This window comes from Parasteatoda tepidariorum, chromosome 1 (assembly GCF_982258835.1).
Source record: "Parasteatoda tepidariorum strain Cologne lab strain chromosome 1, Ptep-v5.0, whole genome shotgun sequence".
Classification (NCBI taxonomy): domain Eukaryota; kingdom Metazoa; phylum Arthropoda; class Arachnida; order Araneae; family Theridiidae; genus Parasteatoda; species Parasteatoda tepidariorum.
Genome location: NC_141755.1, coordinates 28,626,612 through 28,754,721, shown reverse-complemented (window position 1 = coordinate 28,754,721; position 128,110 = coordinate 28,626,612). Strand labels below are relative to the sequence as shown.

General features: G+C 30.3%; 3 protein-coding genes across 10 annotated transcripts; 1 reads left to right on the top strand and 2 right to left on the bottom strand.

Moving 5' to 3' along the window:
• Window positions 1-9,466: 9,466 nt before the first annotated feature.
• Window positions 9,467-76,975, bottom strand: LOC107439118 (glucose dehydrogenase [FAD, quinone]). Of its 3 annotated transcripts, none has more exons than XM_087160927.1 (13): window positions 76,826-76,975; window positions 50,440-50,469; window positions 33,422-33,574; window positions 28,439-28,641; window positions 26,781-26,970; window positions 26,423-26,554; window positions 26,122-26,243; window positions 24,114-24,281; window positions 21,169-21,319; window positions 19,394-19,545; window positions 18,368-18,545; window positions 14,415-14,637; window positions 9,467-9,756 (listed from the first exon to the last, which is right to left on the bottom strand). In XM_087160927.1, exons 1-13 carry the CDS (start codon window positions 76,875-76,877, stop codon window positions 9,585-9,587), a joined length of 1,926 nt encoding a protein of 641 aa, XP_087017053.1. In that variant the 5' UTR covers window positions 76,878-76,975; the 3' UTR covers window positions 9,467-9,584. The 3 variants fall into 3 exon arrangements, with proteins under 3 accessions (XP_087017053.1, XP_087017054.1, XP_087017058.1); XM_087160928.1 differs by lacking the exon at window positions 76,826-76,975 and adding an exon at window positions 76,230-76,453; XM_087160932.1 differs by lacking the exon at window positions 76,826-76,975 and adding an exon at window positions 71,273-71,397.
• Window positions 35,414-39,492, top strand: LOC147816355 (uncharacterized). The gene has a single exon (XM_087160923.1). The coding sequence runs from the start codon at window positions 35,638-35,640 to the stop codon at window positions 38,995-38,997; it is 3,360 nt and encodes a 1,119-aa protein (XP_087017049.1). The 5' UTR covers window positions 35,414-35,637; the 3' UTR covers window positions 38,998-39,492.
• A 21,380-nt stretch (window positions 76,976-98,355) lies between the features above and the next one.
• On the bottom strand, window positions 98,356-123,283 carry LOC107442254 (homeobox-containing protein 1). Of its 6 annotated transcripts, none has more exons than XM_016055778.5 (6): window positions 123,055-123,283; window positions 119,534-120,249; window positions 114,508-114,713; window positions 107,821-108,018; window positions 101,557-101,670; window positions 98,356-99,332 (listed from the first exon to the last, which is right to left on the bottom strand). In XM_016055778.5, exons 2-6 carry the CDS (start codon window positions 120,217-120,219, stop codon window positions 99,031-99,033), a joined length of 1,506 nt encoding a protein of 501 aa, XP_015911264.1. In that variant the 5' UTR covers window positions 120,220-120,249; window positions 123,055-123,283; the 3' UTR covers window positions 98,356-99,030. The 6 variants fall into 6 exon arrangements, with proteins under 6 accessions (XP_015911264.1, XP_042910875.1, XP_015911265.1 ...); XM_043054941.3 differs by lacking the exon at window positions 123,055-123,283 and adding an exon at window positions 122,571-122,997; XM_016055779.5 differs by having other exon boundaries at window positions 98,856-99,329; window positions 123,055-123,278.
• Between the last annotated feature and the right edge of the window lie 4,827 nt (window positions 123,284-128,110).

The following is a 128,110-nucleotide window of genomic DNA, read 5'->3' as shown; positions in this document are numbered from 1 at the left end:
TTAACAATCACGAGATAGGACACATTTAAAGGCATTATTTTGTTTAAATATAGCACTCAGTGTTTCGTAGTTAAAATTAAGAAACAGTTTAACAATCACGAGATATCTTCAGAGTAAGAATGAAATAATTTTTAAAAATTTAACAAAACAGCTCTTTTATAGTTTTATTCGATGAAGTAAAAATTAGAATATTGAAAGTAACTTGGGAAAATCGAGTTAATATATTTTCAGTCAATTTCTTTGATATTATGGCATTTTATTAAATTTTATCTTATAATTTGTTGCAAGATTTTCTTATTAACTCTAAAAATAAAGATAAAAAGTCGAATAACATAAAAATATCAAATAAGTTACCAACTTTTATTCCTTTATTTTTTGAAAAAATAATTTATAAGAAATTCTTGCAACGCCTTTTATGATAAAAATTATATTAAAGAGAAGAACATGTACTTGGAAAATTAACTGAGACTATGTCGACTCGACACTCATAAGTTAAAAAGTTACACTCAGTATTTTAAGTTCTGCTTTTCCTAATAAAACTTTAGAAAAGTTGTTGTTTTTTGAAACTATTTTATTTTATAAGACATATTAGGATTTTTATTAAGTGATTAAAGAAAAATAATAGAATTTTGTTAAAAAAATTGTTTCCAATATTTTCTTCTTTTTTTAAATTTTGAATTGACAGCAAAACTCGATATAAGATCATATTTGTATTGCACATAACTATAGAGTAAAGCTTATATTAATCTGCTGATTGACTCAATTATCAACTTAGTAGATGAAAAGAACATGATTTTCAATATATATATTGAAAATCAAATTCTTACTACAATGTTACTGTAAGCAAAACAGAAAGAATTTGCTAAAAATCATTTCGAATGAGAAGAAATGTACGAAATAATTCAACTTTATTTTAAGGTTTTTCTTTAAAAACACATAAATTAAATTTTAAAAAAAATATACTTGATTTTTAAGTTTCTGATTGCTTCTGTCAGGGTTGGCATAAATCACTTCATTTTAGTCATGAATTAAATCCTGATTAAATTTTTTCAATTTTTTAAAAATAAATCACTAATTTAAATCAGTTTAATTTAAAAAAACATTAACTTAAACAAACATAATTTTTATAACATTAATTATGAATTAATTTTTAAAAAAATTATTAATTCAAGTTTTACATATTTTCATACAGTATAATTAATAAATACATTCTTAAATGTGTGAATTTTTAAAAAGTCTGATTTAATTGATAATGTATGTTTATTAAGAAAGCAAGCTAATTTTTTTACTACGGAATAATAAAATGCATATGCATTGAAATCACTATGTTATCCCTTTCATTATAAAATGCATTGAGGTAAATAGTGATTTTTTTTTAAAAAATAAATCAGTAATTGCAACAAAATTATTAAAAAATATTAATTGAAAAGATATATAATTTAAAATATTTTTTTACTAAGAAATTTGATTTGAATTGAAAGATTTTTTTACTAAGAAATATCGAAAGGGATATTCATGTAATTATTGTGTTTCAAAATAGACTACACTTAAATAAAAGTGATACGAAACCTTTAAATAGTAATTTTCCTTTTAATATGTTTAAAATAATTTTCAAAAAACATATTTCAATTACATCCATTTAGTTTTTTGCTAATTAAAATGCAAAACTTTTATATCTTATTGAATATAGAGTTAGAGTGTATCAAGTCTTTCTCAAACCAGAATGGCGAAATTTTTTTTTCAGCAATGTTTTCCTATCTAAACAAATTTACTTTTCATTAGGCGTCTAGTTGACAAATTGTCATCACGTCTAGTTGGCAATTTTAGCAATTATCACCAAGTTGAATCTGAGAAATATAACTATGATTTTTTTTTCTTAACGCAGTGATTAGTACGTAATAATATAATAATAATTTTAACCATTTTTAGTAAGAAATATTAACTATTTTACTTCTATTTTTAAACAATAGTATTATTAAAATATTGTATCAGATGCTTTGGATGGTAAATTTTAAAAAATCCAATTAATTTTATTCGAATAAATCCATTTTAAATCAAACATGTGCGATTTTGGAGTAAAAAAAATAATGATTGCCAACCATGGCTTCTGGTCAGAGACATTTTATGTTCAAATATTTTTTCAAAAATAATATGCAGAAGTTTGGTTAAGATAGATTGGTTGAAACTGGTTTAAAATTCAAATTATTAAATATATTCAAAAATTGCATGTAAAAAAATGTTTAAATTATTAAATGTATTAAATAAATTCAAATTATTGAATATTAAAGTAAGGTTTTTTAAACTTAATTAAAACTTGATACTGTACCCTGAACTTTTATTTTTTAACCAACTTAAGACGACAAGTGAGCAACAAATGTGTATATTTTTTTTTAACTTTTCAACCAATATTCTTGAAACAATTGCATAGGTCTAATTAAAGTTTTGACCGATTTTCGAAACTTTGAAAGCCATATGTCACCTTAAAATGAACTAGGAAATTTTTTTTCATAGCTTAAATACAGTTTGTATTTTAAAATTACAGAAGTATTAAAATTTACAAACATATAAAAAAATTCCTTTTAAATAGAAATTACTAAAAGATGGAGGAAATCTTATTGACTAATCCCCCTCCACCCTCAACACACTAGCTTTTGGCGAACAATATTGGCGAGACGATGCTTTTATCAGAAATTGTTTTACTGCATGAATGAAGTAGGAGGGATGGTCATAAGGGTTACCTTAAGCGCAGTCCACCAACCTTTATTAAAGGGGGATAAGATGTTAGCAGCGCAGTCCACCATATTTCAGAAAACCATTAGCGCAATCAGGTATCACCGTATAGGGGCCTAGTATTTTATATCCATTATTTAACCTGTACAGCCCTCTACAGTAATGTCTATTTCACCCGATATTTTACGGCCACTTTTCAACCAATATAGAATTGTTAAATTAATCTAATATTTTATATTCATTATTCAACCAATATCGGCCCTATTTAGAATTGTCCATTTCACCCGATATCTGCCCTGTATAGAATTGTTAGATTAACATAACATTTTATATCCATTATTCTACCAATATCGACTCTATATAGAATTGTTCATTTCACCCGAGTTTTTTACTGCCACTTTTGCAACCAATATCGGCCTTTTATAGAATTGTTAAATTAACCTAATATTTTATATCCATTATTCAACCAATATCGGCCCTATATAGAATTGTCCATTTCACCCGATATCTGCCCTGTATAGAATTGTCCATTTATTTCACCCAATATTTTACAGTCACTTTTCCACCAATATCTGCCCTATATAGAATTGTTAGATTAACATAACATTTTATATCCATTATTCTACCAATATCGACTCTATATAGAATTGTTCATTTCACCCGAGTTTTTTACTGCCACTTTTGCAACCAATATCGGCCTTTTATAGAATTGTTAAATTAACCTAATATTTTATATCCATTATTCAACCAATATCGGCCCTATATAGAATTGTCCATTTCACCCGATATCTGCCCTGTATAGAATTGTCCATTTATTTCACCCAATATTTTACAGTCACTTTTCCACCAATATCTGCCCTATATAGAATTGTTAGATTAACATAACATTTTATATCCATTATTCTACCAATATCGACTCTATATAGAATTGTTCATTTCACCCGAGTTTTTTACTGCCACTTTTGCAACCAATATCGGCCTTTTATAGAATTGTTAAATTAACCTAATATTTTATATCCATTATTCAACCAATATCGGCCCTATATAGAATTGTCCATTTCACCCGATATCTGCCCTGTATAGAATTGTCCATTTATTTCACCCAATATTTTACAGTCACTTTTCCACCAATATCTGCCCTATATAGAATTGTTAGATTAACATAACATTTTATATCCATTATTCTACCAATATCGACTCTATATAGAATTGTTCATTTCACCCGATTTTTTTACTGCCACTTTTACAACCAATATCGGCCTTTTATGGAATTGTTAAATTAACCTAATATTTTATATCCATTATTCAACCAATATCGGCCCTATATAGAATTGTCCATTTCACCCGATATCTGCCCTGTATAGAATTGTCCATTTATTTCACCCAATATTTTACAGTCACTTTTCCACCAATATCTGCCCTATATAGAATTGTTAGATTAACATAACATTTTATATCCATTATTCTACCAATATCGACTCTATATAGAATTGTTCATTTCACCCGAGTTTTTTACTGCCACTTTTGCAACCAATATCGGCCTTTTATAGAATTGTTAAATTAACCTAATATTTTATATCCATTATTCAACCAATATCGGCCCTATATAGAATTGTCCATTTCACCCGATATCTGCCCTGTATAGAATTGTCCATTTATTTCACCCAATATTTTACAGTCACTTTTCCACCAATATCTGCCCTATATAGAATTGTTAGATTAACATAACATTTTATATCCATTATTCTACCAATATCGACTCTATATAGAATTGTTCATTTCACCCGATTTTTTTACTGCCACTTTTACAACCAATATCGGCCTTTTATAGAATTGTTAAATTAACCTAATATTTTATATCCATTATTCAACCAATATCGGCCCTATATAGAATTGTCCATTTCACCCGATATCTGCCCTGTATAGAATTGTCCATTTATTTCACCCAATATTTTACAGTCACTTTTCCACCAATATCTGCCCTATATAGAATTGTTAGATTAACATAACATTTTATATCCATTATTCTACCAATATCGACTCTATATAGAATTGTTCATTTCACCCGATTTTTTTACTGCCACTTTTACAACCAATATCGGCCTTTTATAGAATTGTTAAATTAACCTAATATTTTATATCCATTATTCAACCAATATCGGCCCTATATAGAATTGTCCATTTCACCCGATATCTGCCCTGTATAGAATTGTCCATTTATTTCACCCAATATTTTACAGTCACTTTTCCACCAATATCTGCCCTATATAGAATTGTTAGATTAACATAACATTTTATATCCATTATTCTACCAATATCGACTCTATATAGAATTGTTCATTTCACCCGATTTTTTTACTGCCACTTTTACAACCAATATCGGCCTTTTATAGAATTGTTAAATTAACCTAATATTTTATATCCATTATTCAACCAATATCGGCCCTATATAGAATTGTCCATTTCACCCGATATCTGCCCTGTATAGAATTGTCCATTTATTTCACCCAATATTTTACAGTCACTTTTCCACCAATATCTGCCCTATATAGAATTGTTAGATTAACATAACATTTTATATCCATTATTCTACCAATATCGACTCTATATAGAATTGTTCATTTCACCCGATTTTTTTACTGCCACTTTTACAACCAATATCGGCCTTTTATAGAATTGTTAAATTAACCTAATATTTTATATCCATTATTCAACCAATATCGGCCCTATATAGAATTGTCCATTTCACCCGATATCTGCCCTGTATAGAATTGTCCATTTATTTCACCCAATATTTTACAGTCACTTTTCCACCAATATCTGCCCTATATAGAATTGTTAGATTAACATAACATTTTATATCCATTATTCTACCAATATCGACTCTATATAGAATTGTTCATTTCACCCGATTTTTTTACTGCCACTTTTACAACCAATATCGGCCTTTTATAGAATTGTTAAATTAACCTAATATTTTATATCCATTATTCAACCAATATCGGCCCTATATAGAATTGTCCATTTCACCCGATATCTGCCCTGTATAGAATTGTCCATTTATTTCACCCAATATTTTACAGTCACTTTTCCACCAATATCTGCCCTATATAGCATTGTTAGATTAACATAACATTTTATATCCATTATTCTACCAATATCGACTCTATATAGAATTGTTCATTTCACCCGATTTTTTCACTGCCACTTTTACAACCAATATCGGCCTTTTATAGAATTGTTAAATTAACCTAATATTTTATATCCATTATTCAACCAATATCGGCCCTATATAGAATTGTCCATTTTATCCGATATCTGCCCCGTATAGAATTGTCCATTTATTTCACCCAATATTTTACAGTCACTTTTCCACCAATATCTGCCCTATATAGATTTGTTAGATTAACATAACATTTTATATCCATTATTCTACCAATATCGACTCTATATAGAATTGTTCATTTCACTCGATTTTTTTACTGCCACTTTTACAACCAATATCGGCCTTTTATAGAATTGTTAAATTAACCTAATATTTTATATCCATTATTCAACCAATATCGGCCCTATATAGAATTGTCCATTTCACCCGATATCTGCCCTGTATAGAATTGTCCATTTATTTCACCCAATATTTTTCAGTCACTTTTCCACCAATATCTGCCCTATATAGAATTGTTAGACTAACATAACATTTTATATCCATTATTCTACCAATATCGACTCTATATAGAATTGTTCATTTCACCCGATTTTTTTACTGCCACTTTTACAACCAATATCGGCCTTTTATAGAATTGTTAAATTAACCTAATATTTTATATCCATTATTCAACCAATATCGGCCCTATATAGTATTGTTATTGTCTAGTGTTAAAAGCCATTCCAGGACCAATATTAAAAACTTAAAGGACGTAGAAAATGGAGTGAGAGTTTTACGATGCTTTAACTTTTTTTATACACCACGCAAAGTCAATTCCTTTTTTATTTAGACAGGTTTGGAGCAAATCGCCGATAATCGATTTTCCGACTGATCATATCGGTAATGCCACTTCACAGAAAGATTACAATGCTGTCAGCTGATTTTACCCTCATTTTCCTTTCATTTCAATTCATAGTTTGTCCCGTAGTGGACTGATCGTTAAGACACGGTTCCCAGCAGATCACCGAAGTCAAGCATCACTGGCTACGGTCAGTGTGCGGGTGGGTGACCACTTGGATCAGTCTGCGTAGGGACCGAGGGTGTGCGGTATTGGTCCTCGCTAAACTGTGCTACCGTAAAGTGCTCGACTTCGCGCGTAGGTCGCCGGGCTACCGAAGCGGGGGTGCCATTCCCTCCGCAGAGGATCAAAATTGTGATGGCATGTCTTCGGATCATCCTCCGGGATGTTTCCCAGACCGTCGCCAATAGCCCATTGTGCAGCTCTAGTGCGACGTAAATTAACAACTACAACTACTACTACAACTACTCAATTCATAGTTTCAAAGAAACTGTCTTTATTTATTGAAGTCTTTTACGCTGAAAATTTTTAATGAAAGAAGACTTTTTTGTTAAAAAAAAACTTGATATGCACTATTGTTTAGAAATAATAATTGTTAGCTGTAATAAACTTAAGTAGAAAGCAAACTTACTTAAAAGTTTGATCATTGCTGAGATCTCATGAACTGTAGAGATATTCAAAGTTTAAAATGAAATACATGTAAACATAAATTTTTTATTTGATTTATAAAACAACTTTTTTTAAATCTAATGTAGAAAGTGCAATAATTAATAATATTATTTTATTAAAAAGAATTGCTTCCATGAATGTTTTGATTTGAGGAAGAATCGTTTGTAGCACTATTTTCAGTTATCTGATTGCAGTCCTACGTAGAAAATATATATTGCATGGTATTTTTTTCAAAATAAAATATATATTGCATGGTATAAAGAATATTGCTATAAAAGAATAAGTTATAATTGTTAATAAGGTAACTAAATTCAAAGTTAGTCAGATTCAAACCTCGAACAAAATAGTTTTAATCTGAATGCGAAATAATGGAGAATTAATATCGTCATTATTTACTGGAATCATAATACATTTGTTAATTACTGCTAAACACATAATTGGAATCTATATTACCGAAATGGAAATTATAGAGTCAGTAATGGGAGCTTTGTGTGATGTCAGCGAAATGTGTAATATTATCTGTTAGTGAACTGATTATTTGTATAAATATGAACGCGACCCATTTGAGAAACCTTATTGAGTAAAAAATACGAAAACGTCCTTTTGCCCCATCTCGTAAAGTTTAAAATATTACTTTTAAATTGAAGAGGTATAGCAAAACACTCTATTTGCTGATTTTTCATTATTAACAATAGATTTTAAGCGGTGCCAAATTCAAAATTGTAATTTTAACATGTTTATTAAAGAAAATATGAACCAAGAGTTTCCATTAATAATAAAAATAAGATTTATTTCAATAAAAAATGCTTGCAAAAAAATTCTTTTAATAATAATAGATATAAAATCTTTAAAAGATTTAAGAGTTGTGAAAAAGTCAATTTAGTAATTGTTCATACTAAATTGACTTCATACAAAAATCACCATACACAAAAATCACCATATCATTATTGAAGCCAATGATACGTAATTAATTTTGGTAAAGTACTAATTAAAATAAAAAATAAGTTTTGTTAAATGTAAAATTATTAAAGAAATGCTATTATTATGTTTAAAAGAATCGAAAAAAACTACTGAACTATTATCAATCCCCAATTATGCCTAATTTTTAGTTAAAAGTATTAACTGAAATAAAAAATTTAAAAAAAGCTCAGCACTCTATGTACTATAAAGCAAAATTAATGGATGGTGCTAATTCGTTTTGAAGAAACATAAAAAAAATCGACATTATTGACGCCAATGATGCTTAATTAATTTCGGTTGTAGGCACTATTATTAATGTGACTGACCCAGTTTTAATAGGTAGTACCAAATATACTAACATAGTTACCATGAATTATGTAGTATATTTGGCCTATTAAAACTTCGTACGTATTTTGGTTTGCACCTGTTAAAACTTGGATCAATACTTGGAAGTTGAAGCTTGAACATAAATACTGTGGAAAAAAGGTTTTTATTAGAGGTTCCGTTCTAAAAAAATTAAGTGCGGAGGGAAAAATCACTAGATCGAGGTAAATTCTGACAGGTAGAAACTTGGTGTAAAAACAACAGCATCTTGCCAAATTATATTGAAACAGTTTATTTTTATTCTGGTGGGATAAACTACTAAAAAAGTTTTATACTTAATCTAATAACGTAAAGCCACCGCAAGAAGCAAAAAATAGTAAATTAAATCAATTTATTTATTTAAGCTTTACACATTGTATTGGTGTGTGTTTCTCAGCTTTGTGCATGATTTCATACTATTGTTCAGTATTAATATATTGATTGTTTACTTTTTTCACCCCGTACGAAAAACGGGTATACAGCTAATCTATCATATTAAAAAAAACCTACCCCGAATGAAGGAACTTTTTGATATTAAATAATATGTTGTATATATTCGATGTCATTGTTTAAAATATATTTTGAAATTGGTTTTAAAGTTAAACTCATTTATATCGCCAAAAAATTACTACTCTAACGGGAAAACAAGTCCTTTTCTCCCTTTGCCTGAAATGAAACCATTCTCGCCTATCACTTCAACTGAAAGTGCTTGAATCAAAATACCATCACGAAATCAGTAATTTGATAAATTTTTAATTTATTGGAAATTGGGCATTTAATACCGTTTAAAATATTAAAAATAATACAAATGGATATTGTAATTCCATTTAATAGTGAAATATTCTTAAAGCAAACTGTTTACAGAACATATTCTTCAAAAGTCTTATTGTATTTGTTACAGTTGATGCTGGTGGATATCATGTAAGATGCTTTTTCGGCAATCATTTGTGTTGGAATGTTTGTATTGCCTGTAGTTATTGTGGGCATAACGGATGAGTCAACCACTCTCAAGTTTTTGATTCCCTTCACCCTAAAAAATAAAAAAAAACATCACAAGATATGACTAAAAATAATTGTCATTTTATCTTGTATTTTAATTGAATAGAAAAATAACATGGCATGTTCCAGACCTGAAAATTTAAACTTTTAGATAGAAGCCACACTGTTAGAGAAAAAAATGGTTAAATAACAACTTTCTTGATTGTTATTTTACTATATTCAAACAAAATAGTCAAATAACCTTAAATAAAATGGTATTTAAACTGCTAACTGTGAGAAAAACCGTTAACTGTTTCCACTTAACACGGTTAAACAACTAGAATTTTATCGCACCAATGAAGGCCAACTCGGCAATCGCACCAACTAGGCCCACCTAATGAAGTTACTTAGTTCCATGCAATTGGGTACACTTTATAGCCGAAAAGGCTAATCTGTCGATATCATAACCGACAGAACGGGAATTCGAGTCCCAACACTGACACCAAAATATTTCCTCTTGATAAGCCACAACTAGGACTGGGCTTTAAATCGATGTATCGAGACATTTAGATTTAACGCATATATCGGCAAGACGATACAGCGACTTTCATTCAAGGCGATGCATCAGAAATCTGATTTAAGCCGTCGAGTAAAGACAACGAGCGCAAAACGATATAGCGATATAAGACACGCAAGGATATAAGGTAACGATATAGCGATATAAGACTCTTCTCTTACGTTCCGATGTCGTCTCGCGCTGTAGAAGACGATGTTCGTTTCGTTATGCTGAAATGACCTTGATTGGTGAGCTGTAGAATCAGAGTTTTGAGAACATATATCGTTATATCGCATGTTCCTTTTCGCACCTCTTAGCTTTTTTTTTCTTTGTCGCGACTTTTCTTGTAGATTATTTTCAGTGGGACTAACTTCGTGATCGCCGATGCTACCTTGTACTGAAGGCAATCTATTATTGAAATGAATATATAAATAAGAGTTTCTTCATTAATTAGATAAGTTTTTTGTTTAAAAAATCTTCTTTTTATTTTTAAATGTGAAAATTATCGGCAATCTAATTTAGGTGCCCAAAGAATTGAATTTGTTAGGTTATTTTTTTACTTTCTTTTAATTTATTAGAAACTTTTTGGATGAAACTTTTAATAATTTAATGAGTTTTTATTACTGATTCTAAATTTATAAATTTTGTTGTTTTTATTTTCAGAAATAAAGTTAAAACAAAATTTATTTTTGTCATTTAGATTTGGACATAAGTCAATCAACTTTGTTTATACAAAAAAATTTGAAAGGTTTGCGTATTTTATTCATTTTTTTAAATCCCTTAGCACTTTGTTTTATTAGAGAGTATAATAATTTTTTTTTAAAAATATTCTTTTCATATTATTTGTTAATTAGCTAAATATATTATCGAACATCACAATTTTTTTATTTTTAAGAAATTAAATCTTACTTTGTTTTTCGTTCATAATTCGGTCATTATATAATTTAATTTAATTATTTATCTGAAATGATAAGGTCCCGCAGTAGACTGATCGTTAAGACACGGTTCCCTGCAGATCACCGAAGTCAAGCATCACTGGCTGCGGTCAGTGTGCGGGTGAGTGACCACTTGGATTAGTCTGCGTAGGGACCGAGGGTGTGCGGTATTGGTCCTCGTTAAACTGTCCTACCGTAAAGTGCTCGACTTCGCGTGCAGGTCGTCGAGCTACCGAAGCAGGGGGTGCCATCCCATCTGCAGAGGATCAAAATTGTGAGGGCATGTCTTCGGATCATCCTCAGGGATGTTTTCCAGACCATCGCCAATAGCCCATTGTGCAGCTCTAGTGTGACGTAAATGAACTATAATAGAACTATAATAACTGAAATGATAATAATAAAAAATAGTGTTTTAAAAGCGTTTTTTTTCTAAAATTTTTATAGCTCTTTGTTTTAAACATACAAAGAATTTTTAACGTTTAATTTAGAAATTGAACATTACGATCGAACTTAATAATTATGTAATTATTTATGCATAATAGTACAAGAAAATACTAATTTGTAAAAAACGCTTTAAAAAAAGTTTTTAACACTTTGTTTTACGCGTATTATGAATTTCTAAACAAACATTTCAATAAATATTTTAAGTAAGATTTGTACATTGTAGTCAATTTATTTAATATCTTTCTTGAGCAAAACATATATATCCTCAAATTTATAAATTGATTTAAATCAATCTGAGTATGCAGTATTGATAGAAATCTGACTTTCTGTGCCTTACAAGAAAATGAAATTCAAAAATACTATATCGCGATGCAAAACTGGCGATGCATCACGATATATAATTTCTAATATCGCCCAGTCCTAACCACAACCTAACAAAAAGCCTACCTCCAATGTCCAGTTTAAATTTTTTTTAAGGTTTTGAAACAATGCTAGTTGTAAATGTTTTTTTAAAATAATCGTGTAGTTTTGTATTCATAGTTTTTTAACCATATTAGTTATGAACAGTTTCAAAATCGAAAAATTAAAAGTAGTTCTTTTACCGTGAATTGGATAGACAGACTGCTGCCGATTATATTTTACCATAATTTTAGATTGAAAATTCCAACAGAGCAGTAGCCGGTAGACTCTATTGACTTAGCACTCACTTTATATAAAAGTAAAGTGAATAAAAAGCTCTGAAACTTTTTATATTAATAGAAATATGTAATGGCATTATAAAGAAAGTATATATCCTATGAATTATGCTTAATATTTAAATAAATTAATTAATTTCACTGTTTAAAAAGTGAGGGAGTGATATTTTATTTTAATACATGTTTTTCTCTAAGTTACAGCTACCTTAAGTTTGAAAATGATTACATACTAAGTATATCTTAAATTTATTATAATTTAGTTTTATATACTTAATAGTTTTTAAAAGTTTGGGAAATAAAATTGACTGGCACGATCTAACAAAGAAATTTTTTATAATATACTCATCTTGAATCATTCCCTCACTTCAGCATCATTCCTTCACTTTATATACTAGTGAGGGAATGACAAATTTAATAAAATTTAAAAATAACAATTAGGGCTAATTAATTTCTAAAATCAATTACATACCATTATATTCATACAAGAAAGCAACATATAATTATCCACTTTCTGGATGAAGTTGTATTTTATTTTACTCTAAAAATCGACATGAGGGAATGACAAATGTAAAAAATTTTACCTGGTTTGATTCATTCAAATTTATTCCACAGCAAAGCTTCTTTAAGTTGAAGATGGAAACGTACTGCAATTTTGTTCTATAATGTCAGTTGTTAACTGCTAAAGTGTTTATTAAAATATTTTTATTCTAAGAAGATTGCAGGTGATAAGAACATTGTTGTGAGGGAATGACACGAAACACTAGGGACAAAGTTTAAAATAGTGCTGTGTTAATATTTTTATCAGAAATTAAATTTAAAATTGATTTTCTGAATTCTATATTTCAATAGTCCGAAATAAAAAACACGAATTTGTAAATTTTTTTATTTTTATTTCAGAAACAATTTTTTCTTTTTTTAAATCATTAGTGGGGACAAGTGAGGGAATGACATATTGGTATATCTTAATTACCTAAAATAAATAATAAACAAAAATTTATAATTTTATTTTTATTCTTTTGTTAGTCTGCATTCTGAAGGACACTTTCCCTGAATTTTTTTTTTTCGTAAGCTGTAAAACAAACATAAAATATACTGGGGACATGAAAATGACTGTTTTTGTGAGAATGACCCATATATAAACTTTTGTACGCATAACTAACTATTTAACACTACTTAAACTATTCCTTAAGACTACCAAATAACTTAAGAATCCTTAAGAATGCCAAATTTAACTTAAAACTACTTGTTTAACACTGCTTAAATTATTACTTAAGAATAACTAACAAAATCAATTATAACAGGTTGTGTTTTTTGATGCGACGTAAAAGATATAGATATATGGATAATTTTATGTTATAATTATACCATTAAATAAATAAATAAAAGGATACTTTGATTAAAGAATAAATCAGCAGTGACGCAATCAAGTGCACAAATCCGAAATCTGAAACATTCTGATCCCTTCCGCCATTTAGGATAAGTTTGTTTGATAGACGCGTAAGGCGCATTATCAATATAGAATTTTATTTAACTACTACGGTGCAGAATAATCAAATATCGAGGAGCGAATTTTTAAATTTCTTCCTAAAATGCGCAAACTATTCACATTTTTACAATTTTCGCTAAGAATTTAAAATTTGATATTCTTTTTTTTTTCTTAAAAAAAATTTCTTACATTTGCAACAGTTGTTTTTAATCCTTTGTTATTTTAAATACAAATGCTGAAAATTCTTCTTCTTAAATACTTGAATTCGGCTAGTAAGAACCATAAAAACAAAAATTAACTTCTACATGGCAAACATTACCTTGTTGTAATAAAATTTACCAGCCATTACTATCCAAACATAGCCTCTGAAAACTTCTAAAATGTTTATCTGTGAACAAACTAAATTGCAAATTTTAAGTATTTCTATAATGTTTAAATTTTATAAGAAGAACATCTGAAGCATTAATTTCTTCGACTAAACGGTAAAAAAACTCGAACTTTATTGTGTAATTTTTGATTTAATTCGTAAATAGGACATTTTTCATTTTAAGCCTGAATATTGCTTTTTTTTACAATCAAAATAAACTTACTTACCGTAATTCAGGATCTACTACAGTCATTTCATCTTTCGGATCTCCCATTTTTGCAGTTCCAGCATAATGATAGTAAGTGATAGGTGTCGAGACCACTTGGCAAGTGTAATAAGCAGTTTCATTTTTGGCATATTTTTCACATCCAGGATAAAGTGTATCAAAACGCTCCACTCCAATCCTTTTCATTGGCTCAGTTTCAGCCACTCGTCTGCATGCTTTTAATGCTACAATTAAACGAACATTTCAAAAACACATACAATTTAAATAATAAAAAAATTAACTCCCTTTCATACTAATTAAACGATTATTTCAGAAACATATACAATTTCTAATAAAAAAAATTATAATTCCCATCTAGTTTTGAGCACTTAAATTTCTTTGCCTTCAGCTCAAAAATAAAATTTAAGGATATTTTAAATTATAAATATATTTTATGTGTTTAAGTAAAAGAAAATCTTATCTATCTGTAAAATTGCTAAATTTGGAGTAAAAACATTGATCATTACGCAATCTATACATCAGCATCTATTGGGTAGGCTATGATTTCGGTGCTTTAGTGTGAAATAAAATTCAATTTTTCTAAACAAGAAATGAACATTAATCAGTGAAATATCGTCCTCTCTGTTAGATGACTTTTTGTTACTTTTCTAATAACTTTATAATCCCGCCCTCATAGAACGTTTGGTCTGCATCAACAAAAAGCGCAAGCAAGTGCTATTTGAGATCAGCAGTAAGATTTGCACTTATTATTAAAGCTTTTGACATTTATTTACTTTTGCCTTATTACTAATGACAAAATAAATCACAATCATTTCCTATCCGCTGCAAACCAAATTTATCATCAAATATCGTTAATGAAACGTCTACCACTTGCCGATTAATTAGGGTGCTCATATATCATTTGAGACTTTGTGCCTGATGATATTACAGATTTCAGCTCTTTTTTCTGACCGCGACAAGTTGTATTTATCGTCAATCAAAATTTCGGTCACTTTCCTGACTGCTAGAGGGCTCAAATTTTAACTGGAGCTCTGTGCCTGATCACAACTTGCGAATAAGATTTATCGCTATTTTATGGCCAATGAAATTTCGTCCATTTTTTGCTAACAGACACAAAACTAAAAGGAACTTAATAAAAAATCGAAAAAAAAGAGTTTTTCAAAAGTACTAAAAAGGAAAAAATAGTTCTATTTGTGTCCCACCTAAAACGATGAAAACGTGCGGCGCATCGTTAAAAACTTCTGTTACCGCTGAAAATTCCAAATACATCTCTCATCAGTAGTGATGTATCTTACGTTTTTCGTCTTAAATGGGAGAAACATAAATGTTTTCTTCCTTTTAATCCTCCTTAAAAACGTAAATTTAAATTTTTTTTCATTTTGTTATTTAAATATTATAGAATGACCAAAACCGTTATTTATCAAATCACTTTTCTTCCAAGACAATTTTTAGGTTTATACGATAGATATTCAAATTTTAATCGAAAAGATTGTGTTAAAAAACACTTTATTTCAATGAACACAAAATAAAACATTAGCATACACTTTTAAAAGAGTAGTAATTATATGAATATTGTGTTTATGCACATTAGTTAACCAAGCTTTCGTGCATTTCCACCATTCGGAAATTATTGTTACTTGCAAAAATGCTAATTTTCGCATACTTCGAATATAGCCGGATATGGTAGATTTTAAAAATCGATTACGAGATGGCATAAATTTGTTATTTTCTACGCTGTTAAATATCCCCCCCAAAAAAATTCGCCGCTTTAAAATATATGTATGGTTTTAGTTGTGTAATAAGATTAACTATATTTTAACTTTCAAATATCAACCAATTGTATTAAATATTTTTATAACATTGAATTTATATTCACTTCCGAAGCCTAGTTAGAATTTACCGTAATATTCTCTCTGTGCTGGTTGTATGTTTGATTCACAAACTAAATTTGAGAATCAGTGTATATATATATGGATTCGAAATTATACTGATTCTTACTTTATATTTTATTGCAAAAATTCTGATTTTTTTCTGATTCTTATGTGTATCACATCATAACTCTTTTATGCATTTGGGACGACGGTGTCCCTTTTGTATATTTCTTCTGACGTACAGGCAAAAATATATTTTGATATTTTTTAATTATAAAAAAAAAACAATCTAATTGTCACTAAAAATATTTTTAAGATAATTGAAATTATATCTGTACTAAAATATAAAATCCAAAAAAATAGACTTTTTTCATTCATATTTAAAAATTTATAATTTTTTTTTGTAGTATGCCTGTTCATGCAGTGGGGGTTCGATTGTTCCTGTTTTTTAGTGGCGCCATCTATGGCCAGGAATTCTACTTCTGCCAAGCAATTCACACAACTACCACCCGTTTATAGGGCGAGTCACATTCACACACAAAGGAGAAAGGACATAATACACACAGAGAGAGAAAGAAACATCCATGCCTTGCCCGGGATTCGAACCCAGGACCATTCTGATGCAAGGACAGTTCCCTGCCCCCTACACAGGCCAGTCGGAAAATTTATCATTGATTTTGTAATATAAAATAATATCAATGATAAATTGCTGTTTCTCGTAAATCTGAATAATTGCAAAGTTAAAAAATCATTTTTTTACCTTTAACATAAAAAAGAACATGAATGAGCAATTTTATGGTGTATTTCAGAGGCATAAATTGTCAAAATTCTAAGAAATTCTAAATTCTAAGAATAACACTTTTCCCTTATTTTGACCTACACCAATACAAAATAAAGAAAAAAGTAGAAAAAATATGTTTAATAAAATTTCTATGTTAAATTAAAAAGGGCTAATGCAATTATAAATTTTAGTGTTATTGAATACATAAAATGATGGGCTATTTACTTCAAGTAAAGGATTATTCTTGGTATTTTACAATACTTAAGAACTATCCTTGGTTCTTGCTGTTGTGAAGCACCCAGATCTAAGAGATAAATATTGTACAGTGAAACCTCTCGGGAGCGACCACTCTCTGTTTCACAGTAAAATGGTCGTTAATGGAGGTTGGTCATTCTTAGAGGTTATCTCCACTAACTCAAAAATGTTATCGAAGGTACATGATTCTTCGCAATCAATTTTAATTTTACTGAGGGTCATTTTCTTGGTGTCTAAATGCCAGTTGTGTTAGCGTCATGAAAACCTGATAGATGAATAAAATTTAGCTTCAATAAAAATGAGTTCTAGTGATATAATTATGTGTCAAACCAAATTTACCAATTATGAATGACAAAACTATTTTAAATAAATAAACAATTATGTTTTTTTGTTTTAGTTTCCATTTGATTTTATATGATAAAAATTAGTTTACTTTAAAAAAGGAGAGATTTGTTTGTTTGAAATGATAAGTTTTTTTCTGAAAAAAACTTATTTTTTTCAATTTTATCTTTAGAACTAAATTATTGATTACATAGTCTTTAGTGCATTTTGACTGTAAAATGAGGTTGTCAATCTCTTTCAGAGATCGCCAAAAAAAGAGCTCTCTACATAAGAGTCAGTCACAAATATTTTGAACACATTTAAATCTACTTATTTTCAATCTATCTATTACTTTATTTCCTTACTTTATTACTATTAATCTATCTATTATTATATTTTTATCTATTTATTACTTCAATATTTTTAATTTTGATAGTTTTTCTTGTTTATTTTTCCTTTACCGCATTTGCTGCGGAGGTTTGCCGAGTCATTAGGAGAGGTTTTGATTGTCTCTCTTAAAGGTTTTCTTCGACACAAAGTCTATGGAAAAAATTCCGTATCTCCCAAAAGTGGTCGTAATTAGAGGAGATCACTACAAAGAGGTGATTTTTCCTGGTGGTTTCACTCCATTTCGCTACACAACTTTCGTGTAAAATAGTTACAACCATTTCTGGTGAGAAGTTACTCTAAAATGTTTTACAGTGTAAATAAAAGATGTAGTTATACCAGCAACTATGTCTTGCACATCTTCTGGATCTTCAAAGTAGTTGGGATCTACTAGCGGAGGATCATCTGGATTAGCCGATTTCAGCATTATTGTTCCACGACTTCTTGGATGAAGAAGATGGCATAGGCAACCCAGATAAGGAGAAAGGGTATACTTCAAATATATTTGAGCAAATGCCTGAAGTAAATGCAATATTAGCACACGGTGATGCATAAAAACCATGGGAAATATACCTTTATAGTTCATTTCGACAAAGAGGGGAAGAAATACAAATTAAGAGTCTAATATTAATATTTAAGCTAAGAAAGAGGAAGGTGAATCTAAAAACATCGAAACCTATTTGATTACCTGACAAAGCAGAGAGGGATTCAAAGAGAGGTATAAGAAAAATCTCAACAAGTTATTTCAGCAAGCAATCAAGCTGATTTGTTTTTACCCGCGTAAATATTAACGCTTCCGACCCTTAATATTTGTATTTTTAAAAAAATACTATAAGTATAGACTGATATGTAGATTGACCCAGATGAACGCGCTGCAACTAACACAGGTGTGCAACAAATCCGTTCAATGCGAAGCGGAAGGCAGAGCTTATATAAAACAAATGTCTAACAAATTTGTTAGATTGGTTCCTTCTGCCACAATGGCAGTTTGTAAAGTTTTTAGAAAGCTTGAACTTGGTGTTAGAGTCGCCACGAGAGATGGGACATAACTAAGGTGACCAGACGTCCATCAGATTTTGAGGACAGTTCTTGAATTTCAATAACTGTCCTAAAATACCTTCAAACTCATTAAAGACAGAAAATGTTCTCAAATATTTTCTCAAATTGTCCGTAAATAAATCTCATCGCTTTTTATATCCATTGAAGTATCAAAAGGATGTGCGCATGCTAATGCAAAAGTAAGAGAATCTGCTTCTGTTGCGTCTTTTACTTACCGCTGGCCGTCTCTCTGTTTGGCCTACCTTAATATTTAAAATCTATTAACAGGCTTTTTAATACACAACATTCTTAAATCTGTGGACTTACCTCCAGTTTCATATTGAAATCTAATAAAGGTAGAATATTGTTCAATTCCACGAAATACAGTTGAAAGTCAGGAACCTTTTCGCGGCTATCAGAACTGTCATTGTTTTGGAGATAAGCAAGAGCAAGTACTAGCTGCGCTGCCGAAAAAGGTCCTAAAATATATGGATAGTTATATAAAATGTTTTTATGTTACAGTAAATGTATGAAATCCAGCAATCTTCCAGTAGTCATTGTATAGAAAGCCTAAGTTCGACTAGAGAAGTGTGTAATGAAAAATTCGATAGTTGAAAACATACTTATCTACACTGACACTGTGAATTAATCGACAACAGCACGCCAATATAGTAGTTTCTTCTTCTTGACTAATAAAGTGTAATTCAGAATTTGCCCACTAAAAAAAAACGGAACTACTTTCGATACAATCGAGATATCCGGTCTCACCTCTTTAGCTGATTTAACCCCACTCTCCCCTATTAATTAAATATGTTGTTGTTTTGTTCGATTATTCCAATTCTGTTGATAGTTAGAGCAAGTAAGGAGATTTACTTGGTGAGGGTTTGTTTTCCTTTCATAACAACGTCTTCTCGTGTCTCGCTGCTCGAAGATTAGCGGAGTACATGGTCGTAAAATCTGTGGAATCAAAAGTTTTGTAGTCGGTCACTTAGCAGTACCATGGGTATTGCTAAGCTACTGGTCTCTAAAATAGTGGCAGCAGTTAGGAGAATTCCTTCCCTTTCAGATTTATGTTTAAATTGAGGAAGTGGCCTCAGATATGAGATCCCTTCTACGGAGGATAAAAATTGTGATGACATATCTTCGAGTTATCCTCAGTGATGAAGACTGTCGTCAATAGCACATTGTGCAGCTCTAGTGTGATGTAAATAAAGTATTACCTATACCTTCAATTAATTCTTTTGATAGATGGCAAAAGTGAGTAATTACATTTCGGTTGGTTCTACAGTAGTTTGTCCCGCAGTGGACTGATCGTTAAGACACGGTTCCCAGCAGATCACCGAAGTCAAGCATCATTGGCTGCTGTCAGTGTGCGGGTGGGTGACCACTTGGATCAGTCTGCGTAGGGACCGATGGTGTGCGGTATGGGTCCTCGTTAAACTGTTCTACCGTAAAGTGCTCGACTTCGTGCGCAGGTCGCCGGGCTACCGAAGCGGGGGTGTCATCCCCTCTGCAGAGGATCAAAATTGTGATGGCATGTCTTCGGATCCTTCTCAGGGATGCTTCCCAGACCGTCGCCAATAGCCCATTGTACAGCTCTAGTGCGACGTAAATAAAGTACAACAACAATCTACAGTAGTTTATTATTTCGATCTGGCGATGAAAATTTTTCTTCAGTTCCTTTCAACTGTCAACACTAATTTAAAAATGCTGATTTAACACTGATTGTTAATTAAGTTTTAAAAATACTTTTTTGTGAATTTATTGAGATTTTTTATTGTATACTATCTCATTTTTGGTTTAGAAATTGTTTTACTTTTCATTTATCGAATGTGATTTTATTTCTTCTATATTTTATGTATTATTTCCAAATGGAACTTCGGGACACAAGTAACACTTTCGCTTTGATAAACAGTTATTCACAATAAAGCTCCAGCATGAATGAATGCAATGAAGAAGTACTTTAATGCAATAATGTTTCTTTTGTTATATTTTAATTTACTTTTCCATTTCAGTTGAATTATAATTCTCTAACTCTTTATAAATACATTGATGCGATATAGTTATTGAGTGCGAAACAAAGATATTTGACTCATATGTACCTGAACGATTGTTAACGTAATCTCCTATGGTGGATGGTTCGGCTAACTTAATAGCCACATTTACAGAGGCATTCATCACAAAATTCTCAAGAGATCCAACGTGGTCTTGCAAATTTTGACCCACTCCTTTCAAATCAGAAACAACAGTAATCTAAAAGGAAAAATAAAATCTGGAATTATGAAGAATGAAATTTTGATATATAACTCTAAATAAAAGTTAAATTTACATCACAGTAGAACTAGTATAAAGTAGGAATTAGAAAGTTGGAATTTTTTTTCGCTTCATGCACCAGCTGAGGATAAAGCAGCAGTAAAGATAGCTCAAAATGATCGAATTCCAGTTATGAAAAAAAAAACTACTTAGTGGCCAACTATTGAAAGAGGGTAATGGGAAGAGGAACCTAATGTCTCTAGACAAATGACGAGACGAAAGGACTAATAGTTTCAAATTTATAATAGTTTTATTTGCAAAAACTCTAAGTATGATTTAACTCCATTTACAAATCTGACATTGCCATCCAGTTAAATAAAGTTTTTTCTCTCCATTTTCTGTTATACTGAATCAAATGTGTCCAAATGTGAGTCAATAGGACTAAAAGTTTAAAAATGTGCAATGATTTTACGTGGTATTTTAGATTTGTATTTACGACACTTTTGACCTATTTACCGCTTAGATTTGTAACATATTGTCTTCTGTGTATTCTTTCATCTGGCAAGGAATAAGACTTAATTTGGAACGATAGGATTAATAGTTTGAAAGTTAAAGGAATTTTATGTTAAAAAAATACAATACTTTGTAACCATTGCTCTCTAAGTATTATTTGCTAAGCATTTGCTTTTGTGAAATCAAATTGAGGCCACCTACAGGGCAATGGAACAAAGGGTTTTTATATCTAAACAGTATTTTCTTATCTTGAACTTATTTACATTTATCTTCCCTTAACTATTTATCTTATCAACTTGAATTTTATTTCGTTCGATTTATCATAAAAAAATAAGAAGCAATTTCAAAAAATATTAACAAGACAAAAAATTGTTCTTATTAGACGAAAACTAGCAATTTCTAAGTTATTCATTCCATTGACTTTGTGTTTGGTCTCTTTCGATTCAGCTTAAAAATATACACAGGAAACATTACTTCACTTATCTAAATAGCAATGCCAGATGCGTAAATAAGTACAAGTCAAGCACAGTACTTTCTGCACATACTTTTAAACAATTAGTCCTAACTCCTCGTACTATGTCTCATTCTATTCAGAGTATAGTTTGTCTAAGCTAAGAACTCCTCCCGCCACAAAGTCTGAGGCCGCCTGGTGCTATGGAAACAAGAATGGAGCATTTTAAGGAGGTGTGGGGCGAGTAGTTATCAACAATGTCAACCTTCATCTATGAAAAGGTACCCCGACATAGAGTCGAGTTAACATGTCTTATATATTAGTGAATTGTAATTTTGTAGTGGTAGATACGCTACAGTACTCCCCCACCAGAATTATATCTGTGATAGAATTCGATGAATGGATACCACTAGTTGAATCATTGCTGTTTTTTGTGCGAAGCCGGGAGAGTTGTATTAAGATCACCGTACTTTTTGTGTGCTGAATGTGAGAGGTGTATTAACGTCACGGTCGTAGTCGGAGTGTTGCCTTTAGCAGTCAAGTGTATGCGTTGTACGTTGTGTGTGATTGAAACTGAGCAGCAACAGCGCTAGGAGGTGGATGATGTTGCAGTCACAAGTACCAAGTCAACTATTCAATGTGGATCATCCATCGAAGTAGGCGTTACTGTCAAGGTAGGCGTGTTCATATCGAAGTGGGTGTTACTGCCAAGGTAGGCGTGTTCACATCACGTCCGAAGGTCACCAATGTGGGGCGAATAGTTATCGACAATGTCAACCTTCATCTATCAAAAGGTACCCCGACATAGAGTCGAGTTAACATGTCTTATATACTAGTGAATTTTATTTTATTTTATAACCGTCGTTGAACAGCCGACCCAATTTCATGGGTTTACGACTACTAATGTTCAACTCCGTAGCCTTGTAATTTTGACCCAATCCAGAAGACAAGGAAAGCCCTGGATCAGTACCCCCAGAGGTATTGATTTGTTATGGGAACATGGAGGACTTTGAGACTCGACAGATTTAACGTGCATCAGTCACCATTTACTACACGGGGAGTCTTCGGCCGGCGAGGAAATTTAACCCTCGACCTCTTGGATATGGGCCCAGCGCCCTACCGACCAGGCTATCCCGGCCCTTATACTAGTGAATTGTAATTTTTGTAGTGGTAGATACGCTACAGTGGGTAGCTTCACTCTAGAACTAACACAATAGACCGAAGAGATTCCCTTTCTCTCGCCGACTCGATCCGAAACCACTTCAAAACAGGGACCTCGCCCCTCTACTTGAAATAGTCATACCTCGTTACCATAGTAACCGCCACAGGTCCATTTGAATGTCTGGAGGAGTTCTTATTTTAGACAAACTATATTTCAATCGACATCCTAGCTTAAATATGTGTTCATTTGCAAAACATTTTTGCGCAGAGTTACAACCTTACATTAAGGGATCCAAACGTTCGACTGTTCTTCTGACCAAACTATTGGGATCATATTTTCTAAATTGAGGCTACCCCGCATAATTTAAAGCTCAAGAATTCGAATCCGTTGGGAGGGGGAAGGGTATGAGTACGTTTCTGTGTCTGATTTCGAAACATAAAACGTCGTCTGCACTAAATAATGAGCATTCTTAAAGCCAGTCCCTCGAACCATTAAGATTAAGTACTGGTAAGTGAAAATCCGATTATTATATCAGAAGTTATTCAGAGTGTTTAACTTTTTATTTTACTACTAATATTGAATATTATAAGAAACTATTTTAATAACAACTTGTTTAAAATATCTTACAACATTTTCATTAAGAAATAAAATACTAATAATTTACTTACATTATGTTCTTTTAGGTGATCAGCTGGTCCAATTCCTGATAGCATCAATATCTTTGGTGTGTTGACTGTTCCAGCAGATAATATAACTTCCTTTCTGGCAGACACTGTTCTAATGGAACCTTTATACTTGAACTCAACACCAGTAGCCACTTTATTTTTAATTATTATCTGAAATGTCATAAAGATTCGATACTTTTGTCTTAATATTTTTATCAGTGCTGCTGTAACAGATGAAACTTGAGTAATACAAATTAAGGGCAATGATTATTTTTAAATATTGCAAGTGTATATATGTGTTTTGACAAGATTTCATTTTTATTGTGAAGTAAATTCATGCGTATTATTGAATGGTTTTTATTTTAGTTTGTTATAAAAATATAAAGGTTCACTTTTGATTTTTAAATTGACTTAAGAATCCAATATTTAATCTATAAACATGATAGACTAAAATATACTTTCCAAAATAATATTCTCTAAAATCTAAAACCTAATATTTATGCAGAGCTGTAAACATTTTTAGTGCATCTTAACACCAAACATTTTGGAGCTAATTTACACCTATGTGGTGAAAATCAAACAATATAGATAACTCTTGATCCTTGGTGCTTCACTACAACAAATGTAGTAAAACACCAAGAATAATCTTTTATACTTCTTGATGTAAAGTAGCTGCCACCATTTTTGTTATTCAATAACACTAAAATTTATAATAACAGTATGATAAAAAACACTAAAGAGTCAGTAAAGCTATTTTTAATATAGCGTGGGAAATAACTTTCGATTAAGTCAGCCTCTATTTATTAAAAGGTACCCCAAGATTAAATCGAGTTAGCATGTGTTATATACTAGCGAATTGTTGTTTAATAATAGTGGTGGTAGTTACGCCACAATTCTCACCCACCTTCAAACCTCTCGTTGACGTATTTGCGAAAGACCGGGAGAGCTGTATTAAGTTATCCGGATTTTGAGAGTTTGAGGTGAGAACTGTATTAAGTTCACCGTGTTTTGAGCATTTCTTGCGAGAGCTGTATTAAGCTCATTGTTTTGTGTATAATCTCTCCTATGTAGCTATTACCTGTTAAGTGTGTGCAGGATCCCGTTGTGTGTAAATGAGACTGAGAGGCAACAACGCGATGTCAACTACACAGTTACAAATAGCAAGTCAATTGTGCAATGTGGACCATTCTTCGAAGTAAGCGTGTTTTAATCGAAGTGGACGTAACTGCCATGACACGAGAGGTCAAATCATGTCCGCAAATCACCAATGTGGAAAAGAACCTTCCGGAATAGAAATTCATTTATCAAAAGTACCCAAAAATTAAATTTAGTTAGCATGTCTTACATACTAATGAATTGATGTTTAATAATCGTATGTGGTTGTTACGCCACAATACAGTTTAAAGTAAAGAACAATTGATTTCGGATGCATACAACGTTGAACGTTAGTAGTCGTAAACCCAAAATTAGGTCAGATGTTCAACGACGGTTATGAAATAAAATAATTATAAACTCAAATTTACTACTATATTGTAACTTACTTATGCTATAAATAATTTAAATGCACTTTATAAATAAACAACGAATAAATTTGATTTAAAGTTACGACCAGGGCCTCCTGACATTTTTGAGCCTAGGACCCCGCATTTCTAGATCTGGCCCTGCGTGAATGAGCATAAGCTTGGTATAAGGTTTCCGGATTACAAGTGTATAGATTTAAATTATACTCTTTATGATATGAAAGCTCGGTTTGATGTTAACTTGAAATAAAGGGTTTCGTAATAATTTTTTTCGGGTTGTTCAAATTTATGATAATACCCCACAATTTTATAGGTTAAAGGAAACCAATTTAAATGTTTATTTTAATCAAAAATAACATAGGTTATTATATTTGTATAATCAAAAATAATAACCTTTTTAAGTTCGCTTACTATTAAATTCTCCATCGACACATTAAATTAAATAAAATAAACAAAAAGTAATAAACTAAATCTAAAACTTTGAAAATTACTTTTCGAACGTATGCTTCGGGTATTATATCCAAATTCTCACGAAAATCTACCGGAACTAAATAGCCTTTAGCAGCGCTGCAAAGTTGACCATCTCTTTCCGTCCCCTGCAAGTCATAAAATCCTAAAAAAAATAACATTAATTTTTGTATCATTACATTGATTAATATCTTTAAAACTTATTTCTTTTACAAATTAAACACACGCAATATTTAGATTGGTAGAAACAGAATTGAATTCTATGAGAATTTTACACCGTAGAAATATAGTAATAATTGTAAAATGTTGAAGAGGCTAAATTACCTATTTGATGAGCACCGTTGGCATCTATAATAGGTATATCTAAACTTTTAGCAGCTTCAAAAATATTCTTTTTGAAACTAGGATTATAACGAGGCTTTGAAATAGTTTGAGGTCCTCCAATGCCATGATACCCTATTAAAAAAATTGATTATGCATAACTAAACTGATATACTAAAAATATTGTTCACCAATAGAAACAATAAACAATAATAAACACATTCCATAATATAAAACTCTAGTAATAATGGTTTGGATTTTTCAGTTTAAAAATATAGTGTATAGGGATAGTAGTATAAATCTTGTATAAGAATAAAGTTTCGGTAAATAAAGTAACACGTTCAATTCCTTTTACTCATACCATCAGCATAATATTCAGGATCCCTGTTGTCTTCTAATTTTATGAAGTATTCATAAACTTCCTTGTAATTCCAACCCTTTGCTCCCATAGATTCCCAATCGTCATAATTCTGTGGATTGCCTCTACTGAACTGTACATCATTCAGAACACTGGAACCTCCAACAACTTTGCCACTTGCATACTTCACTTTCTGTATCAAAATACATTTCTTATTAGAACATTTTTTGACATTCAAAAGCGAAAATTGGAGCAGTTTTTAATGCATTGAAAGATATCTCCGTATTGCTAGGACCAGAGGTATTTCGCGCGGTATCATACATTATAAAACTACTAAAACGTCTATTGAGTAGGAATTAAAAGTTTAAATCCACTATAATAGACCATATCTTTCGCGGTATTACTAGGCCCAGATGTATTTCAAGATGTATCATACATTACAGAACTAGTAAAACGTATGTTGAGTAGCAATTAGAAGTTTAAATCCACTATTACTATACTATAGAGCTACATTTATTTCGAGGCTACCACACATTACAGAACTACTGAAAGTCTCTTGTTGGAATTAAAAGTTTAAATTTCAAATGATAACTAGGATAGAGTTTATGTTAATTTTAATAAAGTAGTTAGTTCATTCTAATGATTAATTTCCATCAAATGGAGCGTACAATCGGAATTTGTTTCATTTCCGAATTTCTTTTGAGGTGTCTCTTTGGTGGTCAATCAGTATCCACGGAGGGGAGTGACTAAGCCATCGTCTGGTATATACTTTTCCGGTTATACCTACATTGTTGTTTTTTTTTAAAGAAATTGCAATTACTTGGTATTTTCTACACTGGTAATTTTTCTAATTTATCCTATTCGGTTATTGTTATAATAATAAACATCGAATATTATTATACTAATATCTATAATAATAATATATATACTTGTGAAAGGGAAATTTGTGTTTTATAAAAAAATTGATTAGTTGAAACATTTTTCTTTATTCCTCAGCATATACATTTAAACAAAAGCCTGGCTTTAAGCCAATTTTTGTAATCTCAAAATACCTGCCTAAAGCAGGATAAATCAATTTTCCTTTTTCACCCTTACTGCCTAAAGAGGGGAGATTTTCATTTAACCCAGAAATGGGAGCTCCTTATATGGCACTGCATCGTCTAGTTTATCCTATCAAATCCATCAAAATTTCGATGGCTAGACTCCTCTGCTTTGGTAGCCCGACGACTTGCGCGTGAAGTCCAGCACTTTGCGGTAGAACAATTTAACGAGGACCGATTACGCGCACCCTCGGTCCATGCGCAGACTGATCAAAGTGGCCACCCACCCGCTTACTGACCGCAGCCAGTGATGCTTGACTTCGGTGTTCCACTGGTAACAGTGTCTTTATGATCAATCCATTGCGGGACCACTGTATTCAGGAAATCTAATATTTGAACTGCAATGGGGAAACCAAGCATATTGGAGTGAAGCTGGAAAACGGAAGTGTGTTAAACGAATATTTTCGTTCTTGGACCCCAATCTGTTTCAAGCTATTTAAACATGACTTAGACAAAAAAAATACAATATTACATATTGAATATATTTAAAAAAAAAACCATTTGAAAAAGATAAATGTTGAGATACAAAACAACAATGAAACAAACCAAGTTTTCATTTACCCGGCCATTAAGATTGCTCCCAGATCTGTTTTGTGCAACAGATTCAAAATCCCAATCAATGCTGGTATGAACAAAAAATCTTTCAACCGCAGGGATTTCTGTCAAAATTGGAGGTGTCGAGCCAGCTTCTAGTAGCAGCACGCTCACACACGGATTTGTAGAAAGTCGATTAGCTAGTACTGATCCTGCTGATCCGGCTCCAACTGAAAACAACAAAGCAGGATACACGCATTCTTAGATTATAAAAGTTGCTGTTGTGGTAGTGTCGCATGTAACAAACATCAAACCCTGTCAATCCCGCGCTAACACTTTTAGCGAAATGGAATCTATATACAGGGGGATTCAGTTCGGCGGCTAAAGATTTCGAGTGAAAGGTACGGCCCATGGTAAGGATTGAGAATCGCTACCTATGGTTAGAAATGTCATCGCTAGAGGCATAACCCTATTATGGACTGGCTGTTCGTACGCATTCGAACTAGTTCTTTATTTATAAAAAAGTTATTCAAATTTTGCTCTATATTTATGTTTTCTAATAATTACTGTCGAAAATTGCATTCAGATATCGTATTTTACTGACTTAGAAACTAAATTACCGCGATTTTAAAGTTAGTCGAAAAACAATGGGCTATAATTAAACAGCTAAATCGGGGCTTATTTGAATGCACTTTCTATAATGATTGTTAGAAAGCATGACATTAAGACAATTAACAGAAGCAAATGCGCCTGAGCAGCCAGCTCATAATATGCGGCGTTTGATGACACGGATTTCTCTGCGATTCTCGATCTCTATCTTGTTGCAGCACTCTGTATGACATAAAATCAAAACTGATTTCTCTTTTTTTAAACCACAAAAAAGTAAAAGAAAGACTTTGATTTTAATTTTAAATATTTTCAAGAGATGTCTATCTTATTGTTAAAGCTCTCTGTGTAATGATTGTTAGTAATAATTTGAAATTTGTCCGGCAGCCATTAAATGACGCAAACCAACCTTAGTATGAGTAAGGGACATTTCAGCATTGTAGGTAGTAGAAATATTAAAACTATCTCTATCTTTGTCAAAAGATAACATAGAAAACTCATAACAAGCTCCATTAGGTGCTGTATTACTTAACCATGCACCTCTTGAGCCATACATAACTACTACATAATTATTCCATATGAGATTAATAATAATTAATAATAAATTAAGCTTTTATAATGTATTAAAGTTGAAAGTTCTCTAAATAAAATTAAAAAGAGACTATTTTCATAAAAACTCGTGCTTAACTAAACGGTTTGTCCATTGATTTCGGGAGTAGGGCATACGCGCCATTTCATTTTTTAAATAAAATATTATTTTTCAGGCATGAAACATTATCTTGTGTCATAATGCCTGTAGTTTAAGCATGTTTCAATAAAAATAATATTCTGTTTTATAAAACTTCTAGGCTTAGCTTTAAATTATTATTTGCCCTAAAGTTTTCTTTTTTTTCCTTTCATTGAAAAATGTCTCAATTTAACATCTTAGAATAGTTGTTGCATTTTTTGTTCTCTTTGTCATGCAATGTTTCTCAATTCATATGGAAATATAAAAACACAGCAGTTGAGTCATTAGAACTGTTGAATAAATATTGAATTCTTAAAATTTAACCTTCATTTTCGATTTTAAGGTTTATATTAAGTCTCTTATTATTGAGAGAAAATTTCCATTGTTATCTATGGTACGTGAGATAATTTGAAATTTTTTAGTTGTCATGCAATTATTTTAACGGCTTTGAAAAATGCCTGAGCCATGAATCGACAATTCTCTCTCTAACACCATGAAATTTATAATCACGTAGCTTCACATTCAGGCCTTTAGTAAAAACCTTTAAACTCGGAAGATTATCGAATTTTTAAAGAGCCTTATATAATCAAAAGTATTAAAATTACAGGAATGAACTGGGCTGCTCATATTGCTAGAGAGAATGAAGAAGATCCAGTTAAGAAAATTTTTGTGGCAAAGGCTTTCACGAAGACCAAAAAGTGACTTAAATTCTGAAGAATCAGATTCTAAAGTGATTGGGATAAAAGACTGGTAGCAAAAACGTTTCTCTTTCCTACATATTGCGTACCTACTGAAGTCTGGAGTGATCATCGTTATTTCTGAACAGCTTTATATTACACGAATGTTTATATTATATGAATGTGGTGTCTAAAGTCTAGGTATAGTAAATTGACTATGCTCTTCTGGGCAAAATTTATACAGCGCCACCTGGCGTAATACAAAGGAAGTAAAATTTTTATCTCGAAAGTGATACGAGATAGGAAAAAAAGTTTATTCCAAAGTTGCAGAAGCATCATTGATTAAGCATGCGTAGACACCTTGTAATGTCAATGATGAGAAAATAAACACTTAAACGAGCATTTTTTAGTTTGAAATTTTCTATTGTGTGAAGCGAAAAAACACTCTAAAAAAAGAAAAACAACTAATCAGCACCAAATAAGCCAATTTTTAATGCTTAAATTTCTCATATTCTTTAAACTATTACGAATTCGTAAATATGTGTATAATATAGTGCATACACTTTTCTTATGAGGCTAAATGTGTATGACGGACCCTAAAAAATTAACTAGAAAATTTCCCTGAAAGTTGTGTAATTTAAACATAATTTAGAGAGGAAATAACATCAAATGAACGTTCTGGAAACTTCGAGTTTCAAAGCGATAGGATTAACATATGAGAGAAGAATCGTGTCGAAGTTCTGGAGTTTCGACACCAAGCCTCTATAAATAATGTGCCTCGCACGGTAATAGTTGTCTGCTTCAGATTGCAGTAGTGTTTTGACCTGAATTGACCCTTCTAAAACCTGTGTTTTTGCTATATTATGCTGTTAATTGAACACTATAATTAAAAGTATTTTTTGGAAGTATCTGATAATAAAGTTTGGAATCTTAAAAGACTATTTTATTCGTCTCTAACCGGAACGAACCCCTTTGATCGGTTCAATGCACACTGGCCGATTAATCAGAGACTTGGGAAATTATCTCCGGCCTTTTTTGCATTTCACAGGGTCCAGTAGCAGTGATGTGAGACATGTTCTACTGATATGGTGCCTTAGTGTTTCTGGTGGGCAAACAAAAAGCCATGCAACACCTGTCCATATTAGAAAATCAAGTTTTTCCTGCACTGTTATATTTTTACTCTTAAGGTGACGTATCCATCACGGACGATAATGCAACAGTACATCATGCCAGAAGCTCACAGAACACTCTGGTTCGATAAACATAATCTGACTTCCAACACCTCACTTGGTCATCACAAGATCCGGATCTATACCTAATAAGAAAAGGTTTAGGACATGTTGGAAAACAGCATGGTCAAAAGGTTAACGGTCTTACTACATAACACGTTTTATCGCTAAACTTGACGATTTTTCTAAAGTATTTATGTTAAATATATGTACTTTATTAGAATACAACACTTTTACTAACTAATAGGCAAATATAAGCCATTATTCACACCTTAAATTTATCCTGGTTCACTAGAAGCTACATTTTTTTATAGGTTCTTCAGATAGATGAGAAGTAAATTTATGCATTACAATGCATAAAATTCCGAATCGAATTACTGTATACGGTACCGACACCTTGGGTGCATTATCCGTAAAATCCATTTTTACTATATAAAATATACTGTAACTTTTACAGTGATATTTATTGAATTAGAGTGATTCAGTGATTTTACAGTAAAAGTACCTATATTCTAAGTACCGTTACTTTTTACCGTAATTTGATCCGAAATGTTTTACAGTGTAGAACAGAGATGGCGGATCTTTTTCGATTAGTGTGCCAGTTATGTTACGATTTATTATTTTATATATATTTGACTTAAAAACGCAGAATTAGTAATTGTGCATTTATTTTTGCTGCTAAGTTATTAACTTGCTTTAAACCTGTATGGTTTCTTTACAATCGATTATATAGAATTCATGGATGAAAAACATCTGAGAAGCATACTATGATGCAAATTTTTTCATAATTTGTAATTTAGTTTAGATTCTCTTTGCAACTTGTACCACTCTCGTACTTGCCAAGAAAAAAACAGTCTCCCATGTGACACAGATTTCAGCAGTGGAATTTTGAAAAATGTCATAATGGCGTTCTAAATCGTTTTTGATTCTGAATCCGCCTTTGATAGCCTCTAGTATTGAAGTTCTTTCGTTTTGAAATTTTGTCTTCATTAAATAAAACTAATATAGTATGAACATCTCGCATGACACCAAAATACATGTCAAGTACCACCTAGTGGCAAGTATGCCATAGATTCGTCATTTCTGCCTCAGAATCTAAGCTACAAATACTATCCGTTGCATAACCACACATTATAAAAAAAAATGAAAGTATAGCAATATGATTCAGTAGTTATTCGAATTAAAAAGCACAGACAAGCAAAAAAAAGTGCTTACGCTAAAGTTATAAACCACAAGAATGGAAAGTTTTGCTGAAGTTATTACTTTTCTTAATACAATAACTAAAATACCGTGGCAATATAAAGAATGCTTAAAACAACAACAAAGCAAATCATTTTTATCGTCTGTTGCAAGGTTTTTTTATGAAAAAAAGGTTTAAAATATTTGAACTAGTAAAAAGAATAATCGAATATTTAAGAGTGTGGTATGAAACTGGGATGAAATTTTCCGTAGTTTTCAAGTATAAAAGAGAAGTTTTAATATACTATGAGATACAGACATATTATAGTTTAATATGCTTTACATGCAGGGCAAATAAACGAAGCAGAAATGATTATGCAGAGTTACAACAAAAATGTCCATAAATAATGTATTCCGAATGGTAATTTTTGTGTTCTTTTTTATTAACTTCTTCATAGTTACTACTATTATTATCATTTTAATAATATTAGTTATCATCACTTGCAGACATCCAATTAAATATGTTAATTTATTCATGATTTTGAACTAGAAATCTGTTAGTACAATTTTATTTAAAGGAAAATGTACTTACTTATTACGAAGTCATATGCTTCTCTAACGTTTGATTTCGTGTTTGGAGAATGTTTTTGTCTTTTGAGTGAAGGAATCAACTTAGGAATAGCAGCAAGGTCTGACAGAAAAGACGAAAATTTTTTCTGAATGTCATTTACTTGAGATTCAATAGCTGTGGGAGAATAAAAAAGGAGAATGATTTTATGGAAACACTCAGTTTTAATACTGATCCATGATAGAAAATCCCAAATATGTTTTTTTTATTATGTGCCGTAGCTTAATCATGATCCTCAATTTTATACAATGAAATCTCTCAAGCGCGACCATTCTCTGTTCCACAGTACAATGGTAGTTAATTGAGGTTGGTCGCTCTTAAGGGTTACCTTCATCGTCTGCAAAATGTTATAGAAGGTACATGATTTTTCGTAAACGATTTCAGTTTTTGTCAGAGGAATTTTCTTGGTGCGGAAATATGTGACGTGTTGTGACTTGTGTTGACGTCATGAAAACCGGATCGATGAATAAAATTTAGCTTCAATAAAAATAATCGAAACTGATATAATTATGTCTAAAAACAAATTTACCAATTTTGAATGATAGAACTATATTAAATAAATGTTTTTGCTTATGTCTCCATTTAATTTTGTCTGAAAAATTAGTTAGCTTTAAAAGATCAGAAGAGGTTTGTTTGTTTTTAATTTAATTTCCAACTTTAAAAATAAATAATTGATACATCCTGTCAGGATCCGAATTCCTCTCCCACGCATTTGATTGACCCCTGACCTGAGGGTCAGAGGGTGAAGGACACTGGAAGCGTCGTCCCCTACATTGGGGGTGGAGCAAAGGACTGTTTCTGATGAGAAAGAGGATTTTTAGGAGGAGATTAGCTTTGAACGCCGAAGAGTAGAGTTGTAATTGAACAAAAAGATGATAGATTTAGTATGAAGGGAGCAGTTGCGCTGCAAAAACATTATACTCAACAGCTCATGTATCTATTTGTAACCTTTCTGTAAATAATTCTATAATCAAGAATTTAGTAATAAATAAGCTATAATTGAAATAATCCTTGGTCATCCTTATTGAGGAGTCTTTAAAAACGAACCAAGAGACAAAATGTCTCACAAATTGTCGCAGCCTGACAGGATGGAAGGAAGACTGCTATGCTAGTGAAAAGAATCATCGCCGATGCCCACTATGAGAAATGCCCAGTAAAGAGTGTTGCCTCATGGAGTCAATCTTGATAGAAGGATGCCTACGGAAATGCCTAGTGAAAAAGATTGCCTGAAGGAAAGGGTGACGGTGGACTGACAACATCGACGGGAACGAGAGGAGCGGAAGCAGGAACGGGAGCATGAGTTAAAAATGAAAGAATTAGAGGTGAGGGGTGCAAATAAGGGGAATGATCTTCCGGAGAAGGACAATAGTACAAACCAAGACAACACTTTTCACAGACACTTAAACACTTTGACTAAGGCATTAGGGGAACCTCCGACAAAGGCGGAGGAATGGGGCTTTTATTTTAAAGATGCGGAGTATTTTCTGAATTTCTATAAGGTGCCCGAGGAATATAGAGGGAGAATAATGGTGGTAGCTTTAAGGGGCAAAGTAAGGGGGCTGAGCTCAAATCTAGCGGAAGGGGATTTGGAAAGTTTTGAAAAAATTAAAGAAATCACACTGAAAGAATTTAGAATAACTCCCCTTCAGCATAAAAACAATTTTGATAACTGCTACAGAAGGATTAACGAGTCTTATACTCAATTCGGCGTTAAAATTAAGGACTCCTTAGAGATCTATATGGAGTCGAGGGGGGTCACGACATTAGAACAATTGAAGGAATTGGTAGTGGCAGATAGGATAAAAGATAGTTTACCTCAGGAGCTGAAATCCCACATATATTTGAAGGAATCAGATGGATGGTTGGGAGTGTCAGATCTAGGGCAAGAGTTAGATAATGTAGTGGCGGCAAGACCCCATAACCTTGACGTAGGATTCCAAAATAGGGGAGGGAAAATTGGTGAAAAGCGGGCTCCGGAATACAGAGGTCACGAGACAAGTAGAAGGATTTTCCAAGCCGAAACAATAAGTAGGAATAAAAACAATTTAACGGAACAATTTAGGAAGGGGATCCCAGAAATACCAGCAAGAAATAGTGGGAACGGGGGAGGATGGACCCCAAAGTGTTTTAATTGTAACGAAGAAGGGCATTTAAAGAGGGCTTGTCCGAAAATATATCGGATGAGCATCTGTCGAGAAAATATGAATAGATTGGAAAGGAGAGGATTAAACCCAATGGCAGTGGAAGTGGCTGGATTAAATTTGGAGGATGCAAGGACGACGGTAGATCTACCAAGGGCAGATTTCGAAATTGACAATGTTTGTTTTTCAGGTGTTATAGATAGTGGGGCGGAAATCAGTGTGGTGAAGCAGTCCTTCATTCCTGAGAAATATTTACAATCAGGGGGGACGCTCTTTCTAAGACCAGCGGTGGGACCAGCAGTGAGAGCAAAGCTGGTAACTGTGCCTCTAAGGAGATGGGGGAGAGAAGAAGAGATAAAGTCATATGTCGAAATCCCAGTAGCGGTGGTAGAGGATTTGAATGAAACGGCTCTGATTACCCCAAAAGTATTTCGGTTGCTAAATGAGCAGTCCTTGAAGTACAGCGGAGGGGAGAGTCAAGAGGAGGGGGGTGATAGAAGTATGCTAGCTATGGGAAAAGAAACGGAAAAGGGAGAAGTCACTAAGTCCGGATCGAAGGGAGAAAACGAAGAAGCGCGGAAAACCCGGGGGGCGGTCAGCGAAGAAATAGAAATAGGGGGTCGGGAAGAGAATCCACCTTTATCGCACAGTCAGAAATTTAGGAGAGAGCAAGTGGGGTGCGCGTCGCTGGTGAAAGCATTTAGTGAAGGGAGAAGAGGAAAAAATAAGTATTGGACGGATGGGGGGATTTTATATCACACTGGGAATATTTTTGGTCAGCGAGTCAGCCAATTAGTGGTGCCATTGACCCGGAGGAAGGAGATTTTAAAGCTCGCACATGAGACTTTAACGGGGGGTCATTTTTCCGCTAAAAAGACTAGGGATCGAATCGCGATGTCATTTTTTTGGGAAGGAATGATGAAAGATATAAAAAGATTGTGCGAATCCTGCAAAGACTGTCAGCTGAGACGGAGGATTAAGAGAACGGATAGGGCTCCAATCGAAGCGGTAGGGAGACCGGAATTACCTTTTCAGGTAATCAATATAGATGTGTTGGGGCCGGTGGAACCAAAATCTTCCCGCGGACATCAGTACGTTTTGTGCTTGATGGACCAGCATAGTAGGTGGCCCGAGGCGGTCCCTTTAAAATCATTAACCGCTAAAGCGACTTGTGAGGCATTGGTGGATATTTTTATGCGAACTGGGACTCCGAAAATTATTGCGATGGACAATGCTACCAATTTTACGGCTAAGTTGTCGCAAGTTTTTTTTGAGCAGTTAGGTGTTTCCCCCCGATTTTCAACACCGGCATATCCACAGAGCAATGGATTGGTGGAAAGATTCGTGCAAACAATGAAAAATATGCTTCACCATGCAATAAAAGAACAGGGAAGAAATTGGGATAAACTGTTACCTTATTTATTGTGGGCGTATAGAGAAATACACAACTCAACGACGGGAGTACCACCTTTTGTGCTAATGTACGGCAGATTACCTGTCGGACCTTTAGCAATTTTAAAGTCTAGTTGGGAGGATGATACCGTATTACCTTTCGGGGTAGGGGAATCGGTAGGAGAATATTTAAAATCGTTGCAAGAAAATTTGAAAATCGCGGAAAATTATGCAACTAAGCAAACGAACGAGCAACAATTAAAATATACGCACTATCACAATTTAAGATCTAAAGATAAGAAGTTCTCGGTAGGAGACGAGGTAGTAGTTTTAATTCCCGACAGTACGAACAAATTATGTTCCAGATGGAAGGGTCCGGGGGAAATTGTAGAAAAGAAATCAGAACATTCATTTTTGGTGAAATTACCGGATGGGAGTATACGTCACTTGCACCAAAATAAATTACGGGAATACATACAGCCGGTTAATACGATAGGGATTATTTATGAGAGCGATGAGGAATTCGGAGAAGTACAACACGCCCCTGTTGATCCAATACCCGAACGGGTGGGGATGGAGAGCATTTTAAATGCAAGTAAATTAGGCCATCTCAACTGTAAGCAAACCAAGGAGTTGGAAAGAGTATTGAGGGCTCATAGTTCTTTATTTAATGGGGAGATAAAAAGGGCTAAGGTGGGCTCTCATGTAATACGATTAAAACCTAACGTAGAAAGGAGACAACCCTATATCTATAAGATACCGGAGGCGGTGAAACCGCAAGTGGAAAAACAAATAGCAGAATTACTTGATAAGGATCTTATAGAACCATCAACCGCCGAAATAGCCTACCCTATTGTTTGCGTGGGAGAAAAAGATGGCACTGTTCGGTTATGTTGTGATTATAGGGGTTTGAATGCGGAAAGCGCGATAGTGTCGTTCCCGATGCAAGATTCTGAGGAATTAAGGTTTAAAGCTGGGGCGGCGAAATATTTAACGACCCTGGATATGTTAAAGGGGTACTGGGGCATTTCTATGGATAAAGGATGCAGAGAGTTGACGAGTTTTATGTCACCTAAAGGACAGTATCAATGGAAAGTAATGCCTTTCGGGTTGTCGGGGGCAGCGGGAACATTTCAAAGGGCGATGAACCAAGTTTTAAGACCGCATAGCGATTATGCAGAAAGCTTCATCGACGATGTTATCGTTTTTTCGCAGGGTTGGGATCAGCATCTGAAACACCTAGATGCCGTGTTGACCACTTTGGAAGAAATGAATTTTACGGCTAATTTAAGTAAGTGTTCATTTGCAAAGCCACAGGTAAAATATCTGGGGCATATTGTGGGATCAGGAAAACATGGACCTGACCCGGAAAAATTAGCGGTAATCGAAAATTTAAGAGCCCCTAGAACAAAAAAGGAACTAAAATCATTATTAGGTTTGTATGGATATTATAGACAATATGTACCCGACTATGCAAAAACCGCTAAACCATTAACGGACTTAACAAAAAAGTCAATCCCTAATGATATTCCCTGGCCCGAAGAAGCAGAACAGGCGTTTAAAATTTTAAAAAACGCGCTATGTACGGCAACCGAATTACACACCCCTGATATCACAAAGCCTTTCGAAATAAACACGGATGCCTCACAGGTGGGAATAGGGGCTTGCCTGCTACAGCGAGATGCCGAGGGGAAAGCGAAGCCAATAACCTTCGCTAGTCAAAAATTAACGGACAGTCAGTCGAGGTGGAGTACAATTGAAAGGGAGGCGTTTGCGGTGATATGGGCATTAGGGAAATTTGAGCCGTGGACATTTGGACAGGAGATAACCCTGTATTCGGATCACAATCCACTTAAATTTCTGACGGAGGGAGTACCTCGGAACGCTAGGTTACAACGTTGGGCTTTGGCGTTAGCTCGGTTTCAGGTGGTGGTAAAACATAAGCCAGGAGCACACAATAGGGATGCTGATGCATTATCTAGGATTATACAGCAGTCCGCTAATTAAATGGACATTTAAGGAATTTTTTTATTATATGTACAATGGTTTTTTTTTTACTATTACATATTACTTATGCCTGATAAAAATTATTTTAATGTTTTGATTGTAAAAATGTTAGGTGCTTTGATGCAATGTTTTGATCTTGTATTTATTAGTTTGTCAAGTGTCCTTAGTGTAATTTTATGTTTAATAAGATATAATGTGGCCAATCTCTTTTGCGCACGGGAATGTGTGCGTGTAATTGTTTTTTTGTGCAGGGATGGGCTTGCATTGTTTTTAGGTTTCACTTGTACGACCAGGGAAGAAGGTCGAACTAGATGAAACCGGGGGGGAGGTGTCAGGATCCGAATTCCTCTCCCACGCATTTGATTGACCCCTGACCTGAGGGTCAGAGGGTGAAGGACACTGGAAGCGTCGTCCCCTACATTGGGGGTGGAGCAAAGGACTGTTTCTGATGAGAAAGAGGATTTTTAGGAGGAGATTAGCTTTGAACGCCGAAGAGTAGAGTTGTAATTGAACAAAAAGATGATAGATTTAGTATGAAGGGAGCAGTTGCGCTGCAAAAACATTATACTCAACAGCTCATGTATCTATTTGTAACCTTTCTGTAAATAATTCTATAATCAAGAATTTAGTAATAAATAAGCTATAATTGAAATAATCCTTGGTCATCCTTATTGAGGAGTCTTTAAACACGAACCAAGAGACAAAATGTCTCACACATCCCTTTCCTTAATAAATAGATTCCCTTGTTAATGACATTGGTTTCTCACCAACTCTTCATAGCTCGTAGAAATGCAATGCCCCTTTCAGCCACTGTTCTGTTTTTCCTCTTTTTTTTTCTCTTTCGGCTACTATGATTTTTCTAATTTTGATTCTCACCTTTATTTTTCCATTTTTCATTGGCAACTTTAAGATTTATATTTCAAATCACTTTTTTTTCTCGTTCATATCTAGCAAATCTTGAAAATGGACTCCTATTTTTGGGCGCTTGAAGCATGTCGACTGTTATCTCCATTTCGTGTAATTTTGAAGCGATTGAAGTTTTTAATCAAGTAATAATATTAATATTTCCCGGAATTTGGTCGAAATTTTGATCGAGGATAAGTCAAAATTGAGCCGTTAGGAATGTTCGGAGATGAAATTGAAGGTGGACAATTCAACTGCCGACTCCAAAGCTCTGTGTTGCCCTTTTAGGTACTCAATTACTGTTCAATTTGCGCCTGCAAGATTTACTCGCATCTGTAAAATAAATTAATGTGAGCAAGTTTTATGTTAAGCCATGAGGCCACTAAAACAGCTTGACCACTACCAGCTCTGTTCAGTGTTTAAAATTAGTTAAATAGGGTAATAATTGAAAAAAATTAGAATTACACAGCACTGTGGTACTACATGAACTTTTAAAATGGTTATGGCGGATATGCATTGAAAAATGCTTTATTAACTGCTAAGTTTAACAAAATATTTCATACCATTTGAATTTTTTTTTCTTGATTTGTTATACCTTTATCTTTTCTATTAAATTTAATTATTTTAATTAGCTTCCATGCTTTTGAAAACTATTTTATTGAATGCGGATTGCAACTAATTAGAATCTCAATTTTTTTTTAAATGATGCACAGTTTAAAAATGCTTTATTCTATATTCATTGAGTTTTTGATGTAATCAAAATAGAATTATAAAGTAAATTTGTAATTAAATAGTAAATTTGTTAAAATTACTGCAAATCTTAAAAATGCTTTATTTCATGTATGTGAAATTTTATTGTTCGATTTCAAACAATATGACATGTTATAGACACCCAAAACATTTCTGTACAAACGGGCCCTACATGCTAATAAGACGGCCCTGATTAAAAATTTCACATGGATAAAAATTACACCATTTTTAAAAGCTTGAAACGTGACCTTTTAAATTGGGAAAACAATTTTGCTAAACGAATTGCTGAAAGAAATATTGTTTGCAAATAGTTAGTATAGAAGCATTTGTTTCAATTTCCCCTCTTCCGTATTTACACAGGTTTCACTGTATTTGAAATAAACATCATGAAAATATGAACAAATCAAGGAGAAATTTAAATCTGTTAGCATTACGTTAATCGATTTTCGCAATATGGACGAAAAATCATGCTTACGTTTCATGAAACGTGAGTATAAGATTATTTTCGCAGCTGAAATAGAAATTTATTTGAAGCTTCAATCAATACCGCCCTACATAAACACTGTTTATAACATCTGAGATTTCCTTTTCTTCTAAATAAACTTGAATAAATTATTTACCACACGAATAAAAAAAAATTGTTGAAGCTTTGGGATTACAAAAATACAATTTAGTTAGTAAATCACACTGTTTAACAAGCTGTTGATATCTGACATAATGCTTAGTTGTTTACCTTTTCTAATATAGTTTGTTATGCTGATATCAGATCTCAAAACCGTTTTGCTCTATCACGTCAGGTTTTTAAGATATAGATAAAAATTAATTTTCATGGAATATCATCATGAAATATTTTATTATCGTAACATATACAAATTTTTACATTATTTTGTGTTTCGCCACATATCTGAAGCTTCACTGACAGGGGAAAAAGTCCTACCACGAAGAAAAAAATATTGTGGAGTAAATAAATTTCGACAATGCGTTTATCTGAGTAACATATTTAATTGATTAAAGTTTCATGTGGACAGGTTAATGCAATTAAGAGAAAAACCATTTCGAATGTGAAATACTGGTACATAATAACTGGTAAAACCACCAGAATTTTGAATGCAAACGGGCATGCATTGTGTTATACAGACGCCGTATGTCATTTTGTGGGATGAAGTTCCATGCCTATCGCACTTGGTCAGTTAATACGGGGATAGTTAATGCTGGTTGGAAAGACGCTGAAGTTGTCGTCCAATGAAGTCCCATACGTGCTCGATCAGTGAAATCTCTCGTCTAGTAATAACTAGTTAATTACAGGCTAATCAGATCTAGCAATTACTGGTTAATTACAGGCTAATACAACGTATCAATATTCTGTAGAGCATGTTTGGTTACAACAGCAGTATGAGCGCAAGGGTTATCCTTTTGGAAAATACCCCCCCCCCTTAAATGCTGCTCATGAATTGTAACAAAACAGGTCTAATCACAAGGTTGACGTGCAAATTTGCTGTCAAGGTGGGTGGAATAACGACGAGAGTGCTCCTGCTGTCATAGGATATTGGTCCCCAGACCATAACTCCAAGTGTAGGTCCAGTTTGTCTAGGTCGGAGACAGGTCGGAAGCAGACGCTCACCTGGCCTCCTTCTAACCAAAATATACGGCTATCACTGGTACCAAGGCAGAACCGACTTTCATCAGAAAACACAATAGATCTCTACTACGTCCTCCAGTGAGCTTTAACTCGACACCACTCATATCGTAAAAGGCAGTGGTTTGGAGTGAGTGGAATGCATGCTTAGAGCTTCTCAATCGGAGCTGTACTTGAAACAGCCAATTTGTAACAGTTCGTTATGTCAGTTAGTTGTCTGATGCAGACGCAGTACGGTGTGCCACAAACATACGCCGCGCATCGTGGTCTTCCAATCTGAGTAGTGCCGCTTAGTCGCCCAGAACACCGGGGCTTCTTTAAGCAGGACCTTCCCTTGACCACTGCTGAAAACAATCAAGCAAAATGAATACATTTCTCTCCAGTCCTTCTGCAATATCGCGGAAAGAAAACCCACCTTTTCTAGCCCTATAACACGACCACGTTCAAAGTCAGTGAACTGATAAGCCATTGATAATGGCTTCTGCGTCTTCTTAAAGGCATTCTTGACTAACAACTACTTACTGTGTCAAAATTTCACGAAAAATAACGCTTATGAACTGCAAAACACGTATTTAAAGCAATCCTGATTTGCATGTTCACATTAGCACTGCTAGAGCGCCAAGCATGAAATTTGAATAGACATCATCTTTTAGTTGTGTAAACAACCTACCGACCAAATTTAGCTTATCGAGCTCAACAGTGTTATTTTCCTTCAGTGTATTTAAGCGAATTCAAAAAGTTTTATCTTAATCATCAATCTAATTTTTCCAAAAATGATTCAACGAAAAAAGTAAATTTCACGTAATATATATTTTTTTTTTATGATATAATTCTGTAGTTGACAAAAAAATTTTGAATCGTAGGGTTACAAATTTTTGCATAATTTTATGTTTTGCAGCCACATCTCTGAATCTATTTAAGCAAATCAAAAAAGTTTTTTATTTACATCAATCATAAAATAAATTTTTCCAAAAATAATTTTTAAGCAATATTTATCTTTTTCAATTTCCTAATTCAATAGCTGACTAAGCATTTTTAAATTTTAAGGTTACAACTTTTTGCAGCATTTTGTGTTTCGCCATATATCTGAAACTATTTAAACGAATCAAAAAAGTTTTATACACTCTATAACAAAAAAATCGAAGCACCAAGAAGGAGTTGTCCGATTGAAACGAAAATTGCTGGATCGGAAGACAATGTACAGAATAGCAAAATGATTAAAATTTCAGAACAATTGAATAATTTATTGCAGAGTTACAGTAACAAGTTCAATAAGGTGTTGACCCGCCTCTAGCCTGTATACAAGCCGCCGCACGGCGTGGCATAGACCTATAAGGCTCCCGGATGGTCTCTTGCGGTATATCCTGCCGAATTCGATCCAATTGTTGAACGAGGTCATCAACGTTCCGTGCCTGATGCAATCGCCTTCCCATTATATCCCAGACATGCTCGATGGGAGAGAGATCTGGTGATCTGGCAGGCCAAGGAAGAGTTTGACAAGCTTGCAGACAGTTCATAGCAACACGTGCCGTATGTGGTCTGGCATTGTTCTGCTGAAAAACCAGCCCAGGGCGCTGCAAAAGAAACGGTAGCAAAACAGGTCTTAGGATGTCGTCGACGTACCGCTGTGCAGTAAGCGTACCTCTAATGACGATCAAAGGGGTCCGACTGTCAAAGGAAATGGCACCGCAGACCATAATGCCTTGTTGAGGGCCGGTGTGGCGTGCATATATGGCAGTACTTTACTTTCGTTACTTGTACCGCCGGTACAAGTAAAAAGTACGTACTTTTACTTGTACTTCGTTACTTTTTAAACTTAGTACTTTTACTTGTACTTTCGTTACTTTTTTATGGAAAAAGTACAAGTATTTGTAACGGAAATGTCGAATGAAATCGTTACTTTTTTCTAAAACTCGGTAAGCTTTCTAAAAAAAAATTTAAATAATGCTTATGTTTTTTTCATTTATAAAATAAATGTGCAATATATATGCATTCACAGCTAACTTCGTTTAAATACCTTGACCTTTTAAAATTGTTATTCCTGAAAGGGAAAAGACGGCTCTTTTGAACTGCGAAAGGTTTCGCGATGTGAAATCGCAGGACGATTTATTGTTTGCTGCAGGTCTGGTACTTTGCATCAAATTTAATTGGTTTGAATAAAAAGCTAGGGAGGAGGCTACAAAAAAAATTGGACAGAATTGTCCAAGCTGAGTACCCTGCTATAACTAATAACGTAACAGAAAAAAACCCAGGGATTTTAAATTATCTAAAGCTGAAAACATCATGCCAATCACCAGCGACAGAGGAATTTATGGCATACATGAGCTCAAATGTCGAAACGGAAAGTATATCAATTTTGAATCGATATCCAATCGTAAAAGAATTATATGTGAAATATAATATTGCAGTACCTTCTAGTGCTCCCGTGGAGCGCTTATTCAGCGTGGCTAAGCACGTTCTGAGAAATTCTCGCAGCAGACTCAGTGACACAACTCTCGAAATGCAATTATTTTGCAAAATGAATAAAAATATTAATTAGCAAGTTATTTTCATTCATTTTCGAGATTTACGCATTTATTTGATAAATTTTAAATAAAAAATGTTGGATTTCGTTATTACGTTTTTCAATTTTCTTTTTGAACTCACTAATAATACATTTTTGTCTTAATACATTTTTTACTAAATACATTTTTACTTAGTACATTTTTTACTAAAATTATGTTTATGCCCGACCTTGTCAAACAACGCCCAGTCAAATCTCTAAGAACTTCAGAACTATTTGTGCTATTGAAAACTATTATAATTACTATTTTAACTCTCGAAAACTCGAAGGTATTAATTTAGCCGCTGATACTAAAATTCGTTTACAAATTTTAATTATTCCGTTAGGCAGAAATGTTCGGAAAATGATTTTCTCGCATGACTTCAGCATTAGCCATTGTTACAAATAAAACTGTAGACTGTTCTGTTTCAACTTATACTGCACATTCAATTATTTTTTTACTAGCTCAAAGATCACAAAGCTATCTGAAACCCCGTGTTTGCTTTGTTTATGTTTGTGCTTTTAAAACGCGTTTCTATAGAGTAAAACAATTTTAAATCAATGGTAATTTAAATAGATAAAAATAACAAACTAAAAATTAAAATCAATAGATAAAATTTCTTTTTCGTGCAAATCCGTAAAAAGTTTGATATTAAAATTATATTTGATTTTAAAATTATACTATACGATTATATTATAAAATTATATTATAATATTCCGAATTTAAAAATGAATTAATGTCCATAACTTTCAAAATTAAAAATAATTAAATAAATAACAACAATTTTGCAAAAACATTAAAGAACATAAGAATATTATTCAATAAAATTTTAGGTTACTTTGAATTTTCGATTTCCTAGAAATGTACTTTTAAATCGTTACTTTTTTTGTTTAGTACTTGTACTTTTTACTCGCTACTTTTTAAACTATGGGCTTCTTACTTTTCACTCGTTACTTTTTTTAAAAATACTTGTACTTTTACTCGTTACTTTTTAAAAGTAACGTTGGCATATATGGTGGCGTGCAATAGTGAAGGCAGGATCCCCCCTCTGCCCTGTAAGTCTCCAAACACGTCTTCGATGATCGTCAGGCCACAGTTGGAAGCGGGATTCGTCGCTAAAGACTATACGTCCCCAGTCGGCATCATTCCAGCCTGTTCAAAACATTCATACATACGAAATTTCAAAGCAATCGGATGATTGCTGCTTGGTGCGTCGATTTTTTTGTTATAGAGTGTACTTACGTCAATCGTCAAACTAATTTTTCCCAAAATAATTCAACTCAAAAAGTAATCTTTAAGCAATATTTATCTTTTTTTATTACATAATTCAATAGCTGATGAAACATTTTCGATTTGCAAAATTACAAATTTTTGCATCATTTTATGTCTCGCCTCATCTCTGGAACAATTTAAGCGAATCAAAAAAGTCTTATATCTATATCAATAAAACTAATTTTTCCAAAGACAATTCAACGTGAAAAGTAATTTTCAATAAATTTTTTAAATTTTTTATTGTATGACTTAACAGCTGTTTAGTGTACACAATTTTTACATTTTGAATTAAGGAAATTTACATGACAAAATCCAGAATTCGGGTGGAAAAGAGTTCACGAGAAATAAAAATTCAAATGTATGACTTTTTTCTAAAAGTCATAACTATTCTGCCAATTGCCCTCAATTTTTTAATTCATAATTTAAGATTTCACAATTTCAAATGAATCAAAAAATAAAATAATGAAAATAGTAAATAATCTTTAAAAAAAAAAGTCTATTTTGCCAGAACGTTCCTCTGGATAAACGAGTTTCACAAACGCAACATTTAGATTCGCTTAAAAACTTCCTTAGTATGACGAAATGGAAATTAAATACACATTCAGGAGTAAAGACTACTACTCACCTGCCTAAGCTTTAAGTATAATATTTTCCAGCTTACGGCTTTACATTTTGGGTATTCGAATCTGTCTATTTGAAGAAAATATATTTTCGATCCCTAATTTGCAACTTAAAAAGAAAAGACGTAGTGAAACTGTTAAAAATAAAATTTTTAAAAAATTATTGTTTTGTTCGATAATTTATCTTTTCAAGATTATTGTTGTACAAAAATGTTGAATTGATTTTCGTAAAAAATATGACAGCATAATTCGCGATCGCAACGCTCGAGTACGCCGTCTAGCGGGAGCCTGTAAATATCGGACATTAATTTATCACGTTTTCATTTAGTTCCATCAAAGTCATTGACTGAATCAGACGCCATTTCTTAGCAGCAAATAGGAAACAAAATTTCCCTAAGGAAAAGGCCGAAGAACTTGAAAAAAATCTCCAGAATATTAGTAAATCTTTCAGGAACAAAACACGCCAAACATTTGAAGAAAAATTCTTCAATAATTTTTAATTTCTATTATCAACAAACTTGCAACTGATGACTTCCGATTTCGGATACTGTTACAGATGTGTGTATTAAGGTAAAATGCATTTCTTCTGTCTTCAATTCATTACGAATTAAAGTGAAGTCAACATTGCTTTCGTCATTCCAGTGAATAAATATGAATTCCGAACATACAGAATTGTAATAGTTATAGAATAGTATATATTTCTGTATCCATATAATTCGGAAAACAACAATAAAAAATTATCCAAGTTATTTGAAATAGTGCCATTTCTGCTGATTCTTAATTAATTTAAATCGTTTTCTTGGTAAGTTTTTTTTAATTTTGAAAGAATAAGTTCAACTAGAATTCAACTATTCTGTTTTTAGATACATATTCAAATTCATATCAATTATAAAATTTTGCTGTGTAGTATGTTATCTAAAAGTAATGAAGGTATAAACTATTTCAAACAAGGAACTTATCATTTTGGAATTCTCCGGGAATCATAAATCAGGTAAGTGCAATGATTTTTACAATAAAAAATTTGCTTGTAAATATTTTTTTTTCATTTGATGATGGTTCTCTACACTACAGAATGGGTTTTTACGTCTGATTAAGAACTATAAGAATAATAAAAAAAGAAACAATATGAAAGTTTTTATTTCAATGTAAAGAATTCTTAAAATCGTTTTTTTATCCTAAGAATTCTTTATTTTCCGTTTTTTAGTTTATAATTTTTTGATAAAAATTGTTCTCAAAATACTTTTTTTGAAAAATTAAATGGTATAACATTATGTGTTTATGTATACTTCTTGTATATTCCAATGTTTGAAGTAATATGATTCAGAAAAGTATGGAATAAAAATTCGGTACTAACGTATTAACGCCACCGCCGCTACAGATTTGGCGGTTTTTAAGAGCCGCTAATCTACACTTAAAATTTTTGCGACAATTCATAAAATAAAACACTTTATTTAAAATCAAAATAGTTAATCGGATTTCGGTGGAAAATGAGCCGATATAGAGTTTAGCATAAATTCAAAACAATCATATCGCCATATGAACTCTGATGAATAAGATTCCAAATGAAATAACATTTCCAAAACGTACGTTTACCAAGATAAAGTTTTATGTTGTGGGAATTGGTACATTTTCGTTTTTTCGGTAAAATATTTCCCTCCTGAAAAAATAAAATTGCATCTTGTTTTGTTTTTGGCAAATCCCAAAGACGAATATTCGTAGCACTAAAAATGGCGACAAAAAAGAATTGTCTTTTTTTTTTTGTTTTTGTTTCGTCAGCATTCTTTATTTTACGTTTCTTATTTTCTAAATAATGATTTTTATTGAAACTTGAAATTTTTTGATAAAAATTGTTGTCAAAAAACGTTGTTTACAAAATTAAATTTCATAAAATTATGAGGCTTATGTATACTTTTTGTTCATTTTAATTTTTGAACTAATATGATTCTTAAAACTATAGAATGTAAAGTTTAAATGGGCCTTTCATGTTATATCATTAAATTTAGTAATACTATTTCTCGGGCATTAGGTTTTAACTCTTATAAGAATATACATATTTTTTTCTGTTAATGTACAAATATTTTTCCGATGTGTTTTGGATGTTCCTTCTCTAATAAAATGAGATACCATTTCGTTTTCGGTTGTACAAGAAAGAAGATCAAGCATTTTTCTTTTTTAAATTTAATAAGCCACATTAAAGAAGGAACGTTGCAATGCTACACGCTACATTAACGACGTCTCCAGAGTAACTGAATGACGGTTCATATAGAAATCGCAGGTAAGCGTCTCATACAACAACGCCCCCTATAGTTCGTTGCGATCGCGAATAGGGAGATTTCGCAAATTTGAGTTAGCTTCCGTACGGTCCCGTAAGTAAAATTTCAAGTAATTGCGCATGCGCACTTCTAGTGCACAAACGTCAGTTCTGATGAAATGCGCATGCGCTCGTGACTTACGTAAGCGAAAATAGGAGATTTTGCAAAAATCCTTAAGATAAAAACACTTAACGTAGTAGAATATAACTTTAACTTCTGTCACAAAATCAAAACAAACATTCACAATAAATGTAGACTATTTCTTTAAAGCTATGGCGTACAATTCAAGATGCTTTGCTCTACGAAAACTGCGGGTCTGTGAGCAGAAGAATTTGGTAGATTATAGATTTTGATTTGAATGTTTGCGTGCTATTATTATTCAAGTTTTAAAAAATTTATTGAACTTCTATTGATTATTTAACTTCTTTTAACTAAATTGTATAATTAAAATAAATATAACTTATAATTCTAAAATAGCGAAAATATATCTAGTTTCTTTCGGAACTAGTGTTCCGTGCTTCTAATAAATCTACCCGATTTATCAAAGTTATTAAAATTACTTAAAATTCTAAAATAAATATCTGCGTTCTACTTTATCTTCAACAACCATTTTATTATAAATCTTTAGAACAACAATCTTTTTACGTTGCCACTCAAAATTATTAATATACACTCTATAATATTACGTTAATGATAATATTACATTTTTCTATACACCTTAAACTAATAACGTCATCAATAATCGCTACATCTTTTTATAGGCTTATCTAAGGCTCCTATACTATCCTATCCTATACTATACATATTCAGGGGCTCTAGGCTTACCTAACAACTAGTGCAATTAGGCAACCATCATGTTAAACAAAAACCAAACAAATTATTTTTTTATTGAATGAACCAATGGTTGTAAGATCACACGATTCATTTCTAAATTTCATTAATACACTTCTTCTAATTCGCATTCCATGTCCATGTTTTTAGTTCGAAGTTAGGCTTAAACAGAAAACAACATTTAACTGCTATAAACAGCGTGCTTGTAGCTTTGTCTTTGTAACGTAAATCACGCCAACGTAACGTAAAAATAAGTAGCATCTAAAATAAATGCGAGCATGCGCAGTTGCTTCAAATGTTACGTACGGGAGCGTACGGAAGGTAAAAGGGCGAAATCTCCCTATTATATCGAGCGCAGCAAGCGTCGCTGTGACCTGTATGAACAAGTGAACTTATGCTTTCAGCTGATTAATGAATTTGCTCACTGCAATAAAAAAAAATTTGGTGAAATACTGTAATATTATCCATTTTACTGATATAATCTATTTAAATTATGCAAGAAAAAGAATTAATGTTATTTTCTATATAAATGGAATATACATTGATACAATAAAATAAATGTTGATTTTTCTTACTTGACAAAATTCCGGCACTCCTGGTAAAGCCTGAAAATAAAAGAAAAAAATGTATAAATATTAGAGTTATTCTAGTTGAATAATTTAGTCATGATTTTAATGAAACCTGCTGAGTGCTCGTTCTTCACACGCAATGAAAACAAAAAGCAAATAATCAGTACTGAACTAAACTATAAAATTGTACCCAAAACTGAAAGACAAAGACCAAAACAATAAATATAGCTAAAATAATTTCTTACAAAATGTTTTATTTACTATTATTTATTGCCCTCCTTAATGGTGTACGCCAGGGGTGTCAAACTTGCGGCCCGAGATGAACATTTTTGCGGCCCTGTCAATATGTCCGACGCAAAGTAAAAATAAAATTGAAATATTAATTAGAGTGGAAACAAGCATATAAAATTGTAATATACTTTATTTATGAACTATACTATATTTTAAATTGTACGCGCGAAAATGTAAAATTCTAATTAGTTTGCGGCACTTGACATTCCAGGGAAACTGCATCATATCAAAAATACGCAGAAAAAATTTCTAATCTTAGAACAGAATTTGAAACAAGGTTTAAAGATTTTAATTCTTTGGAAGACAAATTTTGTTTGTTTTCTTCGATTTTCTCAATAAATATGGACTCAGTACCAAGTAATATGAAAATGGAAGTGATTGAGATTCAGTGCGACTCAAATTTGAAGGCAAAATTCACTGAAGTGGGTGTGCCTGAATTTTACAAATATTTACCTGCTAAGTTTGAAAATACTCGAAAATTCGCATATGAAATTTTTTCCATGTTTGGAAGTACTTATCAGTGCTAGCAATTATTTTCTGTTATGAATGGAAATAAATCTCCTGTCCTAAACCGTACTAATAACGCTCACGGTAGGTCAATTTTTAAAGTAGTCTCGGCCAATAAAATTTCTCCCGGAATAGGAAAGATAGTAGCAGAGAAGTGATGTCAAATATCAAACAATAATTTTACTTTATATATGTTTATTACAATGTACTATTGAAAATAAAAATATTTGTTTTATGAACACTGATGTTTTTTTTTTCTTTTTTCTTCTTTTTGCGACCCACCTAAAGTTAAGCATTGTTTATTTGGCCCAAGTTAGCTTTTGAGTTTGACACCCCTGGTGTACGCTATTAGATTGAGAAAAATACTTTTTAGTAGAAAGTGTTTTTCTTAATAAAAAAGTGTTTAAAAGTATTTAACTTTTTCAGTTCCATAAAAATAAAGATCAAATGTAGTTAGTATCATTTGGCATGATGCTCTTTCACGAGGTTAAGTCGCGATAGTCAAAATGTACCACTATCAAGCGACTTTCTCCTGTTCATTAATATATGAGCAGCATTATGGGCCGTAAAATCTATATATTAAAACTACGCATTACAGGTGCACTTTTAATGGGTTTCAAATGTACTCATATTATACTTTGCTACTGCATTTTATTACATTCGGCACCTATTAAACTGGATCAATTACCATAACATCAGTATAAACAAAACATTAAGCGGCGTCAACGATATACTATAGCGGATTTTTTTTTTTTTAAACTTTTCTCCTTAACGAATTAGTACCATTTCTGCATAAATTTTTCTATTTCGTGCATAACTTATTTTTTATTTCGATTAGTATCTGTTAGAGCCGAATTTATTTTTACTATGTTTTAACCTTGACTCGTGTCTAGATACCAAACTAGATACCAGTCTCTAGATCAAACAGTTTTATTTTATTTTTTTCGGTATAAGATTACGAAAGAGCATTATGATTAAGAATCGGAAAAGCAGGAACGTGCCTAGGGTTTTAGTGACCCTGGGCAAAGCCAAATATGTGAGCAGCATTTTTTAAGCTGTTAAAAAAAGAAGCTCAATTTCGAAAGAGAAAGGGATACAAAGCGCACTTATAAATGTTAAATATTAAAACGAACATCTTTTAATAACTTACCGAATGATCATATTTTCAAGTACAAGGGCTTAATGGTACGAGGGTCTAACCTTACATATATGATAATTAATTAATGCAGTGTCGTGGATACTCAGGGGATAGAGTGCTCGACTTCCAATTAGGTGAACCGTGTTCGAGACCCAGCGATGGCAGGTCGATACGGATTCCGCACCCGACTCAAACCAACCACAGCACTGACGTAAAAATATTCTCAGTGGTAGCTGGATCATGGGCTGCCGTCAGGTTAACTGAGGGAGGTTTTCGTGTTTTTCCTCTCCATGTAACGCAAATGCGGGTTAGTTCTATCAAAGAGTCCACCACGGAGGTAAATTTCTCCCAATACTTGATCCAGGACCAAGTCTACTCTTGTTCTCAAGTTCTCTTGTCTACTGGATGGGTTCAAAATTACAAGACAATGGAGTTGAAGATTGGTAGTTTCAAATTTTTTTTAAATTATCATACTTTAATTATTTAATTATCATACAGGTATTTTTATCATATACAATTACAAGGCTTAAATTCTTGTTGAGCTAATTATTTATAAAATTTTCAACCAGTTATTAAATAAAATAAGGAAAGATTATAAATAATGACTAAAACCGATTTTTTACAAAAGAAATTTTTTTTGGAACAAATGGATGTCACTATTGTTTCCAAAAGTTTTTTAATTTGCTTAATAGCTCCGGAGTTTAGGCGAAATACACAAAAATAGAAACTAACATGTAAGGGCTTAAGATTTTGAAGATTCTCCCGACTAAATTATTTAAACCATATTACATTGATTGAGGCTATTATAATTATATTACATTGATTGAGGCTATTATAACTGGGGGTCATGATCATTTCAGCAACAATCACTTCATCGATACAACTTCATCTACAGACCATTTCGTCGGCAGGGTCATTTCGTCAACAGGCCAATTTGTCAACAGGGTCATTTCGTCGACAGAGTTGTTTTATCTACAGAGTCATTTCGACCTCATTTCATCAACAGAGTTGTTTCGCCTACGGGACCGTTTCGTCGACATATTCATTTCGATCACAGGGTCGTTTTGTTGACAGGTCTTTTCGTTGGCAAAGTCATATGTAATTTTCAAATTATTTTTATGATTCATGTCATGTCATTTGCACTTCCTCGTAATTTAGTATATTTAAGTTGAATTATTCTTTTTTTTTCTTTTATTTTTATATAGAATTATAATTCAATATTAGTATAGATTGAATTTTAAGTATTTGTATTTTTGAAACTATTGCGCATCTTATTAATAATTTACGAAATTAAAGAAAAGAATACAATTTTTTTAAATTATCTATTGTTTACATCTCTTACACGGTGGCAAAAAAAGTCCTTATTTCTTTTGCGAGTTGGCGACAAATTAAGTACTAATATACAAGTATACTAATTTAGTATACTTGTATATTAGTACTTTGGTACACTAATTATTAACATGATAAACTTGCAAAAGTGATTATTAATCTTTTTTCAAAAACAGGAAAAATAAATTACAATAAAAGTATAATTATTTCAGAATACAGCAGAAAAGAGATACTCAAATATCACGAAACTTTCTTCCTTTTTGACGAAACCGTTCCCTTGTATATGCTCCGACCTCATTTTTAATAAATATCGTTACTTCTTCGAAGAAATTAATTTCGTCAAAATTAAAGAAATATTTCGTCATTCAATTTCTTAACCAAAAAAAAAAAAAAAACTCGTATTGACTACAGTATCTAACTTTTATAATGATCACTTTATAGTGAGCATCATATAGGTGGATTAATTCCCTAACTTTTCGCAAGAATTACAAATAGAAAAGAGAGGTAAATTACACCCAAGTCCGATGCGGGATTCGATCCTGGTGCGCGGCTAACTCCTTGACCACCGTAAAGGCCTATTTACACGGTCCAAGTTCTTGAATCCGAGAAATTGGAGGGATTTCTCTGTCCAAGAAATTGGATGATTCGTCGACACTATCCAAGTTCCCCTTACGAAAATTTAAGGTATATTTAAGGTTGATTTGAGGTATTTTCGAGGTATTAAGGTTGATTTGAGGTATTTTCGAGGTATTAAGGTTGATTTGAGGTATTTTCGAGGTATTAAGGTTGATTTGAGGTATTTTCGAGGTATTAAGATTGATTTGAGGTATTTTCGAGGTATTAAGGCTGATTTGAGGTATATTTAAGGTTGCACAGAAAACAGCAATAAAAATTATACCTCGTAAAGGTTGTAATTAAGGTGTACGAGGTTGTTTTATATACACTTCAGCTTGTTTTGAGGTTGTTTAAAATTCACTTCAGATCAAGCAGACTGATAAGGTGATTTTTGAGGTATACCAAGTTGATTTTCTTACACTTGTAACAACAGAGGTATTTTTGAGGCATAAAAATTTTTACCTTGTTTCAACTAAAGAAAGTGAGGTATTTATTGAGGTATATGGAGTCATTTTTTTACACCTAAGCTTATTTTGAGGTTGTTTTAAATCCACTTCAAATCAACCAGACTGATAAGGTGATTTTTAAGGTATACGAGGTTGTTTTTCTTACACTTGTAACAAAAGAGGTATTTATGAGGTATAAAAAAATCAACCTTATTTCAACTAACGAGAGTGCGGTATTTATTGAGGTGTATGAAATCATTTTACTTATACCTAAGCTTGTTTTTTAAGGTTGTTTAAAGTACACTTCATATTAACTAGCTCAATTCCCAGAGTTCCGTGCGAGCCGGCAAATGGCGTGTGTGTTGACAATCGAAAGTGTATTCGAAATTCGGTAAGTGTGCTTGACATTTATTAATTTGGTTTTATCACTTTTAATCAAATATGCTTCAATTTTCAAACTTAAATTTTATTATTTTTGTTTTGAAGATGCCTCCTGATCTTAAATAGTTTAAGTTGGAGGATATTCTTAGATGATATTAGTGTAGGCTTAGCAATAAGAGAGAACAATCGAAATATTTCTCGTCGCTGTTTAGGGTAACGTTACTTGTGAATCGTTACAGCAGGTTATGCACAGTATATTTCATTGTTTGTAATTTATTCAAATATAACTATTCATTTATTTTGCTTAAAAGTATATGTTTCAACGTTGCAGTATGCAAGCTGATTAGTTGAGTAAAATGTTCATAATTTCTCTTATAAATAAATCATTGAAAATTGAAATATCTTTAAAATAGCAATTTTGCTTTGAAATTCAACGACAGCGTTCGTTTGCTCGGCTCACTTTTTTATGTTTGATCACACTGCTATTTTCACTACGTGTAATTTTTTCTCAATTTACCCACGTTAATTATTTACTAAGCAGATTGTTATTAATTATTAAAATATTGAATAGAATTAAATTTAACCCGATTTCAAGTTTATATGACAATTTGTTTCAAGGTTATGAGCATTTTTATGCAGCTGTTTATAGTTCATTACTTCAAAAATTAGCGACTTTCGGAAATCTTAAATGTTTTAGAAATAAGCCAGTATAGTTTCTTATGCAATTTTAATGCTGAATTGAATAAAATCAATTGCAAATAAAGACATTTATTGTTAAAAGTAATATGCAATTTTTTGAATTTCATCTTATGGGATGTGTTTTTATATTTAAGCAAATGTTTGAAACAACTAGCTATTAGCTTTATTCTGCTTGGTATTATAAATTATATAGGAGATATTGTACTCAACTTATTTTAAAAGTATTATTTCAAATCATTCTCTCTTACAAAATTTTCCTCACATAAAATTACTCACAACTTTAAAATAAATGCTCCTTATCAACTTGTAATTTGTTCTATTCGATTGAGTGTAAAAAAAGAATAAAAATTGGTACATAACTTTAAAATTTAATTTATTACACGATTGTTGATTCTTGATTAGATTTATTAAAAAATATTAAAATAACTATTTTTTAAGAAACTCTTATGTGATTGACAATAACGGAAGTCCTTTTCAGAATCAGCGTCTATAATTTATAAAAAAGCTATTAGTTTCATAAAGTCTGACAAAAAGTTTAAAAATATATAGACTAGGTTTATTGAGTTTGAAGATTTGTAAGAAAGGAAAGAAAGAAAATATAATTATCAAATTTACAAGTACCATAATGATACCAAATGTATAGAAAAATACAAAGTGTTAAAATTGCATATTAAGATTGGAATTATATCTTTGAATTTCTGTAAATGTTGTTAATGGTAGTACTGACTTCAGTATACTTTATTTTGTGGCTGTGGTACCTGTCATGCTTTTTAGCTATGAAGATTGAATAGAAATGGCAGAAGAGTACTACTATTTAACTGAAAAAGAAAATTAACTTCATCCAGTTAATTTAAATCATAAAAAAAATAATTTCTAATATTTTAATAGTTTAAAACCTGCCACTATTATTGTAAATATGACTTACTTACTAATTCATTTTTTTTTTCTTTTAGGTTCCAATAATTACAAGTTTCAACAGGTAGACGGAAACAGTATTTAAAATAATTTTGTTGGTTTGTAAAAAAAATGAAATTTTAGTTTTAAATAAAAGTAATTTGACTTTCAGCTGACTAATCATTTAAATTTGTAGTTTTATAGCTTTAAAAATTCAAGCACCTTAGACAACTATCTTCTAAAAATACGAGTATGAGTTCCCATAAATAATTTTTACTAACTGTAGAATTTGGAAAAGTGTTATTTTAAGATTATTTAATTCAATCTATTAATTTTATAGAAGAATTATGCGTTTGAAACTTTCTTTTATAGCTTAACAAAGGAAGCAATTACTGCCGAAGGTTTAATATTAAAAATTTCAGGTTGATAAATGATCTATACTAGTGAAAAAAATTTAATGATATACATTATTATTCATATAATATATATAATATCTTAATATATATTATATTTTTTATATAGTGAGTCTAAAAATTAATAAACTGGGTGGTCCGTATAACACCTCACCTTCGTAAGTGCTAAAAAAAATTTAGGTTGAGCTATATAAGCCTGAAGTGCAAAATGTCGCATCTTTGATTGATAAATTAATACTTCTAAAATTACAAAAATATATAGGGGAGAGTCGGGTAGCCCCGCCCACTTAAGGAATATTGCTTATATTTCTGTATAACTAGGAGGCTTCGCCCCCTGCTCGCTGGCGCTCACCAACCCTCGGAACTGCTTACGCGGTTCATTTCGGATTGCTTCGCAATCCAATGCTCGCTTTGCTCGCTCATTGGATACGTTCTTAATGTCTAGTTTTTGAATACTTTTTTGAATACTGAATTTCCGAAAACTTTTCACTGTAGAAAATTCTAAACCTGTACATTTCAATATTAATTTGAAATTGCAAACAGTTCGCATATTTTTCTTAGTCACACTATTCTAAATTTCAGTTGTTGAGAAAAGTAACTGTTGTAAGTTTTGTTTTAAAGTCTTTCTCACCAGAGGGCTAAAGCCATGTGTTATAAAACAATATGAAATAGTAGTCTGCCACTGAGAGCTGGATGTAAAGCATCGGCTTTGATGAAGAAAATTTTGTATTTTTAACTCTCTGAAGGGCGCCACCTTAATAATATGGAATTTGTAAAATAAATGTATATATTTTTGATTGTTGATGAAGCCCATCATTTTGTGTTTTCATCAGTGTTCAGAAGCAGAACAACTATAAGTTTTTTATTTTATCACAAAAATATAAAATGTATAAAAAACAAAGAAAAGAGTAAGAAAATGAGTATAGTCATAGAAAAAGTTAAAATTATAATATAGTATTTGTCAGTTAAAATAAAACTTTTTGCTTAAGACATTGCTAACAATTCAATTTTTTCTAAGGCAACTCTTAACCTCTAAATATTATTTTTTTTATGTACACATTTCTAAATGTCAGTATTCAACCACAAAACAACTTAAAGTCCTCAAATTTAGCATGAAGTTGTAAAATGTAATGAAAGAGGGTCATAGCAATAATGAAAGTAGAAGTAAAGTTAGTACTGTAAAATTAAAACAATATTTTTAATCAATGAGCCAAGTTCTTCAAGAAGCAGTTGTAGAAGTAGGTTGTTTATTTAAAACTTTTTATAGAATTTCTTTAAGAACACAATTGTTAATTTGGGCATTTGGCGATACAACACTTTTAGAATTCGCGATCGCAACGCTCGAGTACGCCGTCTAGCGGGAGCCTGTAAATATCAGACATTAATTTATCACGTTTTCATTTAGTTCCATCAAAGTCATTGACAGAATCAGACGCCATTTTTTAGCAGCAAATAAGAAACAAAATTTCCCTAAGGCAGAGATTCTCAACCTGTGGGGCGCGCCCCCCTAGGGGGGCGCGAGCACGCCAGAGGGGTGGCGCGAGAATATTCAAGAGAAAATATTATTTAAAAAAATTGATTAACTGGATGAAAGGAAAGCACACATATACATAGAAAACAAAATGCATTTTGACATATTTAATAACTTATTAAAGTGAAACAACTTATTAAATCAAAATTTAAGGTGAGGAGCCAAGGGTGGCTTGGCCTTAATGATTTTTTTATAATTTTCTGATTAAGTCTGTGTATCTGAATTTTTTCTGTAACATCTTACACCTATCTCTAATATCTGTCACGTATACTTTTAATTGTGAAATAAAATTCCATTTATTTTATAGTACAATTTTAAAATTTTAGCTTCTGCACCTAAGGTTTCGCACAGGTTCCAAAGGTGAGCCATGTTTTGAAATCACTTTTTCACTTACTCAAATTATCTTTAGAAAAAACACTTGGACTGGCAAACTTCTTTTAAAAAGGCACTTTAAGTATCCTGCTGGTAGGAACAAGTTTCCCGACTTTAAAAAAGATATTTGTTTTCAGAGTGTATAATTTGTTTATTGATTTTACTTTGATAGTTCTTGTGTGAAGTCACTAGCGATTCTTTTGAGTTAACTCATTAGAATTAATCAAGAATTATTGATTTAATTTTTTCAGAAGAATTAGCCAACAAGTAAGAGTTAAATAACCATACTAGAGTTAACTAACTAAACCCATAACTAATCTAAAAATACCCAAATTTGCAAGAAAATACCAGAATCGACCACAAAAACACTCATAACTACCACAAAAATAAAAAAAATACCTGAAAAATGACTTTAAAATGCAAACAAAACAAAAAACATGAAACAAAATATCGCAAAGTCTACTAAAGGAACGTCAAAATATTATAAAAATTTAAAAAATACCAAAGTTCCACATTTGCTTAAAATGAAATAAATCAATTGGCATTTAATTCAAGCATTCCTTTTTGAGAAATAATATGCTACGTAATGATTTATAATTAACTCTTTTATAGATTTCACGTTTGCTTCCGAAGGTGGCCCAAGTGTCGCCTGTCTTCGCCACTTGGGAACATACATAAGGTCTCTCTTACCATTTGCACGACATAAAACTATTAATCTGATAGATTAATTCGAATTAAAGTAATGTGGTTAAAGAAAAAGAAATAAACTTTCAGAAAACATATTATAACTCAAAGTTCTAAGAATTTAAACACATTATCTTCTCACCTGGAAATTAGAACGACAACTGCAAATAATTAAATCACTTCATACAATGGAGGCCATTCAAGGAAATATGTTCCAATTTAGCCTCGTGCACCTCAGATACAAGATTTACTATGCAGAAGGGACATCTTATGATTCAAAATAAATTTCATTTTACTTTGGGGGTAGGCTACGGTAGGAGCACTGTCCACCTTTGGCTTACCCACCTTACTTAATCAAACATACTAAATTTTTAAAAAAAATTAATAATTTTTAGTGGCTTCCTTGGGTCTGTCCTGCAGAGCAAAGTTTTTTGAGGTGAGACTTAATATTAGAAATAGCCACTCTCAGTCCTGTTTCTATATTTAGCCGAGATCTATATTTTGTCTTCAAAGAAGCCACAGCAGAAAATCCAGTTTCACAAAGATAGGATATTGAAAACGGTAATAGAATGCGAAATGCCCTTTGTTTCAGTGCGGAAAAATCCTCCTCCTGCCAAAATTCAAATAGTGATTTATTACTAAATTGCATTTCAGTTTCGCCACTTGTCGTGAAGTCTATGAATTTTTCTTCCTCATCAATTGAGTATCCTTCGGGAGTCTTATGAAATGGATTCCTAACCCACTCGTAACTTGCTAGCAGTTTGTCATGAGCAGGAAAATACTTTTTAAAATTCTTTGCCAGCATGACTAAATGATTTTCAATGGTTACAAACGTAACTTTCATGTATTCTTCTTCAGCCTTATAAGTTTTAGTACAATTATCCATATTTGCAAACATTGTTAGGTTTTTTTGCTTTAAATTTCTGCCCCACAATTCTAATTTTCTACAAAAAGCATTAACTTCATCACTCGTATCCAATATATGTGTATTTGCTCCTTGGAGTTTAAGATTCAAGTTATTTAATTTCTCAAATATGACGACCAAATATCTCAATTTCATCACAAATAAACAATAGTGTAAATTCCCGGTTTCCGGTCTGTTATCTTCTTAGAAAATGACGATTTCTTCTCTTAATTCACGAGCACGTTGCAAAAATTTCTCACGTGATAAATATCTTGCCTCACATTTAAATAGTAACTCTGAATGTACTGAACCCATGTCATTACAAAGAGCAGAAAAGATTCTCGATCTCAGGGTTCTCATTTTTATATAATTTGAAATGGTTACAACCGCAGTTAATACAATATTTAAACCAGGACGTATTTCTTTCGAACCCAAAGCTTCTCTGTGGATCATGCAATGTGTTCAGACGCATTGAGGCAATTTTTGTTTTACTAGTGCTTGTATACTTTCGAACCTTCCGGATATTGAACAAGCATATTCCGATGCATATTCCAGTGCATATTCCGATGCAATTTTTGCATTCTGTGCTTTCATCATTCATAACATCATTTAAAATAGCAAATAATGCTAGCGCTGTTGTTTTGAGTTCTATTGATTTGCTGAAAAGTAGTTCTACTACTGACATATTATCACAAAATCAAACATAGGCAATGAAATGAGCATCTTTATTTATATCTCTTGCTTCAAAGTTTATTGAAAACATTTTGTCACGCAACATCGAGAAAAGCTGACACTACATTTTCAGTTGTATCACCAATTCGACGAGCAACAGTATAATTTGAAACAGGTATGGACTGTAATTGTTTTGAAAAATTAACTCCAAACATAGTTTCTACAATCTCAATTGCTGCTGATTTTTACTTTACTTTTGTTTTGGTAGTTAGTTAAAAATAATTTAAAGACAGAATTAAAAATACTCAATATACATTATTGTTGCATACATTTTACTGCAAGTGGGGGGCGCGATGAAAATTATGATTGAAAACTGGGCCGCGAATACTGAAAGGTTGAGAAACGCTGCCCTAAGGAAAAGGCCGAAGAACTTGAAAAAAATCTCCAGAATATTAGTAAATCTTTCAGGAACAGAACACGCCAAACATTTGAAGAAAAATTCCTCAATAATTTTTAATTTCTATTATCAACAAACTTGCAACTGATGACTTCCGATTTCGGATACTGTTACAGATGTGTGTATTAAGGTAAAATGCATTTCTTCTGTCTTCAATTCATTACGAATTAAAGTGAAGTCAACATTGCTTTCGTCATTCCAGTGAATAAATATGAATTCAGAACATACAGAATTGTAATAGTTATAGCATATTCTTCTTCGTTATAGAATAGTATATATTTCTGTATTCATATAATTCGGAAAACAACAATAAAAAATTATCCAAGTTACTTGAAATAGTGCCATTTGTGCTGATTCTTAATTAATTTAAATCGTTTTCTTGGTAAGTTTTTTTTAGTTTTGAAAGAATAAGTTCAACTAGAATTCAGCTATTCTGTTTTTAGCTACATATTCAAATTCATATCAATTATAAAATTTTGCTGTGTAGTATGTTATCTAAAAGTAATGAAAGGATAAACTATGTATCTATTATTTGAGAATAAAGTTTTCAAACAAGGAACTTATCATTTTGGAATTCTCCGGGAATTATAAATCAGGTAAGTGCACTGATTTTTACAATAAAAAATTTGCCTGTAAATATTTTTTTTTCATTTGATGATGGTTCTCTACAGAATGGTTTTTTACGTCTGATTAAGAACTATAAGAATAATAAAAAAAGAAACAATATGAAAGTTTTTATTTCAATGTAAAGAATTCTTAAAATCGTATTTTTATCCTAAGAATTCTTTATTTTCCGTTTTTTAGTTTATAATTTTTTGATAAAAATTGTTCTCAAAATACTTTTTTTTGAAAAATTAAATGGTATAACATTATGTGTTTATGTATACTTCTTGTATATTCCAATGCTTGAAGTATTATGATTCAGAAAAGTATGGAATAAAAATTCGGTACTTACGTATTAACGCCACCGCCGCTACAGATTTGGCGGTTTTTAAGTGCCGCCAATCTACATTTAAAATTTTTGTGAAATTCATAAAATAAAACACTTTATTTAAAATCAAAATAGTCAATCGGATTTCGGAGGAAAATGAGCCGATATAGAGTTTAGCATAGATTCAAAACAATCATATCGCCATTTGAACTCTGATAAATAAGATTCCAAATGAAATAACATTTCCAAAACGTACGTTTACCAAGATAAAGTTGCATGTTGTGGGAATTAGTACATTTTCGTTTTTTCGGTAAAATATTTCCCTCCTGAAAAAATAAAATTGCATCTTGTTTTGTTTTTGGCAAATCCCAAAGACGAATTTTCGTAGCACTAAAAATGGCGACAAAAAAGAATTGTTTTTTTGTTTTTGTTTCGTCAGCATTCTTTATTTTACATTTCTTAGTTTCTAAATAATGATTTTTATTGAAACTTGAAATTTTTTGATAAAAATTGTTGTCAAAAAACTTAGTTTGCAAAATTAAATTTCATAAAATTATGAGGCTTATGTATACTTTTTGTTCATTTTAATTTTTGAAGTAATATGATTCTTAAAACTATAGAATGTGAAGTTTAAATGGGCCTTTCATGTTATATCATTAAATTTAGTAATACTATTTCTCGGGCATTAGGTTTTAACTCTTATAAGAATATACATATTTTTTTTTCTGTTAATGTACAAATATTTTTCCGATGTGTTTTGGATATTTCTTCTCTAATAAAAAGAGATACCATTTTGTTTTCGGTTGTACAAGAAAGAATACCAAGCATTTTTCTTTTTTAAATTTAATAAGCCACATTAAAGAAGGAACGTTGCAATGCTACACGCTACATTAACGACGTCTCCAGAGTAACTGAATGACGGTTTATATGGGTCATTCTCACGAAAACTGTCATTTTTCAGTTCATAAAATCCCAAAAAAGTAAAATGAATAAAAAGCTCTGAAACTTTTTATATTAATAGAAATATGTAATGACATTATAAAGAAAGTATATATCCTATAAATTATACTTAATATTTAAATTAATTAATTTTTTAAATAATTAATTTATAATTAATTAATTTATAATAATTAATAATTAATTAATTAATTTAATAAATAAATTAATTAATTTAATAAATTAATTTATTAATTTTTTAATTTATTTTTCAAATTAATTAATAAGTAAATTAATTATTTTCGCTATTTAAAAAGTGAGGGAATGACACTAATAGTGAGGGAATGATATTTTATTTTAATACATGTTTTTATCTAAGTTACATCTACCTAAAGTTTGAAAATGATAACATACTAAGTATATCTAATATTTATTATAATTTAGTCTTATATATTTAATAGTTTTTACAGGTTTGGGAAATAAAATTGGCTGGCACGATTGAACAAAAAAAAATTTAATAATATACTCATCTTGAATCATTCCCTCACTTTATACACAAGTGAGGGAATGACGAATTCAATAAAATTTGAAAATAACAGTTAGGCCTAATGAATTTCTGAAGTCAATCACATACAATTATATTCATACAAGAAAGCAGCATATAATTATCCACTTTCTCGATGAAGTTGTATTTTATTTTACTCTAAAAAATGACATGAGAGAATGACAAATGTAAAAAATTTTACCTGGTTTGATTCATTCAAATGTATTCCACAGCAAAGCTTCTTTAAGTTGAAGATGGAAACATACTGCAATTTTGTTCTATGATGCCAGTTGTTAACTTCTGAAGTTTTTATTAAAATATTTTTATTCTAAGAAGATTGCAGGTCATACAAACATTGTTGTGAGGGAATGACGCGAAACACTGGGGACAAAGTTTAAAATAGTGCTGTGTTAATATTTTTATCAGAAATTAAATTTAAAATTGATTTTCTGAATTCTATATTTTAGTATTCTGAAATAAAAAACACGAATTTGTAAAAAAAAAATTTGTATCTTAGAAAAAATTTTTTTCTTTTTTTAAATCAGCAGTGGGGACAAGTGAGGGAATGACATATTGGTATATTTTAATTACCTAAAATAAATAAAAAATAAAAATTGATAATTTTATTTTTATTCTTTTGTTAGCTTGCATTCTGAAGGACACTTTCCCTGAATTTTTTTTCTTCGTAAGCTGTAAAACAAACATAAAATATACTGGGGACATGAAAATGACTGTTTTTGTGAGAATGACCCATATAGAAATCGCAGGTATGCGTTTCATACAACAACGCCCCCTATAGTTCGTTGCGATCACGAATTGAAGGATTTGTTACGTCAAGCGCTCAGGTATCATAATTTTGATCTAGTTGCGCTTCTATGTCATTTTGATTTACGTTGCTAAGTTAACTTTCAAAAAATTCTATGGCAGGCAACAGCATTTTTATTTTCTTAGTTGTTTATTTTTATTTCTTTTAGAATTAGTTATTTTTTAGCGAAATGTTTTTCAACCTAACAGAATTCTTTGCCGACTGTTTTCTCTATGACTGAAGAAAATAAAGTAAATATTTAACTGTTGCGAAAAGAATCTTATTTAGTTGTACAAAGTACTTTAGCCAAAATTTGGGAGCCACGTAAGAGAATTATATATATTAGATCAGAAACACATCATTAAAAGGCAGAATGCTTTGGTGTTTTCAAAACAAAGCAAACATTGCCACCAGCGGAAAAGAAATACAGCCAAAATTTGGGAGCCACGTAAGAGAATTATATATAATAGATATTGAGTAATAATCAATATTTTTGTATGTTTTTATTGTTTTACCATCTAATTAAATAATGCAAAAAGAATAAACAAAAAAAAAGAATAGTTTAACTTGAAAAAATAGAAATTTAAAAAAACATGTTTTTCAGTTCTTTTCAAAATGTGTCGGGTAGCCCGGCCCAGTTACAAAAAAATATGTTTTTTGACTGTTTTTTCAGGTGTAAATGAAAGTGACCAATGTATTGACAATAGATAAACCTCATTTATCATTTTTATCACAAAATTATTTTATTTATTACATATTTATATACTTTTAGTGAATTCTATCATTTAATAACAATCATTTAATAACAATATTTGTTGTTAAAAATGCATATAACATTCAAATTTGAAGCAATAAAATAATAATCTTTGCAACCGTACATTTATCGACCAAATAAAATTGGGCGGTGATACCCGACATTCATGTGAGCGGGGCTACCCGAAATCCAATTTTTTTGTAAATTTGTAATTATTCGAAAAGTTTTTCACATATAAACTTCTTTCTTCGTGCAAATTAAACTTCAGACTACATACTTTAATGCTGTATGCATAGAAAAAATTATTTTTTTAGTATTAAAATGAAGTTTAATCGAAACATTCAACCAATTTTTCTTAATTTCATGACTACTGTATTCAACATATTTTCAAAACTATTGTTTACCATGTTACCAGCTGCATAAATACTTGAAACTTTGAAAATAATCTTTTTTAATATAACAATTAATGTCCGATGGCCCATTGATTTGAAAAAATATTCTATAGATATGAAATTGACTGTGGGCGGGGGTACCCGCTGGGCGGGGCTACCCGACTCTCCCCTACTTGAGGTTACGAAATAATAACTTAAGGTAGAGCATGGAACACATGGCGCTAATAAAAAATAACCTTTCCAAGTGTTGAAAATACACTTCAGGTTGATTTATAACAACCAGAAGTGTAAAATGGCACACCTTAGGTAGAAAAATATATACCTCTACAAGCATAAAATTAGATACCTGAGGTTGAAAAATAATTACCTGAGGTAGAACAAAATACATTTTGAGGTTGATTTTTATCAACCAGAAGTGTAAAAAGGCGCACCACAGGTTGATAAATATAAGCCTCTACAAGCATAAAATTAGATACCTGAGGTTGAAAAATAATTACCTGAGGTAGAACAAAATACACCTGAGGTTGATTTATAACAACCAGAAGTGTAAAACGACGCACCAATGGTTGATAAATATATACCTCTACAAGCGTAAAACTATATACCTGAAGTTGAAAAAACAATTACCTGAAGTCGAACAAAATACACCTGAAGTTGATTTATAATAACCTGAAGTGTAAAATGGCACACCTTGGGTTGCTGAATAAATACTTCCACAAGTGTAAAAAAATATACTTCAGGCTGATAAGTAATAACCTAAGGTTGAAAATGAAACACTTTAAAGTAGTAAATATCTACCTCTCCACAGATGTAAAATTAAACACCTCAGGTTGGAACATACATACCTCTGGAGGTACATTTAAGGTATATTTGAGGTTGATTTTCAGGTATTCATTTTCACCCTTTTCAACCTTAAAGACGTATTTAAATAACAACCTCCTTTATACCTTTCAAATATACCTCGTTTATACCTCATTTATACCTCGATTTTTTCATAAGGGTCTTGAATGTCACTGTTTGGTCGAAAGAAAAACTTGCGCATGCGCATTGTTCAGATTCAACATTTTAAAATAATTCTTACATAAGTTTAAAATTACTAAATAAATTCAAATAAAATCATAATAACACAAATATACCGTAACAGATCAATTTATTTGGACTAAAATGTATGAAAACAGACAACAAAATGACATAATCTGATGCCTGCTTGTTGACGTCACGAAACGTAAGACGCTGATTGGTGAAAAGAGAAAAAACTTTGATGGAAAGTAGAACATGCTCTACTATCGTCCAAGGACTTGGACCAAGTACTTGGATGATAGTTAACACGGTCCAAGCTCAAAGCAAAACAAGTTTCCATCAATATCAATCAATCTTTGTCCAAGAATTTGAATCGTCTAAACAGGCCTTAAAGGCCAGTCGACTTACTTCACTTTATTTTCGATAGCCTAGCCTTCATTCCAGTTCCGTCATTCTAGTTAACAATCTCCCACAATGAGCTACGATGAGGTTTCGAGTTGAGGAAACATTTTCGTCATATATTTGTTTGAGTTCGCGTTTCGTCTCAAATCATGTGATTTCCTGACAAAACGATTCTGATTTTTATTTAATGATTCTTAAGGATTGCAGAATAGCCAAAAAAGAAGGTTTTATTTTTGAAAGTGAAGTAACATCTGATAGAAAAACAAAATTCGCATTCCAGGTGCACAGAACTTCTGATCCCCTTTGCATGAATACAACTATAATATTTGAAACATTGTGTTAATGAAATATTTTACATTATTCTACTATTTGTTGATTAAAAAAAGTAAATCATTTGTACCGGGTGATAATCATTTGTACTTTTGAGCTTTGGCTAGCTTTTTTCTAGTTCCGATCACTGTCTAGCGGGTCCGAAAGGTCCTGCTTCGGCACAAATACACTCTTGGTCAGTATTTTCGGCATTAGTTGTTTGTAAATAGTGTCTATAGGCATGCACATGACTGTAATTCATTTATATTTTATCACTTAACCATTAAATTCATCGGACTTACATGAGTGGAATATTTTTTTAAAAGGTTGCCTCAAAAAACACTGTTTATGAAACCATCTGATGGTGAATATGTTACCGTGAATGAGCGAAATCAAGAGAAAGTCGACTTTCACCGATGAATGTCATTAATCTCATAATCGCTCTGGTGAATGTCCTAAATATTTGTTATAGCCTGATTTTATATTAATTTATTCGTTGATATTATTATATTGATTCGATATTTTAATATCGGCTGAGGATAAATTAGGAGAAAAATTAGTGTTCGCAGGAGTACCGGTTAAATGCATACTGGGCAGTGGCACTTAAAAAAACATTGTTCCAGAGCATACGGGGCAAATGTATACCGGGTAGTGGCACTTAACTAGACCTAGTACATCTTTCGGACATTTACCAAAGCAACAATGTGATAGTCAATTTCGGTCATTCATAGTAACAAATACATTGCAAGAACTTAAAGAAAGCATTTTTACAGCATTAGAACCTATTGACATTGTGAAATTCCTAAACATATGAAATGAGCTTGGTTACAATACGATGTAAATACATTTTAAGTATGGCTATATATTTAAGAAGCCTATTATTTTCTATAAAATAACTTATTTGAAAGAAATAATCAACTTAAATATACTTATATCGATAAATGTATTTTAAGTATGCTTAATATTTATATATAATACTAACACACACAGATATCTTATATATATATATATATATATATATATATATACACAGTCCAGTCACATTAATGTGACCACCACCTACCTTCGACGTCAACGTGAAATAACCAATCACAGAAGGCAGGTGGCAGCATATTACAGTAGAGTGTAGATAAAGGATGTCCTAGGGCATCGGAAAGCATTTCAAGCGTTGGCGTAATGTAAAAACGTAGCAATTTATCCGACGTCCAAAAGGGCATGATTATTGGCCTTCGGGCCAAGTGTGGAAGCATTTTGGAAACGGTTAATTTTGTGAACTGTTCGCGTGCCACCGTGGTGAAAGTATACCGTGCGTGGTAAAATGGCACTATCCAAAATTAGTAGCTTGGCACATGCGGTGCACCACGGGCTATAGATGACAGAGGCGTAGGAAAGCTACGGAGATGCGTTCGGGTGAATAGACGTGCAACTGTTTAGCAACTGACCGCCCAGATGAACCAAGGGCTACCAAGTGTGTATCCTCAACAACGGTTCAGCGAATGTTGCTGTGCTTGGGCCTCCGCTTCAGAAGCCTGGTTAATGCATCTATGCTAACTGCTGTTCATCGGTGACAAAGGCTGGAATTTGCATGCCAGTACCGCAACTGGACGTTCACATAGTGGTGACAGGTGACTTTTTCCAATGAATCACATTTTATGCTCCATCGAACAGATGGACGTTGGCGTACACGGCATGAAATGTCTGAAAGCAAACACCCTGCAACAATTGCCAGAAGGATCCAGGCTAGAGGAGGGAGCATTATGGTTTGGGGAATGTTTTCCTGGCATTCACTGGGTGCACTCATCATTGTGGAAGGAGCGATGGATCAGCACAAGTACGCATCTGCCCTTGCGGACCATGTCCACCCCTACATGCGAATGATTTTTCCTTAGAATGATGGCATCTACCAGCGGGATAAGGCGAGGTGTCATACAGCTCACAGTGTATGTGCGTGGTACGAAGAGCACAAGGGTGAGTTTACCGTACTTCCCTGGCCAGCAAAGTCACTGGATTTAAACCCAATTGAGAATCTGTGGGACCACCTCTGTCGGGTTGCTCGTACCACATATCCTCAACCGCGTAATCTAGCGCAGCTGGCTATGGCACTGGAGTCGGCATGGCTCAACATTCCAGTGAATACCTTCAGAAACCTAATGATTCTCTTCCTGCACGTCTCGCAGCGGTCCACTCTGCCAAAGGTGGTTATTCTGGCTTTTGTCAGGTGGTCACATTAATGTGACTGGACTGTGTATATATATATATATATATATATATATATATATATATATATATATATATATATATATATATATATATATATATATATATATATATATATATATATATATATATATATATACAGGGTGTCTCAGTTAAACGTTTCAGAACTCCTAAGAGGGGTAGAGTGCATCCTAACGACTCGAAATCATATAGCAATGCGGGGTCGGAAATGCTTTCCAGACGCGGTAGGCGTTGTAACAAAGTACCGAGCTTTCCAGTGCGTTGGCCTCCTCGGACACCCGATCCATCATGTCTTGATTTTTATTTCTGAGGTCATATGAAAACACTGGTTTATGACACCCCTGTTGACAATGCTGAGGAGCTGCTTGCAAGAATCGCAGTAGCTGCCGAAGAAATTCGAGATATGCCTGGAGTTATTGCAGAATGTTCGGATGTCCATGCGCCGGAGATGTGAGGTGTGCATTTTAGCCGGTGGCAGAAACTTCGAACACTAACTTTGACCCATGTACCTTATGCTTTTTTCAATGTATTATTAAAACGATTTTTCACTTACGGTCTCTTTTCTTTATGGTGCTTCTGTGTACATCACCGCTTCAGGAAAGCATTTTCGACCCCACATTGCACATTGCTATATGATTTCGAGTCGTCAGGATGCACCCTACCCCTCTTAGGAGTTCTGAAACGTTTAACTGAGACACTCTGTATATATATATATATATATATATATATATATATATATATATATTGAGAATAGCTGTATTAAATATATTTTAACCATTTTTAATGCTTAAATATAATATAGCATACCTGCCAACTTTTAATCCTTTCGAGGATCATTTTCCCCAGTGGTAGTAAGATGGAATTTAAATTACAATTTTAGGCAGAAGCATACACTGTATTTTGATAAAGTTTACGAAAGACTCTACCGCAGTACTACACATTTATATATATGCTTAATATTTTTAAAATTAGTAGTAGTGAAAAAGATTATAAATTAAGTTTATAAATGCAAGAAATATATAAAAAGCATACGTTTTACTACCACTTTAAAGATAGAAATAAAATTTTACGCCAAATGCGTAAAAGTTAACAGGTATGATATAGGTATACCAACATATTTAATAAACCTATAACTTTCTATAAATTAATTTATTTGAAAGAAATAATTGTCATACCAATTAAGAAGGAAACAATTCCGCAGAGAAAAAAGAGTTTCATGATTGTAAATATAGAAGTTGCACAATTACAAGAAATGAAACGATGAAAATTTGCGCAATTGAAGCTTATGTATGTTGATACGTTTTCGAGTGATAAACATCTGATTATTAGCGAATATGATTTATTCTTTTCGCTAAAGGACTACCAAAAAATAATAATTTTATTTAAATAAAATTCCTCACAATTTATACGTTTAGTCATTCTACATCGTTAAGTGACTTCATTTTTGTTTAGGTTAAGTCACTGAAAATTAGATACATTTACAACAATTTACTGTCATTCTATATCTACAATATCTTTTATCAAATTGTAAAACTCTTTACGTAATGATGAATAGTAAATATTTATATAAGACACTGGCAAATGTTGGCATTCAGTCTGCAATAACAATGAAAGTTTAAAAAATTATATTTCTTAAATATCATGTCTCATTCACGCTAGTCAATGTAAAGATTCAGCAAGCATTTATAATGAAAATTTAAGTGCAGGTGTTCATTCTTATTTACATCACAGTTAAACAAGAACTAAGGAACAAAGATGAATAAACATGTTTGTTAATTACCAATATTTCTCGCCTAATGTTGATCTTTATAAGCACTAATGTAAAAGTTGATTAAGAGATTCTGCTAAATATCACTATTTCTCATCAAACCTAATGTCAGCATTTAAAGTGCACTAATGATCAAAGTTAAATAAAAGCATATGCTAAATATTAATATTTCTCACTTAATTTTGATTTTTATAGGCACTGAGGGTAAAAGTTGATTAAAAGATTTCGTTAAATATCACTATTTCTCCTTAAACCTAACTCAGCATTTAAAATGCACTAATGGTCAAAGTTAATTAAAAACCTGTGCTAAATATTAATATTTTTCACTTACTGTTGATTTTTATAGGCACTGATGTTAAAAGCTGAATAAAAGATTTCGTTAATTATCACTATTTCTCATTTACACCACAGTAAATGAATTTTAGTGCACATTTAACAGGAACTATTGGAATAAGTTGAATAAAAAAGTTTGTTAAATATCAATATTTCTTGCTTAATGTTGATCTTCATAAGCACTAATGGTAAAAGTTAAATAAAAGATATCGTTAAATATTACTATTTCTCATGTACATCACACCTTATGTCAACACTTAAAATGCACTAGTGACCAAGGTTAAATAAAAACATGTGCTAAATATTAATATTTCTCACTTAATGTTAATTTTCATAGGCTGATATAGAACGTATCACCATAGACTTTATTGATGAAGTCAAGTGCCCAGAAATAACTAAAGATAAATATTTTGTAAACAACATGCTTACGGATAAAGATTATGCGCAAATGCAGCTGCAAATGTTGTTTGCTAAGAGATCCAAAGGATTTTTTTGTGCGGCTCATCCTAACTTCAAAATAATAGAGAAATTGCTGAGTTATGGGTAGAACGAGATGACGAACACTGTCAAAATTCAATGCAAATGGCACTTTTTCTTTGGAAAAACGCAATTTTTCTAAAGATTTACAAATATTGCCTTTCTAAATAAAAATAAAAAAACCATAGTATGTTTAAATCACACATCAATTTTCTAATAATTTATTTAAGTTGCCATATGCAATGGAACAGAATAAACGTTGTCAATTTTACTGTTTTACGTATTTGTTTTGAGCTTTTAATTTTAATGCAGAGATTTGTTACATTACTACACAACTTCGTAGGCTAGTCAATTTTAAGCGATATAACATTCTGGCCATTTTCAGACAACCTTTTTTTTTTAGTGCAAGAGAAATAGATTTTTTCTTTTAATCACTACAATACTAATAAAAGCCAACTTTTTTTTCAGTTTTGAAAAAAAAGATTATGATTTTAAAACTATGTTACTCTTTTTTATATATATATATATATATATATATATATATATATATATATATATATATATATATATATATATATATATATATATATATATATATATATATATATATATATATATATATATATATATATATATATATATATATATAAAAATTTGATACACCAGTAGCCGTCAAAGAAAACGGCAGTAACGTAACAAATCTTTACAGATTTTATTTATCGTAATTAAGTAGAAGTTAATCAAGAATTCTTAGCTTAATCATCATTATTTGTTGAGTCTCTGATTAAAATATATAATTCTTCTCTAAATTCCTCTCTTTATATGTTTATGCTTGTATTTAAAATGTACTATTAGAAGTTGTGAATATATTATTTAAGGAAGTAAAACTTACCTTTGTGTAACTTTGTGAATCATTTTGTTTCGCGTTACGTATCCCAATTTTGAATTTTTTAACATAATGTTACTATTCGAAAATTTTTTCACATTTTACGTATCGAAATTTGGCAACCACAATTCCGAAAGTGGTTACTCTTTTTTATTAATATGTTAGTCGGTGGCAACAATTTATAATTGCTAGTGCAGAGTAAGGCTCCTGTACTATGACTACCTAATGAGTATCTACCTATATGTAAATCAGGGGTTCTAGTCTAGAGTTCTACAAACTTGTAAGTAAATAAAAAACTAAGCTGCATTAATAGAAATACAGAGTTATAAACTAATGCAAAGAGCTCGTCGCACTCTTCGACAATCTAAATCTTTAAAAAAAAAATGATGATTATCAAAAATAATTTTTATGCAATATTCACCATTAATGCCTGCTGGAAGTAAACATTTTCAAATGTCAATGAGAACTAATGTTTAGAAAAAAAATTGACATACAATGCGCAAGAAAGAAAATGAACCAACCTGAATAACTTTTGATCTAATAATCGGATCCTCACGTTCTGGAACTCAATCTTAATGGTTCAAGGGGATGACCTCAGATGGGCTAATTAATTAGCGCAGACGATATTTTAAGTTACGAAATCAGACGCAAAAACGTACTTCTTAGGACCCTTTTTTTTTTTTTTTTTTGCCTAATTTGGATTTTTGGCCCCTTAAGTAAGTATAGGAGGTAGCTGCAATCTGGAAAGGAAATTATATGGTCCCAGTAGTTTAGTCAGAAGAGTGTTCAAAAATTTGGATCTCCTAATGTTAATTTTACCTTTCACTTACTCTGCCATATCTTAACAGCTTTTTAAGCTATAATCGAAAAGTTTTTGTACAAAATTGCAAGATTCGCTTAATCACATTTTTCCTACTATTATTAAATAAAATAATGAAAAATAAATATTTACTAAAAGTTATTTTTTAATGAAATTTTCTTTGTAAAAACGAATTTTTTAATTGTGTGTAAATTTTTTTTTAATTCGCTTAAAAAATTCACGAGATATGGCGAAATACACAAAAATAAAATTATCATTATGGGGATTCGAACTTTGATAGCTCTCCAGAACCAAACAATATAGACCACATTTCCCAGATTGTGGTTACCACCCCCTCCCCCCCATATTTTGGGAATCAGTAATCCGAATTCATCAAAAAAAAGTTTTCTTCAGAAAAAGTACGCTTTTATCTGTAACTTAACATATCGTCAGCATTAATTATCGGATTTTTCTTTTTTTCGAATTTCCGACCCAAAAAATTCTATTATTTTTTATTTTTTATTATTTCTGAAAATTAATATGTTTTATCCTAAATTCGAATATGCAAAATATTTATGTCCTCAAGCAGTGTTTCCTTATCCTATTGACGATCAAAATGAGCTGCATGTGGCGTAGAACAGAACTCTCAATCCATGGCGACAATTCGTATGCTTTCACGAATCACCATTAGCATATTAAGAATCTTAGAAAAAGGAAATACGTTAAATTCTGTCTTGAATTTTAAATAGATTAAAAACTTTTAAGTTAGGAAACGATATGGAACTGAAAACTGCACTGAACATAGCTCTAAAAAAAGCGCCATGAAAATTTTCAAAAATATATTTCACAATTAAATACAAAAAATACTAAAAAGAAGGAAAGCATGGTAGTACATTCCTATACAACTGAAAAGAGGGGTAGAGGGAAGGGATAAGACATGGAACCGTTCTTCTCCCTAGATGGCGTATTCGAGGGTTGCGATCGCGAATTGGTGAAATGTGTGATGTCCCATCCACTGATCTCCAGTTTTCCCTGCAATGCATCCGGAAAAAAAGTAATACAATGAGATAACATATTTATTAACTCTATTACTTTAAGGTGTTTAATATAAATATATGCATAAAATAATCATTAAAACTAGGTAAGAAGTATTTTGAAAAACAATTTTCATTTGATAAATCAGAACTATCATCTTCCGACTTAGAGATAATAAATTCACTGTCCTAGAACTTACTCTCTGAATACATCATAACTATTTTGACATTCAATGTTAAGACTAATGAAAATGAAATAACAGAAAGTACAAAATTATTTTTATTTCAATTCAATTATTTTATTTCAGTCTTATTGCAAAAATTGTGAAGAGGGACTTGTTTCAATACAGAAATAATCGCAGGCGAGAAAGTAGTGACGAATTCAATTTCCATAATGTAAATTTTCTTTTCGCCGCAAGGCATGCGACGCCAAGAATACCGGCACAAAAATTCGGAACGTATGATATGCGACGCCGACAGAGAAGGGGTTAGCCAGCATATTTGACGAACCATTCAAATTAGATCTTAGAACATGAAGATCCGATCATTAAATAAAAAATTATTCACGGTAGTCCATTTTTTCTTATGCGTGAGATTTTGGACTTTCACGGCAACAAATGATACATTTAAAACAGTAACATTTAAAACAGTAAGTCGCTTAACCTGATACATTTAAAACAGTAAGTCGCTTAAATTAAATTAATCATGTTTCTTGCTTTATTTAATCACCTATGAACAACATTCGATTGATTCAACGGATATACGTGACTCTGAAATCTTGTAATACTGAATTTGTGATTTTACAAATAAAAAAATTCTGAAAAATTAAGCTTACCAGCAAACGTTAGAGAAAAAGCAACAGTAATCAAAAACCCAATCCACCGCATCATTCTCTTTTTAAAAAAAGTTAACAATAATATATTAAGACATAGCTCTTAGTTTTACATTGCGTCACTATCCGATCATTGCGGCTAATTTAATTGTTACGTAGTATGTTCTACACACGTAGTGCTGGAACAGTTAGATACATCGGTCATAACAGAAAGAAGAAAAAAACTCAATAACTCGTGCTTTTTTATCTTGTAATATAAATCAATTGTAAGCTGTTTCAATACTATAATTGCTCAAAATAAACCTCTGTGCACAAAACTGCCATAAAAAAGCTCAGCTCTTAGTGAAAAAATAATTCATTTTAAGTTGGTTGTCAACTATTTGCGATTCTATCTGCTCTGCAAGCATAAATCTTCGTTTAATACGATTATCACCCCGACTCCCTTATTTCTTTACCGATAAATATCCAATCTAACTAATGAAAACCTGATTACTAGCCCATAAGACAAGTGAAATATCGAAAAATATTCGATTTGCAGGAAGATTTTTTGACATTTATTAAAAATAAGATTCAAAACTGAAAAGAAAAATAAAACTTACCAGAAAGCAGAAGCATGAACACAACTGCTAAAATAACAGCAATCCAGCGCATATTTCTTTTTTAATAAAGTGGAGGAATATATATTAACAGGACAGAACTCTTCAGTTTTATACAAGTTACGATCTCTCCATTTTAATCAGTTCGTTATGCAACATCATCTTAGGTAAACAATAGCATTTGTCGATTCAGAAACCAATCAGGATCGACACACACGCGTGACGTCGCTTACAGGTATCGAATTAAATCTGATTTAAATCACAAGATTTTGCATATCACTTTACTTCATCTCGTGTTGCAAGCTAATAACAACATAATTGTATTTTGGTAAAAATGAATTTATCTTTACCAGCCATCATTAAAAAGAAAATTTGGGATGCAAATCAAGTGCTCCACAAACATAATTTTATTTAACAACTTTGAACAAAAACAACTATGATATTCATCATACAATCCAACATAAAAACAACTTTGTTATTCGCGATCGCAACAAACTATGGGGGGGGGGGGCGTTGTTGTATGAGACGAATTTCTACGATTTTCATAAGAATAGTCATTCAGTTGCTCTGGAAATGTCTTAAGTGAAGCAGTGTAACGTTCCTTCTTTATTGTGGCTTATTAAATTTAAAAAAGAAAAATGTTTGATATTCTTTCTTATGCAAGCGAAAACAAAATGGTATCTCTTTTTTTTTAGAGAAGAAAGATCCGTAAAACATCGGGAAAATATTTATAAATAAACTGAAAAAAATATGTATCTTCTTATTAGAGTTAAAACCTAATGCCTGAGAAATAGTTGTACTAAATTTAATAATATAACATGAAAGGCCTATTTAAACTTTACATTCCATAGTTTTGAGAATCATATTACTTCAAACATTAAAATATGCAAAAAGTATACATAAGCTCATAATTTTATATAATTTAATTTTGCAAAAAATGCTTTTTGACAAAAATTTTTATCAAAAAAAATTTTAAGTTTCAATGAAAATCATTATTTAGAAACTGAAGAACGTAAAATAAAGAATGCTTACGAAACAAGAAAAATAAAATAAAAAAAAACGATTGTAAAAATTCCTCACATTACAATAAAAAAATTTTCATGTTTCTTTTTATTCATAATCCGACGTAGAAAATAAGAAGAAAAATTATTCACAAGTAAAATTTTTTATTATAAAAATCATAACACTTACCTGCTTTATAAATCAGGAGAATTCCAAAATGATATGTTCTTCATTTGAAAACTTAATTTGCAAGATCTCGATATGAATTTCAGTGTGTAACTCCATGACATGAAACTTTATCTTGGTAAACGTACGTTTTGGAAATGTTCTTTCATTTGGAATCTTATTTATTCGAGTTCATATGGCGACAGCATCAGGTGAAAGAAAATAAAGACTGTTTTGAATCTATGTTAAACTCTATATCGGCCCATTTTCCACCGAAATCTGATTGACTACTTTGGTTTTAAATAAAGTATTTTATTTTATGATTTGTCACAAAAATTTTAGGTGTAGATTGGCGGCACTTAAAAACCACCAAATCTGTAGCTGTGGTGGCGTTACCGAATTTTTATTCCATGCTTTTCTGAATCATATTACTTCAAACATTGGAATATGCAAGAAGTATACATAAACACATAATGTTATACCATTTAATTTTTCAAAAAAGTATTTTGACAATTTTCATCAAAAAATTATAACTAAAAAACGTAAAATAAAGAATTCTTAGGATAAAAAAACGATTTTAAAAATTCCCCATATTGAAATAAAAACTTTCATATTGTTTCTTTTTTTTTAATTCTTATAGTTCCTAATCAGACGTAAAAAACCATTCTGTAGAGAACTATCATCAAATAAAATAAAAAAATTATTTACAAGCAAATTTTTTATTATAAAAATCATAACACTCACCTGTTTTATAAATCAGCAGAATTCCAAAATGAAATGTTTTTCGTTTGAAAATTTTATTTTCAAATAATATACAGATAGATTATCCCTTCATTACTTCTAGATAAAATACCATACAGCGAATTATATAGATACAGAAATATATACTTTACTATAAAGAAGAATATTCTATAACTATTACAGTTTTCTGTACGTTCTGAATTCACAATTATTCAATGGAATGATGAAAGCAATGTTGACTTCCCTTTAATTTATAATGAATTTAAGACAGAAAAAATTTATTTTACCTTAATACATACATCTGTAACAGTACAGAAATTATCGGTTGCAAGTTTGTTGATAATAGAAAGGTAAAAAGTATTTAGAAATTTCTTCAAATGTTGGGCGCGTTCTATTTCTGAAAGATTTACCAATGTTTTGGAGAGTTTTTTCAAGTTCCTCTACCACTTCCTCAGGGAAATTTTGCTTATTTGCTGGTAAGAAAATGGCGTCAGATTTGTCAATGAATATGATAGAACAAAATGCCTACAAATTTTGACTTTGAAAAAAAATTGACTATAAAATTAGGGAAGAACCGTTTTTTCTGCTCATCAATATTTCCTCACAAGCATTCCCGTCGTCTACAACGCTGTACTTTTCTTTGTCCTTAACTACTCGTGGACAGAAAATGTTTCCCCCGGCACGGCCTATCTTCAATGTGTAATAACTCTCGGGGAAAAACCGAACTCCCATGCTGATGTAGCAATACTTAGTATTCCACAAAATGCAACAAATAGCAATCCAATACCGTCTTCACCCTTAATCTTTTAGTTGTGCAAAAGTTTTTGTACAACATTTAATGTTAACTTCGTTTTTACAAAAATGCTATCAGAAATTATATTTTTGTAAAATGAAAGAAATTAAAATGAATACAAATGCTCTCCTTTTAGAAGAATTTCAGCTTTTGTTTAACCTACTGGCGATATGGAACAAACAAAAGGGCAAAATTGATAGAAAATTTCCCCCTATAAACTATTTCCCGCTATAAAACATAAAATCATAATGGTCTGATACCGTTTTCCATTGTTGTCGGCGCATTTTTATTGGCCGGAAAATCACGTGGTAGGACCCAGTTTTCCCCCCACATTCCCACGTTGTCATCAGCAAAAAATTAACAAAAGTCGTAAAGGTATTGTTTTCCTTTAAATATTTTTGTATCCCTAATTTAAAGTTATTTTTCAGCAGTGGCGTAGCGAGGGGTGGGCAAGGGGGGGCATCATGCCCCCGGCACGGGCGCTACTCACAAAGGGGCGCCAAATGGTCCGCAAAACAAAAAATTGCTGAATAATTTTTTTTTATTATAATTGATTTCTGGAAAATATATTTTAACTTAGTGCCAGTGTAATATAATAAATGTCAATTCATAAATATTATTCATAATAATTAATATTTAATTCATATTAAATATTATATTAAATTCATATTCATATTAAATATATTTCAATATTTAATTCACGTCCTTGTCATCGAGCTCTGCTTAGAATAAAAATGAAATGTTAATAAATATTAAATGTTATATATAAGTTTAATGTCAGCAAATTCATATTCATATTAAATATATTTCAATATTTAATTCACGTCCTTGTCATCGAGCTCTGCTTAGAATAAAAATGAAATGTTAATAAATGTTATATATAAGTTTAATGTCAGCATAAATTATATTGCATATTTCACTATGTTACTACCTTTCAAGTTCAAGGCATTCTTGGTAAGTAATAAATCAAATAAGATTGCTTACTACATCTACTCGACGATTCTATTATTAAGTGAATAGAGTATGAAAAAATTTGTTGTTCTGTTCTCATATTTGTCACCACAGATTCAAAATCAATTCATTCATCTTCTGGCATCTACAGTTCGAAATCAGCCAATAAACGATATCAAAAGTAATAAATATTATGGACTTTTGTTTGACTCAACTCCTGATATCTCTCATCGAGAACAAATGTCCCAAGTCGCTAGGTATGTAGATGCTGATTTTATCAATAAAAAAGTTTCCATCAAAGAATCTTTTTTGAGTTTTATTGAAATACATGCTAAAGATGCAGCCTCGATCGAAAATACAATTTTAGAGAAATTAAATTACGATGAAATTTCATTAACAAACTGCAGATCACAATGTTACGATAATGCTACCGTGATGGCAGGTCACACATCTGAAACGCGATGAAGCGCCAGAATACAAGCGGTTATCGTTATCATCTATGAGCTAGAGAAAATAAAAGAACTAATAGAAAAATTAGCAGAGCACACTACCACTACAAGTGACAACAGAAGTGAAGCTACAATTCTGTTGCAAAATATACTAACCTTTAGTTCATTTCTGGTATGAAATCTTAAGAAGGATTGATCGTGTGCAGCTCAGATTACAAGATCCTAGAATGAATTTTAAAGAAGTGTTCCATGATCTTGAATCATTAGAGACTGAACTAGCCGAAATTTGAGACAAGCTCTGTAAAGAGGCAATAGAAAAAGCAGTCTCTTTGTGAAAAATGGGATATGGATACAATACGTGCCTGGAGAATTGGCTATGGTGGTCTTTCCGCAGAAAGTGAAATTTCTCGCGCTATGAAAAGCACTCTTGATTGTCTCCAACAAGAAATGTGTACACGATTAAATGACCTTAATTTCAAATTGGATTTCTACTGGACGTTGAAAATTTATTAAACAAGGATAATGTTGATAACGACCTTGAAAAAAATTTGTAAAAATCTGGGTGAATTTTATAATACAGATTTCAATGTAATCGAACTTATTATCAAAATATGTGACAGCAAAATGTTACTCCGCAGTAGAAAAGAAATTAAACCTAAAACTCCATTAGAATTTCTTACTTTTATAATCAATCTCGAATGGAGAATATGTTTCTCCAAATCTGAGAGCGGCATTTCAAATACTCCTGACTATCTCAGTATCAATTGCTAGCTGCGAACGTTCATTCAGCAAATTAAAATTAATTTTGACGGATCGCCTAAGTGACCTAGCATTTTTAAGTGTGGAAAGAGAAAAAGTTTAAATGATCAATTTTGATGATATTATTGATACATTTGCTTCATCAAAAGCACGGAAAATTTAGACATAGTAATTAGTTTTATTAATGTATTATAATCATATGATCATTAAATATATGTATCTCCTTAGAGATAATAAATATTTATTCTTTTAAAACTGCGTGTTTTTAAAATATTTCTTTATAAATATGAAAAATAAATAATAGGTATCTTTTGAACTAATTCTAGATGATCATATACATTTCAAAATCTAGTCTTGTTCTCTCAACTAAATTTTTTGTCTCAAATTTAAAACCTAGCTAGAGTCTATGACTTTATTTATTTTAATTTATTTATTTATTAATTTGCGAGTATATTTTACATATAAGATTATGTGGTTTTCGAATGGGGGGGGGGGGGCGCTAAAAGGATATTGTGCCCCGGGCGCGAGTTAAGCTCGCTACGCCACTGTTTTCAAGTACTGCTATTATTAGCGAAAATTTTAAATTATGGTTGAGAACTCATCAAATTTGTTTGAACAATATAATGCATTAATATAAATGTTATTTAAAAAAATCAATTCTGTTCACCAAGAGATCTAAATATTTATAATACTAATAGATAATAATATTTGGACGTGGGAATTTGAGGCGCAAGAGCGTAAGTAAACAGAATTCCTTTTAGTACATAGATGTTAAGTGAATATTTTTAACTTCAGTAGAAAAACTGTTTTCTGCCAAGAAAAAACAATTATTGCGAAGCAATCATTGGGGTTGGTGAGCGGTAGCGAACCCCTAGTAATAACATAAAAAAACCGGTTTCATATATATTGAGAAAACTTCACATTAAAATACGACTTTTTACGTGCAGAACAGTCATTGGGTTAAATTAATGGGAATTTTAGCTTGCGTTTTTCATAGGAATCACAGTTTTACCGATTTTATGCAGACAAATTATGCAAATATAAAATAATTTTTTTTTACATTCTCTTAAATGTTAACTTATTACTTAATTTCCTATAAATATTCACTAAAAAGTGTTGTTGGTAATATATTTTTGTGACATATAACAATTGAAAATGAATGCAAGAAGAAAAAAAACATTTTAGTACAAACACTTTTATTGCAAGAGCTTGTACAAAGAAGGCCGATTGATGTACAAAACCAATGCATACATTAGGCATCCACTCTCTCTCATTTACACGATGAACACACATACACATCATGATAATCAATGGTTGTACAATACATTGGCCATATACGGAGGTACAGTGTCTGGCTACAGGAACTTCAATATATTTTCTTTTTTTAGTGCTTTACAATATTACACCAGGAGCAATTCATAACCAATGGAGGATTTAAAAACATATTAGATTTTTTTTTCTTAATCAAAAACAACAAGTGAGAATTAAACTTTTAAAAACAAAACCAAAAATCTAACTACAAAATAATCACATTTGATACAAAAGAATGTAACAAAAAAAAAAGTTTTTTTTTTCTTTCTTCTTTACAACATGACTCGCAGGTCACACCAGAGAACAAATAAATAAAAAAACAACCATCCATTGTTGACAAATTTGACTTCCTGGAAACAAAAAATTTAAATGCTAGGTGTGGTCACCTGCCCTGCATGCCATCTGTGTTTAAATTTCTGCTTCTGTTGGCAACTAGGATCAGATTTTGGGAGAACCATAGGAGAGTGCTTTTGAAGATCTTTTCTAACAGCAAAGTGTATTTTACACTATTTATAGATTACATGTATGAAATATGTCAAGAAATAATGAACCAAAACAAAAAAAAAGGAAGAAAAAAACTTAGTAATAAAATAATATCTAGAGTAATGAGCGGAACCGTAGAACTATAGTGAAATATTAGCATTTTATAAACATTGTGACAACGATATTTTAAAACTTATTCCCACGATTTATCGTAAATACTATCGACCTTTTAACAATAAATACGCTAATATCGCGATTATCATAATTATGGAATATCTCGAGTATTGTGAATAACGATAATTATCGAACACATCTTGAATATTAATTAAATTTCGGTAACAAGAATATTGACCAATGCAAAACATATATAAATTGTTAGTCTCTGGAATAATATGGTATTTCGATTTCCCCCAAACCAAATTTAGTTCGTAATATTGGCAATATTATAACTAACAAAAAAATGTAAGATAATTCTTCACTAAAACTATTTGTTTACCACCCAATTTTTTAAAAAAAAAATTACTGGAGGAAATTTTCACATTTAAAAGGTTTTTAACAAAATCACAATTATTGTTTCTCCTTTTGCCTCCATTCCTAACAAAAATTGAAATAAATAAGCTTAAAATTACTAACATATCATATTTAGCATATGTTATAATTAATTTAAAAGCATTTTGTAAATAAACAATATACTATAAATTTGGTTTTGAGTTACGACCAGGCGGGTCCCAACAGTTTCGTGTCTACAACCACCAGATTTTTAATCAGGCCCTGGAACCATCCCATCAGAAATAGTAGGTTAACACTAAGTATGATTTAATCACTTTCAAAGTTTTTACTGACAACAAAGTTGTATTAGAGCCTAATCTAAATTGTAAAGTATCAACGCAATTATACCCGGTATAATGCCAGAAGATAAAGTGCTCTTTTCAAAATAAAATTTTTATGCAATTAAAAATAAAAACAAATAAACAATAGGACAAAATAAAGATAAGAATTTCGATCACTGTGTTCAAAAAGTTTAATAAAATGATAAAGCTTTTAAAAAAAATAGAATTTTTTTTTTAAATTTATATAATGTCTTTTTTTCATGGATTATTATTAAGATCTGGAGAAAAAAGACTATGACAAAATAAGGAAAATATTGAGAGCAAGAGATCTACACAATTATCAGAATAAAACTTTCTAAATAATCAAATTTTAAAATCTACAATACAGGGCAGTTAACTGCTACGCTTTTTGCAAAATGTTTTATAGAACGGTAAACAATTAAAAACAAAAGCTTTCAGAATTTTGAAAGCAATTTATAAGTCTCAGTATGAGGGAGCTGGAACAAAGCAGTGTTTCACATGAACTTCAGAATCATTTTCATGAGGTGGTGCGAAAAGTAACTTTAAATCAAATTTAAATTAACTGGAAAAAATTTTCATAAGCTCCCACTAGAAGAAATTTTTCAAAAAAAGAAAGAGTAGAAAGTGGCAATATTTCATTGTATAAAAATAAGGATACAGTTCAGTTTCTTGTCATATTCCAAAACATGAAGAAAAGAAATAAAGAAGTGCAATTCAAAAATAAATTAGAAAAATGAAAGAAATCTATTTAGGAACTTGATGCTACTGTCTATCTATGGAAGTAACTCCACTTTTGCTCCATATATATTTAAGGTTATATTTTTCATTACAAATGGTTTTATCTTCACAAAAATAGTTAACGATGATTAGCGAAAATAGAAGTTAGAATTACCTCGCTTTGTACTAACTTTAAGGAAATAAATTAAGACATACGGATTGACAGATCACAGAATTTTGGACGAACTGGTTGTTTTTTTTCCCCTTCAAATACAATAGCACTCTAAAAAATCCCTAAATACTACAATGCTAAAACTGAAAACATATTTTCAAATTTTATCATCCCCTCAAGGTCCAACCTATTTACAAAATGATTTCAGCTTTAAACCTTGCTGAAAAACACATTTATGAAATATTCATTTGAGACATTAAATGATTAAAAGATGTTATTAATTATTTAAATATATTGATCTCATTTTATTTCACTAACAATAATTGTGCTGATAAATATTTGCAGTTAATGTAGATTAAGCTATCACAACAGTAAAACCATTTGAAAGATTGAGCATGGATGCATTTGATTCTACATTCTCTGATAATACTACTTCGACAATTAACTGCTTCAAAGTAAAAAGATTCATTACTTAATTGTTTTAAGTTTAAAATACTAAATGTGAGGTTTTCATGACAAGTAAAAATGTGCATTTGTTGGTATTATTTAGTAAAAATGCAAAATAAAATACCAATATAAGTAATAAGAAACAAAGTTAAGTTTTGATTAAGCTAATTCAAGAGACTTGGAAAAAACTTTTAGAGTGTTCTAAATTCATACAGTAATGAATATGTTGAAATTTATATTGGCTTTAACCCTTACTTGATCCAAAAGAAGTTTATTTTTCCGTATTTCCTGCTAAAGTATATTCTTCATAAATTGAGTTTTAAGTTTTGAAAGCAGTACGATTGTGTCCAACAATGCAGATAAATAGCAAACCAACTAGAATGTTAGAATAATTAAAAATTCAATGATTTAATTAATCAAAAAAAAAAAATTACAACAAATTTTGTTTGTTTTTAATAAAGTTTACCTAAATTAGGTCCCCCCTTTTTTTCCATCAGTATTTAAACTCGCTGATGGAAATTATAAACAACCTTCCAAATTAAAAAGAAAATTAATCAAAATAATTAAATTTTTAAGACTATTAATCACTGTAAACAATTACAAGTTATAACCAGCATATTAATTTTTGCATTCTTCTGTTTAACACTCCTTATAAATTGTTCGCATCAACTTAAATACATTTTTACATAAAATTCACTAAATTTAAACTTAAAATAACAAGTTATAATTTAGTAAAATAAATAATTTATAACTTAAAGTAGCATTAATTATAAACTTTGTGTTATGGCTTAAGTTTAATAGACTGTCTTTTATCATTAGGTTTTGAAATAAAATGTCTTTGCTGCTGTCCACTAAGTTCCATTTTAAGGTGTTTGTAGTTAACTGTTAACAAAGATTTTTAACTTAATTAGATAATTATCCTTCACACATCTGTAGTTAAAAATTATCGAAACAGGAAAAATTACATGGTAAGCAATGAGTAATTTATCACTGAGTCAATAAACTATCAGAAAAAAAAGCAATATTGTCAATATTTATCAGCACAATCAATTGAGGTCACAAGGTGAGGAGAAGGAATTTTAAGGGATTGAAGCAACTCTCTAGTGGAAATCTTAGATGGGGATTAATACAGATGGGAACAGAGTTTACAAACCACCACTCAAGTAAGATGGTGAAATGCTTATAAGGTCACACTTTTTTAGAAAAAGATTTGTTTATATAAGATTAGATCACGACATTAAGCCACAAGACATTTCACAATGCAACATTCTACTGACATAATATATAGGTATAGTAATACAATACACTCTGGATTATTTATATGCTACACATCTATGTTTTGTACTATACCTCCACAGTATTAGAAAAATCACACTAAAAGGGCACCATGAGTCACGTCAATATGTAAAATTTAAAATTAAAAAAAATTAAAGGAAAGTGACATTTTAAAGATATTTTAACTATTTAGTAGCAAAATATCATTCAGGTGAATTACATGCATAAAAAGACAATGCTATATGCGAAAATTGATGAAAATTAATACCGTTTGGAATAAATTTATATTTTTAAACTGAAAAATTAAACTAAAATTTGCAAACTAAGCAGATGATTTACAGCCGCAGGCAAATTTAAAAAATATGAAAATTATTTGGAAAAAGGAAAACAATTAAGAAAAAAAAATATTTGTTTTCCAAACGCTACAATATTACCATAAACTAATAATATGATTATTAATTTTTAAATGATTTTGAGGGGGGAAAAATCAAATATAACTAAATATTGTTTTTAAATGTACGGCAATACTGCTAAGACACAAATTAGGATTTTAAGTTAATGCTCCGTTTACACTACATAAAAATGTACTTTAAAAGTCGTATAAAATGCAGTTACACTATTTGCAAAATTCTCCATAAAGGCAAACTTTATCAATATACATAAATGTTATTTTATTAGACTATAAAATATTCATTATGCAGTAGTAAAAATAGTATTAACCTAAAATCTTTTTCTTAATCAAGCAGTATTGCGGCTGAAATGAGATATTTTTACTGAACTCCATTCCTAAACTAAAATAATTTAACTCTAATTTTTAAAACAAAGTAAATTAGTAGAATTAGATTTAACAATTTATAACCAAACTTGCAAAAAATTAACAACTCAATATACGGTTTTGAAGTAAAATATTTTACATGTGAATAGGTGTTAAAAATTTCTTTATAATGTTTAAAAACATAAAACTAAAAGTTTACTATTCAATATTGAAGTCTAATAAGACTTAGATGTATAACTGCATACATTTAAAGGTAAAAGAAAAATGTTCTCTTAAACAAATTAATCAAGTAAATAAAATCTGATATTTGAAACAATAAATGCAAAACGTACCTCAAAAAGGAAAAAAAAATTATTATACACGTTTAAAAAAAGGTGAAGTAGTATTATTTCAACATACAGCCTTGTCAGATTAAATTTGTTTCATACAAATATTATTACAATACTGTAGCGGAGCATAGCAAAAAAATAGTTAGATTAGCTCCTGAGGAATTAAGACAAATTGTATCATCAACAGTATCATATGAGTACATTAGATTGGTGCAGACACACAGAGTAATCAACAGAGAATTTCTTAAAAAGGCAATACCTGCTTACCTTCTGCACCCGACAGTATAGCTACATTTGAAGCATAGCAGATATTTAAAAAGACTGTACACTCTGAGATGAGGATAAGTGTTAAAAAAAATGAAATGACAGTATAAAGAACATATTTTAGGCTCCTTTCAGAAAAACCAGGTACCAAAGTCTGTCGAAATCTCAATGATTGCTTATTTGATATAATAATATCGGATCATAATCCGATTGTCATAAATATTTGAACTTATGGTTTTTTTTAAAACTTTAAAAGTTCTACATAGTTTCACCTAAAAATAAAATTTTAGTACATTTCCCCCAGAGTACCAAAATTCATTTTAAAAATATAAATGTATTTGTACATACTAAATGCATCATTTTGGCATTATATGTAATGTATATGTAGATATAATAATATGGTATGTATGTGACAATAGAGTTCAAAAATAACTGTAAGGAAAAAGTTTGTAAAGTATAAAGAAAACTAAGAGACAAAGTTAAATGTACATTTAAAATATTTAATTGTTGAGCATATCTTTGAGGCTTTTAAGTATATCACCTCTAATACCTGAAACTTTGGATGAGGACATCTGAAAGGTTTTTCTACTAAAAAAAAAGTACATAGATTTCGTTGGACTTTCATAATGTATCATTTAATATTTTGTGAACAGGTACTGGGTATGAATTATCTTTCAAAATATAATTTTATATGTTAGTAATACTTTGCACTTAATGATAGTTAACCAAATTTAAAAATACCTAAAGTAGATAATATATTTGTATTAAAAATACATAGAAACAGTAATCAATAAAACAGTAGATGATTATTCAACACTCAAGTTGGCTAAACAATAATTTTTGCACGAATATATTTCTGGAGGATTTATTTAAAAATTCAAAAAGGTTTTTCCTATTCAGAATAAAATTATGTTTACAATATCTTTTAACACCACAAAATGCTAAAATATTGTATTTACTGATGATGTAATTTACATTTCAAATATAACAAAAATTACTGTTGTCTTCAAGATGGGAAATTTTTTGCCATGAGTTAAGCTAGTTTTTGCCAGTCATATGATAGAAACTAGACTCATAAATAACAGGTTAAACAACAAAAATAGAATATTTTTAAAAAAAAACATAATTGTTTACTAACTTCTAAAAAATGAAATATGTGTAAGTAAGATCGTTGTTAATTTCGGGATTTATGCAGTGATGATTTGACATTACTGAGAAATGAACTAATCATAAAAATGCAGCTATTTAAATGTACATAATATAAAAGCAACTGGTAAATAAAACATGCTCTACAATAGACAAAATTTCAAAATAAAACAAAAATATCCTTATTCTTTTTCTGTAGTGATGAGATGAGCTGGAAATTTTTTTTTGTAACGTTTTACTAGTAAAATAAATCCACAGGAAATATGAATGTCCAAAAAAATATACTTTATCAATTAAAAAAAAAACCTATTTTATCAGAAATTTTTTTTTAATATTTTATTGTAACTAGGTGTAATGTTTTAATTATAATTAATTGATATTATATTATGCATTATTAATGTGCATGATAACCTATAAATTAAATCTTTTATAAGTATTAAGTATCAATTTTATGTACATAATTCTAGTGAATTTTTTAAAATAGTTTTAGCCACTTTTCTGGCAAACAAGCATTTATTTGGGTAAAATGACCAAATCTTGCTTTTTTAAATACATATAATATCATTTATATTACTAATATTGTTTACAACTATAGCTATCTATTTGTAGCAATTTTGGCATTAATCAAGTGTTTGCACAGTTACAAAGCCAAGTGTTGAATAATCAAGAATACTGCATTCCAAAACTTGATTTTAACATAAATAAATTATTTTAACACATTATAAAAACACAAAATCAATACTGTAAACTAATTCGAATTCTGTAAAAATCATACAAAACGGGTAAAATAAAAACGCAACATTTTAGATATTACCGGGTTGCGAAAGAAATGCTTTGTACTTGTATATTTGAAACAATTGAGAAGTAATGGTGCTCATAAAACAATTTTTAAGTAAGAATCAGGATTCAATTTTAAAAAAATAAATATAATATTTGTATAATTCCATCCATCACCAATATTCAAGTTGATCATCTGAGAGGAGCATGAATCATCCAATTTTTAAGCAATTAAGATCATTTTTTTGAGGTACGAAATATGTCCTGAGTATTTTAATTTTACGACACTACCTTTTTTTAAAATACACATATTAAGGAAAAATGGCACGTTATAATTGAACGAAATACTAAGAAATGGTAGTACTATTTATTCTCGTTTGATCTTCTTGAGCATTGGCAATTTTCTGTAGGAATTATTATCTCTCTATATATATAAGAATTCATACAATATTTGTACAGATGGTGAAGAGGTAGAAAATTAAATTCGCGCTGGATGCTAAAGAGTAAAGAAAATTTCGAGATAGGAATCCACAGCATTGCGGAATTGTACAATTTAGGTATAGAATTAAAATCACGATTCACCTTTAATTATAAAATTAAAAAATACTACACACAGGGACATGGAAGAACACATTATATATACAATAGGTAGAGGTATCTTTCATTAGATGAATCATTTATTTCTAATCATTTGTTTTTAAATTAAAAAATACTGCATTTCTGTTTTAAAAAAACATTTCAACTGCTTGCAGAAAACATAAGACTAAAATAAAATGTAACTGATTACAATGAAAATCAACTATCATCCACTAGAAAGGGGTTAGAACTCACTGACTTAATTCTTTAATAAAATATGAAAAATATGGATGTAGGTAGAACATGCAAAAATGACATTTTAACAATAGCGATCTTTTCCATAATGGATTAATATGGAGAACATAATTTTTAAAAAAATATTACATGCTTGACAAGAAAAATACAAGCAGAACATGCAAAAATTACAAGTCTGACAGAAAAGAAAAATTATATATATATATATATATAATGAAAATATAAACAAAACTTACAAAAGTGACTTTTACGTCACATCAGCATAAATAAAATTTTTAATTTTTTGATTTAAATTACAAAACTGGAATATTTTTTCGAAACATAATTACACTGAAGTTTTATAAGAAGAAATTCATGAACTTATCTAGATATTTTAGCCAAAATCTAGAAATGAAATCTATTACATTAAATGTTACATAACTAAACAAATTGAAAGATAATGTAACACTGATGACACAAAATAAATACCAACATATAACGCACAGCTGAATGTGAAAATATTATGGAACTAAGAACCCTCAAGAAAAAAATTATAAATAGAATCAAAAGCCAATAAAATAAATGCATACAACAAAAAAATTTAGTTTTCCCATAGAAAAAAAAATTTAAATTATTTAAGAAAGCAGAGTTAATAATTATAGAACAAAACTTGCAAGCAGTAATTATTTTACAATTGTTCTCTATCTTTTGAAAGAGAAATTGAGCAACAATGATTGGAAGAACAAGATATTTAAAGTTATATCTTTCTATCATTACTTGAAATTAAATAGCCAAGAAAAGATACCTCTCTAACATCTTTAGATAAACCCCACATGCTCACAATTTAAAGAACACTATGATCAAAAGTGTACAGAACTCACATTAACGAAGTAGCTAAAAATTTATACAAACTACACTAAGAACAAAAACATTTATATACATATTTTGTACTATAAAGTATGCCTGCAAAACTTATTCAAGAAGAATTACTTCCATTCCTATTTTTTGCTTACATTCCTCACCAACTAAATACTACTAGACAAAGACAACTCTTAGCTTATCAATTGATAAAACATGAACAAAAATTAATTAGTTTGAATATCAGCAATTTAAAAAAAAATCTTGAGAAAAACAACTACTTTTGCTTGAATTTATAATGCAGTCAACTACAGATTACTAGAAGCAAAAGGTTAACATTTACCTTTTTTTTTAAAATAAAATAAATTAGTAGAATGATGACAAATAGTAAATCAAACTTAATATGTATATATATCCTAAAATCTGCATATGTATGATTAAAAATAAAATGAAAAACAATATTGCATATAAAATTGTGGAAATAGTTGATAAGTTAGATTTTACACAATACATTACTAAAATAATTTAAAATACATTTATAAAAGTATGGTAGGATTTAAAATGTTTTCAAACAATGTTTTAATTCAATGAAAATAGTACATCATATTTGCCAACTTAAAAAAGAAAAAAATATATTAGAAATTATCAAATATTATAAAGTTTATACTGACTGTGCAAGATCCAAAAACATTTTAAACACAGAAAATTTTAGTGATTTTTATGATCAATAAAACACCAAACTGTAATTTAGTCTACATTTAAATTCAATGTAATATATTTTCTCTTGTGATCAGGGTTGGCAGGTTTTTGACATGTGACAGTTTTTGACAGTTTAAACCATGGTTTAAACCGTCACGTCAAAAACCTCACTGTCAAAAATGTCGAAAATGTCAAAAACCTATATTCATATGTGAAATTTAATTAATACATAAAATTTATATATTTTTTATAAAGGATAGTGTTTCTAAATATGTTCTAGAAAAAATAAATTTAAAATTTTGAAGAAACACTTATTTTGAATAGTAACAAAAATCTTGTACTTAAAACTCACATCTTTTTTAATATTATGTATTCATTTTCATGTGTTATTGAAAATCTGGAGTGATATTATTAAGAAATTTATTTATAACCAAATTTAGCGTATAGTATAGATTATACTAAAAATTAGACATTTTTAAAGATAAACATTAGCAGTTTTGTACATTAGACATCTTCTTTTAAAGAAAAATCTTTTTAATATTCTTTTAAGTCTTCTTAATAATCTTTTAAACATAAAACAATACAAGTTTAAGTGCTTTCTGTTAAATACACAGAGTAGTTAGTGTCGATTTACAGTATATTCAGTCTATTCATTTACTATGCTGAAAGTTTAGTTTATCCAAATACTTGTGAATTTCATTTTGCTGAATACGATATAGTTTTGTTGAATATCTAAATATTCAGCTGTTGAATAATTACTTCTTGCTTTCAAGATATGCATTATTTGTATTCTTAATACAAGTGGAGAAAAAAAAATTAAGAGATAAAAATTGTTTTAAAATGATAAGTGTAATAATTATAAATAAATATAATAAACAATATGAATTATATTTATCATTATTCACAAATATAACTACTTTTAAATTCAAATTAACATACTGGATAATAAAGATATTCGGTATAACATTAAAAAAATTTTTTGATACACTTGTATCAAGTTTGTATTTATACAACATAACTTGTAAGTTCCTTATAAATATTAGTTATATGTTCCTTATATGTCAAAAATGCATAGTAATAAACTTTTAATTTTCTTAAGTATCAAAAAAAAAATTTTTTTTTTAAATATAAATATTTAAACAATTTTTGTGCGAAATTTTTCTGCACATGCATTTGAATATAAATTTCTGAGATTTTAAATCTGTTATTTTACCTTAATTTTAATTAAAAAATATTCTAAAACCTGCTGATTACCTATAGTATAATTAAATTTCAATGTAATGCATGGCAACTGTTGGTAGTTTTGAAGTTTATATATTTTCTTGGCAAACTTCAGTTTTTGACATTTTTGACGGGTTTTTGACGGTTTAAACCAGTATTATACCCTTGTCATGTCAAAAACCACTTTTTGACGTCAAAAACCCAACCCTGCTTGTGATTGATATCATTAAATAGATAATATTCATGATTAAAATTAAATGCTTTTATCAAATTTATTATATTGTCGAATTCATTATTTAAAATAGTAAAATATAATAATCCACCTTAGATAGAATAACATTCTTTCATTAATCCAAAAATGAAGAGATAAAAAAAAAAAACGAACTACTGATGTAAAAATTTTAAAATATTTAAAGGTAAAAAGGCTTCAAGCTAATTACTATAAATGAGACTTACTATAATATTTAGCAGTTATACTTATTCAATAAACCGATTTTTAAAAAATCTATTTTAAGTGATTTTTTAAAAAACATTTTCCAATTCTAAGACATTTTCAAAAATATACCAAATGAAGATTTTTAAATAGCCAGGAAGAAGCTGGCAAATCGAAGAGCTGGCAGCTATGATAATACATTTCACCAAGGCAGCATTAAAAGATATACATTGTTTTAAGACAATCCTTTCTTCCTCCCTAGTAATCAGAAGTTGACAACATCTAGGAATTTTTCTGGGTAAATAAGTAACTTTCCATTAATAAAGAGCAATGTGGTTATTATCAAAGATTAACATTATAAAAAATAAAATGCTGATATAATGAAATATGATTTTGCACACTAAAATATTTAAATAACTTGTGATTCCTCACACAAAATACAGGTACGAAGTTATAATGGCAAATTGTCATATTCATGATGAGGTAAATTACACAAAACATGTTTTGTTTCAAAATAATATGATTAAAAAGTACATTAACAATGTATACTAAAACATTTTACCAAACCTGAGTTTTAGTGTTATAATAAAATTGTGCTGTTTCGAATGCTGTAAACAGGATTGCAAACAGCATTTTTGTACACATAAAAAAAGAACTAATTCCAAATCTTATTTCAGGATCGGCATACATTCAGTCTCATTAAAACTCAAATGCCACTGGTTGTGGATCGTTTTTAACATTCAGATTCAAAAAGCTGGAGAAAAAAAACTAGTTTTTCATGATTATGAGAATGTTAAAAGCTCATTTCCATTAACACTTCACCTAGTATTTAAAAATATTTAACTTGATGACATTTTAAAATTACTATCTATTTAAATCTAAACCAATCATTGAAAATTAAAATTAGTTCAAAACTATAAAATTGCAAGCAAAATACATTAAACTAATCTAATTTTTTGATTTGAAAACAAAAACGCAAAAGTAAAAAATAAAATTATTAAAAAAAAAAACTCATGTGTTTCACACATGAAAAAAACTTTTTTTTTCATAGAAACAATTTCATATAAAATGTTTTCTTTTTCAAATGAGCTTTTAAAATACTCATTAAAAACTTTTACTTAAACATTCAGTATTACCCTCATTATTATTGCAATTCACCATGGCTCATTAAAATATTATATACAAATAGCCCTTAAAAACTTTATATAATGCACTGCATAATCCTTGAAAATTCTTTTCCTTCTTTCAAGGGACTATAAACTGATACACTGACTACTTTAGGGGAATCTATCACATTGACAAAATCTAAATGCGTTTCACATACAAACACTAACACATTACTAATAAGTTTGTTGGCCAGGCCATATACATTGAAGTCACGAAATTATCTTGCTTGGCAAGATTCGCGTCGAACAGTCTTTTAAACATTTCGTTCAATATCTAAATGTCAGCAACAAAAGAGTGTGGCAGAATAATATTTACACTATACAACATAAAGTCTACAACTAAAACTAAAGTGTTCATTGCAGGTACACAACTTTTCTACACTTGGACCAAATAAAAACCCATCAAAAATAAATGGGAACAAAAGGCTGATAACTAAATGACTTTCATAATAAATGGTAATACGAACACACGTTTTAAAAAAAAAAAAGTATCAACAGAACTATAATTATTGCCCACAAGAATTTATCACCTAAAGAGAAAATCCAACAAATATTTTGATCATCGAAAAAGGTATAAATACCAGTATAAAAAAAAATAAAACGCTCAACGAACAGAAGAAAAACTGTAGATAGTTGCTCTATTGATTGTAAATAATATTACATAATACTTTTATCTTTAAAATAAAATTAAACATGTTCCATGTCAACTGATTCTACTTTAAACTTTATTTTTGTATTTTCTAGAGATGTAAATTAATGAACAATATAATAGTAAAACTGCGATGCAGAAAAAAAGTTACATCTTTACCTTAATGAACTAGCTCTATTTTGATTTAAAATTGTTATGTAATTAGAAAGTATGGCTTAGACATAAATTCATTTAAATATATTCAGTTAAAAAAAATATATTAATCACATAAGTAAAATATCTACTTAAAATTTTTTAGATTAAAAATTATAAAACTACTCAGATGTGGTTCAATCATAGCTCCACAGAAAAAGTAGAGCTACAATTCGGCTCTTTGGGTTCAAAATTAGAAACTGTAGTACCTAACGAAGAAATTATCGCCAGACTAACTTCTGTTTGTGCACACACCTAAATATATCTAGTTCAAGTTAAATTAATTACAAAAGTAAAATATCTCATTCTGCATTAATAATATATCATACAAATTTTTTCTTTTATGATTCAAACTTTTCAAAACAATTTTGACATACCATGTTTGGGAGTTAAAGAGCCTAACTAAACTTCAATAAACATTCTAAAAATAACTAGATGAGGTATATAATGAATTGTAAACTATCAAACGAAGACAAAACATTAAATGCAAGCAGATAAAAGTATTGGATATAATTGGTATAAGAACTTAAGTTAAAATAATTTAAGTTGTCTTTTAATAAATTTTTCACTTTATTTAGAAATGAAGTTGATACATTCGTTTAAAAGTTACTTTAATATTACAGCTAATAAAGGCACTTTTAAAAGTTTTTTTTCTTCTTTTTTCAGTCATGGAAAAAGGGAGATTTTTTTTTAAAAATATCTTTCTATTTACTTTCGATATACTTCTATACTCATTTATTCTATTAACGACTATTTAATACAAATATTTTATATAACTAAAACTTATCTTGAAATTTATTTAAAATTTTGCAACAGAAGTATGTTAGACCAGCAAATTACAATATCTAATAACTTTGATTTCATGTGATGAAAACAATGAATATTACAGAATATATATATATATAATGCAGTGTTTTCATCTCAGAAAAAAAATGGGTGAGAATTTCTCACCCTTTCTCAAAAACAGGGTGAGATTTCAAAAAGTTAAGTGAGATTTCAAAAATTAAAAAAAAAAAAAAAAAAAAAAAAAAAAAAAAAAAAAAACACCAAGAGACTCGAAAAAAAATCATTTCTTTAATTATAATGCATTTTTAACATCTTCTAATTTTTAAAGCATTGAATATTTTTGCTGCATCATCATATGGAAAATGTTCTACATCTACTTTTTCATCAGCTATTCTCATTAGGTTGCTCAAATGCGTATTTGTTTCGTTTTGATCGTTTCTATCCACATTTGTTTCATTTTCATTTATCCGTTTCGAAGTAGAAGATATTGGCTTTACAAGGTATTTGTCCATCTTACATTAACGAGCAAAAAATTTGAACATCTTACATGAGGAAATGGTAAACACGTGGTTGCAGAGAAATGCGTTCTGAAAGAGGTTCCGTGGGATGGTGTTCTGTTGTTCTTATAGGTTCTGAACAATACTGGTAAATAGGGAAGCTAGATAACGGGGCAGATGTTGAAAATAATAAAAGATCCAGGAAGAAAAGTGAAACGGATTTTATTCTAAATGGCGCAAATGAGAAATTTTTTACAAAATGCGAGAAATTCACGAATTTTGAAATTGGTTTATAGAATGCGCGAATTTCTCGCGGTAATCATTTTTTTAATGCGAGAATATAAAAAAATATGCGAGATTCTCGCGTTCTCGCGCTGTAGTGAAAACACTGTAATGGCACTATAACTTAAAAAATCTTCTGATTTCTTTAGGTTGTAGAATTTCTATGCATAATTTCTTTAACTTTAGTACATAGAACTCTTACAATTTTTGATTATAAGAGTTCTACATATGACCAATTTTGCTTAAAAAACTAGCAGGAATTATACTTATGCTGCATTCATATGTTTTATTAATATGCATATAAAGAAGATGCTTGGGCTTATAGAAGTTTTATTCTGACATGCATTTTATCGACCAACTTATCCAGTAGGGCCTGTAAAAGTTTAAAATTACACCTGATTAATCAATGTCAATTAATTGTTAATACCATTTGTATGTATTGTATTTCAAGCATATTCCATTGTTGAAAACAAATTATATAACTGTGTATACATAAAGAATAAATATTGTGGCCGTTATTTGTATATAACTAGTTTAAAATTAATACAAATGGTTAAGCATGATTAAATTAAATCATTTGACATGGAATCAATTTTTGAAGGAAAAAAATAATGATAAATAAAATCATAATTGACTACAATTGATCATCTATATAAATGCATAGTGACAAATCCTCTTACGGCAGCCTCACAACTTTCTCTCAGTTAAACTAAAGTAGAAATAAAAATTTCTTTTGACAGTCATAAACAATTTGTATACATAAAAACTCAAAGAACCTGAGAAAATAAATCAACAAAACATATATATAAATCTAAAAACTTAAAAAATTTATATAAAGAATTTTTTTTTCTTTTTTTAAAGCTATCTACCACACTCTTAAGCTCACGTTCTAATCAGTGGTAGTTGACAACTATGAATGGTCCCAGATGCAAGACCGCTTGAAAAAGACAAATAATTTGCAGATAAAAATATATAAAACCTCCTTCCTAATTTTTGAATTTCTGAACACATTTCAAAAACTCACGATATTTAATTTCTTTGTAAGATAAAAACTAATTTATATTAAGCTTTACATTCAATAAATAGGCAAATTGGAACTATGTAGTATTTTTAGTTGAAAGAAAAATAAAGGCTTAATTGGCTTATTAGTATGCCGATCATCGTTCTCGTTTCCATTCTCTGCTATGTGTAATTTCTCATACTTGTTATCATACTTCCTGTTTGATGTTAGTAGGCTTTTCCTCTTCATGTATTTCAACAGAAAGAGCATCACCATTGCTGTATTCAGCATTAGAGTCACGAGAACTGTCGCTATCCATAGCCTCACTACTGAGATCTAAATGAGCATTTGGGTGAAAGGCAGGTTGGTGGGAACCGGCAAAATTGGACAAACCTCCCATATTACCGGATGTGGGTGATTGATGCCAACCCAAAGCAGCCATTGCACTCATTCCTAAGGATGGCTGACTCAATGGTGACATGCCAACTGAAACTGCTGCCATAGCTGCTGCTAGAAAGAATAGTAAGAATTTAGATCATCAAAAAAAAAAAAGGATTAAATACACAAAATTAATCAATAACATAAAACTTAACTAAAATAGATACGGCAGCAGAGAGCAAAAATTGCAAATAGAGATGAGAAACGCTAGTAAAAAATTTATTGAGCATTTACGAAGTAAATGAAGCAAATGAAACAAAATTAAGAATATTCAACTCAAATGTTAAATCAGTTATTTTACACAGATCGGTACCTGGAGCAACCTGAAAACAAATATAATTAAGTTACAGGATTTTATCAACCAGAAGAACCTGAAGAATTCTTAACATAAAATGGCTTCGCAATATGTATAACAATGAATTATTCAAAAATCAATAAGCAAAAACCGATAGAAATAGAAATTAGAGAATGCAAATGGCAATGGATAGGTGACACTATCAGAAAATGGGGAAAAAGTAAAAAATAGGCTGAATTGCAAGGTAAACAAAAGAGGGGTAGATGTAAAATGACATAGCGCAGAATAATTTTAAACATATAAAGATGAAAAACGAAACATAGAGAGAAAATAAAGTGATTTTATGTGAGATGTAGAGTCATGAAAAGGGACCAATACTCCCTAAGAAGTGAAGAGATATAAAAGAAGAGAAAGCCCAGATGGCTCGACCCAGAAATACCCTCGAAAATGTTAATAATCAGAAACTCGTCAATTTAGTTGTCTTAATTTTGATTATTCTTATGAAATTACTAGACAAATCTGATTTTTTTTTATTCCAGTCATCATACATTTTATTTTTAAAAAATGATGCAGTGCATAAAAAAATATAATCTAAAAAGTGAGATTTAAATTTCACCTTTTACATTTATTATATTTCTTATATAAAATAAATATTTGAAAAAATACAAAGTTCCTTTAATTACCTGAGGTTTAATAAAGGAAAGAAAGAAAAAAACAATGGCTCTGCAGAAAAGTACAGCTTGAAACCTACGAAAATCTTTATAAGCATAAACAGTAACTTACCAAAATGATAGTTCAAGCTGTTATAAAATTAATTTGTACTTAACAATTAAGTTTCATTAAAAATTGCACAACATATAGTAAAAATTTAATATTTAATTTAATATTCAAACAAATAAGATTTTTGTTACAGGTAAATGATGACAACAGATTAAGCTAGATGATTAATTCACAAAAATATATTAAAATAACTATCGGATGATTTCTTGAAAGAAGATTTGACCAAAAATACCTAAATTTAATCAAAAGGTGAGCATACTTATGCTTTTATCTAATAACTATAAAAATTCATTTCTTTTTAATATCGTCATGAAAGATAAATGTGAGTGTGGATATTAATAATAATTGCTGCTTAATAACTTTAATAATCGGATTAATCAAGCAGAGAGGGAATAGCAACTTTGTAGCATGTAAATTTGGTTGTTGGCACAAATTTGGGCAAGTAATTTTTATATTTTGAGCAGTATATTGCTTTTAAAATAAAATTTTTGAGCATAGAAACTTAAATTAACACAGCTAAAAAAAATTTATTACTAAATAAAAAGACTGTATTAGAAATGAAACAGAGAACTACTTGCAAATGTATAATAATAATTACAAAAATTTACTCAATGGATTTCCCGACAAATGAAAGAAAACCTTAAAAAAATGCCTTAATCTTTTTAGATAAAAAAATATTTTTAACAATTAGATAAAAAATACATTTTAAGAAATATGCCAATAACATTTGAAAAAATAAAATTACAGTGAATTAAATGTACAGTACAGAACCCGTTATCCGGAAATCAGAAAACCGGAAAACCAAAAAACCGGAACGAAATTCGATAAATTTTCCCGAAATTTAAAAAAAAAAAAATTTTTTTTCCTCATAAGATTTTAGGATTTTTCTTTCTTTTTTGAACGATGTTTACCTTAAAATCCTTTTGGAAATAATCATTAGTGTATTACTTTATCGTTTTTCCTTCTTTTTAAGATTATTCCCCCCAAAATTTTTTTCTTAGTTGGGTTTAACAATAAAAAAAACGGCTTTTTGAAGCGATTCAGAAAACCGGAAAAATCAGTTATCCGGAATAGCGATGGTCCCGATCGTTCCGGATAATCGGTTCCCTACTGTATTTGTGTAAATAAAATAAATGTATTTATGTATATGTAAATAAAATTACAGTGAATTAAATTTGATTTATAGTGAATTAAATGTAACATTTAGAAGGGAAAAAATACCATGCTGTTGCCTGAGTTGCTTCTTCGCTTCTTTTCTTCTGTTATTGAACCAATTATTCACTACAGGTAATGTAACTCTTTCCCTTTCCGCCAAAGGCCGGTCTGAAATACGAACTGAGATCCATTAAATTTTAGATGGTTTCGTTAACCCAACATACATAAAATTTTGACATTTCGTAATATATTATGAAATTTAAAAATAAATAGAAAAATATTAAATAAGAAAGAGCATTAACATTTTCCGCACTGAAAAATCAAAACGTATTTTAATTAACATTTAAATTTCAAAACACTTGATATAAAATATAAATGATACACAGTAAATAAAATAAAAATTAAATATTTGATCTTTAAACAGCCAGTTTAAGCTTTCAACAACTATTTAAACGTTAGACATCATTGCTGTGTCTTTAATGAAATGAGAGAAATGTGAACAAGGCAAGTAAAATGGGTGGTGTTTCTTAACCACTTAATACTGCAAGTTCTTGACTACTTATACTTCCAGGCTACCGGGTTTGGTGTGCTTTGAAGCCATTCACAGGGCACATCGCGAAATATTTCAACAAAAAATAAGCACCTTTTAAGTACTATTGAAGCACTTAAAAAATATTTTAAGCACTTTATACATTTAACAAAATGCAAAATAACGTTACATGATCATGATTTCGCATGATCATGATAAAATAACTAGTTTTTGACAAAGAACTCTTTTCTTGTTTATATTAGTCGCCAGTTAAAGATAGACAGATTTTTCGGTTCGATTTCAGAGGGCGGATAATGAAGTCTAAAATTGAGAATATCGATCAAAAAGAAACAGAGTTGCACACGAGAGTGCTACAATCTCACGGAACTCATCCCAGTAGACGCACGCGCAGGCTCACAAGTATTTCTGTGAAATTATTGGCGCTTTCATATACTATGGACCGACGGTAGGCCAAAATGGACTGTGGTTGAATGAATTGTGAAAACATTGAATAGTACACAGTGAAAAGCACGCTTTTGCATAATACGTGGCGAAAATCGACATGGTAAAGAAAACAAATCTCCTTTTCGAAAAGGGAAAATTAAGATCTTTTTAAAAACACCCAATGAAAAAAGCACCTTTAAGGGCTTATAAAAACGAAAATAAGCACCTTTAAGCACTTTTTAAAAACGCTACGCAATTTGCATTCAGCTCACAAAGTTTTGAGACTCTCTTGAGTAGTATTTCTTGTATACGTGTATTAGTTACCTGATTTATTATTTTCGTTTAAAAGAACAATCATTATTAGAATCGTCATTTGAAGATCTGTCATTTCAAGACGTAAGATAGTCAGATTACGGATTAAAGACAGTCATTTTAAAAAAAATAAAAATCGTTATAAAACACTTTTTAACTTGTTAACAATATACCAACTTTGAAATTTAAACCTGAATGATGATTTGCAAAATGAACTCAATCTCGCTGCTCGAACATGGTAACACTAACGTATGATGGTGCAAGGCTTACACGAAGAACAAACAAGTAAAAAGAGGCAAGATCAGAAATACCAAAAAAGCGAGTTCTTTCTAAATCTAGCAACCATGTCACCTTTTTTAACAGTACATCTCTAAATAACTAAAACAAATTGTCTTGTCAAACTCACCAGAATAACTAAATATCATTAATATCTTATGAAATAAAGCAGTTTTGATCTTGAAATTACATAATTTATGTCTTTATTAAAAACAAAATTATCTGTTTGAAAATATCACCTTGTGAAATAAGCTATGGTAAGCTGCTGTATAGTTTCCAATTGGATGTAGATAAAATAAAGATAAAATGCATTTAGCATCACTTGGCTATTACTCATGGCCAACTCATAATAGTCAAATTTTACCACTATCAAGTAATTTTAACAACTACATATCCTTTTCTGGAAGCCGTAAAACACTTATTTCCAAAGTGTCAGTATTAAAACTTCTTAGTATTGGAGCTGTTTTAATAATCACCATATATATATATATATATATATATATATATATATATATATATATATATATATATATATATATATATATATAATATTTTATACCTATGTTAGTATGTTGGGTACTTATTACATAACCCTTCAACATTTCTGTTTTGTGCGAAATACATTTATTAGTAACAGTTCTCTAAAGCCGAAATTTCAAAAATTAGAATTATTATTAGAACTTGATAAGGATTTTGGATCATGGCCATTTTTCCATCTATCTTAAATTTACTGTTCAAATATAATTAAGTAGTGGAGGAACAAAGTTCTTTTAATTCTAATTCATTAAAATATTAATTCACTTATATTTGCTAAAACTGGAAAAAATATTTCTAAAACTACTGAAAACACATTATAGAATTCCTTTTAAAAGTGCACCAATTACCATAATATCAGTAATCCATATTGCTGTCAATAGTACACAATAATTAAGCGTCAACAATAGTTAAGCCTTAACAAATTTCCTATTAGCCTTTTCTCCTTTAACTTAGCTTTTCAGCACATAGTTTATTTTATTTTATTTCAATTAATGCATAATAATATGGCAATTGCATACGGCTCCCCAAAACGAATAAGTATCTTTTCTCTATTATTTTTGCTTTTTAGTACATAAGTTTATTTTCTTCTTTCAATCAATACATTAATATGATTTCTTACGGTACTTCTAAACAAATAAATATCTTTACTCCATTACTTTTGCTTTCTAGTACATAGTTTATTTCAATATGCATATATTACCTAAATTAATTAAGCATCATTGGCATCAATAATAATATGGCGATCTTTTTACGTTTTTCCTAAACGAATAAGTATCACATTCCCATTAATTTTGCCCTTAAATGCCTAAATATTTTTTTCTATTCAACCCTTGATTTTAAATAACTTTTTGGAAAAACGATTTTAAAAAAAGCATGTGATATCAGAGGAACTTTAAAAGCATACATTTGACATAGACCATGCATGCTACCACATAATCATTGAATTTATCTGATATAGCGAATATAAAATCAAATATTTAAATATGTGCAATAATATCTTTTTTTGATCAAACAGAGCTATAAGCTATAAATTATCACTGATGTTATCTTTAAAATATGTGAAAAATTGAACTGTCTATAGTTAAATATAAAACAATGGCTAAAGCTTAACCATTCAGAAAATTTCATTTTGTTTTTCACTTATCCTGCTTGAACGGATCGCCATAGAATGTTCTGATGTTGACGCGACCTTCCTCGTGCTTTAAACTATCTGTATGTGAAGTTTCATTAACTTCAGTTGGATGGTTTAGAAGTTTATAAATGACACACACATCCATATACAGACTAGGCATTCCTTTTTTTATATATAGACATGTAATTAGCTTTTCTGAATAAATAGATCTATAAGGTAAATAATATCACAGATGTTATCTTCAAAATATTTTAACACTAAATCGTTTATAGTAAAATTTAAAACAACTAGAGGGCTGCGCCCCCTTATTGCTAATGCTCGCCAACCCCCGAAAATTGCTACGCAATCTTATATGGTTTGCTTCGCAAACCAAGCTCGCTTCGTTCGCTATTAACTTAGGTACATTGCAAATGCACAAAATTCTAAGAATTCAAAACAATCATTCAAATCCATATAACAAGTTTTCTTTTTAAAAAAATTACATCTTTTTAGTAAATACTAAGTCATTAAAACAAATTTGAATTCAAATAAATGGCATGCAATTCGTTAAACCTATTAGAAATGTGCTATAGTATAAAATCTTTAAAATTTCTAAAACTGATATCTCTTTAAAAAGGTTAAAATTCTGGCTCTAATTAAGTCTATTAAAAATTGAAGTAAGTGAATTGCAATGGAAAAACATGCATAAACAAATAAATTCTAGTAAAACAAATAAATTCGTGATATAAATCAAAAATCGTCAAATAAATTCGAAATATATAAATTCGTGAAAAAAAAAGCGCTTTCGACAAAATACTAAAATAGAGATCTATCGACAAAGACTACTCACTTCTGCCTAGCTTATGCTCTCTCTGGTTATTTCAGTTTCCGTTTTTAAAGGCGCTATATGTTGAGCCATCTCAGCTAGATTTGGCACGTGACATTTTTAGCGGCAATCATTGGCCGATTTTCTAGCGTTGCCATTCAGGGAGTTGTAATGAGGCTTTTTTTTGTTGCCGTGTAAGAGAAATATATATATAGATCGACAACGTTTAGCCAATCAGAAAATTCCATTTCATTTTTCGATCATCCCGTTTGAACATTCATTGTAGAATGTTCTAATGTCGACAGTGACCTTCCTTAAGCTATCTATATGCCAAATTTCAAAACTTTCAGTTAGATGGTTTAAAAATCCATAAGGGACACACCTACATCCACAGATAGGCATTCATTTATATACATATAAGATATAAATGGATTTTCATTAGTTTTGTGATTAAATTCTTAATTAATGTCATTCTTATCAATAGAATCTGCACTGTTTAGTTGCCTCCTCTATTGTAGTATAAACAATGCTTAAAGGTTAGGTTTGCTGCAAGCAGAGGTATCCCAAAGGATGTTCGTCCTCCAGATTTATTCGTCCTCTAGATAATTGGAATACTGCTGTATAATAAATTATTGTTAAAAATTCTTTTATGCTTTTAAAACACAAATTAATAAATAAAAGTTAGGAAAATACTCTTCTTCTTTCCTTTTACATTTAGAGCTTAATGTTTACTGCTTTAAAAATATCTACATAATTAGCATGCATAGTATTAGCTAGTATGCATGATAATTTCAAATAATCATTTTTTTACTGTCTACTAAACACTCGATCTTTTTACTACAACAACTATTCAATTGAAATTTTTAACAGTTATTTACACGTAACCAGGGTTGGCAGGTTTTTGACATGTGACAGTTTTTGACAGTTTAAACCATGGTTTAAACCGTCACGTCAAAAACCTCACTGTCAAAAATGTCGAAAATGTCAAAAACCTATATTCATATGTGAAATTTAATTAATACATAAAATTATATATTTTTTATAAAGGATAGTGTTTCTAAATATGTTCTAGAAAAAATAAATTGAAAATTTTGAGGAAACACTTATATTTTGAATAGTAACCAAAATCTTGTACTTTTGAAAGCTCACATCTTTTGTAATATTATGTATTCATTTTCATGTGTTATTGAAAATCTGCAGTGATATTATTAAGAAATTTATTTATAACCAAATTTAGTGTATAGTATAGATTATACTAAAAATTAGACATTTTTAAAGATAAACATTAGCAGTTTTGTACATTAGACATCTTTTAAAGAAAAATCTTTTTAATATTCTTTTAAATCTTCTTAATAATCTTTTTAACATAAGACAATACGAATTTAAGTGCTTTCTGTTAAATACACAGAGTAGTTAGTGTCGATTTACAGTATATTCAGCCTATTCATTTACTATGCTGAAAATTTAGTTTATCCAAATACTTGTGAATTTCATTTTGCTGAATACTATATAGTTTTGTTGAATATCTAAATCTTGGCGATCTAAATATTCAGCTGCTGAATAATTACTTCTTGCTTTCAAGATATGCATTATTTGTATTCTTAATACAAGTGGGGGAAAAAATTAAGAGGTAAAAATTGTTTTAAAATGATAAGTGTAATAATTATAAATAAATATAATAAACAATATGAACTATATTTATCATTATTCCCAAATATAACTACTTTTAAATTCAAATTAACATATTCGATAATAAAGATATTCGGTATAACATTAAATTTTTTTTTCATACACTTGTATCAAGTTTGTATTTATACAACATAACTTGTAAGTTCCTTATAAATATTAGTTATATGTTCCTTATATGTCAAAAATGCATAGTAATAAACTTTTAATTTTCTTAAGCATCAAAAAAAAAAAATTTTTTTTCAAAATATAAATATTTAAAAAAAATTTTGTGCAAAATTTTTCTGCACATGCATTTGAATATAAATTTCTGAGATTTTAAATCTGTTACTTTACCTTAATTTTAATTAAAAAATATTTCAAAACCTGCTGATTACCTATAGCATAATTAAATTTCAATATAATGCATGGCAACTGTTGGTAGTTTTGAAGTTTATATATTTTCTTGGCAAACTTTAGTTTTTGACATTTTTGACGGGTTTTTGACGGTTTAAACCAGTATTATACCCTTGTCATGTCAAAAACCACTTTTTGACGTCAAAAACCCAACCCTGCACGTAACACACAATAAAACTAAACAAAAATAATTTTTTTTAAATTGTTAAATACCTGATCTTTCTACAGCTTTATTACATTCATCAACAATTTGCTCTCTTGTCTGAGAGTCAGGGTATGGATCTTTCTCATAGTAACGCTCTAAAACTGCCAGGTGAGCAGCTTTAAATGTAAATCGTTCTCTTTTCAATGGAATAAGATCACCACTCTCAGAAACCATACGCTTCACACCTGAATTTGGGCAAAGTTGAGCTGCAATTAAGATAGTATAAATTTAGGAAACTTTTTTCTTTTCGTGAAAAGTTATTTAAAATAATGTTATCTGAAGCCTCTTTTGTCGTAATGAATAAATATGATCTAATGTGTTTGTATACCAACTAAAAACACCTATTTTACATTTTTAAACACTATTTGAATAAAAAAAAGATTCAAATAGATTACATAAAAATATGTTATTACTTGAATAATAAAAAGATTCAAAAAAAAGATTCAAATAGATTACACAGAATTGACAAACTTTGTTCAGTTCAAATTGCTTTTGAGTGTAAAATTCAATTAGCTGTCTGGGTAATTTCGACTTCATAATTTAAAACATATTATTCTAGTAAACATAGACATATAAAAGTTAACATCACACAATCAATAATTTTAAATAATTATCTGCAAGAGTACATAAATATCAATGTAATATTTTGAAAATGTTTTACATGATTTATATTCGTAATACTCTTAAAGTTAAAATACGTGCCATGTTAAATGGTGCTAATAGTGTTCTATGATTAAATTAAAAAATGGTTGGTAATACCTGTTTATAAATAACACAAGAGGAAAACCAAAATTTTTAAAAATCCTATTTTTGAAATTTCTACAATTATTTCTATCAAAAACTAAGATTCTCTTTTTACGAAAAATATAATTTTATGGAAATTTACTATTAACTATTTGTTAATTGGGAAAAAAAAATGAACAAGAGCCTTTAAAATAAATAAAAATTAAATAATAAAGTTAACTTAAGATACATGCTAGTTATGTTTCCTTTAATAATCTTCAAATCTGCACACAAAATATTTTGCACTAATTTATCCATTGAATATTGTTCAAACATAATTACTGTAGTATAAGATTTTGTTGCAATTTAAATGTATTTTTGCATTAATTTGCACAGAAATTAACCTTTTCATGTACATGAAAATTGCTTTTTAACCTCTTAACGATCGGTTAATTTTCAAGAAAACGGTCATAAAAGTGTCTATTTTGCCAAATACATGTATTTGATTAGTGCTAGTATCTAGTTTAAAATAAACTTCCTATTTACAATTACCTTAAAAATATCCCGGTACTGCTATATGAGAAACAAATTTTTTTCTGGGAAAAATAAATGAATTAGTTTTATTCTTAATTATTAGTTTTATTGGCGCATTACTACTGAACACTCATGCCCGTCAATATCACGGGAGCGAGAAATAGCGAGCGAAAACTCACCCCGTCATTTTCACAGGAACGAGAAGGAAGGGGTTAAATATAAAAACAAAATGTATTATTAATCATACATATTAGATAAATTAAGGTTACTGGATTTTAACAACAGTCAGTTTTTTTTAAACCACCTAAAAAAGCTGGCTTTTACCAAAACTAATATTTTTCAAAACCTGTAATAATATATAAACAATCGTTAAGCATTTACTACAATGACATGATTGTATATTAGGATTATAAAATTAATTCAAATATATGTATGTTAATTTTGCATAGTAAAATATTAAAAAAAGCCAATAAAGGTCAGCTTTCTTAAATAAAAACTAGCGAGCCTGGCTTTTTTTGCAACCCTGAGATAAATAGAATTTTTAAAAAAGATCCTTTTCTGAGTTTAAAATTTTGTGAAAGTTAGTTTAAGAAGTTTGGATTTTTGTGAAAGATTACTGATTTTGTGAAACTTACTTTTCGACATTTGATTTTTGGGAAGGGGCCTTTTCCAGAATTTTATGAAGGGTTCTTAAATATTAAACCTCTGGAATGGATTCTTTTAGAAAACTTTTCTATTGTAAAGGTTAGGTAAAATAATCTTAATAAATAATGCAGAGCGTTAATAACTTAGAACTGCTGGGGCCAATCCCATAAATTAAAAATCTGGATAATTGGACAACTTAAAAAAATAACATGGGCTATATTTTTAGATAACGTCTACACTTTCTCCGAATTTATGACTGGCAAATATAATTATGCCTATCTCAGCACACAGAAAATAGCATATTTAAAAGTTAATTTCGTAACATGTATTTAATTTCATTTTATATAAAATTGGTGTAAAATATACAGAGATACTCGTAGGCACAAGGAAATTATTTCATCTAAAACTTGGAAAACAAATAATAACAGATTTTTTAGAAGAAAAAAAAATTGGGGGGGGGGGGGGGAAAGACTAAAAAAAATACTTTCTCCTTTATCAATTTTAATATTTGAACAATTCAGTAAATCGACATCTTGAAAAATGTAACTCAACCATATTTTTTTCAAATTATCAACAAATGACACGCAATTTAAAACTATCAATTCCAAATATATATATTTATATCCTTTTAAAAAAAAAATGTCTGTGTAATATTTGTATTACTGTTTTCAGTGCTCTGTAGACAACTTTAGCTAACATGTCAACATAAATAGCTTTATTCTTAAGGCAATGATGTTGATACAAATACTAATAGAAAATAGGAAGTAATATTGTAGGTTGGATCTAGAAGCATGTTAGACACGGCTCAATTATTTTAAAGTTACAAAATATTTTTATTTGTTTTTTTCCATTACTAATTTGCACTACTATTACTATAAATCCGATGAAACCCCCAGTTAAAAGGTATATATACTATTTTTATTCTATAAAGTTCTATTTAAGCATAGCTAAGTAATTATTTTAGTCCTACTACTTCATATTACTTTCAAAAACTTGTTTCTTTAAAATAAGTAATTAATTTCTTTAAAATTATTTTTCAATATAATAAAACTACTTAAAAATTGCACTAAATCAGTTTTATTCACATTGAAATAATAAAATATTTACTTTTTGTTAAACTGGAACACAGGGTAAACACAGCAAAAAAATGAAAAAAATAGTTGCATTTAGTAGCATGAAAATAGTTGATAGTATAATAAATGATAGCATACGAATTTGTTTTATTTTATTCAGAAGATCCACGGGCCGCAGGTTGTGCAACCCAATTTATGCTAAAAAACATTGCCAGAAGTACAGAAAAGTCTCCCAATAGTCTAGTCTCCTTCGAATTATTTGGTTATAATTTGGTTATTTCGAAATCCAACTTCTTTAATTCGAAGTTTTTACCCTTTCAAAAATGACAAAATCTAGTTTAAATGCAGTTATTTTTGAAAAGTATTCTGGTTATTTTCAGCTATTATGGAAATTGTTTTAGGGATGACAAGGGGGAGGGAGAAAGGACGACGGGAAGGGTATTTCGAATCACGTGATAGGATGCATACATGTCATTGGTCGGAGCGGAGGAGAAAAAAATTGTCACCGGCTAGGCGAGTCTTCATGATCTTGAAAAAAGTTATGTCTACGTGAGTCGTCCTTCAAAGGTCATATTGCAGTTGATTGACAGGTGTTCCTCCAATAGTGGTGCGTTTATTTTTTTCATGAGATCACCTTGCATCCGACTCCGAGAAACTGGTGTATAATCACGGGATTAAACACTAGGACTGTAGTCGACATTACTTGAGTTTTCTACATTGTGATTTTAGTTTTGTAGTGATAGTTCAGTACCAGCATGTCATTTAGTAAGCCCCGTGTGCCGTATAAAACCTTATCTTTCGATGAAAAAATTGCTGTAATTCGAGAAGTAGAAAAGGGTGTTAAAAAAAATGCATCATCGCAAAAGAGTTTGGAATAGCGCCTAACACTCTTTCGACTTTTTTAAAAAATAAAGAAAGAATTTTGAAATCTAATGGAAATCGCAAGCGTGCTAGAGAGCCTGATTATCCTGACGTGGACGAGTGTGTTGCAAAGTGGTTTAAACAAGCACGGGACAAGAACATCCCTCTCAGTGGAACTCTTGTACGTGCAAAAGCTGAAGAATTTGCCATCAGTTTAGGTAACAGCAGCTTCAAGGCAAGCTCCGGATGGTTGGTCCGGAAAGTGTGAACCAAGGTGCAGCAAATGAGTGGAAAAAAAAAGTTGCCGAAATAATTGAGTATACACAGGACAGAGACATTTTTAATGTCGATGAGACAGGACTTTTTTTCAAATGTATACCTGCAAAGACTCTTACTTTTAAAGGTGAAAAATGTAGTGGTGGAAAGCATAGTAAAGATAGAATCACCTTACTTGTAGGATCAAACATGGATGGCACAGAGAAATTACCATTACTAATGATAGGAAAATCTCGAAGTCCAAGGTGTTTCAAAAATGTCAAATCAAAGCCTATAGAATACCTTTCTAACACAAAAGCATGGATGAAGGCGCATATTTTTGAAGAATGGCTACTTGATCTAAATCGCACATACCAAAGAAAAAACAGAAAAATCATCCTGTTTATTGATAACTGCACTGCTCATAAATCGATACCCACTATGGAAAATATCACGGTTGTTTTTTTCCCGCCAAACATGACATCAGTGGTGCAACCAATGGACCACGGCATCATTAAAAATCTGAAGCATTTTTACAGATGTCTAGTCGTTCAACACCTCCTTACTGAATCTTCCCAAAAGCTTCCCATTACTCTCCTCGATGCTTCAAGAATGTGTTTAAATGCATGGTCCAAAGTCAGCAAAAAAACAATAGCAAATTGTTTTCGGAAGGCAGGATTCATCAGGAACACAGTCCCGAGCGAACTTTTTAATGAAGAAAATTTACCTCTCCCAGTTGCATGGGAAGACAACATTCCGTTCGATGATTACGTCAGTATGGATGAAAATATAGACATTTGTGGAGAATTATCGGATAAAGATATTCTATCTGAAGTTCTAAACAATCAGAATATTACAACAGAAGACGAAGAAGATATTGAAGATGAGGTAGAAGAACAGAGGCCAATTCCAACTTCAAGTGAGGCAGTCGTTCATTTATCAGAATATCGACGCTATGCAGAAGGACAATCTGACGTAAGTGAAGCTGTGTTTAGAGCTATAAATATTCTTGAAGATTTTGTTAGAAAAAATCAAGCAAGCTCTTTAAAGCAATCTGATATAGCTAAATATTTTAAAAAATTGTAACGTTTTAATTTAAAATTAATAAACAATCTTTGCTTCGCAATTTCTGTTACGAGTAATTATTTTAAGACATAAAAATAACATTGTTTGGATAATTCGAAGTTTCGCAGAGGCCCCTTGCCCTTCGTAAACAAAATTTTTATAGCCGTAATTGGTTTTTTTTAAGATAGTATATGTTTTTTAATGTCTTAATATGAATTAAATTTATACACAATCCTGATAAAATATTTTTTATATCTAACATCGTCAGGGGTTTATTTTTAGAAAAAAATTATTAACTGAGCATTCTTTAAAAAAAATCACGAATGGAGGAAAGTAAGTGATTTATCTTGATAAAGAAATCAAACTATATGGTTATGTCCCGTAGCAGAATCGCAGCAACAAGGCGACATTGTCGCAGAACGTTACTGAGTTCTTGCAGAAACATTTTCTTTTAAAAAGCACGAAAAAATTACTTTTCTACAGAAATTTACATGGAATATTTATATCATGCATTTAGATAATCACTTTTGGACGCGCTCAATTTAAGCCGACAGTAAATCGATGTAATGTTTCGATTCTATTTTCAGCAGTTATTGATATTAATTTTCTCTTGGATTTTAAATATCACAATATATTTCGAAGTATATGGGAAATTCGAATCTTGCATTTGAGTATCTACTTAGGCAATAATTCTATTGAATTTTTTGGCAGTCGTTGCGGTTAATTTCTCCAAAGTTTTTGAGTCCGATACTTTTTATACGATATTATACATTACAACAACCTAATCTCGACCAATATTCCTAGTGCACTTTAGCATCCAAATAGAGTCTCGGTGCTGCCATCTAGTGTGGCAGAAACTAGACGTCCAAATTATCATGACCGGTATCTCACCCATTGTGGTGGTCCTGAAAGAGTGGATACCACCTCTGGAGAACGCACTAGGTCTGCTCATCGGCAAGACCGATTGTGCAGCTCATTGGAAATAAAAATTTTAAAAAAACCTAACCTCGAAACAAAATACGCATTTTAAGAGTCCGATTAGCGTGATTTCGTCGTCGATCTTTCTTTCAGCAATTACTACTACACACACATTTCATTATATTTTTTTTATTGCCATGAGTATTTACAAAATGCGACGGAAATAATTTGTGAGTTCCCACCCCCCAACTAAATGCAAGAATATCACCTATAATATTAGAATAAAAAAACTTTACATGTTCAATTAAAAATATATATTATGGCTTTTTATTTGTAAACACAGTGCTTTTGTTATTTTAAATGAGTAACATATATGTTTGTTATTATTAAAAGTATCTTGCAGAAAGATATTAGTGATAGAGAGTTTTGTCGCACATAGCTCGAAAAAATTCTGCCACAGGGTGGTTATGGTTAATTCTTAGTGAGATAAAAAAATACAAACTGAAAAGTGGACCAACTCACCCCATATTAACTTTAAAGTTGTTATTGATGTTATTACAAAGTAAAAATCAATGAACTAAAATTAGGACTACATATTTTGTAAAGAAAATATGCACTTACTAAGCTTCCATGGGTTATTTTTACACGTGAGATACCACATGTAGAAGGCATTCTTGGTCCGGTCAGACATGTCTTGTATATCTCCACGGAAAAAGCGACTAACATAGGCTTGACTCATTTTTGTCATTTCGGCAATCATTGTTTGCTTAATATTATACCTCATGACAAAATTTCTTATTTCAGATAGTATAGCCATTTCACCTTTCCTAGAAGAAAACATTAAACCCAATTAGAATGTAACTATATTTAATAATAATTGTTATGCTTACAGTTTTAATAATAAAATCTAGGTGATTGTATGATGAATGTAGTAAAATTTTAGGTGAAAATATTAAAAGATTTAGAAACATAAATAAAATAATTAAAATGAATAAAAACATATCATAATGGCATATATGCTTCTTTAAAATTTGTTAACATTTAGTTAAATAAATCCATAAAAATATTTTTTTATTTCAAAAGGTAATTTTTCTTTTTTAGTTTTTAAAAACTTTATTACAATTTTTCACATTATGGGAAACTTTTTTTACTTTCAAGATAAAATTATATTTCAAATTCAACTTTAACAGATGCCTTAGAAACTTATAGTAGAAGTCAATGGTCAAACAGTAAAGTTACCAAATAGTTACAGGGGTCTGTCTTAGTTTTTCTGAGAGGTACCTACCTACTTTGTGAAAATTTAGACATGATTCGTGAAAAATTAAAAATTATTTTAAAAAATCAACACAAATATGGATTTATAGTTTCCTACTTAGTGAAACTACCGTTTTTCCTAAAGTTGAATTTGTGAAGGTACTGCTAAACGGTAGTAAATTTGGTATGGACAGACCCCCGAGTTACAATCCAAAATATAGCATGCATGATTCAGTACATGTTTTTTTTATTGTTTTAATGCAATGACATTGCACTATTTGTAAAATCCTAATATTGTTAACACAAAACATGTTACAAAGTGGAAATTCACCATGTACTTCAGTAATTATTTTTTAATGTGGTATTTGAGACAATTTTATCATTAATTCGCATGGTTTTTTTTATTGCTTTTTCAACAATTATTGCATCAGATCTTCACATGGTTTATCTTAAAATAAGATTTTTTTAAATGAGATATGACACACACTTTTACACATCTTGTTTCAAATTTAAACTAGATTTACAAGCTGAAAAAAATATCCTGACATCAGAGTTTTGATGCAGTACATTTTATAATGATCTAACTTTTAAAAAAAAAGACCTAATAAAAACTTTATTTTAAATAATTTCAGCTCATTACATATTTGTGATATATTTTTAATTCATTCAACTCTTTTTGGAAAAAGAAAAACATTTAGGCCTTAGTACTTTTAATAATATGAAATATCTCCTTTAAATACATAACCATGCAACACATTGTAAAGTATCTGGTCTCATGCTCTCCCTAAGAAGTTAAAATGTAAATACAATCACGCAATAAAGATCTCTTACAGATACTACCAACCATTAGTAGGGTTACAAGTTTGACACAAGAAAAAAGGACCAAATTTCACTGATACTTTACATGAAATTTAGAACATTTTTAAGAAATACAAATGCAGTAAAAAAAAATACAATATATCAGGGTTGGCAAGTTTTTGACACATGACGGTTTTTACCGGTTTATACCATGGTTTTTACCGTCATGTCAAAAACCCATAGTTTTGATAAAACTGTATTTTAATTTGAGTTTAACTGCTTATAATTTAAAATTAATTCATTTTTGGGCAATAAAATTAGAAAAAAAATTGTTAAAAGATATTTAAGAACAGATTTTTGCATTTTCCAAACATGATTATATCAAATCATACTATTTGAAGTAAAATATTAGAATACTAAACAAAATTTTCAACATTTCCAAGCATCATTTTGTTTGGCATATTACATTACTAATTTATTAATAGTTCCAAGTTTTTTTGTTTGTTTGTTTATTTCTAACTATTAAGAAGTGCAAAATTTTGAATCCTTTGCAAATCAAGCTATAATGATAAAAGTTAAGTATCACTATTTTTAATAAGTATGTTACAATATTTATGTATGAATGTATATCCTTCTAGAGGAATAGGTGTATATAGTAGCAAAATCAATAGCAATCATTTACAACATTCATTTATAAAGGCAATTAAGTGAAAATAATATATTGTCCGCTATATGCCATAAATGAAAGAAAACAGTAAGTGTTTGACGGTTTTTACCGGTAAAAACACGGTTTTTACCACGGTCATGTAAAAAAACAGTTTTTGACGGCAAAAACCCAACCCTGCAATATATACATGTAAAGACATAAGATGGTCAAAATAATACAAGGGGCCAAATAGATATTTTAAACTTGCAATTTATAAAAAAAATACAAAATGCAGATGCTTGCCCAGGAGTGGCTATGAGTTATACCTTTCGAGTTGGCCCCCTTCTGTGATGTTTTTCTTAGTTTCTTTCATTTTTGCTGGTTCTTCTGTTTTTATAACTGTAGTGAAGCATTTTAACGCAATGTTTCTAAAAGAGTTTCATCTCTTATCGTCACTTTTTTGTTGTAAAGTAAGACAGATAATATAGACCAGAGGTCGCCAAAGTGGACTATATAGACCCCAGGGGTCTATTTATCAAAAGCGGGGGTCGATTTGAGACAGGGGGGCGAATGAGGGTCGATCCGAATCGGAAGGGTCGATCCGAATCGGAAGGGTCGATTGTGGGTCGAAAGAAAAAACAGTTCTCAATACGCAAATCACACATACCAAATTAAGAATGTAAAATTTGTGAATTTTTTTTATAATTGACTCAATATCAGTTATTTTATAAAACATAAATTAATAAACGTATATTTATTGGGGTGAAACAAGTATTTACATACCACCGCGCAGCGACACGAACACAGCGCAGTTTATAAGTCATGCATATGTGCGTTTGTCCAAATGTCACGTGTGACGAGCATTGACGTTACAAATGCAAATATATCATACGCAGTTTCAGCTATCTTTGCAAACTGCGTTGAATATTTGCAGTGTCATTATTAAAACTTTTATAGTTTTGGATTAATTATTGTTTCGATAAAATCATTCGTTTGGCTTAGATATCAATTCTAATTATCAATGCCCAAAAACGAAGGTAAGCATTAATAATATGGATTAGTACAGCCCGCGACAAAACTATAGCACACTTTGTATTTTTTTACAAAAATTACAAAATTGACCAATTTTGACGAAAATTAAAATTTACCAATTTTGAACCCAATATAGCGAACCTTGTAAAAAAACACCAGGCACACCCATCTCATTGATCAAGAAGCAGTAAATCTTTAGTTACTTTACTTATTATATCTACTTATGCATAATTACTTATTATTTAATAATAAGGTATTTAAATTTCAATATTAATATATTTTTCATAAAACTATTGTTACACAATGTACTATTACTTTAATAAATGCTTAAAATCATAAAATAAATGTACAAACACAGTATCTAATAGAGTTCTATTTTAATTAACAGAAAATTACTTTTGTGGGGGGTCGATGGAGATTTCGAAAAATTATATAGGGGTCGATGATCAAAAAGTTTGGCGACCCCTGATATAGACTATTAATATAGAAGACTGTGATTCTCAATTTTGAGGTTATATTCTAGAACTAAGAATAATTTTCTTTTTCTGTTTCTCCTTTTTTTTTCTTTTATTAACTTTTCTTTTTAAAAAATGCTTCTATTATGACAAAATTTTTTAAATAGAACTCTTACTTCTAATGAATGTCATTCTTTTACAGTTACTTTTTTTTAAAAAAAAAATATGGCAGTATAAAAAAATAAAATTGAGATTTTTAGCATTCTTTTAAAAAATAAGAATGATTCCAGTTTTTATCTATCTTTTCTTTTCTTCAAAATAGCTTATGCTTTTATAGACATTTTTATTATGATACCGCAATCAAAATGACTTCTATTATAGTTTAATCTTCACTTTTTCTTGAAAATACGGTAATTGGAAAAATGAAATGCTAAGCTTTAAAATTAAAATTTTCAATCGAAAATGAAGATCGATTTTCATTTTTTCTGTTTTGCTTTTGTATATAAATAAACTTTTGTTTTCTATGGGCATTTTTAAGATACAGCTGCATTTTTAAAGGCATATCGGATAGACATTACCTCGTTTAATGTTTTATGGATAGTTTTTTTCCGGAATAAAACTTTTAACATTTAAGTTTTGTTCTAAGAATTAAGAGCATATCTTTTTTCTATTTCTCTTTTTTCAACTTTGCAGCTTTTTTTTAATAGCGGTTTGTTAATCTTAAATATTTCATATTACCTTAATATCTAGTTATCGGTTTAAATTTTCTCTTCTTTACCCTAATATAGCTAAGTTTCAACTATTTTCCAATAATGACTAAACTTATTAATAGATAAAACATATTTATTAATGATTTTTTTTTATTAAAAAAATGGCACTATTTTACCACTGAATATTTGGTATCCGGTGGATTATTTTTGGACGAATATTCGGTATTCCACAAAATCATTATTATTGTTATCTCTATTTTTTTAAATTTATAACAAATACAAATGCTGGGTAGTGACATTTTGATGTCAAGGCACTGCAGTGGGCATAATCAGACTTCGATGAACCAAGTTAGGAGCAACATACATCGAGAACTTACAATACATCACCACATAAACTCCTTATACATCGAAACAACAAAAATTTACTAACACAGTCTGTAGCTGGAACAAGCATCACATAATATAGGCATGCAGGAAAGCATGTGCCATACATATAAATGCTAGCCCCTGAAAGAGGCAGTAGAGTTGTAGTTTGTAAATTACATATATAATTCAACCCAGGCATATACATTTTTAAAAAATTGTCTTGGACAACAACGCAATGCCAAGTAAGTGTGACACGGAATTATATCTGCAAGTGATGTTGCCAAACCTCATATTTGAATCAGAAATAAATCTCAAAGTAATTTTTTTAAATAACAGAAAATTAAAACAAAATAACAAAGAAGGCTAATTTTTTTTCTAAAACTTACTTTTTAAGCTCATCCAATTCATAGCACTCGTCTTGTAATAAATCGAGAGGATTGACTAAACACTGGATAGGGACGCAGTTTGATGAAGCTCCATCGGCCGAACGGTTAAAATTGTGGCTTTGTACTGTAACACCATCGGCCGATGAGTAGGACACAGGAACTGATGAAGCCGATGAGGAAAGAGGTATTATTGTCACTTCATTTGACAATCGGGAGGTAGGTGAAGCTACTGATGAATTATTGGCAATGGCTGATGGTGAAGCATCCCCATTCTGGGTACTGCTACCACCATCAGTGGCCCCGTCTGTCGAAGAGTTACTACTACTTTGGGGTCTAGAGTACGATTGTGTCTCCCCTTGTTTGTAAAAGGGGAGACTTTCACTATTCTTAGTCACCCCATTAGTTTGGCCATGGTTAGAGACTGGGCTCGAATCATGGTCTCTCTCCATTCTATCGAGGGCTTGTAAAGATGAGCACATAGTAGGGTAATGAGGTAAATTGGGGCGGATGGAGGAAGTTGATGGCTTTCCTAGCTCAACATCGAGGCGGTCCATTTGGTCGAAAGCCATTGACACTTGTTCCTTCGTTATGCCACTATTCCGCAACCTTCGAATCAACTCGATTTGTTCAATAGTGAACAAAGCACTAGCCATTTTGGTTGATATATTATCAACTCTGTTAGGCATTAAGTCTTTAGTTGCAAACCATTTCTAAACCTAGATATAGAGAGAAGAGTTAAAATTGTATAAAATCAAATGCAAATAATAGTTTATTAATGTTATAATCTGTTATAAATCTTCATTTCTCAGAACAAAAATTATGACATCAAAATGAATCAATGAAAATAAGAAATTTAAAATAAAAAATAATTAGTTGGAAAAGCATATGAATAAAATTTATAAATAACAATACTGGTAAAGTAGCTTAGCTTCAGGCAAAAGTTTGCAGTGTTGGCAAGAGTCTATACTGACAATGTAAGATTCAAAGGTATTTTAAAGTTTCTGTTGCTTAGCAACCACGTGAAAAATTCTGACAATAAATATTTTATAATTTTTTCTTTTTTGCCAGAACAGTGAGTTACTCAAAATTTTAAGAAAAAAAATCACACTGTTCTTTTATTGGTATACTCATTTTAGAGGACTTTCATAAATTAAATAATTTGGATCCATTTAAAAAATTTATTGGTTTAAATAAATTTGTTTATTTAAAAAAAATCATTAGTTTTTTTTTCTTTTTTCGTTCAATAAGATTACGAATACAGCCTCGATAAATCTAAAATTTTTAATGCAAACTAATATAACATACATGAAACAGCATACATTCTTATTCTAATAAATTTATGATATGAACTAATTATAATTATTATATCTTTTTATCTCAGATTCTATCAACCAAGTTTAACAAAAACTATTTTGTTCATAAGCAATATATAACATTCTTCTCATTTCCTTAGATATAACACTCAATTTTGACATAAGACCTACCCACATATGCTGCGGAAGTGACGTTTAACAGTTTTACATTATATATTTTTAAAAAAATCACCAGTACTTTAGAGTTGTGAAATGCAATTCCAGATCATAATGTAATAACGTTCACAATTTTGAGGTGCGGCTCTCATTTTCTGGGTTAAACACATTCTAAACAACTTAAGGTAATAACTTTTAATATTATGAAGAAAATTCCCACGAATTTATCTACTCTGTTATTCTATTAAGTATATAACTTTTAACGTTTTCCTGCAGCTTTATCAATGAGAAGTTTAATTATTCAAATAAATATTTCATTTTAAATTTAATATTTATCATCGAATTTATACATTTTTATAACAGCTTAATATTAATTTCCTACTTACAGAACTAAACGTGATAGAAAACATTGGTGAAGTCCCAATTTTCAGTGACATTCTATCAATTTTCGAAACAAATAATTAAAAAAATATAGCAAAAAATTTAAGTTTAAAAAAACACCAAAAATATTACATTTTCAAAAAAATAATAAAAGATACAAAAGCATCTTAAAAGCAACATGTAAATTTAAACAAATCTCTGTACCCAGTCAATGGAAATTAGCTCTTGCTCTATCATAAACAAGTTGTAGTTACTCTTATCACTCAAAGTTATGATAGCAAAGGATATAAGATAAGGTTATTAAAAGGAGTTTACACATGAGAATATTAGCCAATTTATAATAAACGAAAAAGATACTATGAGTGTCGGACACGTTTAAATACAAGATAAGCTGAAAATAAAGTATAGGTATTATATATACTCATAAAAGCTTGCTTCAACACTGCTAATAAATACACTAACAATTTAGAAACCAATACTATTCTAATATGTAAATAATACTTATACCAAATAAAGTTTGGAAAGTAATTTAGTGTTTTTAAAAAGTAAAACATTTACCTTAAGATTGCACCCATAAATCACATCACTAAGTTGAATCAAATCAATTTATCATAGTTAGAAAATAACTGCAGAATATTTCAAATATCATAAAACATGCAATCAAATAAATTTGGTTTAAAGTTGATAAATTTTACAGATTTTTATGACTACAGCTTATTTTGTGCTTAATTCATCCCTTAAAAGGCAATATATAAAGACATAAGTAATAATTAAAAGCATTTAATTAGTAAGAAATCTACACAATACTAATTAATAGTACAAACAAAATACACCGTTTTGTAATTTTCTTTTACTTTAAGCTACAACTAAAAACAATAGATCGTTTCAAAAAATTAAAGCTTAAGATTATTAATAATACAAGGTAAACAAAAATCAAACTACTTTTAAACATATTGAAGAAGTTTTCAAGAAATTGCTGATCTAAAAACAAACAATTAACTTTGTATACATATACAAAAAAAGCCGCGTATAAAATTATCATATTTACAAACAGCAACTTCAGAAAAAAAATGCTGCATAATAAAAAATATTTTTCAAATTAATTACATTCTATTAATGTTTAGTCATTTTTCTAAAGAAAAAAAATAGAATGCATGTCATCAAACGCATTGGTTATGCATACATACAGATATGAATAAATTAGTCGTGCTTCCATGATCTATCTTAATTCCAATATGCATTAGCCACGCTGTAAATTTACAACGGAGGTATTTTAAAAACATATCCATTGCATATCTTAAAAAATGCATATCCATTTAGAATCATCACAAGTAAAACTGTAGGTTTTTTGAATGATGTTAACTGATTATTCACAAAACAAAAACATAATGTAAACATATTCACGAAAACCGAGATCGTTTGCAAGAAATCAGTGAATAACACAATATTAAAAATAAAACAAAATGGAGTCCAAACAGATTAAAAATATTTATTTAAAAGTGAAATCATTAAAAAAAATATTCTGATGCTTTGTTCAAATATGATAATTGCATATGCCGATATTCAAAATGTCGGCGACGCAGTGTACTTCTTCAACCAAACGTACATATATTCAATTCAAAGCATGATGACCTTGATTTAAGTTAATTTTTTAAAATTAAAATTACTTACCTAAATTTTTTGTGTTTTCGGTTTTGTTTTTTCCATCCATGCTTTCACCGGGGCCACAGTTTTAGGCCTGTTAATTACTTTCCACCGGGAAGACCGACTTGCCATAATCATTATACACAGCTCCGTTCTGATTCAGAATATGTCAACCCATAATTTACTCCATCACAATAAAGGAAGCTGCCATCTTTAAGCATATTCGCAGCAGCGCCATCTAGTCCAAGGTCATCTTACTAACAAATTTTGACCCGCGGGCTACTTAAGGGATTTATTAATGCATAGCTTAGAACTAGTTTGTAGGACCGGAAATTCAAATTAATCTACTACATATACTAGTAGCCCTCCCTTCACCCAAAAAATAGCAATTTAAAAGTCAACTTAAGCATCTATTGATAGTTTGTAACTAGTTTTAGTTGAATCACAACTCTTTCCTCGTTTCGCGATCGCGTCAGTGAAAAAGTATTTATATACAAACTAGAAATTATTTATAATCTTATTCTAATTTTTTAAATAAGATTAATTATTTTATAATTATATATATATATATATTATATTATTATATAGCCATATATTATTATAAAATAACAAACAATTTTTATCTTTTTTATATAAAAAAAAAATCATTTGCTAAACCTTTTAAGAATTTCTTTCAAAAAATTCTATACAAACTAGAAATTATTTATAATCTTATTCTAATTTTTTAAATAAGATTAATTATTTTATAAATATATATATAATATATTATTATATAGCCATATATTATTATAAAATAACAAACAATTTTTATCTTTTTTTATAAAAAAAAAAAAATAAAAAAAAAAAAAAACATTTGCTAAACCTTTTAAGAATTTCTTTTAAAAAATTCTATAAATTTATAAATGATAAATTTTGACAATTTTAATTACGAATAATTTAATGATTAAGTGAAATAGAAAAATTCTGCATACTTTTATGAGAAAAGGGACGTCATTTGAAATTACAGCATGTTATTTTTCAATTTTAATTACTAATAATAATTATAATTTCAAAGCGACACAAATATATTTTAAATATAATTTTTATTTAAGAAAAATACCGTGAATACGGGCGACAGTAAAAATTTTCACAGGAGGGTGCAACCCAGAAGAATGTTCGCTAAAATGTTTCAAAAATTGTGTTAAAAAGTTTTTATATTTCCGTACAAAAAAATGTGCAGGTGCGCACCGAAAATTTCTAAAAATAGCTTAATTAATTGATCATGCATTACTTAAGTTAAATGTAGTATGAGCACTGAAGTAGGGGTTCCAAAAGTTAATTCTTTTTTCTTCCATAATTGATTAAATCTTACGAAACAAAAAGTTTTGATTGTTATAAATTTAAATTTTTAACATTTAAATTTTAAAAATTTTTTATTAAAATCATGCGTTACTTAAATTTTAAATGCAGAATGAACACAAAGGGCACTTGAGTAGGGGTTCCACCGAAGGGTCAAAAAGATTTCAAAAGTTAATTCTTTTTTCTTCCATAATTGATTAAATCTTACGAAACAAAAAGTTTTGATTGATATAAATTTAAATTTTTATCATTTAAATTGAAAAAAATTTTTTTTATATAAATCATGCATTACTTAAATTAAATGTAGTATGAACACAAAGGGCACTAGAGTAGGGGTTCCCAATTGGGGTTCCACCGAAGGATCAAAAAAGTTTCAAAAGTTAATTCTTTTTTCTTCCATAATTGATTAAATCTTACGAAACAAAAAGTTTTGATTGATATAAATTTAAATATTTATCATTTAAATTGAAAAAAAATTTTTATAAAAATCATGCATTACTTAAATTAAATGTAGTGTGAACGCAAAGGGCACTAGAGTAGGGGTTCCCAATTGGGGTTCCACCGAAGGATCAAAAAAATTTCAAAAGTTAATTCTTTTTTTCTTCCATAATTAATTAAATCTTACGAAACAAAAAGTTTTAATTGATATAAATTTAAATTTTTATCATTTAAATTGAAAAAAATTTTTTATAAAAGTGATGCATTACTTAAATTAAATGTAGTACGAACACAAAGGGCACTAGAGTAGGGGTTCCTAATTGGGGTTCCATCTAAGGGTCAAAAGGGTTCCAAAAGTCAATTCTTTTTTCGTCCGTAATTTATTAAATCCTACGGAACAAAAAGTTTTGATTGATATAAAATTTAAATTTTAATATTCAAATTAAAAAAATAATATTGTATAGAATCATGAATTACTTAAACTAAATGTAGTATGAGCATAAAGAACAATAGAATAGGGGTTCCCGATAGGGGTTCCATCCAAGGGTCAAAAGGAGTTCCAAAAGTAAATTTTTTTTTCTTTTTTAACTACCAATAACTCTTAAAACCTTTGATTTTTTGGGGTTTACTGTATGATCAATTATTTGTTAAATATTTATTCTGACATTATTTAATCAAAAAGCCAATGAAAGAGAAATAGCAATTTTTTTAAAATAAATAATAAAAAATTTTATTAGCAATATGTTGAATAAATTTTGAAAAGGATTTGCATTTATAAAATATTGCATTAGTATTCACGCTTTTCAAATCAAAATAAGGTAATTCCTTAATAAAGAAATGTTATCCTAAAAACCAATTTCAATGCTTATAGTAATTGTTTTTAGTTTTTATTTTAAAGAAAACCATAATTTTTATTCATTTTTAACATATGCGTTAATACAAAAATGGGAAAAAAATTCCATAACTACCCTAGATACAAATGCATAATAAACAGTAAATTAGTTAACGATTACTCCTAATGAAAAAATTTCACTCCTCTTAACAAATATTCTCAATATACTTTTCAAAGATTAATACGTTCAAAATTGCCTTTATATACTTTATTTGTAAAGAAAGGATAAGGATACCAGTTCAAAATTGCCTTTATATACTTTATTTGTAAAGAAAGGATAAGGATACCAGTTCAAAATTGCCTTTATATACTTTATTTGTAAAGAAAGGATAAGGATACCAGTTCAAAATTGCCTTTATATACTTTATTTGTAAAGTCGGGGAGCCGCCGAAAGAAGGCTGATGATTTAGAGTTCCATAACCGAAATACAATTGGGAACTGCTATATTCTCAAAAATGTTTCTTTGGAATTACCTTGAATATATAAATTACATTTTCGTAACATATGGAACATTTTTGGACTGCTTTCTTTGGATTTTTTCAATTTAGTATCAAATATTATACGGTTTTTTTTTAATATTTATTTTTGAATATATATTGTAAAAATAATCTTCAAAGATAATTAAACTAAATTGTAACCGCCGTTGAACAGTCGACCCGATTTTTTGGGTTTACAACTGCCAACTCCGTAGCCTTATAATTTTGAAACCAATCCAGAAGACAAGTGAACTCCTTGATCAAATATTTCGAGAAATTTGCCTTCGTGGAGGTTTTTTTTTGGGTGGAACTAACCTGCATTTGCGTTACGTAGAGAGGAGAACCACGAAAGCCTCCCACTCTAACCCATAATCTGTCTACCACTGAGGATATTTTACGTTAGCATTGGGGTCAGTGCGAGCCGAGTGTTGAATTCAAATCGATCAGCCTTCGCTGGGATTCGAACCCAGTTCACCTAATTGGAAGGTAAGCGCTCTATACCCTGAGGCACCGCGGCTCTTTTAGAAATCTATTATAATTATTAATATCTTTCCTTCGTGCGAAAAACAGTGAATGTTAGCAAAAAATTATAAACAATCTACGCCAATTCAATTAGGCGCGTGGTTAAAAGAATAGTAAATAAAAATAAAAGTTTTAAAAGAAAAAGAAAAACGAAAGATGAAACTAAAACAAATTACAAAAATCATAAAAATAAAATATGATGTTTAAATTATTGCAAATGCACTCCCCCCTCCCTACCTACCTCCCCCCAACCATGACCGAGAAATCTATCTCAAACAACGCAGTTTAAGCATATCTTAGACGGTTTTTTGTCCGAAAATTCAGCTAAAATGAAGAAGAAAAAAAATTGCATAAAAAGTGGGAAAATACTTTTGCTGAGGGTGTAATAAAATCTTTTACCTATTCTTTAAACTAATTGTTTTTTCAAAGCAAAATGAATAACAAAAATATTAAAATATTGATTTTGTGTTCTTTTTATTCTTTTTTATTGTATATTATAAATGGCAGAACGATAAAAGTTAAAACTCACAAATATTATTACCTATACTTTCTTTTATATTTCGTTTATCGTCTTCGAATAAAATCTTTATTATGTATTAAGTTGCGTTCAGATTTGTGTCCAAAAACAAAATGGCTAACAAGTGGTAAGTCCCACTTAGTCATACGATATCCCCACTCCCAACAATATATGTATTAAAGCTATTGAAAATCAACGTTTTTACATTTCTCTCATACCTTAGGTAAAAATATGGATGTTACGTTGACTCTTAAACAATCTACGTTCGTTATATCGACTCCCGTTACAGCACCAATGCTATATTAACAAGCATTATAACGTTCGGTCTCGAATTAACGCCTGAATGTTTTTATTTTACTTTTAAAAGCACTTCTCACACTGAGAATTTCGGCAAAAAATTTGTGAGACAGATTTTTGGTAATTGTTTGAGAAAAAGCGTTTGATTAATTTCTTCTCTAGACAATTCTTTGTCTGAAACAGTGTTTAGGACCGTGATACCAAAACGGTGTTCCTCTGAACCCTAGGGTTCCAAGGAAGGATAGCAGGGGTTCCGAGAATTATGATATTTTTAACCAGAAATTATAATAATATTTATATCCAATCAATTATCTATAAATTATTTTTATTTCGCTTGTTAATATGAATTTCTTAATGTAAAATGCGAGTGAAAAAAAGTAGTAAATCACCGTGAATAACCGAAAACAAGAGAATTCACCGGTGAATGTCAACAATCACATAGTCGCTTTGGTGAATACCCGAAATATTTTTTACATCCGATTTCATCTTAATTTATTCGTTGATATTATTATACTTATTCCATATTTTGACATCTGCTCAGGATAGATTAGGAGAAACATCAGTGTTAGGAGTATTGGTTAAAAGCGTACTGGACAATAGCAC

Coding starts and splice junctions, on each gene's coding strand:
- LOC107442254 (XM_016055778.5), bottom strand. CDS start 120,219: ATGCCTAACAGAGTTGATAATATATCAACCAAAATGGCTAGTGCTTTG. Junction 114,714..119,533: donor GAATTGGATGAGCTTAAAAA/GTAAGTTTTAGA, acceptor GTTTTCTTCTAG/GAAAGGTGAAATGGCTATAC. Junction 108,019..114,507: donor AAATAACCCATGGAAGCTTA/GTAAGTGCATAT, acceptor TCTTAATTGCAG/CTCAACTTTGCCCAAATTCA.
- LOC107439118 (XM_087160928.1), bottom strand. CDS start 76,284: ATGATGCGGTGGATTGGGTTTTTGATTACTGTTGCTTTTTCTCTAACG. Junction 26,971..28,438: donor GGAGCAATCTTAATGGCCGG/GTAAATGAAAAC, acceptor ATTTTGATACAG/AAAGTGAAGTATGCAAGTGG. Junction 19,546..21,168: donor TTACGTTAACAATCGTTCAG/GTACATATGAGT, acceptor CATATATTTTAG/GACCTTTTTCGGCAGCGCAG.
- LOC147816355 (XM_087160923.1), top strand. CDS start 35,638: ATGAGCATCTGTCGAGAAAATATGAATAGATTGGAAAGGAGAGGATTA.